This window comes from Nicotiana sylvestris, chromosome 11 (genome assembly GCF_000393655.2).
Source record: "Nicotiana sylvestris chromosome 11, ASM39365v2, whole genome shotgun sequence".
Taxonomy (NCBI): Eukaryota; Viridiplantae; Streptophyta; class Magnoliopsida; order Solanales; family Solanaceae; genus Nicotiana; species Nicotiana sylvestris.
The window spans coordinates 11,424,804-11,568,982 of NC_091067.1; the positions used below are offsets into that span (position 1 = coordinate 11,424,804).

The 144,179-nt window shown below is 39.1% G+C and overlaps 6 protein-coding genes and 2 pseudogenes across 8 annotated transcripts; 2 read left to right on the forward strand and 6 right to left on the reverse strand.

Moving 5' to 3' along the window:
- Nucleotides 1–4,895: 4,895 nt before the first annotated feature.
- Nucleotides 4,896–9,532, forward strand: LOC104214704 (bifunctional purple acid phosphatase 26-like; annotated as a pseudogene).
- A 621-nt stretch (nt 9,533–10,153) lies between these two features.
- LOC104217746 (synaptotagmin-5-like) lies at nt 10,154–67,989 on the reverse strand (annotated as a pseudogene).
- Nucleotides 67,990–70,641: 2,652 nt separating this feature from the next.
- LOC138880742 (uncharacterized) lies at nt 70,642–71,390 on the reverse strand. Its single transcript, XM_070160914.1, has 2 exons — nt 71,012–71,390; nt 70,642–70,709 (listed from the first exon to the last, which is right to left on the reverse strand). Exons 1-2 carry the CDS (start codon nt 71,388–71,390, stop codon nt 70,642–70,644), a joined length of 447 nt encoding a protein of 148 aa, XP_070017015.1.
- Nucleotides 71,391–71,393: 3 nt separating this feature from the next.
- LOC138880743 (uncharacterized) lies at nt 71,394–71,735 on the reverse strand. Its single transcript, XM_070160915.1, has one exon. It carries the CDS (start codon nt 71,733–71,735, stop codon nt 71,394–71,396), a length of 342 nt encoding a protein of 113 aa, XP_070017016.1.
- Nucleotides 71,736–74,063: 2,328 nt separating this feature from the next.
- On the reverse strand, nt 74,064–85,812 carry LOC138880744 (uncharacterized). Its single transcript, XM_070160916.1, has 2 exons — nt 85,633–85,812; nt 74,064–74,783 (listed from the first exon to the last, which is right to left on the reverse strand). Exons 1-2 carry the CDS (start codon nt 85,810–85,812, stop codon nt 74,064–74,066), a joined length of 900 nt encoding a protein of 299 aa, XP_070017017.1.
- A 2,600-nt stretch (nt 85,813–88,412) lies between these two features.
- On the forward strand, nt 88,413–94,717 carry LOC104217747 (ATPase 8, plasma membrane-type). The gene is made up of 15 exons (XM_009768056.2): nt 88,413–88,733; nt 89,416–89,535; nt 89,783–89,881; nt 89,975–90,112; nt 90,423–90,737; nt 90,848–91,174; nt 91,278–91,397; nt 91,488–91,610; nt 91,691–91,795; nt 91,890–92,199; nt 92,286–92,800; nt 92,884–93,057; nt 93,260–93,442; nt 93,536–93,714; nt 94,306–94,717. Exons 1-15 carry the CDS (start codon nt 88,683–88,685, stop codon nt 94,400–94,402), a joined length of 2,856 nt encoding a protein of 951 aa, XP_009766358.1. The 5' UTR covers nt 88,413–88,682; the 3' UTR covers nt 94,403–94,717.
- A 981-nt stretch (nt 94,718–95,698) lies between these two features.
- LOC104217748 (uncharacterized) lies at nt 95,699–101,415 on the reverse strand. Of its 3 annotated transcripts, none has more exons than XM_009768060.2 (9): nt 101,228–101,415; nt 101,071–101,128; nt 100,175–100,283; nt 99,888–100,023; nt 99,268–99,319; nt 99,036–99,182; nt 98,830–98,941; nt 97,960–98,086; nt 95,699–96,718 (listed from the first exon to the last, which is right to left on the reverse strand). In XM_009768060.2, exons 1-9 carry the CDS (start codon nt 101,374–101,376, stop codon nt 96,259–96,261), a joined length of 1,350 nt encoding a protein of 449 aa, XP_009766362.1. In that variant the 5' UTR covers nt 101,377–101,415; the 3' UTR covers nt 95,699–96,258. The 3 variants fall into 3 exon arrangements, with proteins under 3 accessions (XP_009766362.1, XP_009766360.2, XP_070018666.1); XM_009768058.2 differs by having other exon boundaries at nt 101,004–101,128; nt 101,228–101,269; XM_070162565.1 differs by having other exon boundaries at nt 101,024–101,128; nt 101,228–101,263.
- Nucleotides 101,416–102,501: 1,086 nt separating this feature from the next.
- Nucleotides 102,502–108,975, reverse strand: LOC104217749 (DNA replication licensing factor MCM5). The gene is made up of 18 exons (XM_009768061.2): nt 108,599–108,975; nt 107,157–107,300; nt 106,874–107,053; nt 106,691–106,789; nt 106,456–106,592; nt 106,240–106,345; nt 105,709–105,843; nt 105,559–105,636; nt 105,277–105,381; nt 105,086–105,177; nt 104,870–105,002; nt 104,677–104,772; nt 104,163–104,254; nt 103,981–104,071; nt 103,706–103,815; nt 103,357–103,486; nt 103,160–103,261; nt 102,502–102,965 (listed from the first exon to the last, which is right to left on the reverse strand). Exons 1-18 carry the CDS (start codon nt 108,899–108,901, stop codon nt 102,882–102,884), a joined length of 2,217 nt encoding a protein of 738 aa, XP_009766363.1. The 5' UTR covers nt 108,902–108,975; the 3' UTR covers nt 102,502–102,881.
- Between the last annotated feature and the right edge of the window lie 35,204 nt (nt 108,976–144,179).

Genomic DNA, 144,179 nt, shown 5'->3' on the forward strand with positions numbered 1-144,179 from the left:
GAGCCAAGGTACTGTCTAAGTATGCTCTGTGGTTGCAGCATAGTCTGATCTTCCACATCAGAAAAGATTTATCTTGGTAACTGAGTCAAGGTTCTGTCTGAGTATGCTCTGTAGTTGCAGCTTAGTCTGATCTTCTACATCAGAAAGGAAATAATCTTGATTTGTGTCGTCAGCTATTAAATAATATTTGTGTCAAATATGGGAGACAATAAACAAGAAGAATCTACATCAAGTGTCAACAATACGTCATCATTGGCATCTTCGCTTATGACAAGAATTGTGTCAAATGCGAAATTTGCGGTAGAAATATTTGACGGGTCCGGACATTTTGGGATGTGGCAAGGCGAGGTTCTAGATGTCCTTTTTCAACAAGGGCTAGATCTTGCTATTGAAGAAAAGAGACCAGATGCTATTGGAGAAGAAGATTGGAGAATTATCAATCGTGTTGCTTGCGGTACCATTCGATCCTACCTTGCTAGAGAGCAGAAATATCCATACACAAAGGAAACTTCTGCAAGTAGATTATGGAAAGCACTGGAGGATAAATTTTTGAAGAAAAACAGTCAAAATAAATTGTACATGAAGAAGAGACTGTTTCACTTCACCTATGTTCCTGGTACCACGATGAATGAACATATCACCAGTTTCAATAAGTTGGTCACAGATTTGCAAAATATGGATACAACTTATGATGATGGTGACTTGGCCTTGATGTTGTTGGCGTCACTTCCTGATGAGTACGAGCACCTTGAAACTACTCTACTCCATGGAAATGACGAAGTTTCTCTCAGAGAAGTTTGTTCGGCTTTGTACAGCTATGAACAAAGAAAGCGAGAAAAACAGAAGGGCGGAGAAGGAGAAGCACTATTTGTGAGGGGTCGTCCTCAAAATCAAACGAGGACAAAGAAGGGAAGATCCAAGTCAAAATCCAGACCCAGCAAAGATGAATGTGCCTTTTGTCGAGAAAAAGGGCACTGGAAGAAAGACTGTCCGAAGTTGAAGAATAAGGCCAAATATAATAATGGAAAGGCCATTATGGATTCAAATGTAGCTGATTGTGATGATTCAGACTTCTCATTAGTTACAACAGAGTCATCAACATCATCAGACATATGGTTGATGGACTCGGCTTGTAGCCATCATATGTGTCCCAACAGGGACTGGTTTGTGGAATTTCAAGAAGGAGAATATGGAGTCATCCACACAGCGGATAACAGCCCTCTTACCTCATATGGCATTGGTTCAATACGATTAAGGAACCATGATGGAATGATCAGAACATTAACAGATGTTCGATATGTACCGGATTTGAAGAAGAATCTCATCTCTGTGGGAGCCCTAGAATCAAAAGGGTTCAAAATCATTGCAGAAAATGGAGTGATGAGAGTATGCTCCGGTGCACTAGTGGTAATGAAGGCTAATCGGAAGAATAATAATATGTACCGCTATCGTGGCAGTACAGTTATTGGGACAGCGACAGTGACATCCAGTGACGACAAAGAGGCAGAAGCAACCAAGCTATGGCACATGCGCTTGGGACATGCTGGAGGAAAATCCTTGAAAACTCTATCAGATCAAGGATTGTTAAAAGGAGTAAAGGCTTGCAACTTGGAGTTTTGTGAGCATTGTGTCAAAGGGAAACAGACAAGGGTTAAATTTGGTACAGCGATCCATAATACTAAAGGCATTTTGGATTATGTACACTCTGATGTTTGGGGTCCTTCCAAAACACCTTCATTGGGTGGGAAGCACTATTTTGTAACCTTTGTTGATGATTTTTCCCGAAGAGTATGGGTGTATACAATGAAGAGCAAAGATGAAGTGTTGAGAATTTTTCTCAAATGGAAGACGATGGTGGAGAATCAGACAGGCAGGAGGATCAAGTGTATTCGCACAGACAATGGAGGTGAATACAAAAATGATCATTTCAATAAGGTATGTGAAAATGATGGCATCATCCGACACTTCACTGTTAGACATACACCACAACAAAATGGAGTGGCAGAACGTATGAACCGGACCTTGCTGGAGAAGGTACGGTGTATGTTGTCCAATGCTGGCTTGGGCAAAGAATTTTGGGCTGAGGCAATTACATATGCATGCCACCTCATTAATCGCTTACCATCTGCTGCTATTAATGGCAAGACACCATTTGAAAAATGGTATGGAAAACCTGCTATAGATTATAACTCTTTGCACGTGTTTGGCTCAACTGCATATTATCATGTGACGGAGTCAAAATTGGATCCAAGGGCAAAGAAGGCTATTTTTATGGGAATTACTTCTGGAGTCAAAGGATATCGCTTATGGTGTCCTATGACAAAGAAAGTAATATTCAGCAGGGATGTTACCTTTGATGAATCTGCTATGGTAAATAAGGTAACAGAAGATACCAAACAAAATGAAGGTGCTTCTAAGCAGGTGGAGTTTGAGGGAAAATTTATTTTTCCTACACAAGAAGCAGAGGAGGAAACAAATGAAGATTATCCTCTAGAAGGAGAGCCAGTAGAGGAGATTCCAACTCAGGAACCTCAACAACAACTTGAATCAATAGCAACCAGCAGGACAAAAAGAACAATAACGAAACCTGTTCGTCTCATAGAGACGGTTGCTTGTGCAACCTCAATTGTAGCTGATGATGTTCCTACTACTTATAAAGACGTTGTCCAAAGTTCAGAAGAAGATAAGTGGAGGATTGCCATGAATGATGAAATACAGTCCCTTCATCAGAATCATACATGGAGATTGGCCAATCTCCCGAAGGGAAAGAAAGCAATTGGGTGCAAATGGGTATTTGCAAAGAAGGAAGGATTTCCTAACCAAGTAGATGTTCGCTACAAAGCAAGATTGGTGGCCAAAGGATATGCTCAAAAGGAGGGAATTGATTACAATGAAGTGTTTTCTCCAGTTGTAAAACATTCCTCCATTAGAATTATGTTGGCTTTGGTAGCACAATTGGATTTGGAACTAGTTCAGATGGATGTAAAAACTGCGTTTTTACATGGAAACTTGGAGGAGGAAATCTACATGACTCAGCCAGAAGGATTCAAAGTTGCTGGAAAAGAAAATATGGTGTGCAAACTTGAAAAATCGTTGTACGGATTGAAACAATCTTCTAGACAATGGTACAAGCGATTTGACGAGTTTATGTTGCGGCAAGGGTACAAGAGAAGCAAATACGATCATTGTGTGTATTTGCACAAGCTTAAAGATGGTTCCTTTGTATATCTTCTCCTATATGTTGATGATATGTTGATAGCTTCCAAGAATTTGGAAGAAATTGATAAGTTGAAGATTCAACTGAAGAAGGAGTTCGAGATGAAGGATTTGGGTGAGGCAAAGAAAATTCTTGGCATGGAGATAATTAGAGATAGACGTTCAAAGAAACTCTGTTTATCTCAAAAGGAATATTTGAAGAGAGTACTTCAACGTTTTGGCATAGATGACAAGACTAAGCCAGTTAGTACTCCACTTGCTTCCCATTTTAAGCTAAGTACTACTATGTCGCCAATGGATGAAGTTGAACGAAAGTATATGTCAAAGGTACCATACGCAAATGCTGTTGGTAGCTTGATGTATGCAATGGTTTGCACAAGGCCTGACATTTCACAAGCTGTTGGAGTTATTAGCAGATATATGCACAATCCAGGGAAGGAGCATTGGCAAGCTGTGAAGTGGATTCTACGGTATATTCATAATACTGTAGATGTCGGGTTAGTTTTTGAGCAGGAAGACAATCAGTCTGTAGTTGGATATTGTGACTCAGATTTTGCGGGTGATCTGGACAAACGAAGATCAACTACTGGTTATGTGTTTACTTTTGCAAAGGCACCAGTTAGTTGGAAGTCTACTTTGCAGTCAACAGTTGCTTTGTCTACAACAGAGGCAGAGTACATGGCTATTACAGAGGCTGTGAAAGAGGCAATTTGGCTTCAAGGATTGCTAAAGGAGCTTGGTGTTGAACAAAAAGGTATCACAATTTTTTGTGATAGTCAAAGTGCTATTCAATTAGCGAAGAACCAAGTTTATCATGCAAGGACGAAGCACATTGATGTTCGGTATCATTTTGTACGAGAAATCATAGAAGAAGGTGGAGTCACAGTGAAGAAAATTCATACTACGGAGAATCCTGCTGATATGCTGACAAAGGTGGTGACTGCGATCAAGTTTCAACATTGTTTGGATTTGATCAACATTGTTGAACACTGAAGATTGAAGATGAAGACACAACCAAATCTGTTATTGAGAGAAAATTGAAGATGTGGAATTTTGCCAAGGTGGAGATTTGTTGAATTTGACAAAATGTTTGTCCGACATCGGTGGGAAAATAAAAGTTGGGGGGATTTTCCCCCTATAAAAGAAGGCTTAATGTTTAGGATTTAAACACACCTCTCATTTGCCTTCTCATCTGTTTAAGGCATTTGTATCTTCTCTCTTTAGTATTATTTCACTTGTATTTTTGGAGTGGAATAAAATATTGGTTGTGTCCGAGGAGTAGGCAAAATTAGCCGAACCTCGTAAATTCTGGTGTTCCCTTTATTGTTGCTTTATTGTCTTATTTATTATTTGGTGGCTGTCATAATTTTTGGTATAGTAGTTGTGACTTATTCACACTATATACATTTGGCTTCCGCAACAGACATCACATACCTTTGTTACGACGGAAACATAGTTTATTTGATTTAACAATATGAACAAGTTTCTTTGTGTTTTTCTTGCTATTGTAAAACAAGTCAACCACTCATAGGAAGCAACATTAGAAATCTGCGACTCTATTTTTGGGTGAGAAGTTAGCTAATGTTTCTTTATCTGTTCACCATATTTAAACTGAGACCGTGTATCAAAAAGCATTCGAGTTTTTTCACATATTTTATGCATTATGTTATGACATTATCATGGCAGGATTCTTATTTGAAATTCATCGACGTTCTTTGCAGGTGATCTTGGTCAAACATATAATTCTCTTTCTACTCTTCAGCACTACATGCAAAGTGGAGCCAAAAGTGTATTGTTTGTTGGAGATCTCTCTTATGCTGACAGATATGAGTATAATGATGTTGGAGTTCGTTGGGATACATGGGGCCGCTTCGTTGAACAAAGTGCAGCACACCAGCCATGGATTTGGTCCTCTGGGAATCATGAGATAGAGTTCTTTCCAAATATGGTAATGACTTTACATATGTTTCACAAAGTTTTTGGCTTTTTATAACGTCAGCACTACTGTACGACATGTTTTCTTCTCATTGTTGCTAGTGCTTTCTAGTTATTTCACAAAGTTTTTGGCTTTTTATAACATCAGCACTACTGCACGACATGTTTTCTTCTCATTGTTGCTACTGCTTTCTAGTTACAAAATGAGATTTACTTCATTTTGTTCTCAGATGTCAGTGTATGTTGCAACATTCTAGTAGCCACAAGCACTCCATTCACTCGAAAAGATGACTTAAAGATGTTCTGCGCTTGTGTTGAACAATGGCGATTCTTTCACAATCCTCAGATGGACCTGAGGCCGTGATGGCTGGATATGCCAAGCAGGACCATAATTCTATATTGAGCAAAATCCCCATATTCATTTCTAATTCAGACCTCATATGAGCTCATGTCTTTGAGAGCAATGTTTTAAAATGTACTAAATTAGAATAACATAAAAACACCTCCGATGAGTCATATAAAAGTTTCTCCCTTCTTAAGGACCACTACACTGTGTCCACTTAAAATATTCTGATGCCCATTGACAATACTTCTCATTATGTACAGGGGAAGTAGTTCCATTCAAATCATTTCTATATAGATACCCAACACCTTATCAAGTTTCAAGAAGCAGTAATCCCCTTTGGTATGCCATCAGAAGGGCATCCACTCACATAATTGTCCTATCAAGCTACTCTCCTTTTGGTAAGTAATTGTTCCCTCTTATCTTTTGCTTCTTTGTAAATAATACATCTGTCCTTTTTCTCTTGCTTTAGTAGGTGCAATGCTTGTTGCGATATCTTGCCGTTAAACGCGAAGTTGTAGATTCTCTAGTTTCAGAAGACTTAAAAGGCCACACAAACAAAATATTTGCAACTTAATGGTTTTAAGATGGACTAATGAACTTTCGAAATGAAATGCAAAACATCATGTAATCAACTAAGTATATGCATCTGTAAGTAAAAATCCTCGAACTCGTGCTCACTAGCTTTTGCGTTGCAGTTTTGCCAAGATGATTTGCTGGCTTCTTTTTTGCAAGTTGTTTTCTTCATTACCAATTATTCATTCTTGTACTGCCGAACCATGTCCATGTGAAGGAAGATAAAAATTCCAGTAATTATTTGGTGCATTTGGCGAGGGAATTTTTCTTTCACATATAGGCTCTTCAAGCTTAGAACAAAGTAATTTCCGCTGGTTTTATAATGCAAAGAACAAGCTTAAAGCTTTAGGACCTAGTTTTGAATTGTCTAAAACCTGAAAATGTTTCTAGTTGTTCTTGTTTTACTATACCTTTGAGCATCATCAACCATAAAAATGGTTCTTTTGATTGGATAGCTACTCAGTCGCTGTGTCTCTTGGCTTGCAGTAAAATATACACCTCAATGGCATTGGCTGAAGCAGGAACTTAAAAATGTGAATAGAGAGAAAACTCCTTGGCTTATAGTCCTTATGCATGTTCCCATCTACAATAGTAATGAAGCTCATTTCATGGAAGGGGAAAGCATGAGATCCGTCTTTGAAAGATGGTTTATCAAACACAGGGTTGATGTGATCTTTGCTGGCCATGTCCATGCTTATGAAAGATCAGTAAGTTGTCTTATCTCATCATCATACTCGTCATCGCTGCTTGTCTCTTCAAAGAAGAAGATGACATTTTGATATATATATATATATATGTATATATATATGTATGTATCCAAATCATGTAGCTTTTTGTATGACCATTAGCTAGTGGGGCTTTGGTCATAGATGAAATTAACTCCCGCGAAAAGAAAAAAAAATCAGCAAAAACTAATCAAGATCAATGGGAAGCTAAGAAAATCTATTGACAAAGTTCAACCGATAATGCTCTATATCTTTTGAGTAAATCGCGGTCTTTTCCACATAATATTGTCAACCAAAGATTGGAGCATCTTAGCAGACAAATAGAAACACGTCTAATATTAGCAAAAATAGAGATTTTAGGCGCAATAGAGAAGAATGCTGAGTTTTCCCCAGAAGCAATACTCTCGCTTTGTATATCTGGACTAATTCACTAAGAAGTATTATGTTTATTGCCAAACTGATATAAATTCTGGGATGACCTAACATTTTACTCAAAATATTTGAGCACAAATTGCAGTAATATGAGGCTATCAGGATATAGGCTAGAGACACATAAACGCCTCCTTTCTTTTATTGAAGATGAAATTTTAAGTCAGTGTATGTGACACACTGTTGCCTTAGAGAGAATTTAGTTACAGAAATCAGTTGCACATTTCTTCTGTCTGGTCTTTTTTCATTTTTCAGCTTTGTCTGTATTGTAATAATTATGCTCTGATGTTGAGACCTCCTATTTTTTATCCTTTTCAGTATCGCACATCTAATATACACTATAATGTCTCGGGTGGTGATGCTTATCCCGTACCGGATAAAACAGCTCCTATTTACATAACTGTTGGTGATGGAGGAAATCAAGAAGGTCTTGCTTCAAGGTAAGTTACACAGATTGCAGGGATTACCCTAGTCTATGACACCTTACGCGCTCTTGTTGAATTATGTGATCCACCTTATCTGATAAGTTTGAGTTATGTTTTGTCGTTTGTTTTTGCTTCTTTTTGTCCTTCCAAAAATATCTCCAACCAGCACAATTTGCACAAGGGATCCTGTCCAAGGACCTTTGTCTGTTTAACATATAATTGATTTATCTGACTCTGCCTCTTGTAACAGCCTGAGTTTACGGAATTTTATTACTGTACATTTTATGCTATCCAACTAATGTGGCTTTGTACATGATGTTGAACTATATTATCATTTCCCTTTCTATGCAGATTTAGAGATCCACAGCCAGATTATTCTGCTTTCCGTGAAACTAGTTAGGGTCATTCGACGTTAGAGATCAAGAATAGAACACATGCATTCTACCACTGGAACCGAAATGACGATGGAATTAAAGTTACAACTGACTCGTTCACGTTGCACAACCAGTATTGGTCAGTGTCATCCCCTTCAAGCATTTTCATAACATTTCTTTCATCTCTCCGCTATTAATTTACTTATTGTACGCCCCGTCTAGTTGGAACACACTAGTCAAAACTTGATAACATTGAAGAACTTCACACTCATATAGCTTTCAGACTTTAGATCCATGCTGTAAAATAGTGAACAAATGTGGTGTTACTTTATGTAAACAACACTCAATCTTGAAATCATTCTCCAGACTAGAAGGTACTTTTGTAAACAACACTGCGTCTTGTGTGAGATACTGATGTTTAACCAAAAGAGTCCGGAATAGTAGATACCATGACTAGGATGGCTAAGCATATCTAATGCACTTGCTCTTATTTTCTATTCGATCGACTGACCTTGTGATTCTTTTTGTAAATTTAGTTATTGAACAAAACTGAAATAACATTTCTGCATTTAATCCTACATGGAAAGATCTAAAGAAATGCTTTTGATGCACTGTGATGGCAAGTAATTGGTTTCGCTAAAATATAATGCATTAAGTTTCCATGGAGTTCTACTCTCACAAGTGAAGCGTCATTTTTTACTGATAAATCTTGAGAAGTTAGTACTTGTACCTCAGCTCTATGCATTCACCGCTTATTGATTCTACCATAGTTGCACTTGTCAATGTCACTATATGTCTCAGCTCTTAAGACCATTATATTATTTGAAATACAAATTGGTGTATGATCATTCTTTTACAACAGTGGTGTCTTTTACAACAGTGGTGTCTGAGTCAACTTTCTTGCACTCGGCTGTACCACTAAGTACCTACTACCTCCCATCATCACAGGTATCGCTAACTTTGTCCGCCAATGCTTAAGCAGATGGGAATGAATCACCTAGCGTCTTGTTTATGCTGGAATTTGAGTACCGATCTCCCATAGTTATCACCCAATTTATTAACCGCTAAGCCACACTCTTGAGTGCTACAAAGCAGTAAATGATTCCTGTTTTTTTTTTTTTTATCGTTGATGTCTCCCATTGACTAATGAGTGCAAGTCATGATTATGCAGGGGAAGTGCTCGTCGCAGGAGAAAGTTGAATAAGAATCATCTACACTGTCATCTCAGAAAGGCCTGCACGGTTCTGAAACATAGTTTATCAAGCATGTTGTCAACCTAGAGGCAGTTTTATGCCGTGGTCCTACTGTCCAGTTTCAAAATCTATGTACTTTGTTGAAGAAAGGATCCAGCTACCTTACTACTAGTTGTATTGAAAGGGCAGCCCAGGACACTAAACTCTCGTGCTAACTCTCGTGCTGCACTAGTTGTATTGGTCATAAAAACAAGAATTTATGATGTTTGTGGCAGCATCATGTCATTATGGAAGTGTTAAGTCCTTGTAAAGTTCCCCGAAGATGATTGAAACTCTTTCATGTTGAAACAGCTGCGTATTACATTTTTATTGTTGTGTTATTTGATTGACTAGTTTTTGGATACGTGCGTTGCACTTGTATCTTAGGGCACATGTTTTTGGACTAGGTTTTGTCAATATTTTGGTAATTCAAATTCTAACTTTTAAGGTTCCCACTTTTAGGATAGTTTTATATGATAACTCTGTTAATGAGCGTTAAAAAAGAATAGCCTACTAAGATAAAAGTTCTTTTTCACTTCTCCATTCAAGAGAATCAATAGAAAATCAATTTATTTTTTTTCTAATTCACTCTTATACATCAAGTCGTAATTTTTCAAATTATTTGAGAATTAGTAGTCAAAAGTGATACTAGTATTAATTATCATTAATAAGGGTAATTTAGTAAAATAAATACTTAATTGATGTTTTCTTAAGGATAGTACAAAATGCATTATGAACAAGTAAAAAAGCAACTACATTCTTAAGGGGAGTACAATATTATTAATTCATAATTAAATCCCTATATTATTTCTAATAATACATCTAACCAAACAAACACCTTACTCTTAAGTTTATATATGTAAGCTTATACTACATTTTATTCTTTCTCCAGCTTCAGCTTTACTTCAGAAGTTTTACAGCTTTACATTTATCTCTCCTCTGCATTAATCAAACAATTATCTACAAAAATGTTCAATTCTACAAATTGTCACTGCCTATGACGTAGTCGTACAGATACAAAATAACTTCTATTGTGTACAAGTCTTACAACAACAAAAAACATTCCTAAACTTTTTTATCATTAGGAGTCCCTGTAGTTGTGGTGCCCATTTGAGATGCAAGTTGAGTTTCCCTGATTTAGCTCCATCTAATTCAAAGGTTTCTTTATATTCACCTTCCATTAGTACTCTTGTCAATGTCAGTATGCATCTTCCCATGTAATCCTGCCAACAGCATGAAAATGTAAATAAAGGAAATGAATCATTGTAATCACATTTATATAGCAGCGGTAAAAACTACAGACGCCCGGTGTTTATGTCAAACTAATAAATACACAACACATGTCTTTCATATAAAACTTTTACCGCTAACCATAGTTAGTATGTAGTTTTTGTTGGAAATGAATCAATGTAATACCATTTATGTTAGCTGTTTAAAACTTACCGACATCCAGTGTTTATATCAAACTAGAGAATACATGGCATGTATCGTTCATATATAATTTTATTGCCAACCATGGTCGATTAGTATGTACTTTCACCTCAATCCATCACTTAATCATAATAAATTAATGTGGTATGGTGCAAACATCGAGCGTCAGTAAGTTTTTTCCTTACAGAACAATGTCTCCGCCCCAGGCCCTTCCCCAAATCCCCACTTAAAAATAAGGGGAAAATCCCTCAAAATCATCCTCTATCCTACAATTCAATTATACTATAATGAATAACCCTAACGTTTCTATTGGTATCGCATGTCTAAGCAGTTTGACATGCTAAGGGAGAAATACTAACTAATAACTGCTCCCCACACAATGAATAGCACAAATATATAAAAAGATGAGTAAACCAAAAAAGAAAGTAACAAATGCCTGATCCGAACCAGCCTCACCTTTGACCTCGGCAGTTTCTTTGTACTAATCAGCATTTGTATATCAAGAAAATAATTGGAGATGACTACATTGTTTTGCTGGTCGGTTGACGATAAGGCAAATGGTTATTAGAGGAATAGACAAGGCATGATTTTTGTCTGGATGAAAGCTAGATAATTTGTTGTTTGCCCTTTTCATCTTATTCTTTAAACACAAAGTATACAACAACAACAACAACAACAACGACTCAGTATAATCCCACAAGTGGGGTTTGGGGAGGGTAATATGTACGCAGACCTTACCCCTACCCCGAAGGGTAGAGAGGCTGTTTCCAAGAGACCCTCGGCTCAAAAAAGCAACAGGAGCCGATATATTAGTACCATAAAAATGCATAATAAAATAACAGCAATATATAAGAGATATGAAATACAGAATACGAAATACGAAATAGATGGCTGGTATAGTAAAACTAGAAGGTAAAGCCCTGCATCAATAGACGACCAATGACATTCTTAGTCTAACTCCTAACTGGCTAGTCTCACTCTATTGTGCTGTAGAAATATTCCCAACTCTCCCCTAACCTACAACCTTAATGCTCGACCTCCATAATTCCCTGTCAAGGGCCATGTCCTCAGTAATCCTAAGTCGCGCCATGTCCTGTCTGATCACCTCTCCCCAATACTTCTTAGGTCGCCCTCTACCTCTCCGCGTGCCCACTACAGCCAGTCGCTCACACCTCCTCACCGGTGCATCAGTGCTCCTCCTCTGAATGTGCCCGAACCATCTGAGTCTTACTTCCCGCATCTTGTCCTCCATGGGGGCCACACCCACCTTCTCTCGAATATCTTCATTCCTAATCTTATCCATCCTTGTATGCCCGCACATCCACCTCAACATCCTCATCTCTGCTACTTTCATCTTCTGGATGTGTGAGTTCTTTACCGGCCAACATTCAGTTCCATATAACATGGCAGGCCTAACCACTGCTCTATAAAACTTACCTTTTAGTAACGGTGGCACTTTCTTGTCACACAAGACTCCCGACGCTAACCTCCACTTCATCCACCCCACCCCTATACGGTGTGTGACATCCTCGTCAATCTCCCCGATCCCCTGAATAACCGATCCAAGGTACTTGAAACTACCCCTCTTGGGAATGACTTGAGAGTCAAGCCTCACTTCAACTCCCGCTTCCGTCGGCTCAACTCCAAATTTGCACTCGAGGTATTCCGTCTTCGTCCTGCTCAACTTGAAACCTTTAGACTCAAGAGCATGTCTCCAAATCTCTAGCCTCTCGTTGACGCCGCCTCGTGTCTCGTCAATTAGAATAATGTCATCAGCAAATAGCATGCACCATGGCACCTCCCCTTGAATATGATGAGTCAATGCATCCATCACCAGGACAAATAGGAATGGGCTGAGCGCAGACCCTTGGTGCAACCCCGTAATAACTGAAAAGTGTTCAGAGTCGCCTCCTACTGTCCTAACCCGAGTCTTAGCTCCATCATACATGTCTTTAATCACCCTAATATAGTCAATCGGGACCCCTTTATCCTCTAAGAAGCTCCATAAGACCTCCCTAGGAACCTTATCGTACGTTTTCTCCAGATCAATAAACACCATGTGGAGATCCTTCTTCCTATCTCTGTACTGTTCCACCATCCTCCTAATAAAGTGGATAGCTTCTGTGGTAGATCGTCCCGGCATGAACCTGAACTGGTTGTCTGAAATAGACACCGTCCTTCGTGTGAGCACGTGATTTTTGTCTCACGAAAACTACTCCAAAATAAATCAAAAATAAAATAAATCTCTTTTACTGTGAAATTTTTAGAATTTGGGTGGTGTTTGTTAATTATTTGTGTTGTCCGTAAATGTTTGCTTTGTTATAATTAAACAAAAAATAAAATAAAAAATACATGTTTCATGCATATCTAGGATTTAATTATGCATTTAATAATTGATTAAAAATAGAATTACAAAAATATGCATTTGTTCTAATTTTAATGTTTCACTAGGTGATTAATATTTTTGTCTATGTGTTAATAATTGTTAAAAGTTGATTAATATTTTGAAGGAGTAATTTTATTTTTATAATTTTTATTAGGATTTTAATAATTGAAGAATTAAATTGGAAATTAAAAAGAGTGGAAATTAAATGGGCAAAAACGGATCTGGGCCAAAATTTCTAAACAAAATCAGGCCCAACCAAATTAATCCCCTTCACAGCCCAATCCCAACACTCCCATGTCCGGTCCAATTTAAACGAACCAAAACGACAGCGTTTGGGCGTATTTCATCAATGGCCGTTGGATTAAATCCATCCAACGGCTGAGATCTCTTCACCCTAACCCGTGATCCTTACCCGACCCACTGCCCCGGTTCAACCCGTCCCCCAACTTAAACCAAACGACATCGTTTGGTTAAGTGAATAGATCTTAGTCATCCATTCTGCCTGATCCAACGGATGAAATCAATCCACCCCATCCCTATATAAATCCAAATCCCTACCCCGGCCCCCTAACTAAACACCCCCATCTCCACTATTCATCATCGTCTCCAAGAACATACCCCTAACCCTAGCCGCCCTCATTCCCCACCGCCTGAAACCCGGCGGCAACAACGCCGCCGGTCACCACCTTAACACCCCAGACTCCTCACAACCTCCTCTTCACGGATCTGGCCTTAGTTTCCTTCGAATCAGACCCCAACTCTTCGAATCTTAAATCGAAGGTTGGTCTGAAAACTCAACCCTTTCCAATGGCTTCCAAAATAACACCACAGCTTCCCCTAAATACCCTCACCACGGATCTGTTAGTTGCATGGCTCGAATCCTACTGGAATGAAGATTCGAGTAAAACCTGACCCTATCCCAACCTACCTCAAACTCACACCAGTTACCCACCTGACCTCCCTCGTGCCTAGAATACCATTGGTTTGATTCGAATCTGCCCAGAAGTGTTCGGATTTAAGATCCAAAAATCTGAAACCCTAAAAAATTTCCAATCTTGGAATTTTTCCGATTCGAGTGAAGGATTGAGGTCTAAGAGACTTTAATCGAGGTATTCTCAACTGAGAATACTTCGAATAAAGTCTGTTCAGGTCCGAATCCAAGTTGAGTATGTGTCTGAATAAATTTGAAGATTCAGAGGTATTTTTTCTATTTCTTTTGTGTATTCTACGTGTATTTTATGTTTGTTTCATTAGTCTGTATAATTTTTCATATTTTTCTAGTCAATTCTGTGATTCTGCCTTATACCCGTCTATTTGATCCTAATTATACTATTGTTTCTGTTAATTATGATTGTTTATAATATGTGTAATCGACTCGATTAAGTTCGTCGATTAGTTGTTTTGTAAATTCTTATTGCCTTTAATGCTGATTGTAATACTCTGTTGTCTATTTTGGTTGTTAACATTTTTTGTTGAAGTCAGTTAATTAGTTCTTCCCAACTAGTTATTTCTTGTTTAATAATTCAGAAAGATTGTCGATCATTTATGTATTGATTTCTGGGCAGTTGGTTTCAAACTGACAATGCTCCTGTGTTTGTTTGATTTTAGTCCATTGTTGAAATTCAGTTTGATTGATATGCTAAATTCAATATAATGTTGTTGTGATGTTAGGTTTAAATTCAATTTCACAATTGTTGGGTAGATACAACTGTGTTAAAAACTTAAGAGAATTGGTATTAGCTGTTTTAAATCAGGTTGATAATTAGGTTTGAACAGATTTTTAAATCTGTTTCGTAATAGATTCTGATCTTGTATTAATGGGCAGTAATAACAGTAGGATTTCAGGGCATTTTTGGGAATGAAACAGTAAAAAACAGTGTTAGTGCTAGTGTGCTGGAAGTGGAATGTTAGTGGCTGTTAATCTAATAGGATAATAGGAAACCAAAGGAAGTGGAGGGGCTGAAAATAAAGTAAAGGTATCCTTAGTGCTGTTTGAATAAGAAAACGCAGTTCAGTGGCAGATTTAGATTTTAAGGGAAAATCTGCCTTAGATAAAAAAAGGGGGGTCCAGGCAGCACTTAAAAAGAAAGGGGCAGACCTGTATAAATACAGGAAGCAGGACAGATTTTAAGAGAGAGATTTTTGAAAGAGATTTTAAGGACTGAGATTTTGAAGAAAAGAAAAGAGCTCAGATTTTTTTTAAAAGAAAAAGAAAGAGAGGAAGAAAACAGAAAAAGAAATAGAAAAGAGAACATTCACACACACACACACACAATCTGAAACAGATACAAAAGCAGAAACAGAAAAATCAGAAATAGGAATCTGTAAGCACGTGATTTTTGTCCTATATGAGAATTACTCCCAAAAAATTCAAAAATAAAATAATTTTTCTTGGTGTGCAATTTTTGTGATATTTTGTGATATTTTGTGTAACTATTTGTATGTTTGTCTATGCATGTTTATTTGTTAAATTAATAAAAAATACAAAATATGTCGCATTTTGCATGTAGGATTTAATTCTACAATTGTTAGTAATTAAATTTGTTTACAAAAATTAAAAATTACAAAAATAGGCATCTTTTGCATTTTTAGCATTTAATGTCCAAATGAACAATTTTATGCTTAATTATTACTTAATTGTGCGTTAATTGTTATTGGAAGTTAATTTGCGCTTTTATAACTTAATTTAGTTCTTAATAATAATTTAAGTACTTTTATAATTTAGTTTTAGAAAAATAAAAGAAGAAAAGAGAACAAAAATACAAAGAAAAATCGGATTGGGCCACTTCTTCAATTTCAAACCACAGGCCCAAATAATTGCCCAACTTTCCCCATGACCCGGTCCACTTCAAACCGGGTCGACCCGGTCCGCTCCATTAACCCAACACCCCTTCTTCATTTTTGTCCAACACAAAACAAAACCAAAAAAATAAAAAATAAAAGGTGAATTATCACTATTTATAGTTTTATTTTTGTTTTTTTTTATATATAAAAAATCCGAAAATATTTTATTTTATTTTATTTTTATTTTTATTTTTATTTTTTTTAAAAAAATATATAATAATTTCGGGAATGATTTAAAAAAAAATAAGAAAAAGGGAAGTATTGAATAAAAAAAATATAAAAGTAAAAATAGGTGAAATTCTCTTCTTCTTTTTAAAAAAAAAAAAAGTAAAAGAATGTAGAAAATTTTAAAAAAAAAAAAGTTTTGTGGAAATTTTTAAAAAATTTAAAAGTAAAAGAAGGTTGGAATTAAAAAATAAATATAAAGGTATCTGAAAATTTAAAAAATTTAAAGTAATTGAAAGTAGCATTTTTAAAAGAAAAAGAAAAGATAGTGGTTTGTTTTTTAAAGAAAAGTTAAATAAAGTGAGATTCTCTTTTAAAAAAATAAAAAGTGGGATTTTAAATAAGATAAAGTAATTAAAGTTGGAATTTTAAAAATAAAAGTAAATAAAGGTGAGATTTCTTTTTCTAAAAAAATAAAAGCAATTTGTAAGTGGGATTTCTTTTAATTAAAAAAATAATAAAATAATAAAAAAACAAATCTGAAAATTTCGAAAATTTTGCTATAAATAGAAGAGAAAATTTAGGAAGAAGGGGTGGAAAAAAAAGAGGAAAAACTAGATAGAGAGAAGAAAAAAAGAGGGGGCGGAGTGAGAAGTATACACCCGATATACATTCTGGATACACTGAATATACAGGGGCAGAATTCATTTTGGAGAGTTTTGAAGTTGAAAAAGAATAGTTACTGCTTCATTGCCTCGCTTAAGATCTGAAATAGTCAGAACCTTCCTGCCTTTTACTTCTTCTCTATACTTGGAGTCGTTTATAGTCTCCTGGGTTTTCTGCTATTCCTACTGTACTGGTTTGCGGTGTTGCTGAATCTGCTGTTGCTGTGTTATTACTGCTGCTGACTTCTCCTTCTTTTGTTCTTGTACTGCTGTTTCCAGGTACACATTTGTACAATCTCGGCTTGAAGCAAAAATGAAATATTAATCAGGCTTTGTTCCTGTTGAATTCCTCCTGTTTAGATTTGTGGTTGAATATAATTTTCTTTTCTTTGTATAAAAATGTAGTTGATTGATTAAATTAGTAACGATGTCACATATGTATAACTTCTTCATCTAATAATGTTAGTTTAAATTAATCAAAGAATAGTTAATCTGTTTTGATATTATGGTGTGTCAATCTCACGTTTTAGTATTATTGAATAATAGAATATAGAATGAAAGCAGTTTTTCTTTGTACAAACTCGGTCGCAATTTTCCATTCGCATTAGCCGTAAACTAATAATTAATAAGTTACGTTTTTAGCATGTAATTAATTAAGAGATTTTCTTTTATTTTAGAGACGAACTTAATAGGAAAATATAGTCACTGTAGGTTTATCCTTTTAAATAAAAATGAGACGAGCCTCGACAAACAAAAATGCACAAGCTGCGGGGCCCTCTAAATGTATATATTAAAATACTTAGAATTCGGGACAGGCCGTTTAGCGAATTTTACGGCCTTCCCAAAATAACAATACGCTAGTTGCTTTAGGCGCACCTTTAATAATTTAACCTTCTTAAACACGGGTGCACATTGATGTGACCCAAATCCAAATCTCAATAGAGTCAAAATGTGTCGACGACCACGGGTACATTGATTGTAACGCGGTTCGGGATATATTTTCACAACGTTGCAATTCCTTGTAGAAAATAATAATAACAATTATGAAAGCGGTAAAAAGTTAAAATTTGCACATAAGTTCATATTTGTATAAAATCAGATAATCAAGCCGAATATAACAGTTGAGCGACCGTGCTAGAACCACGGAATTCGGGAATGCCTAACACCTTCTCCCGGGTTAACAGAATTCCTTATCCGGATTTCTGGTACGCAGACTGTAATATGGAGTCATTCTTTTCCTCGATTCGGGATTAAAATTGGTGACTTGGGACACCCTAAAACTCCCAAGTGGCGACTCTGAAATAAACAAACCAATCCCGTTTCGATTGTCCTTTAATTGGAAAAAACTCCCTTGTACCCTCTCGGGTACGGAAAAAGGAGGTGTGACAGCTCTGGCGAGTCTGCTGGGGATCAGACACCCAGAACCACTGGTTCAGGGTTAGAAATTCGAGCTTAGATAAATTGTTATATTTGGCTTTATCTAATTTTTACATGTGTTTGAGCCTAATGTGCTAAATAATGCTTTTACCGCTTTGATATTATGTGAACTGTATATAAATTGTGTCGAAACCCATCTTCTCTCTGAGTCTTCTGAATCATGAAGAAGGGTGTACTTCGTACGACTTCTTTTCTGTATAGTGTCAAGTCCCAATTTAGAACGAGGTTTGGATAAGTCGCAAAGCCGGTGAAGCTTCTGTATTCCCGGACTGCCGCCTCCTCCTCGGCTCGAGCTGTCCGCTCGGGTAAGCCAGGTCTAGAACAAACACCCAGGTTCTGAACCTAGTATAACAAAGCCACATGCCGGATCCCTAGTAGGAACGTTTGTTTGCATCACGTGCATTTGACTTTGGAGGCCCAACACAGGGGTTGGGTCTGTCTAGGACAGGTGTACCAAAAATGAAAATGACCATCCTGATGCATCTTACTTGCTACTACTTGCGCATTTATTTGATTCGGACTTGTGTGCTGACTGACTTGTGAATATCAGGAATAATATTTTGAAATTGAAAAAAAAACGAAATAGCGGTTAGGGAATTGATTGTTTATTTTTGAAAAGAAAACAAATGCCCAAATACTGTCAAAACTCTGCCGAAATTTTAAGAAAATGAAAAAAAAAGTCTTATTAGTTTGTTTTATTAAAAGCTAAGAAAAGAAAAAAAATCGTTGTTCTGTCTTGTTGTTCATAAAAAAAATATAGAAAAAAAATAGTTTGTCTTGCCATGAAAATGAAAATAAAAAAGAGTCTTATTTTTTAAAAAAATGTTTTTTATTTTTATCTATTTGTTTATGAAAATGTCAAAAAATAAAAAAAAAAGAGTTGGGCGTTGAAAGTGGCTTTATTATTTGTTGCAAATATATATATATATAAAAAAAAATCCAAAAAGTTTTTATTTATTTCCAAAAATGTATATATATATATTTATTTGTTGCAAAAATATTTTTCTTGTCAAAAAGTCTAGAAAAGTTTTTAGACTCCCAATTTTCAAAACAAAAAAAATCCAAAAAATATTTTCCATTATTGACTTCTTTAGAAAGTTTTTTTTAATTGTTAAAATATATATATATATATATAATAAAAAAATCCGAAAATATTTCCTTCTTCTTTAAAAAATTGAAAAGGAGTTCAAATTTCAAAAAATATTTTTTTAGAAAGCATCTCTTTTATTAAAGGTAAAATTACAAAAAATATTTTCTTTCTTCTTTAGAATAAGAGAAAACAAATGAAAATTCAAAAAATATATCTTCCTTTTACTTTTGAAATTCTCAAAGTTCTAATCAAAAGAAAAGGAATTTTTAGAAATCTTTCTTTCAAAAAGAAAATCAATCAAAAATCCAAAAAAATAAATACTTCCTTTCTTTTTTCAAAGCAGTTGTTTTACAAATTCAAAATAATAATTTAAAATTAGTTTATTTACCTTTTCCCGAACTACGCGGGTTTGATTCTCACCGGATGTGAGATACGTAGGCAACCCTCATCGGGTCCAACCCCCATTTTTGCTAAAATAACCAAAACAAATAAATAATAATAAAAATAATATGTCATAAAGAAGTTAGGTGATGTTATTTTGTCATAAATAGCCGAATGTTCCCGAAAGGGACGCCGGAAGGCTGACTTTGCATAAATAGCCACCTTTGGGTCATTTTAGGATTTTGATCCAGTTGACCCACTCAGCCTTAAAAATCTTCGTCCCCGAGATGTTGAAAGGCCGTGTTTGCAATATTGAGTTTGCTAATTTGAAAACGATAAAAAGAGTCATGAATAAGTCAGGTGATGTTGTTTTGTCATAAATAGCCGAATGTTCCCGAAAGGGACGCCGGAAGGCTGACTTTGCATAAACAGCCACCTTTGGGTCATTTTAGGATTTTGATCCAGTTGACCCACTCAGCCTTAAAAATCTTCGTCCCCGAGACGTTGAAAGGCCGTGCTTGCAATATTGAGTTTTCTAATTTGAAAATCGATAAAAAGAGTCATAAATAAGTCAGGTGATGTTTTTTTGTCATAAATAGCCGAATGTTCCCTAAAGGGACGCCGAAAGGCTGACTTTGCATAAACAGCTACCTTTTGGGTCATGTTTAGGATTTTTTGTCCAGTGGACCCACACAGCCTTAGAAATCTTCGTCCCCGAGGCGCTGAAGGGTCGTGTTTGCAACACCAGTTTTTTTCGTAATTTTGAAAAGAAAAAAAAACAAAGAGTCAGCGGTCAGGTGAATACCGTTTGAATTTTGTCATAATAAGCCGAGCCAGCTTCGGCCGCGTCTTAAACCGTTCTCGCCGAAATAGCCTTAGAGTATCTTTCAGTTGTCGAAAGGTTATTTTCGTAAAAGAATGGACAAGTTTGTAAAGTGTCAAAATAATCCTCCCCAGCCTCAAAATTCATGTGAGATTTGGAAGGGGCAACATTTGCAAAAATAGCCGTTTGGTTGCATTTGACAAACGGGGAAAGGAAGCTGGCCGTTTGTTTTTGAGTTTGTAAATCTTTTGATTAGAATATGTGGGTTGTTTGATTTTCGAGTTTGTAGGTCATCTTCAAACCTTTGAAACCCAGTTTGTTTTAATATGAAAATTGAAAAAAAAATGTTCATTATTGTTTATCTATTATTGGTCCGAACTACGCAAGGTCTGATTCATGCGGGGGCATAATACGTAGGCAATCTCCATAAGATTCGACCACAACAAAAAAAAAGAAAAAAGAAAAAGAAAGTGAATAAATAAAAAAGGCACAAAGAATAAATAAAAATAGGTGGAATGAAGGGTTTCACGCGGGAGGATGCACGCGGTAGAAAAAAAACATGTTAGAAATGGTTAACTGCCTAAGAAAATTGCGTTCCCCAACATGCAATTGCAATATCTGTTAAAACTTTAACGCTAACAAGTTTGTTGTTTGTCCAAATCCAAACAGTTAGTTGTTAAAGCGTACTGGCACCATACCATTATCAAACAAGATCAAAAGGGATTATACCAGAAAGCATGACTGGCTCAGAAAATAGTGTTGAGTCGGAAGGGGCGGCACATCAGATGCTGAAGGAGGCGATGGCCAATATAGAAAAAATGAGATTGGAAATGCATGAAATGCAGCTAGCCATGGCTAAGGCGCAAAAGGGGCCCGAACCACTCGTCACTCCTACTTCCCCACCGGGACACACACCGAAATACCCTTTACCCGGCCCTTCAACGAGCTTCCCCGTTGCCCAATACTACCAAGGGGATACTTCCTATAATCCCCAAGCTCCACCACCCAAACAAAACCCTCCTCCGCCAATCGTCCCCGTCGTCGGGGCACCTCTGCCAGCCACGTTGCAAAGATCCTCCAACGAGCCATTGTTTCAGGCTCACGATACGCAATACTATCCCCCTGAGCCCACATTCCATGCCCCCGAACCGCATGCCTACAATCCACAATTGGAGGTACCGGCAGAGATTGAAAAGCCGGTTAAAGTCCCAGAACAAGAGGAGGTATTGAGGAAGTTCAAAAGCCTGGAGCAGTCCTTCAGGAACCTGCACGGATTGGGCAACCAGGTCGGTGTGGCCTACAAAGATCTATGCCCTTTCCCGGACGTCCAACTCCCGGCTGGGTTCAAGATGCCTAAGTTTGATTTATATGAAGGGCACGGTGACCCCATGGCACATTTGCGGGGTTTCTGTAGCAAAATGAGAGGGGCAGGCGGTAAAGATGAACTTATGATAGCCTATTTTGGCCAAAGTCTGAGCGGATCGGCACTCGAATGGTATACCAGGCAGGATTCCAGCAGATGGTACACTTGGGATGATCTGGCGCAGGCTTTCGCAGGTCATTTCCAATACAATCTCGAGATAGTCCCTGACCGTCTCACATTGTTGAGGACCGGGAAGAAGCCCGGGGAAAGTTTTCGCGAGTTCGGGTTCCGCTGGAGAGAGCAAGCAGCCAGAGTTGATCCTCCCATGAGAGAGGGAGAAATGGTGGACTACTTCTTGCAGACACTGGATCCAACTTACTTTGGTCACTTGGTGACGACGGTTGGGAAATCCTTCAATGAAGTAGTAAAGATAGGGGTCATGATAGAGGAGGGTCTGAGGTCTGACAAAATCCTGAATTACTCAGCACTCAAGGCAACAACCCAGGCTATTCAGAGCGGCACGGGAGGTGCGCTGGGAAGAAAGAAGAAAGAAGAAATTGCCACGATTGAGGCAAGCAGTTGGTCCAGGTCTGGTAAACCATACTACAACCAACCCAGACCCCACAGGCCAAACTACCCATACAGCCCACCACAATACTACTATCCACCTCAAGAACCACACTTCTCCGTGCACCAAGCCCAAACATACACTCAGCCTCCGGTTCGCCCGCAATGGCGCGCGCCGGCTCCCCATAACACACATACACCATCGCAAAACACCTATCCACTGCCAAGAGCTTACAGGAACCCTCAAGGGGCAGGTTTCCGGGGAAATCAGGCTTTCAGAAATGAAAGAATACAAAGAACATTCACTGAGTTGGGAGAAACCTATACTGCCGTGTTCCACAAATTAAGGCAGTTAGGCTTGTTGAGTCCTGTTGAGCCCAGATTGCCAAATCCCCTTCCCAAAAATATGGACCACTCGGTAAGCTGTGAGTATTGTTCGGGGGCTCCCGGACATGATACCGAGAAGTGTTGGAAGTTGAAACATGCAGTACAAAATCTTATTGACACCAACAAGATTGAGGTTCAGACACCAGAGGCGCCCAACATCAATCAGAACTCGTTGCCGGCACACCTTGAAACCCACATGATTGAGCTAGTGCACGAAGGAGGGGAGCTAAAGAAACCCTCACAAACAGTGATGATGATCTTGTCGGTTCAAAAGAAATGTTAACCAGTGGAAAAGCGGTGGTATAGTTGGAAAAGGTGGATGACAAGCCAGTTATGGTGTTGGAAAAGGGTCCAACGAGGCAGATGTGCAGTTTGTGGGGTTGAAAGCAAAAATCAACAATTGAACGGCTACTCCTCTTCCTATACGAAGGGAGTCTTGGTAGTGGGCTCTGATTTTCTTTTTTGTTGTCTGGATTATTCCAGGGTTGTAATCCAGATTTTTCTTGTGCTCGCCAAAGTGTGAAACCTTGCTATCCCGTATTTTAATAAAGTGAAAGTTTTTTTCCTCATTCCTTATTTTGTTTTAATTTTTCTTCTTATTTTTCTCTTCTGAACAGTTCTCTTTATACTGGTTCTAATGACATGGCATGTACGACGGATCTTCAACCTAGTCTAAAAAATCAATTTGATTTAGAACTTATAGTACAAGGTTGTGATGATAAGTCGGAATACGATAAGGATGAAGCCTTCGAAGAAATTAACAGAGAGTTGAGCCAATTTGAAAAAAGAGCCCAACTGACACGGAAGCTGTCAATCTAGGGGATGCGGATGACATCAGGGAAGCTAAGATAAGCGTCCATATGGAACCAAACATCAGGGAAGAACTAATCAAAGCACTTACTGAATTCAAAACATTTTGCATGGTCATACGACGACATGCCGGGTTGAAGCACCAATTTAGTGGTTCAAAAATTGCCCACTGACCCAGCATTTCACCCCGTCAAGCAAAATTGAGGAAGTCCAAAACCAACGTAAGTGTGAAGATTAAGGAAGAAGTAACCAAACAGCTGAACGCTAAGGTTATTCGGGTCGCTCGATATCCTGATTGGTTGGCTAATGTGGTGCCAGTGTAAAAAAAAAGGAGATGGAAAATCCGGGTGTGTGTTGATTATTGCAATCTAAACAGAGCAAGCCCAATGACGCTTTGTGATCAACAAATATCTAAGGGAAATGCGTCGACATGGCTATCAATTCTGACGCAGTTAAGAGATATTATGTATGATTGTAATTGTTGTTTGTTTGTATTTAGCATTTATCAGAGAATGAAATGACGGAGGCAATTCTTTCTTCTATCCAAACACTTTAACCTTTGCTTCCCCTTTTGAGCCTTATTTATTCTTTCATACCCCTCTTTTGGAATCAGTAATGAAAATGAAAGAAAAAAAGTAATGATAATAAGAACAAAAGAAAAGTCACACAAAAAAAAACAAAGGAATTGGGAACTACGTTTGACCTGATTCCTCGAAGAGGATACGTAGGCGCCTCACGGCTCGGTCATAGTGTGCATAAGATAACATAGTGTGACAAAATAAAAATCCCCAAGCAAGAAAAACTGGGGCAGAAGTTGGCGCTTGTAATTTTAGGCAAGAAAGTTTGATTCCAAGAGTTGTACTATTTTACCCCTAAAAATTATTTTTGAACTTTGGATACCCTTTCTCCTTTCAGCCATACACAAAAACCTCTATTGATGTCCAAAAAAGACCTCCCGATCAGTAACTGAGAAGTGCTAAGTCAATGCAAATGGAAGTCGGGAATAACACTCTGATCCCCAGCAAAGAAGAAGATCATAAGCTGGAAATGAATTGATAGCCGAAAGAATCCCCCAACAGAGAGAGTCATATCGGCAGCACTCCAATCCCCAGCTGAAAAATAAAATAAAATGAGAGAGTCTTATCGGTGAAAACCTTCACAGGCACCATAAGGCGACGAGAGTTGAGAGAAATGAGAGAGTCTTATTAGTGAAAACCCCTCGAAGGGCACTATGAGGCGACAAGACAAGATTGGCGGGAAGGATCCGCATTTAGCAAAGAGTTGGGTGCCTGTTTATCCCCAGCAACATGAGGTCGTCCGAAGGGTTGATTGATACAAATAGACTGGGTTGATTAATCCGGAATGCGTGACATGATCGTTGGGATCAGTTATATCATTCAGATAAGTTCTTTTCTTTCCTTTTCCCCAGCATTTGTTCAGAAAGACTTCTTCTTTTTCTATTTTTGAAATTCTTCACTTTTTCATTTCTTGGTTTAAAGATTTTACCTCCCCAGCAGTTTGTTTTTGAAAAGGATTTTCAGAGTTTACTACCAGTTACCAAAATGATGCAAAGCAAAAGGCGAATACAATAGGCCAAAGATAAGGCGATAAAGTGAAAAGAAGTTGGTCGCAAACACCAAATGATGAATGGGTCTAGATCCCAAGAGGACCAAATTTCCAAGGGAAGTTGGAGAAAAACAGGAAAACAACAGTTGAGAAAATTGTGGACCTAATTCCAAGAGGGCCCCCAGCAGATCATCGAGATGTAGAAGCATCCCCGACAGATTTTCGACCAAGTTCCAAGAGGGTCGGACAACACAGAATGGGGAAGGAAGAAAAGGAAAATTCATCCCCAGCAAGTTTTGATAGCGTAATGAAGCACAGAGCGGGGAAGAGGGAAAGGGAAAAACCATCCCCAGCAGGAGTGGCACGACCACTCACCATGTGTTAAAACTAACAAATTTTCTTTGATTTGAAGCAGGAAAAGGAAATCTTGTTAATGGCGAAAAAACATGCCACAAGGAAAAGCACCAACACTGGGGCAAAAAATTTTCTGCCATTTGTCGAAAATTTTCTCGAAGGAACGAGGAAATCAATTCAAGTTTTAAGAGATAGCAAGACAACACGATTCTAAGAAAGACAGTCGGAGGTAAGACAATTCCAAGTTTTTGAAGATGGGTTCATCCGCCCTCGAATAGGATATTTTGGGTTCATCCGCCCTCGAATAGGGTATTTTGGGTTCATCCGCCCTCGAATAGGGTATTTTGGGTTCATCCGCCCTCGAATAGGATATTTTGGGTTCATCCTCCCTCGAATAGGATATTTTGGGTTCATCCGCCCTCGAATAGGATATTTTGGGTTCATCCGCCCTCGAATAGGATATTTTGGGTTCATCCGCCCTCGAATAGGATATTTTGGGTTCATCCGGCCTCGAATAGGATATTTTGGGTTCATCCGCCCTCGAATAGGATATTTTGGGTTCATCCGCCCTCGAATAGGATATTTTGGGTTCATCCGCCCTCGAATAGGATATTTTGGGTTCATCCGCCCTCGAATAGGATATTTTGGGTTCATCCGCCCTCGAATAGGATATTTTGGCTTCATCCGCCCTCGAGTAGGATATTTTGGCTTCATCCGCCCTCGAGTAGGATATTTTGGGTTCATCCGCCCTCGAATAGGATATTTTGGGTTCATCCGCCCTCGAATAGGATATTTTGGGTTCATCCGCCCTCGAATAGGATATTTTGGGTTCATCCGCCCTCGAATAGGTTATTTTGGGTTCATCCGCCCTCGAATAGGATATTTTGGGTTCATCCGCCCTCGAATAGGATATTTTGGGTTCATCCGCCCTCGAATAGGATTTTATTTTCTAAATTGTTGTTGAAGCCAGGCGCCCACCTGTATAACGAGAGGAATACTTTTTGTCTGTCCATTTCATATTTTAGGCGCCCACCTGTATAACAAGAGAATACATTCCACGCCTTTACCAATAGGAGACGCATTTCCTCCTAAGTTCATTTTACCCATAGGAGATGCATTTCCTCCTAAGTTTACTTTTACCCATAGGAGATGCATTTCCTCCTAAGTTTAGTTTTACCCATAGGAGATGCATTTCCTCCTAAGTTTAGTTTTACCCATAGGAGACACATTTCCTCCTAAAGTTTAGTTTTACCCACAGGAGATGCATTTCCTCCTAAAGTTTATTTTATCCATAGGAGAGATATTTCCTCCTAAGTTTAGTTTTACCCATAGGAGAGGCATTTCCTCCTAAGTTAGTATTGAAGTTGGGAGCCCGCCCATATAACAGAGGCATACATTTCTGTCCTTTCATTCTGTTCTAGGTCGCCCACCAGTAAAATGCGGGAATACTTTCTGTTCTAGGTCGCCCACCAGTAAAATGCGGGAATACATTCATGTTCTAGGTCGCCCACCAGTAAAATGCGGGAATACATTCATGTTCTAGGTCGCCCACCAGTATAATGCGGGAATACATTCAGTCTTTTTCATTACAAGCGTTGAAGTTGGGAGCCCGCCCATATAATAGAGGCATACATTTCAAGATCAAGTCAGAAAACAATAAAATAGAGGGTTACAACAAGAATCCCCAGCAGGAAACAATAAAAATCCCCAGCACCGGGAAACAGAAGGTTGCAACAAGATGTCCCAGCACAAATTCAGGCGCATGAGTCAAAAGGAAGAAATGACGTGTCTTGAAAGAAGCAGCTGGTGAACATTAAATCATGCCCAGCATAACAAGTCAGATGAAGAAAGCCGTACCCACCAGAGGAACCGCCGAAAAGCTTGATGAAGAAAGCCATGTCCCCAGTGGACCGAGCAAAATGATGAAAACTGGTATTCAGAAAAGCAAAGGGCCAGTATCATTCCAAAATTCAAGGAAGAAAAGCACCGAAGGAAACACAAGCCGACAAGAAAGCAAGGCAACAAGAACAAATTTTAGTCTAGCCTAGCTTCTTGTTTTCTTTTAAGCACGGTGTAACAAGGAGATCGGTAAGCAGTGATAACAGCATGCAACAGCAGTAACATCGCAGTCCCACGGTAGTCCCAGCTACCAAAAACTTCCCGAACTACATTGACCTGATTCCTGTTTAGCCCAGGATATGTAGGAAACCTTTGAAGCAAAGGTTCGGTCAAATCTTTTTCAAAAAAAAAAAAATGCTTCACACGGAATACTCGGATGGGCAAAAATCACTCGCTTTATCTTTGCACGAAAACCCTTCGTGTCTCCAGGCAAAGAGGGGCAGCTGTAAGCACGTGATTTTTGCCCTATATGAGAATTACTCCCAAAAAATTCAAAAATAAAATAATTTTTCTTGGTGTGCAATTTTTGTGATATTTTGTGATATTTTGTGTAACTATTTGTATGTTTGTCTATGCATGTTTATTTGATTAATAAAAAATACAAAATATGTCGCATTTTTGCATGTAGGATTTAATTCTACAATTGTTAGTAATTAAATTTGTTTACAAAAATTAAAACTTACAAAAATAGGCATCTTTTGCATTTTTAGCATTTAATGTCCAAATGAACAATTTTATGCTTAATTATTACTTAATTGTGCGTTAATTGTTATTGAAAGTTAATTTGCGCTTTTATAACTTAATTTAGTTCTTAATAATAATTTAAGTACTTTTATAATTTAGTTTTAGAAAAATAAAAGAAGAAAAGAGAACAAAAATACAAAGAAAAATCGGATTGGGCCATTTCTTCAATTTCAAATCACAGACCCAAATAATTGCCCAACTTTCCCCATGACCCAGTCCACTTCAAACCGGGTCAACCCGGTCCGCTCCATTAACCCAACACCTCTTCTTCATTTTGTCCAACACAAAACAAAACCAAAAAAAATAAAAAATAAAAGGTGAATTATCACTATTAATAGTTTTATTTTTTGTTTTTTTTATATATAAAAAATCCGAAAATATTTTATTTTATTTTATTTTATTTTTATTTTTATTTTTATTTAAAAATATATATAATAATTTCGGGAATGATTTAAAAAAATAAGAAAAAGGGAAGTATTGAATAAAAAAATATAAAAGTAAAAATAGGTGAAATTCTCTTTCTTTTTTTTTTTAAAAAGTAAAAGAATGTACAAAATTTTAAAAAAAATAAAAAGTTTTGTGGAAATTTTTAAAAAATTTAAAAGTAAAAGAAGGTTGGAATTAAAAAATAAATATAAAGGTATCTGAAAATTTAAAAAATTTAAAGTAATTGAAAGTAGCATTTTTAAAAGAAAAAGAAAAGATAGTGGTTTGTTTTTTAAAGAAAAGTTAAATAAAGTGAGATTCTCTTTTAAAAAAATAAAAAGTGGGATTTTAAATAAGATAAAGTAATTAAAGTTGGAATTTTAAAAATAAAAGTAAATAAAGGTGAGATTTCTTTTTATAAAAAAATAAAAGCAATTTGTAAGTGGGATTTCTTTTAATTAGAAAAATAATAAAAATAATAAAAAAACAAATCTGAAAATTTCTGAAATTTTGCTATAAATAGAAGAGAAAATTTAGGAAGAAGGGGGAAAAAAAGAGGAAAAACTAGATAGAGAGAAGAAAAAAAGAGGGGGCGGAGTGAGAAGTATACACCCGATATACATTCTGGATACACTGAATATACATGGGCAGAATTCATTTTGGAGAGTTTTGAAGTTGAAAAAGAATAGTTACTGCTTCATTGCCTCGCTTAAGATCTGAAATAGTCAGAACCTTCCTACCTTTTACTTCTTCTCTATACTTGGAGTCGTTTATAGTCTCCTGGGTTTTCTGCTATTCCTACTGTACTGGTTTGCGGTGTTGCTGAATCTGCTGTTGCTGTGTTATTACTGCTGCTGACTTCTCCTTCTTTTGTTCTTGTACTGCTGTTTCCAGGTACACATTTGTACAATCTCGGCTTGAAGCAAAAATGAAATATTAATCAGGCTTTGTTCCTGTTGAATTCCTCCTGTTTAGATTTGTGGTTGAATATAATTTTCTTTTCTTTGTATAAAAATGTAGTTGATTGATTAAATTAGTAACGATGTCACATATGTATAACTTCTTCATCTAATAATGTTAGTTTAAATTAATCAAAGAATAGTTAATCTGTTTTGATATTATGGTGTGTCAATCTCACGTTTTAGTATTATTGAATAATAGAATATAGAATGAAAGCAGTTTTTCTTTGTACAAACTCGGTCGCAATTTTCCATTCGCATTAGCCGTAAACTAATAATTAATAAGTTACGTTTTTAGCATGTAATTAATTAAGAGATTTTCTTTTATTTTAGAGACGAACTTAATAGGAAAATATAGTCACTGTAGGTTTATCCTTTTAAATAAAAATGAGACGAGCCTCGACAAACAAAAATGCACAAGCTGCGGGGCCCTCTAAATGTATATATTAAAATACTTAGAATTCGGGACAGGCCGTTTAGCGAATTTTACGGCCTTCCCAAAATAACAATACGCTAGTTGCTTTAGGCGCACCTTTAATAATTTAACCTTCTTAAACACGGGTGCACATTGATGTGACCCAAATCCAAATCTCAATAGAGTCAAAATGTGTCGACGACCACGGGTACATTGATTGTAACGCGGTTCGGGATATATTTTCACAACGTTGCAATTCCTTGTAGAAAATAATAATAACAATTATGAAAGCGGTAAAAAGTTAAAATTTGCACATAAGTTCATATTTGTATAAAATCAGATAATCAAGCCGAATATAACAGTTGAGCGACCGTGCTAGAACCACGGAATTCGGGAATGCCTAACACCTTCTCCCGGGTTAACAGAATTCCTTATCCGGATTTCTGGTACGCAGACTGTAATATGGAGTCATTCTTTTCCTCGATTCGGGATTAAAATTGGTGACTTGGGACACCCTAAAACTCCCAAGTGGCGACTCTGAAATAAACAAACCAATCCCGTTTCGATTGTCCTTTAATTGGAAAAAACTCCCTTGTACCCTCTCGGGTACGGAAAAAGGAGGTGTGACAGAATCTGAAACAGATAGAGGAAAGAAACTGAAATCTGAAATGTTATTTTTCCAGAATCTGTCCGTTATTTGCTTGTGAATATTGTTCAGTTCAAATCTGAAATTTTTCTCAAGTTTCTGTCACTGTTCATCTGGGTTAACGGGTCTTGTTCAGACTTGCTGTGTTATTGGTATATTCTACCGGTGTTTTGTTGCTGCTATTATTGCTGAAATTTACTCCTTCTACCTTCATTTCCAGGTACATATCTTTTAAACTCATGTTGTGAAGAGCTTCAACATGACAAATAAATGAAGTTTGAATTGTAATACTGTCTTCTATTCGTTTAAGCTCATTAGTTTAAAATTCAGCTTTGTTTCATGTTGGTTAAATAGTAATATATTTTTACGTGATGACTATAAGTTAAATGTCATTTCTTGAAGTTTGTATAAGTGTTGTAATAAGGTTACTTTCGAAATTTTCATTAAGGGAAGATATAATTAAGTTGTCAAGGTAGGGAACATGGCATAAAGTTGGCCATTATTTAAATTTTATGGTGTTGTTAGCTAAGTAAAGAGTAATGTAGAAATATCAAGAAAACTACATTACTAACCTCTGTTGTTAAATAAGGTTAAAATGGTGTTGGTGGTGTTTTTCATATATAAGATAACAGATGTGTGTATAACCATTAGCGAAAGGTGATTTGATATAGCTCGTTACGATGTTAGAATGTTATGAATGTTTCCGACGTACAGTTAGGTTGCATGTAAGACAATTTTATTGAATCGGTTTGTATAATAATTCCTTTCTTATCAACTTGATGCCTATCTACCATCGTAAACAAATTAACCAAACGATTACAAATTTTGGATTAAAAACAAGTATATGAGAATGAGATGGGATGTATAAGCACGAATTGCAACATTTTATATCAATGGTATGTAGAAATAGAGTTTGCATTAAATAAAATAATGAAAATTCTTCGAAAACATCTCTTTTCCTTTCATAAATCAATTTTTTTTAGTTTCATACGCAATTCATTTTTGGCACATATGTATTGCATTTACGAGAAAAATGGTAGTATTAATTACTCGTTGTTCATTTTTACTCCATAAATACGAATGGTTTTTGCGGAATATAATTCATAAAAATATATATATATATAATCTGTGGTTGACACTCAATAAATTGAGAATTCTCTTCAAGAAATTTAGAGGCGTCTCAAATAGTGATTTACCATGACCTTTCATATAAAAATAATATGGATGTAATAAACAATTTGTAAACAAATTTACCTACCATCAAGAATATTTTTGTGATTAGGGATACGTTCGCGTAACCTGATTATATTTCTAAAAGCAAATTCGGATTATGCATTCGCGCAACTTCAATCGAATATTTAATAAAAGGGATTTATCCAAGGATGTTAAAATAATTTCATATAACCCGAGATGTGCAGATCACTATTTAATCATACAAGGGCGACGATGTTCTTAATTTTATTTCTAACTTCGAACATATAATTTTTTTTATATAATAAAAATATAAAAAATATTATCAACCTTTTGTGTACACGTATGCGTGACACGATTCTCTGCAATTATAAAAGGTATATAATACGAATATACGTACGCGTAATTCGTTTATATAATTGTAAATAATCTAAACAAAAGCGGTAATAAAATCAAGTAGCAAGAAAAAGGGTATTTAGTAAAATCAAGATAATTAAGCCAAGAATAAAAACAGTTGAGCGACCGTGCTAGAACCACGGAATTCGGAAATGCCTAACACCTTCTTCCGGATTAACAGAATTCCTTACTCAGGATTTCTGGTTCGCAGAATAACAAACAGAGTCATATTCTCCTCGATTCAGGGATTAAAACCGGTGACTTGGGACGCCTTAAAATTCCCAGGTGGCGACTCTGAAACAAACAAACAAATCCCGTTTCGACTGTCCTTTAATTGGAGAAAACTCCCCACGCACCCTCGCGGACGCGGAAAAAAGAGGTGTGATAGCTCTGGCGACTCTACTGGGGAACAAAGTATTGTGAAAACTGTAACCCAGAACCACTGGTTCAGGGTTTAAAGAATTCGAGCTTAAAATAACTGTGATAATTGACTTTATTTACTATATGATTTTCAACTGTTTATATGCTTAATATGCTAAATGTTGCTTTTTACCGCTTTAATATTATTTGAATTGTGAATATATACAACTGCTACGAAACCCCCTTCTTTCTGAGTCTTCTGAATTTATGGTGTACACGTGCGCGTGGCCTACCTTTATGTTAAGGTCATACCAAATAAGACGAAGTTGGGACAAGTAACTAGGCCGGGTAGACTTTTGTGCTCCCGGTACGTTGCCCCCACTTCGGCTCAAACTGTCCGTTTGGGTAAGCCAGGTTTAGAACAATATGCCTCAGGTTTTTACCTAGAATAACTCAGCCATGTACCGGATCCCTAGTAGGAACGTCTATTTGCATCATGTACATCTGACCTTGGAGACTCAACACAGGGGTTGGGTCTGTCTAGGACAGGTGAACCCGAAATAAAAAGACCATCCTGATGCATCCTACTTGCTACCTGTGCATTCATTTGCCTCGAACATGCTTGTTGACCAGCTTAATTGAAATCATTGTGAGAACCGAGGAATAAAATGGGTTGTTTTAAAAAATTCCCAAAAATAGTTTTAAATCTTGAAATAAAGGTGTTTAATAAATAAAAAATTGAAAATGATTTTTTTAGTGTATATTTTCAAAATGAGTCTTGACTTTATTAAAATTAAATTTCAGATACAAAATGAGCACCACACAAAACCCCCATCCACGAATACAGAAGAGTTTCTATTTCAGCTTCAAATGTGGTGGTATGAATTAGGCGAAGATGGTCAAAAATAGGTCGTCAAGCATTTGGGAAATCTCACGGATATTATGAAAGTTAAACCCCGTGATGATCTGATTGCGGCGTTAGTAACTTTTTGGGACCCTGTTCACAATGTCTTTCGTTTCTCTGACTTCGAGCTTACTCCTACATTAGAGGAGATAGCTGGATATGCTGGTTTTGACGGAAGTCTAAGAAATCAAAGCCTGATATTCACAAAGGCTCCCTCGGTACATCGATTCTTCGGTCTTCTGAACATCAGCAGTCAAATCAGGAAAAGCAATGTCATCAATGGATGTTGTTCCTTCAACTTTTTGTATTCAAGGTTCGGAAAGTCAGATGGGTTCGAAATTCATGAGAAAGGCCTTACTAACAAGCAAAACAAAGACACTTGGCAGATTCACCGTCGCTTTGCCTTCATGGTGGCTTTTCTAGGAGTCATGGTCTTCCCAAACAAAGAGCGAACAATTGATATTCGCACCGCGAAAGTTGTGCAAATCCTCACCACCAAGGAAAATCACACCCCTGTCCCCATCATTCTCTTAGACATTTATCGGGCGTTGACTTTATGTAAATCAGGAGCGAAAGTCTTCGAAGGATGCAAAATTTTGTTGCAAATGTGGGTGATTGAACATCTCCAACAACAGCCCAAGATCATACAATATGGGCCAAGCAATGATAATTGCATCGAGAGTTATGAGGAAAGAATAAAAGATTATAAGTCTCCAGAAGGGATAGAAGCATGGGTATCTCATCTAAGGGCTTTAACAGCAAATCAAATTGAGTGGACTTTGGGATGGCTCCCGATGAGGGAAGTGATACACATGTCAACCTCAAATAGTTATCTGCTACTATTGGGATTGAGAAGCATCCAGCCATATGCGCCACTAAGAGTCCTAAGACAACTAGGGAGATACCAAGTAGTTCCTGATGATGAAGATTTGAGTATGCAAGTAATTGAATTACACCCGGAAGCCACTATTCCCGAGGCTCTAATTCAGCAGATGTGGAATGGATGTCGATACTTGAAAAGTGATACTCAAGTCCCAGACACTACAAAGGGTGAGATAAATCCTGGATATGCAAGGTGGTTTGAGAAACGGTCTCGCGTGGATGATGTACCAGAACCTGAGCTAAGAAGGCCAACAAAAAGACCCCATATTCAAAACTTTAATGATAAAATCCAAGAGCGGTTAATCTGGGGAGAAAAGGAAAAAGGGTACAAAGCAACTATCCATGCCCTAAAGGAAAATCTGAGGAGCCTCAGTCTGGAGAAAGATTTGCAAGCACAAGAAGCTGAAGGCGAGAAGAAAGAGTCTAGCTTGTGAGAATGAAAATCTTCATGCTCGATTCCAAAAAATGAAAAAGGCTTCTGAAACACCAATGAGGAGTTGGAAGGATCAAAAAACCATCGCCAATCTTTTTGAAAGAATGCAAGATTATGATTCCATTCTTGCTACAAACGAAAGGGCGTTGAGCAAAGCAAAAGAAAGAATCCAACAATTAAACGAAGAAGCCAGATCTAATAAGGAACGCCAAGATAGGCAATCCGAAGAAGACAGGGCACAATTTAAGAAGGTAAAAGACCATTGGATACGATCAGAAGACCAACTTCGTGCACAACTAGAAGAGGCAAGAAGATACAACAGAGAACATCAACAAGCGGACATCGACAGAGAAAGAGCGCAGGCAAGATTAGAGCAGGCCAGACTCCGAGCTCTATTAGAGTCAGCTCTAGATCATGAAGACCATGTCAGAGATATAGCCACCACTCGCCGGCAGCAATTGCAGAACCAAAACCAACGTCTCCAAGATTTCAGGGCACAAATCCATGACCTGGCGGTCTACACCTCTCAAAGTTATGTAAACTGCCAAGGAATGGAGTATGAAAGGTTTACAGAGCATGCACCCATTTTTGCCCGTCATCTAGCAATGGAGTTGGAAAGGATGTATCGTACACTGGGAGGTCATCCAGGTCAAGCCCCACATTGAGCAGATAATCCAATAATTGACAACAAAAGTGGAAAGTGGGGCATGTTGTGAGATGTTAAGAGTTATATCTTTTATTTTGATTTAAGTGTGTGTGTTTCAAACCATTTTCTTATAAGGTTTTCAAATGTAATGTCTGTTCCATCTTTGTATAATGAATAAAAGTGTTTGCCTTACGGTCCGAACTACGCAAAGTCTGATTCATGCAGGGGCATGACACGTAAGCAATCTCTATAAGATTCGACCACAATAAGGAATATAATAAATAAAATAAAAGTGAGTAACAGTAAAAATTTCAAGAAAGCTGGGACGACACAAGCAGCCAAGAAAGTACATAATAGAAAGGGGTTACTTGTCTAGGAACATTGCATCTCAACGTGTAATTATATATGTGTTAAACTCTCAAAACTAACAAGTTTGTTCATTTCCAGAATTCAAGCAGTTAGTTTCTCTAAAGAGTATACTGGCATATTATCATTATCACACGAGATCAAAAGGACCAATACCCGAAAGTATGTCTATCCCAGATGTTGACACAGGTATTGAGCTAGAGGAGATGGATGTCGGGAAAATGAAAGAAGAGATGTTTAAACTCAAGCAGCAAATGGCTGAGATGTACCAAGCCTGGTCTACAGGACAGTTACCCCCATCTTACCCAACTAACCCTGCTCTATCAATGGCCCAAACTCAGGATAATCTTACCACTGAATTATCCCCAAATTTCCCCATCTACCAACACTACCGAGGCACCACCTCTCAGACACCGCAGTCTCCACCTCCGAAACCAGTTCCATACTTTCCTCCACCTGTGACTCCTGTTTTCGTAGCACCTCCCCCGGCTACATTCCACAAATCTCCTAGTGAGCCCATATTCCAGGCCCAGGACAATCAATATTACCCCCCGGAACCCACCTTCAAGGCCTCCGAAATCCATTCAATTACTCCTCGTTTTTACCTCCCAACCGAAAGTGACAAGCCAGCCAAAAATGCTGAACAAGAAGAGATGTTCAGGAAGGTCAAAAGTCTAGAACAATCGTTCCGAGACATGCGAGGGTTAGGTGGGCAAGTCAGTGTAGCATATAAGGATTTGTGTTTGTTCCCAAATGTACAATTACCAGTTGGCTTCAAGATGCCTAAATTTGACCTATACAATGGGCACAGCGACCCAGTAGCCCACTTAAGGGGTTTCTGCAGCAAGATGCGAGGAGCTGGGGGAAAGGACGAATTATTGATGGCTTACTTCAATCAAAGTTTAAGTGGATCAGCTTTGGAGTGGTATACACGCCAGGACCATGAGAGATGGTACACCTGGGATAACCTGGCACATGCATTTGCATACCATTTCCAATACAATCTGGAAATCATCCCAGATCGACTATCTTTGACAAAATTTGAGAAGAAACACAATGAAAGTTTCAGAGAGTATGGCTTCCGGTGTAGAGAACAGGCAGCAAGAGTGGATCCCCCTATGAAGGAGAGTGAAATGGTAGACTACTTCCTCCAAGCCTTGAAACCAACTTACTATGCCCATTTGGTTTCAGCGGTAGGGAAATCATTCAACGAAGTAGTGAAGATGTGAGGTATGGTGGAAGAAGGCCTCAAGACAAATAAAATTATGAGCTATTCAGCAATTAAGGCAACTACTCAAGCTATTCAAGGCGGGGTAGGAGGAATCGGAAGAAAGAAAAGGGAAGAAGCAGCGGTAGTTGATTCAGGAACTTGGTTGGGATCAAGAGGCTCACCTACTTACTACAATCAACATCGACCTCACCAATCAACTCACCACCACAATTCATCTCAACACTACTATCATCCTTCGGAACCTCATTTTTCCATTAACTATGCACAAGCATACAATCAGCCACCTGTTCACACTAATTGGCGTGCTCCTGCCATACCAGGTACTTACCCACGAGCCTATCCCGGACCAGGTTTCAGGCCTAGGCCAGCATTCAGGGGAGAAAGGGAACAGAAAAAGAAAACCTACACTCCATTGGGAGAGTCTTACACTAGTATGTTCCACAGGTTGAGACAGCTGGACATGCTAAGACCAATACAATCCAAGCTACCCAATCCTCCTCCAAAGAATTTGGACTACACCATTAGCTGTGAGTATTGTTCCGGTACACAAGGCCATGATACGGAAAAATGCTGGCATTTAAAAAATGCAATACAAGAGCTGATTGATACTAATAAAATCGAGGTTCAAACCCCCGAAACTCCCAATATCAACAGAAATCCAATGTCAGCCCATCAGGAGGCTAATATGATAGAAATAGTACAGGTTGATGGGGAGACAAAGAAGCCGTCACAAACTGTCATGATGATCAGGTCTCATGAAGCCAAGCCAGATAAGCAGTTAACAGAGGAGAAGCCGGTACCTAAGTAGAACAGAAATGGTGATGAACCATCTGTGGTAGTCGAAAAGGGGTCTCCGAGCAAAGTTGACACAAAGTAGGAAAGGTTGAAAGTGATAGTACCAGGGGTTGCCAGCAAACCCATTATAGTCGTGGAAGGAGCCAGTATAGATCGGGTTATTATCAAACCTGTAACCCAGCTACCAGTGATCAACAACAAAGCCATTCCATGGAACTATGAACGGGTGACTGTAATGTACAAGGGAAAAGAAGTCAAGGAAGAAGTCTGTGAGGTGCAAGGCTTGACTCGTTCGGGAAGATGTTTTACTCCCGAAGAGTTAAGAAAAACTAAAAATAATCCAACACCAATAAAGAGAGCTGTGACGGAAGAAGAAGCGGAAGAGTTTTTAAGAAAAATGAAGCTCCATGACTATTCTGTTGTGGATCAACTGAAAAAGACGCCCGCTCAAATTTCATTATTGTCATTACTGATCCATTCAGAGGAGCACCGGCTGGCTTTGATGAAAATCTTGAATGAGGCTCACGTTCCCGATAAAATCTCTGTAAATCATTTGGGAAGAATAGCCAACAGAATCTTTGAGGCGAACAGAATTACATTTTCTGATGACGAATTGCCTGTGGAAGGGACTGAGCACAACAGAGCTCTTTACCTCACCGTGAAATGTGAAAACTCCGTAGTAACCCGGGTATTGGTTGACAACGGGTCAAGTGCAAACATCTGCCCTCTCTCCACTTTAAGCAAATTGAAAATCAAAGAGGAGAGGATCCAGAAGAATAGTATTTGCGTACAGGGGTTTGACGGTGGAAGCAGAGATTCATTTGGCGATATAGTGTTGGAACTGACAATAGGACCAGTTGAATTCACAATGGAGTTTCAAGTACTGGACATAACTGTTTCTTATAACTTGTTGTTGGGTCGACCATGGATCCATGCTGCTAAAGCAGTCCCGTCAACACTACACCAGGCGGTCAAGTTTGAATGGGATCATCAAGAAATAGTTGTGCATGGGGAAGAAAGTTTAAATGCTCACAGCAGTGCCATTGTACCGGTCGAGGGAATAGAAAATGACCAGGGACCATGGGTATACCAGGTGTCCGACACAGTGTCGGTAGAGAAAATTCCAGAGGGGAAGTACATTCTGAATCCAAAGATAACCTCTGCATCAGTCATGGTAGCCTATGAAATGTTAAAAAATGGTTTTATACCCGGCAAAGGTCTGGGCTCATCTTTGCAAGGAATTATACAACCAGTATCTCTCCCCGAGAACTGGGGAACATTTGGTTTGGGATTCATACCCACTGTCACCGACGTGAGAAAGGCCAGAAAGCTGAAACAAAAGGCATGGGTTCTTCCAAAACCAGTCCCACATCTATCAAAGTCTTTTGTCAAGATCGCTGCTAAAAATCGCCCGATAACAACAATTCCTAAATCCTTGGTAAAGCCTGAGGAGGAATTAATTGAAAAATTCGAGAAATTGGGCCAGAAACAAAGCTTAATAATTGGAAAGCCACTCCTCTCCCCATTCGAAAGGAGTCTTGGTAGTTTATTTTGATTTTCTTTCAAGTTTGTTTGGGTTACTTCAGGGTTGTAATCCCAAAGCTTATCTTACAGTTTGTTTGAAGTGTGCAAACCTTGTTATCTTTCATCATCCAATAAAAAGCAGTTTCCTTTTTATTATCATTCCTGATAGTTTTCTTTTCTTTTTCTTCTTTCCTGTACAGTTCTTTTTACGCTGGCTCTAGTGATATGGCATGCATGAGGAATCCTCAGCCCAGTCTTAAAAATCAATCTGGTTCCGAAATAATAATTCAAGAAATATATTGTGATTATGAATCAGAATATGATGAGGATGAGGCTTTCGAAGAGATTAGTAAAGAGTTAATTCATTTTGAAGAAAAAACCAAACCTAACTTGGGTGATACCGAAGACATCAATATAGGGGACACGGATAACATCCAAGAGACTAAAATAAGTGTCCACCTTGAACCAGAGATACGGGAAGAGTTAATTAAAGCACTCATAGAATTCAAAGATGTTTTTGCATGGTCATATGACGACATGCCGGGCCTGAGCACTGATTTAGTGGTTCACAAATTGCCCACCGATCCAACGGTGCCTCCTGTCAAGCAGAGGCTGAGAAAATTCAAGCCTGATATGAGTGTGAGAATTAAGGAAGAAATCACCAAACAATTGGAAGCAAAGGTCATTCGAGTCACTCGATATCCTGTTTGGTTAGCTAATGTCGTTCCTGTGCCAAAGAAAGACGGCAAAATTAGAGTATGCGTCGACTACCGCAATCTCAACAAAGCAAGTCCGAAGGATAATTTCCCATTACCCAATATCCATATTTTGATCGATAATTGTGCCAAGCATGATATAGGATCTTTCGTGGATTGTTATGCCGGGTATCATCAAATTCTAATGGATGAAGAAGATGCAGAAAAGACGGCATTCATCACACCATGGGGAACTTATTGCTACCGGGTAATGCCATTCGGTTTAAAGAACGCCGGAGCAACCTATATGAGAGCAATGACCACAGTGTTTCATGATATGATACACAAGGAGATTGAGGTATACGTGGACGATGTGATCATAAAATCAAAGCATCAGGCCGACCACGTTGGGGATTTGAGGAAATTCTTCTTAAGACTTCGCAGGTACAACCTCAAGCTTAACCCTGCCAAATGCGCATTTGGAGTTCCATCTGGAAAGTTGCTGGGATTCATAGTCAGTCGGCGAGGCATCGAGCTAGACCCATCAAAAATCAAAGCCATCCAAGAATTGCCACCTCCAAGGAACAAAACTGAAGTAATGAGTTTGTTGGGAAGGCTGAATTACATCAGTAGGTTTATTGCTCAGCTTACGACAACCTGTGAGCCTATTTTCAAATAGTTGAAAAAAGATGTTGCGGTCAAATGGACCGATGAGTGTCAGGAGGCGTTTGATAAGATAAAAGGATACCTGTCAAACCCACCCGTGTTGGTCCCGCCAGAGCCAGGAAGACCTCTGATTCTTTACTTAACGGTTTTGGAAAATTCATTTGGTTGTGTATTGGGGCAACATGACCTCACCGGCAGAAAAGAACAGGCCATCTACTACCTTAGCAAGAAATTTACAGCTTATGAGGTTAAGTATACTCATCTGGAAAGGACATGTTGCGCCCTAACTTGGGTAGCTCAGAAATTGAAACACTATTTGTCATCCTACACTACTTACCTCATTTCGCGTCTGGATCTATTGAAATATATTTTTCAAAAGCCGATGCCAACAGGAAGACTTGCAAAGTGGCAGATATTGCTCACAGAATTTGACATCATCTATGTGACTCGGATTGCAATGAAAGCCCAAGCATTAGCCGATCATTTAGCCGAAAACCCGGTCGACGAGGAGTACGAGCCATTGAAAACCTATTTTCCCGATGAAGAAATAATGCATATCGATGAGATCGAGCGAATTGAAATACCTGGCTGGAAACTCTTCTTTGATGGGGCCGCTAACTTGAAAGGAGTCGGGATAGGAGCTGTAATCATTTCTGAAACAGGGCATCACTATCCTGTTACGGCTCAATTGCGATTTTATTGCACCAATAATATGGCTGAATATGAAGCTTGTATTTTGGGGTTAAGGCTAGCCGCAGACATGGGTATCCGAGAAATCTTAGTCATGGGAGATTCGGATCTTTTGGTACATCAAATTCAAGGAGAATGGGAAACCCGAGACTTGAAGCTCATACCATACCGACAATGTCTCCATGATCTTTGTCAGCGGTTTCAATCAGTGGAGTTCCGGCATATTCCAAGAATCCATAATGAGGTTGCCGATGCATTGGCTACCTTGGCATCAATGTTGCACCATCCAGACAAAGCTTATGTGGATCCACTACATATTCAAGTCCACGATCAGCACGCTTATTGCAATACGGTTGAAGAAGAATTTGACGGTGAACCGTGGTTCCACGACATCAAGGAGTATATCAAGATGGGGATATATCCAGCACAAGCCACAGAGGATCAAAAGAGAACCATTAGGCGATTGGCAAATGGATTCTTCTTAAGCGGAGGAGTTTTGTATAAAAGAACACCAGACCTTGGATTATTAAGATGCATAGATGCCAGACAAGCTACAGCTGTCATGTCGGAAGTACATTCGGGAGTTTGCGGACCCCACATGAGCGGATATGTATTGGCAAAGAAAATCCTCCGAGCTGGTTATTATTGGCTTACCATGGAGCGAGATTGTATCAGTTTTGTGCGCAAGTGTCATCAATGGCAGATACACGGAGATTTGATTCATTCTCCACCATCCGAGTTGCACACAATGTCAGCACCATGGCCTTTCGTCGCCTGGGGCATGGATGTGATTGGACCAATTGAGCCGGCAACATCCAATGGGCACAGGTTCATTCTGGTAGCCATTGATTATTTTACCAAATGGGTTGAGGCCAAAACATTCAAATCAGTGACCAAGAAAGCTGTGGTCGATTTTGTTCACTCAAATATCATATGTCGATTCGGAATCCCAAAGGTGATCATCACAGATAACGGTGCTAATCTTAACAGTAACTTAATGAGGGAAGTATGTCAACAGTTTAAGATTACACATCGCAACTCTACCCCATATCGGCCCAAGGCGAATGGAGCAGTCGAGGCAGCCAACAAAAATATAAAGAAGATACTTCGGAAAATGGTAGAAGGTTCAAGACAATGGCATGAAAAACTACCATTTGCGTTATTGGGATATCGCACTACTGTTCGTACTTCAGTAGGAGCAACTCCTTATTTGTTGGTATATGGCACTGAAGCAGTAATTCCTGCAGAAGTTGAAATTCCTTCCCTTCGGATCATCGCCGAAGCAAAGATTGATGATGATGAATGGGTCAAAACCCGTCTGGAACAGTTAAACTTGATTGATGAAAAACGATTGGCCGCAGTATGTCATGGCCAATTGTATCAAAGAAGAATAGCAAGAGCATACAACAAAAAGGTGCGTCCCCGGAAGTTTGAAGTGGGTCAACATGTGCTGAAACGTATTCTTCCACATCAGGTTGAGGCAAAAGGCAAATTTGCCCCGAATTGGCAAGGACCATTCATTGTGACCAGAGTATTATCGAATGGTGCACTATGCTTAACAGATATTGAAGGCAAATGCATAGACATGACTATCAATTCTGACGCGGTAAAGAGATACTATGCATAACTTTTTGAATGTTTGTATTTAGCATTATTTCGAAGATTGGAATGACAAAGACAATTTATTCTGCTATCCAAACACTACACCCTTTGGTTCCCCTTTGAGCCATATTTGTTTCTTTCCTATCCTCTCTTGGAATCGACGAAAATCAAATATGAAATAATAATAAATAAAAAAAATCACTATTATTGAGTGAACTACGTTTGACCTGATTCCTCAAAGAAGGATATGTAGGCGCCTCACGGCTCGGTCATAGGGTGCACAATATGCATAATGTGCACAAAAAGAAACATTAAGAGACCCCAATCAAGAAACTGGGGCGGGAATTGTATTGGAAATAAGAAAAAGATTCCAAGAGTTGTAATTTTAAACCCATATCAAAACTATTTAACTTTTTTGATACCTTTTCATTTCCAACCACATACCAAAAGACCTTTTGATCAATCTTAGAAAAATGTTGAGTCAAGCAAATGAAGATGGTTCATAACACTCTGGTACAAACCAGAAAAGAAAGTAAAATGAGAGAGTCTTATAGGTGAAAACCCATACAGGCACCACAAGACGACGGAAGTTGAGAGAAAATAAAATGAGAGAGTCTTATTGGTGAAAACCTTCACAGGCACCATAAGGCGAAAAGGAAGTAAGAAATAAATGAGGAAGGTTTGTCGGTGAAAACTCTTTGAGATATGGCAAGTCAAACATGTCTGTAAAATAAAAAATGAAGTTGGGTTATGGAAATTTTGGAAAAACAAAATGAGACAATTAAAAGGAGATTGATTAAAAGACTGGGTTGATTAATCCAAATTGCATACCATGATCATTGGCGCCAGTGACTCCAATCAGATAAGTCCTTTATTCTTTCTCCAACAATCATCCATTGGATTTTTCTTTTCATTCTAGATTGTCGAAATCATCATGTTTTCGTCACTAATAATCTTACTCTTCTAAAGTTTTTGAGATGAGTTTTATTCCAAACAAATAAGAAGGAATGTCAAGGTATACTACCAAAATTCAGGGTTGCATAGGACAGAAATACGGCCAGGATGGGCAGAGGTAATAGGATAAAAAATAAGATATGGGTGGAAGAAAAGTGGAATCAAAAGTGGATCAGCAATGTCAGGAGAGACGTATGATTACGATTAAAAGGGTTTGAAGTAAAAAACAACAGTTGGTGATCCTATAGTCAAGGATCAATTACAAGGACAAAACAGTCTTTTCAACCATTCCAAGGCGATAAAACAAGACGAAGAGAAGCCCCACCATCGGCAAGAATGCCCCAGTTAACCACCCTGCTTTAAACTAACGAAGTTTTCTTTGATTTAAAACAGGGGCAAAAACAACATTTGTGTCAGGAAACACCCGATGAAGAATTAAGAAGAAGTCAGGCGTCCACCTGGAGAATGAGGATGAAGAATTTAAGAGAAGTCAGGCGTCCACCTGGAGAATGAGGATGAAGAATTAAAGAAGAAGTCAGGCGTCCACCTGGAGAATGAGGATGAAAAATTTAAGAAGAAATCAGGCGTCCACCTGGAGAATGAGGATGAAAAATTTAAGAAGAAGTCAGGCGTCCACCTGGAGAATGAAGATGAAGAATTTAAGAAGAAGTCAGGCGTCCACCTGGAGAATCAGGATGAAAAATTTAAGAAGAAGTCAGGCGTCCACCTGAAGAATGAGGATGAAGAATTAAAGAGGAAGTCAGCCGTCCACCTGGAGAATGAGAATGAAAAAATTTAAGAAGAAGTCAGGCGTCCACCTGGAGAATGAGGATGAAAAATTTAAGAAGAAGTCAGGCGTCCACCTGGAGAATGAGGATGAAAAATTTAAGAAGAAATCAGGCGTCCACCTGGAGAATGAGGATGAGAGTTTAAGAGGAAATCAGGCGTCCACCTGGAGAATGAGGATGAAGAATTGAAGAAATCATGCGTCCACCTGGAGAATAAGGATGAAAAATTTAAGAAGTCAGGCGTCCACCTGGAGAATGAGGATGAAAAATTTAAGAAGAAGTCAGGCGTCCACCTGGAGAATGAGGATGAAAAAATTTAAGAAGAAGTCAGGCGTCCACCTGGAGAATGAGGATGAAGAATTAAAGAAGAAATCAGGCGTCCACCTGGAGAATGAGGATGAAAAATTTAAGAAGAAGTCAGGCGTCCACCTGGAGAATGAGGATGAAGAGTTAAAGAAGAAATCAGGCGTCCACCTGGATAATGAGGATGAGAGTTTAAGAAGAAATCAGGCATCCACCTGGAGAATGAGGATGAAGAATTGAAGAAATCAGGCGTCCACCTGGAGAATAAGGATGAAAAATTTAAGAAGAAGTCAGGCGTCCACCTGGATAATGAGGATGAGAGTTTAAGAAGAAATCAGGCGTCCACCTGGAGAATGAGGATGAAGAATTGAAGAAATCAGGCGTCCACCTGGAGAATGAGGATGAAAAATTTAAGAAGAAGAAATCAGGCGTCCACCTGGAGAATGAGGATGAAGAATTGAAGCAACAGAAGTCAGGCGCCCACCTGGAGAACAAGGGAATATAATTGAAGTATTGAAATCAAAAGCCCGCTCGTATGAGAAAGGAGCACACTTAGAGTTAATAAAACAGAGGAGTCCAACAAAGTCCCCGACAGGAAACAACAAGAGTCCCAAACAGAGAAAGAAAATACGGGACACAATGAAAGGGAATGCGGAATAAGCCAAATGCCCAAGAGTCACCAAGATATCAAGACAACAAGAAACGCAAAGGCATGTTCTAGATAAGATTTTATAATTCATGTACCATAGTCTAGTTTAGCTTTTTGTATTACCTTTGAAGCAAGGTGTAATAAGGAGTTCAGCAAGCAGTAAAAGCAGCACAAAACAATAGTAACTTCACAGTCCCATGGTAGTCCCAGCTACCCAAAATTTCCCGAACTACATTGACCTGATTCCTTTATAGCCAAGGATATGTAGTAAACCTTTGAAGCAGAGGTTCGGTCAAATCTTTCAAAAAAAAATGCTTCCCACGGAGTATCTGAACGGGCAAAAATCGCTCGTATCCGCTCACTTTATCTTTGCACGAAAACTCTTTGAGTTTCCGCACAAAGAGGGGCAGCTGTGAGCACGTGATTTTTGTCTCACGAAAACTACTCCAAAATAAATCAAAAATAAAATAAATCTCTTTTACTGTGCAATTTTTAGAATTTGGGTGGTGTTTGTTAATTATTTGTGTTGTCCGTAAATGTTTGCTTTGTTATAATTAAACAACAAATAAAATAAAAAATACATGTTTCATGCATATCTAGGATTTAATTATGTATTTAATAATTGATTAAAAATAAAATTACAAAAATATGCATTTGTTCTAATTTTAATGTTTCACTATGTGATTAATATTTTTGTCTATGTGTTAATAATTGTTAAAGGTTGATTAATATTTTGAAGGAGTAATTTTGTTTTTATAATTTTTATTAGGATTTTAATAATTGAAGAATTAAATTGGAAATTAAAAAGAGTGGAAATTAAATGGGCAAAAACGGATCTGGGCCAAAATTTCTAAACAAAATCAGGCCCAACCAAATTAATCCCCTTCACAGCCCAATCCCAACACTCCCATGTCCGGTCCAATTTAAACGAACCAAAACGACAGCGTTTGGGCGTATTTCATCAATGGCCGTTGGATTAAATCCATCCAACGGCTGAGATCTCATCACCCTAACCCGTGATCCTTACCCGACCCACTGCCCCAGTTCAACCCGTCCCCCCAACTTAAACCAAACGACATCGTTTGGTTAAGTGAATAGATCTTAGCCATCCATTCTGCCTGATCCAACGGATGAAATCAATCCACCCCATCCCTATATAAATCCAAATCCTTACCCCGGCCCCCTAACTAAACACCCCCCCTCTCCACTATTCATCATCGTCTCCAAGAACATACCCCTAACCCTAGCCGCCCTCATTCCCCACCGCCTGAAACCCGGCGGCAACAACGCCGCCGGTCACCACCTTAACACCCCAGACTCCTCACAACCTCCTCTTCACGGATCTGGCCTTAGTTTCCTTCGAATCAGACCCCAACTCTTCGAATCTTAAATCGAAGGTTGGTCTGAAAACTCAACCCTTTCCAATGGCTTCCAAAATAACACCACAACTTCCCCTAAATACCCTCACCACGGATCTGTTAGTTGTATGGCTCGAATCCTACTGGAACTGCTCGAATCTTCATTTGAAGATTCGAGTAAAACCTGACCCTATCCCAACCTACCTCAAACTCACACCAGTTACCTACCTGACCTCCCTCGTGCCTAGAATACCATTGGTTTGATTCGAATCTGCCCAAAAGTGTTCGGATTTAAGATCCAAAAATCTGAAACCCTAAAAAATTTCCAATCTTGGAATTTTTCCGATTCGAGTGAAGGATTGAGGTCTAAGAGACTTTAATCGAGGTATTCTCAACTGAGAATACTTCGAATAAAGTCTGTTCAGTCTCAAAAATGTCCGAATCCAAGTTGAGTCTGTGTCTGAATAAATTTGAAGATTCAGAGGTATTTTTTTCTATTTCTTTTGTGTATTCTACGTGTATTTTATGTTTGTTTCATTAGTCTGTATAATTTTTCATATTTTTCTAGTCAATTCTGTGATTTTGCCTTATACCCGTCTATTTGATCCTAATTATACTATTGTTTCTGTTAATTATGATTGTTTATAATATGTGTAATCGACTCGATTAAGTTCGTCGATTAGTTGTTTTGTAAATTATTATTGCCTTTAATGCTGATTGTAATACTCTGTTGTCTATTTTGGTTGTTAGCATTTTTTGTTGAAGTCAGTTAATTAGTTCTTCCCAACTAGTTATTTCTTGTTTAATAATTCAGAAAGATTGTCGATCATTTATGTATTGATTTCTGGGCAGTTGGTTTCAAACTGACAATGCTCCTGTGTTTGTTTGATTTTAGTCCATTATTGAAATTCAGTTTGATTGATATGCTGAATTCAATATAATGCTGTTGTGATGTTAGGTTTAAATTCAATTTCACAATTGTTGGGTAGATACAACTGTGTTAAAAACTTAAGAGAATTGGTATTAGCTGTTTTAAATCAGGTTGATAATTAGGTTTGAACAGATTTTTAAATCTGTTTCGTAATAGATTCTGATCTTGTATTAATGGGCAGTAATAACAGTAGGATTTCAGGGCATTTTTGGGAATGAAACAGTAAAAAACAGTGTTAGTGCTAGTGTGCTGGAAGTGGAATGTTAGTGGCTGTTAATCTAATAGGATAATAGGAAACCAAAGGAAGTGGAGGGGCTGAAAATAAAGTAAAGGTATCCTTAGTGTTGTTTGAATAAGAAAAAGCAGTTCAGTGGCAGATTTTAAGGGAAAATCTGCCTTAGATAACAAAAGGGGGGTCCAGTCAGCACTTAAAAAGAAAGGGGCAGACCTGTATAAATACAGGAAACATGACAGATTTTAAGAGAGAGATTTTTGAAAGAGATTTTAAGGACTGAGATTTTGAAGAAAAGAAAAGAGCTCAGATTTTTTTTAAAAGAAAAAGAAAGAGAGGAAGAAAACAGAAAAAGAAATAGAAAAGAGAACATTCACACACACACACAAAATCTGAAACAGATACAAAAGCAGAAACAGAAAAATCAGAAATAGGAATCTGAAACAGATAGAGGAAAGAAACTGAAATCTGAAATGTTATTTTTCCAGAATCTGTCTGTTGTTTGCTTGTGAATATTGTTCAGTTCAAATCTGAAATTTTTCTCAAGTTTCTGTCACTGTTCATCTGGTTTAACGGGTCTTGTTCAGACTTGCTGTGTTATTGGTATATTCTACCGGTGTTTTGTTGCTGCTATTATTGCTGAAATTTACTCCTTCTACCTTCATTTCCAGGTACATATCTTTTAAACTCATGTTGTGAAGAGCTTCAACATGACAAATAAATGAAGTTTGAATTGTAATACTGTCTTCTATTCGTTTAAGCTCATTAGTTTAAAATTCAGCTTTGTTTCATGTTGGTTAAATAGTAGTATATTTTTACGTGATGACTATAAGTTAAATGTCATTTCTTGAAGTTTGTATAAGTGTTGTAATAAGGTTACTTTCGAAATTTTCATTAAGGGAAGATATAATTAAGTTGTCAAGGTAGGGAACATGGCATAAAGTTGGCCATTATTTAAATTGTATGGTGTTGTTAGCTAAGTAAAGAGTAATGTAGAAATATCAAGAAAACTACATTACTAACCTCTGTTGTTAAATAAGGTTAAAATGATGTTGGTGGTGTTTTTCATATATAAGATAACAGATGTGGGTATAACCATTAGCGAAAGGTGATTTGATATAGCTCGTTACGATGTTAGAATGTTATGAATGTTTCCGACGTACAGTTAGGTTGCATGTAAGACAATTTTATTGAATCGGTTTGTATAATAATTCCTTTCTTATCAACTTGATGCCTATCTACCATCGTAAACAAATTAACCAAACGATTACAAATTTTGGATTAAAAACAAGTATATGAGAATGAGATGGGATGTATAAGCACGAATTGCAACATTTTATATCAATGGTATGTAGAAATAGAGTTTGCATTAAATAAAATAATGAAAATTCTTCGAAAACATCTCTTTTCCTTTCATAAATCAATTTTTTTTAGTTTCATACGCAATTCATTTTTGGCACATATGTATTGCATTTACGAGAAAAATGGTAGTATTAATTACTCGTTGTTCATTTTTACTCCATAAATACGAATGGTTTTTGCGGAATATAATTAATAAAAATATATATATATATATAATCTGTGGTTGACACTCAATAAATTGAGAATTCTCTTCAAGAAATTTAGAGGCGTCTCAAATAGTGATTTACCATGACCTTTCATATAAAAATAATATGGATGTAATAAACAATTTGTAAACAAATTTACACTACCATCAAGAATATTTTTGTGATTAGGGATACATTCGCGTAACCTGATTATATTTCTAAAAGCAAATTCGGATTATGCGTTCGCGCAACTTCAATCGAATATTTAATAAAAGGGATTTATCCAAGGATGTTAAAATAATTTCATATAACCCGAGATGTGCAGATCACTGTTTAATCATACAAGGGCGACGATGTTCTTAATTTTATTTCTAACTTCGAACATATGATTTTTTTTATATAATAAAAATATAAAAAATATTATCAACCTTTTGTGTACACGTATGCGAGGCACGATTCTCTGCAATTATAAAAGGTATATAATACGAATATACGTACGCGTAATTCGTTTATATAATTGTAAATAATCTAAACAAAAGCGGTAATAAAATCAAGTAGCAAGAAAAAGGGTATTTAGTAAAATCAAGATAATTAAGCCAAGAATAAAAACAGTTGAGCGACCGTGCTAGAACCACGGAATTCGGAAATGCCTAACACCTTCTTCCGGATTAACAGAATTCCTTACTCAGGATTTCTGGTTCGCAGAATAACAAACAGAGTCATATTCTCCTCGATTCAGGGATTAAAACTGGTGACTTGGGACGCCTTAAAGTTCCCAGGTGGCGACTCTGAAACAAATAAACAAATCCCGTTTCGACTGTCCCTTCTGTGGTAGATCGTCCCGGCATGAACCCGAACTGGTTGTCTGAAATAGACACCGTCCTTCGCACTCTCATTTCTACCACTCTCTCCCAAACTTTCATGGTATGACTTAGTAATTTGATGCCCCTATAGTTGTTACAGCTCTGGACATCACCTTTGTTCTTATACAACGGGACCATTGTACTCCACCTCCACTCTTCAGGCATCCTATTAGTCTTGAATATAACACTAAACAATGCAGTAAGCCATTCCAAGCCTGCTCTACCCACACACCTCCACAGTTCAACCGGAATTTCGTCTGGCCCGGTAGCTCTGCCCCTTCTCATCTTACGCATTGCCTCCATGACTTCATCGATCTCAATGTCCCTACAATTACTTAATTCATGGTGACTGTCGGCATTCCTCGATTCCCCAAGTATAATATCCTGATCCCCTTCTTCACTTAGAAGTTTATGAAAGTAGGTCTGCCACCTCCTCTTAATCTGGTCATCTCCCATCAAAACTTTGCCGTCATCATCTTTTATGCACCTCACTTGGTCCAGATCCCGAGTTGTCCTCTCTCTCGCCTTAGCGAGTCGGAATAACTTCTTCTCCCCACCTTTGTTCCTTAGTTCCTCATACAGACGAGCAAAAGCTGTCGTCTTAGCCTCCGTCACTGCCATCTTCGCCTCCTTCCTAGCTACCTTATACCTTTGACTGTTCTCTCTCTTCTCTTCCTCGTCAGTGCTCCCTACTAACCGCAGGTAAGCCGCCTTCTTTGCTTCCACTTTACCTTGGACAACTGCATTCCACCACCAATCTCCTTTGTGGCCACCATTGTGGCCCGTAGATATCCCTAACACCTCTCTCACCGCCTTTCTTATACAGTCCGCCGTCGTCGACCACATTATGTTTGCGTCCCCATTACTTCTCCAAGCTCCCATTGTCGATAGCCTTCCTTCCAACTCCTTAGCTTTATCCTTAGTTAAGGCGCCCCACCTAATCCTGGGGCGTCCTTGTATTGACCTCTTCTTCCTCCTTATCCTAATACAAATGTCCATCACCAAAAGCCTATGCTGCGTCGAGAGGGTCTCACCTGGGATAACCTTGCAGTCCTCGCACAACCCTCTGTCGCATCTCCTGAGGAGGAGATAGTCAATCTGAGTCTTTGCCACCGAACTTTGGTAAGTAACCAAATGTTCATCCCGCTTCGTAAAACTCGAGTTTGCAATGATTAGATCGAAAGCCTTGGCAAAGTCCAACAGCGCAATGCCCCCTCCGTTCCGCTCTTCGAAACCAAATCCGCCATGCACCTCAGTGTACCCACCTGCAGATGACCCAATATGACCATTGAAATCTCCTCCTATGAATAACCTCTCAGAAGGCGGTATACTACGAACAATCTCATCCAACCCCTCCCAAAAGCGCCTCTTAATATCCTCATCCAAGCCTGCTTGCGGTGCGTACGCGCTAACAACATTTAAAGTACCCTCACCCACCACCAACTTAATAGTCATGAGTCTATCATTCACCCGCCTGACCTCTACCACGGACTCTCTAAGATGGCTATCTACCAGGATACCCACTCCATTCTTACCCCTCAGGACACCAGAGTACCACAACTTATACCCATCCACGTTTTTCGCCCTCGATCCGACCCACCTAGTCTCCTGGACACACGCTATATTAATCTTCCTCTTCTGCAGGATTTTCGCCAACTCTATGGATTTACTCGTTAGTGAACCTATGTTCCATGACCCGATTCTCAACCTATAGGCTCCCTTGCCCCCTCTACCTCCCCTGCTACCCGACCCACCCCCTGAACCCAGCCCCACACTCTGCCCCACCCGAGGACATGCCCTTATTCTATCATCCCAGACTGCAGCCACTACACCTACAACAATCTAGAGAAATGTTGAATTTATCAACAAAATTTAGATGCTGATCATTCAATTAAAATTCAAGAAAACGGTAACTGATGAACACATCTGTAATATCGAGGTTCAACTTTTTAATGTTTCAATTGCTTATGTTGTCGGTTTCTTAAATCTATCTGAACAATTAAGCCTTTGAATTTTCCAAAAAGATTCTAGTATGTCCCAGATCATCTGACAACTCCAAACAAGGCATAGGAGACTTTACCTGTTCTAAATTTAAGCAAAAATTAGCAATGGGTTTAATGAGGTTATTTCAGCTAAAGAAAATCTCACATCAGGAAACATTGGTGTCTGAATAGATACAATACTTACTGGCTTATTAATGCCTATGTTGCACAGACTCTCCAAAATAATGAATCACTGGTGTTGGATCCGCCAAAAATATACTACTTTTGAATCCGACACACGCCCCGCGACATTTTTGGAGAGTCCGAGTAACATAGATTAATGCTAATGAAATATTGTACCAAGACCAATAGTAATAGGATAAGTACTTGGAATTGGTTATAGGGAAAGATACTCTACCTTTCCAAAGGTGTCATGGTCCCACACTTCTAGAATTAGCATATCATGTAACCCAACGACAAAGTCAAAAGTCTGATTCCACACTGGATTTAAACTTTCCGGCACAACCTACATATGGAAAAGAAAAAATCAGCATTATACTTAGTTATGAATTATGAAGTTTAAAGCAGATCACTTTAGAAAAGTATTCTTTGATATATTAGACGGAAATCCAAGCGATGAGTATCACAACAAAATGTCCTTGTCTCTGCTTACCAGAAAGAAGGCAACGTTAAAACAACTTTAAACCTAACTAAACATTTAACTAAAAAGAAGAAAAGATACCCTGGTTTTGTTCTTTGTTTCAGTCTTCTTCATAGTAACCACAACATAAGGATCAGCTTTCACCCCCGTTGGGGCCAAATGATCAGCTGATATCACAGTTACAGAAAGTACACCCCGCACTGTTACGTCCTTTCGCCTGTTGATTTCACCCCCGTTTTGGGCAGCTTCTTTTTCTGCTCCACTTTTAAATACCTTCTCCAGTGAAGTCATTGACACATTCGGCGCAAAAGAGTTACTGAACCCATTCTTCATGCCATAAGGACAATACAATAGCTCCAAGTGCACCTAAACCAAAGATGAAGAGATAGTTTAGACAAAGAGGTAAAATAGACTATTGCATGAATTTGTTTATGTTTGCAATTGTCGCCTGTCCCCTATTCTTTTGGTCTCTTTGGATCTCCAAATCTTTCACCAATTTCAACCACACATCCTTCACCTTTCCAGGCTCAAGCTCATTTAAACGGATATGTGCGCATCCGATTAGTTCAGCTGCCCGAAGCCCTTCATCGTCATAGATCTTTACCACTAAGTGTTGTGTCAACGGATCTTCAACTACAAACTCGAAATGCTCATTCCACACTGGGTTCAATTGGTTGTTCTGAAAAGAACAATTGGTTACTTAATGTTAAACTTGATCAGTGTATTACCAAATCTCTTCCGTACAAACAGATGAAATGAAAAACTTACAATTGTTTTGCTCTTTTTCATTCTATCTCGTATAGGGCGGACATATAACTCGGCAAAAGGATCAGATTTACCAATAAGGTCTTTGTTTGTTAACTCCTTTGCTTGAACAAGTTTCACCTCCAACACTCCAGTAGGCTTCAGTTCAAGATCACTACAACAACAACAACAACCACCCAGTATAATCCCACTTAGTGGGGGTCTGGGGAGGGTAGTGTATACGCAGACCTTACCCCTACCCTGGGGTAGAGAGACTGTTTCCAAATAGACCATCGGCATCCTTCCCTCCAAGAACTTCCCACTTTGCTCTTGGGGAGACTCGAACTCACAACCTCTTGGTTGGAAGTGGAGGTTGCTTACCATCAGAGTAATCCCTCTTGTCAAGATCACTAATAACAACAAAATAGAATGTTAAACAGAAACCGGTACCTAATGCTGTATTTTGTCCCGGGCTCGGGCCTTAGTGGGCCTAACGGGCCGGGCCTCGCGGTCCCGGGCTTCGTGGTCCCGGGCTCTGGCGGTCCCGGGCCTGGCGGTCCCGGTCTTCGTGGGCCTAATGGGTGGAACCGGCCCGTGACGGGCCTAAGCCCACATGGTCCTGTGCTTAACGGGCCGGGCTCGTGGGCTTCGCGGGCCTAGCGGGCTTTTTTTTTTTAAGACAATTTCTTGTAGTGTCATGGCTATATTAAAAATATATATGTAGTATATATGTATATCTAATTATTAAAGTGCTTGACGAAAAAGAAAATAACAAAACAATAGTAAAACACTAAATTGTCATGCATAAATATCACTTCTTGAAGTATATTATATTGTATCTTATGTATATATATTCTCTTATATATTTTCTTTTAGTATATGTATTGTATCTTATGTATATATATTCGCATAATAATATATTTTCTTGTAGTATATATATTGTATCTTATGTATATATGTTCGCATAATATATTTTCTTGTAGTATATATATTGTATATTATGTATATATTGTAGCATAATATATTTTCTTTTAGTATACTTCTACGGTTTGAATAAAAAAGCCAATTAAGAGCCATTCTAACCTTTTCAATTTCTATGTTTAATATTCGCATACCATCACCGACAATTAAATGATAAATATGACAAATACATCTAACATGGAAAATATTAGTAAATGCAGGATTTAGTGTTGTTGTAAGCATGCCTATAGCACTGGTGTTACTAGAAGCATTATCCATTGAAATTGCCATTATTTTATCGCTAAAGCAAAAATATCTACAAATATCTGCAACAGTGTTAGCTATAAACTTACCTGTGTGACGCGAATTAATTATTCTATATGCAATTATGCGTTTTTGCATTATCCATTCCTCATCTATCCAATGACTTGTAACAGTTAGGTAATCACAATCATTACCACTTCTACCAATATCAGTAGTAATAGAAATCCGATTAGGTATATGAGTAAATAAATACCGCAAATATTGTTCATATTCATGTTTGAATTTATAAATATCACTCTTAACTGTTGCGCGAGGCCAACCTTTATAAGTAGGATTAAACACTCTTCTAATATAATGAACCCAATTAGGATTAGAAGCAAAAGTATAAGGTAAGCACATAACAGTAATCATCTTTGCTAATTCTTCACGATCTCTATTTGGATCGTAATATAAAATACCTCCAGTGACAGTGTTAATTCCTGGTTGAACTAGATTTGAACCTGTACTAGGGTTAACCGCAGAATCTACACTTGTCCCCTCTAGCTGCGCTTTCATTTGAAAAAATCTAGCCTTATCTCTAGGGTGTGTTTTTATGTGCCTAGTCAAACTACCTGTGCCGCTACGGTCTCCTACATATTTATGCGACATTAATTTCCCACAAGTTTTACACTTAGCCTTATTTTTTTCTCTTACTTGAGTAAAAAAATTCCAAACTAATGATGTTTCTAGGCGTTTAGCAGGTTCTCTATTAAAAGTAGGAGTTTCTACAGGTGGGTCGACCGGTGCATCAGTTGGGTTATTAAGAGGACTAGTAGGTGTATCATCTAAATCCGGTGCTTGAGTTTCATCATCATCCTCATTTTCCTCATTATTTTCTAAGATGGTTTCATTAGGATAAAGAGCATTCATAATTTCATCATCTAATCTATCACCTGGTGCAACATTATGATAAAATTCACTATCGGTAAATTGAAAACAAGGGTGATCACTATCAAGAATTACGGAAGGAGGAGGACGTCTAGGTTGGCGACTACTTTCAACTTGCTTATCTTTTCTAGGTCGGGGAGCCGGGGGAAGGGTAGTTGGTTGGCCACTACTTTCACCGGTTTTATCTTTTCCTTTACCAAATATTTTTTTCAAAGTAAATGCCATATTAATTATAATTATGCAAACTAAACCACACAAAAATATATTCTAAAAACGTAAGAGTTGAAACGAGTTTACCGGATTGCCGAACAACTTCTTGAAAATTGAAAATCGTTGAACACTTGAAAACTTCAATTCAACAACTTCACAATTTTTCACGAAATTTCAACAATAAATTAAGTAATTGTAGTAGAGAGATTGAGAGAGATTGAGAGATATTGAGAGATATTGAGAGATATTGATGAATTGGTGAATAAAAATGAAAGAATGAGGGGGTATTTATAGTTGAGAAATGGGGAAAAGTGTAATTATATAAAGTTTGGGGTTAAAATAAAGTTTGGGGGCCAAATGACCATTTTTTTAACTTAAAAAACGGTCATATTTTCAGCCCAAACGACTAGATTTTAAATATGGCCGTTGGAGATTTTTTTTTTTTTTTTTTTTTGAAAAATAGCCGTTGGGCCCGCCAGGCCCGCCTGCCGGTCCCGGGCTAAACGGTCCCGGGCTCGTGGGCTCAACCATGAAGACCAGCCCGTGACGGGCTCAGGAGGCCCACCCAGGACCGGCCCACCAGGCCCGTTAGGACCGCGGGCCCGGCCCGGCCCGGTTCAGGCCCGACCCACCGAGCAGCCCTACCGGTACCTCAGACTTTGAAAATGCAATCAAAGTTCAAGTTTTGCATAAAAGTTCAAACGTTTACTTGTCCTGCTAAGGTCAATATTTAGATAAACATCTAGTACAAAATTTAACTTTTACAACTTCCACAAAGACATTAGGTCATTATGAAATTAAACATGTTAACTTTTCAAGTTGGAAACTGATCAGCAAAATGGAAGAAAGTCATGCCGATTACTCTCCCGCATTTTGGGTACTTCTCCAATATCCAAATTCCAAATTCTGTCTTCTGATATCTTATCGAAGAAGTTCCTTATAATATTTAATGAGAAGCGAATGTGTTCGATTGGAACTAAAATTTGAAGCTCCCTTATTGACGAGAATACCTATAATCTCCAGGCAAAATGGGAATAATTTTTCGAACCGGCCATGTGATAGAGTCTTCAATGGCATCGCGGATGGTGCCCTGTAGAGAGAAATTCATTTAGTACACCTGGATAGTATCAAACCATAAGAAGCATTTTAGAATTTTCCCAAACCTTGAGTGCAAAAATCGCAAACATGAGAAAACAGTTCAAACAAACAAGCGGTTTGTCCTCTCATTTCTTACCAATGAGGATAGTGATATGAAATATTGAAATGCACCAAGAGACTATTAAAAAAAATGATGAAAATTTTCACCTTCGCTCTCATCACATATCATTAATGTGCATAGCTACACTATGAAACCAAATGCAAAACAGATGAGATATCCTTGTATAATCACATAGAAACCTATCCTTGTACCAATCACATAGATTTTTTCATATCGATGGTGTCGGGGCCATCGTGCGTGCACCTCGAGTATTCCACTGGTACCTGCTACCTCCTACTAGCACATGTACTAGTAACTATTACCCACCACCAATCACATAGATACTTAGTATTCATTCAGTTCTTTCACTCTTTTCTGGAAAGGAGAGAGGGAACAGATAAAGCAGTGGACCGTGCCAGCATTATCCATTTCCAGCACTTCGAGCATCTAAGGGACTTATTATATCTAATCAAGCAGCATCAGAAGTTATTGAAGGACAACAAGATGTGACTATATACAAAAACAAATTAAATGGTAAAATTTTGCCCAAACCTCAATTGCATCAGAAATGCCAGGTATTGCTGTCATGTCACCACCAACCACTTTAAGCGTAAAATCCAGCTTTTTCTGCAGACCACAAAATCTCAGAGTTATTTTTTTCTACTAAGTTTAGAAGTGGTGTTAGTTGTACATGTGTGTGGCTGTCCAGGTTAGCTTGCATCTTATGTGACTGTGAACCTGGTGGCGGAGACAAGAGTTTTACTAAGGGGTGTCAAAATACAAGTAAACACATGAAGAAATTGAGCAGCTTCAACATATAGTGTGTGCATATATATATATATATATATATTAGAAAAAACTTTGACTTAGCTACACGGTGTAAATTTTCGGTGAAGGGGTATCGCCTCTTAGCTTAAGGTGGCTCTGCCACTGTGTGAACCTTACACTTCAAGCAAAACCAAGTACAGGATGATAAATGTTGACATGCTAAGTGTCATGCATGTCTTTACTGTGGAGGATCGGCATCTAATCCATAAGCCATTTGGCAAATCCATCAATTATTGACCAAGTTGCTGTTAGAAATCATCCAAATCCAATATTTAACTCTAAACCCAAGAAATAGCTTTAGACATTCATAAGTTGATTCTGTACTTGTATGTACACAAGTGACACGCACACACTTGTATGGTAACAAATATGTAATTCAGTATGCTCAATAACCTTAGAAGGATACAAGTGAAGTTAGAAGTATATACAACACCTTTTGCCTTAGTGAATAACAAACAGCTCCAAAGCAGGGAAACTCATCAACAAGCGGCCTGAAGATCAGCCTGAAAACCCCAGTAAACCCAATGTTTTTCACCTAAAACAGAAGGAAACATTAACTTGCCGAAATCAAATTCCCTTAGAAAAGCTAGAAAACTTTTGTAAGCTAAATGAAGTCGGAAAAAAGGTGACAAGAAAACATGTTAAATACAAGTTAAGAAGTGGAAAATAGGTCCAGCTATCTTTCTAAGATGGAGACCTTGAACAAGTAGATACTACAGGGAATTAACGGGAAAAAGAACTCTACCAGAGAACACTAGAGTAATAGAATGTCTAGAGGATAGTTGAGAAGACTTGTTAATTGCGTTGACTGTAGCCAACCACAACCATGTGAACAAAGACACCATGTACAGGCAAAAGCTAATCCTGAATACTTAGAGGTCGTTTGGTAAAGTGTGTTAGAGAAAATAATGCATGCATTAGCTTTGTGTATTAGTAATGCTTTATTTGGTACACTTTTTCAACCTATGTATAACTAATACAAGCATTAGTTATACACTCTATTTGGTATTATCCTATATATAGCTAATGCATAGAAAACCATGACATTAGCTATACAAAGGCTATTAATGCATGCATTAGCATGATTAAAGACAAAATTATCCTTAAAGTCCCTTAAGTTAAAGAATATGGAGGGCATTTTTGTAAACAATTAAATTTCTTAAAAATTATGCAATACATTTTAATTTTTAATACACCACACCAAACAATGCATAAGAAATAATCTCTGTATAACTAATGCTTGCATTACTAACTCATGCATTACTAACCCCTGCATTACATATGCATCTTATTTAGCATTATTCTTATACGCCCTACCAAACGACCCCTTAATATTATAGCAATATTGTTGCTGAAGCAAGTAGCTATAATTGAATTCATACATTACACAATACAAAAATATGGTAAACATTGTACTCCATGAAATAACTTCCAAATATAGAACGCAAAATGCACACATGACACCAGGTATGTAATACAAAAAGTACAAGGAGAATGTATTGAGATAATTTTTATCAATATCGTACTATCAGTTATTCTGTGGAGAAGTTTCTCCCGATTATGTATGTTTTTAAAGCTACAATTTTCCCAGGTATATAATGACTTTTTTTCTATCATTTGCTAGGTCAGATGACTCAATCCTGACTCTTTCGTACAGATACAGGGACTAAGGTTGTTCTCGACGAGTAAGCTTGCCGAGAGAGCCCGGATCCCCGATATAGTTAAGGCTTCTGATGAGCCCCACACTTGTTCAGTGGAAGCTAACACTTTATGTTTTTCAGACTTTTTCTATACATATCATCCAAAGTTGTATAGGTTACGCCAAGATTGCTCCATGTACTTACATCGGTCCTTGTTTTTGTTGGATGCTCTGTTAAGAGATATTTATGTATGCTTAAATAGGTTTTACTGAGAATGTTGTGAAGGTTTCATTATGTTTCTCTTATTGTGAGTGGAACCGTGTGTCGGAAATGGACAGATTTGGGAATAAAATACAGGCTCAAAGATATTAACAAGTAGCTGTGACTGAGATTAATAAACACAAATACTAAACAAAGAGCTCAGTGACATTTTTAAGTTGAGTAATTTACAATGGCAACATATTGGTATCTCAGAAGCAATTAGCATGTTAATTCGAATTAAGATCACATTGAGTGTGCAATGAAAGAAAAATGTCACTACTCTGAGGAGCGCAAGCTATTTAGTATAATGTCTAAGCTGCAATTACCAACTAATTTACCTGCACTGGTAACACCACACCAACATATGTCTTGATATCGAGTATAATGCTAGGGTTCCCATCCCATTGCATCTCTGATTCCATGGTAATACCTTCACTTCCATCTTCAAGAATAGAAATTCTTGTAAAGAAAAATCAGGTGTGAGCACCAATTATGTGTTGAATAAAATATGTGTTTCTCCCCCTAAGCAATATATTTTATTAGAGCTTAAATGACAGTACGCACTAGATTATTATTCAAATAGCTTCATCAGGTTCAATTGTCTTCTTCTTTCATTTTCTTTCCAAATTTATTTGTCGCATTTTAACTTCTCAAATAGACTGTTGCTGAAGTCAAATGTATATAGTGTGAATAAGTCACAACTACTATACCAAAAATTATGACAGCCACCAAATAATAAATAAGACAATAAAGCAACACTAAAGGGAACACCATAATTTACGAGGTTCGGCTAATTTTGCCTACTCCTCGGACACAACCAATATTTTATTTCACTCCAAAAATACAAGTGAAATAATACTAAAGAGAGAAGATACAAATGTCTTAAATAGATGAGAAGGCAAATGAGAGGTGTATTTAAATCCTAAACATTAAGCCTTCTTTTATAGGGGGAAAATCCCCCCAACTCTTCTTTTCCCACCGATGTGGGACAAACATTTCTGCCAAACTTTAACAAATCTCCACCTTGGCAAAATTCCACATCTTCAATTTTCTCTCAATAACAAATTTTGATTGTGTCTTCATCTTCAATCTTCAGTTTTCAACAATGTTGATCAAATCCAAACAATGTTGAAACTTGACCGCAGTCACCACCTTTGTCAGCATATCAGCAGGATTCTCCGTAGTATGAATTTTCTTCACCGTGACTCCACCTTCTTCTATGATTTCTCGTACGAAATGATACCGAACATCAATGTGCTTCGTCCTTGCATGATAAACTTGGTTCTTCGCTAATTGAATAGCACTTTGACTATCACAAAAAATTGTGATACCTTTTTGTTCAACACCAAGCTCCTTTAGCAATCCTTGAAGCCAAATTGCCTCTTTCACAGCCTCTGTAATAGCCATGTACTCTGCCTCTGTTGTAGACAAAGCAACTGTTGACTGCAAAGTAGACTTCCAACTAACTGGTGCCTTTGCAAAAGTAAACACATAACCAGTAGTTGATCTTCGTTTGTCCAGATCACCCGCAAAATCTGAGTCACAATATCCAACTACAGACTGATTGTCTTCCTGCTCAAAAACTAACCCGACATCTACAGTATTATGAATATACCGTAGAATCCACTTCACAGCTTGCCAATGCTCCTTCCCTGGATTGTGCATATATCTGCTAATAACTCCAACAGCTTGTGAAATGTCAGGCCTTGTGCAAACCATTGCATACATCAAGCTACCAACAGCATTTGCGTATGGTACCTTTGACATATACTCTCGTTCAGCTTCATCCATTGGCGACATAGTAGTACTTAGCTTAAAATGGGAAGCAAGTGGAGTACTAACTGGCTTAGTCTTGTCATCTATGCCAAAACGTTGAAGTACTCTCTTCAAATATTCCTTTTGAGATAAACAGAGTTTCTTTGAACGTCTATCTCTAATTATCTCCATGCCAAGAATTTTCTTTGCCTCACCCAAATCCTTCATCTCGAACTCCTTCTTCAGTTGAATCTTCAACTTATCAATTTCTTCCGAATTCTTGGAAGCTATCAACATATCATCAACATATAGGAGAAGATATACAAAGGAACCATCTTTAAGCTTGTGCAAATACACACAATGATCGTATTTGCTTCTCTTGTACCCTTGCCGCAACATAAACTCGTCAAATCGCTTGTACCATTGTCTAGAAGATTGTTTCAATCCGTACAACGATTTTTCAAGTTTGCACACCATATTTTCTTTTCCAGCAACTTTGAATCCTTCTGGCTGAGTCATGTAGATTTCCTCCTCCAAGTTTCCATGTAAAAACGCAGTTTTTACATCCATCTGAACTAGTTCCAAATCCAATTGTGCTACCAAAGCCAACATAATTCTAATGGAGGAATGTTTTACAACTGGAGAAAACACTTCATTGTAATCAATTCCCTCCTTTTGAGCATATCCTTTGGCCACCAATCTTGCTTTGTAGCGAACATCTACTTGGTTAGGAAATCCTTCTTTCTTTGCAAATACCCATTTGCACCCAATTGCTTTCTTTCCCTTCGGGAGATTGGCCAATCTCCATGTATGATTCTGATGAAGGGACTGTATTTCATCATTCATGGCAATCCTCCACTTATCTTCTTCTGAACTTTGGACAGCGTCTTTATAAGTGGTAGGAACATCATCAACTACAATTGAGGTTGCACAAGCAACCGTCTCTATGAGACGAACATGTTTCGTTATTGTTCTTTTTGGCCTGCTGGTTGCTATTGATTCAAGTTGTTGTTGAGGTTCCTGAGTTGGAATCTCCTCTACTGGCTCTCCTTCCAGAGGGTAATCTTCATTTGTTTCCTCCTCTGCTTCTTGTGTAGGAAAAATAAATTTTCCCTCAAACTCCACCTGCTTAGAAGCACCTTTATTTTGTTTGGTATCTTCTGTTACCTTATTTACCATAGCAGATTCATCAAAGGTAACATCCCTGCTGAATATTACTTTCTTTGTCATAGGACACCATAAGCGATATCCTTTGACTCCAGAAGTAATTCCCATAAAAATAGCCTTCTTTGCCCTTGGATCCAATTTTGACTCTGTCACATGATAATATGCAGTTGAGCCAAACACGTGCAAAGAGTCATAATCTACAGCAGGCTTTCCATACCATTTTTCAAATGGTGTCTTGCCATCAATAGCAGCAGATGGTAAGCGATTAATGAGGTGGCATGCATATGTAACTGCCTCAGCCCAAAATTCTTTGCCCAAGCCAGCATTGGACAACATACACCGTACCTTCTCCAGCAAGGTCCGGTTCATACGTTCTGCCACTCCATTCTGTTGTGGTGTATGTCTAACAGTGAAGTGTCGGACGATGCCATCATTTTCACAGACCTTATTGAAATGATCATTTTTGTATTCACCTCCATTGTCTGTGCGAATACACTTGATCCTCTTGCCTGTTTGATTCTCCACCATCGTCTTCCATTTGAGAAAAATTCCCAACACTTCATCTTTGCTCTTCATTGTATACACCCATACTCTTCGGGAAAAATCATCAACAAAGGTTACAAAATAGTGCTTCCCACCCAATGAAGGTGTTTTGGAAGGACCCCAAACATCAGAGTGTACATAATCCAAAATGCCTTTAGTATTATGGATCGTTGTACCAAATTTAACCCTTGTCTGTTTCCCTTTGACACAATGCTCACAAAACTCCAAGTTGCAAGCCTTTACTCCTTTTAACAATCCTTGATCTGATAGAGTTTTCAAGGATTTTCCTCCAGCATGTCCCAAGCGCATGTGCCATAGCTTGGTTGCTTCTGCCTCTTTGTCGTCACTGGATGTTACTGTCGCTGTCCCAATAACTGTACTGCCACGATAGCGGTACATATTATTATTCTTCCGATTAGCCTTCATTACCACTAGTGCACCGGAGCATACTCTCATCACTCCATTTTCTGCAATGATTTTGAACCCTTTTGATTCTAGGGCTCCTACAGAGATGAGATTCTTCTTCAAATCCGGTACAAATCGAACATCTGTTAATGTTCTGATCATTCCATCATGGTTCCTTAATCGTATTGAACCAATGTCATATGAGGTAAGAGGGTTGTTATCCGCTGTGTGGATGACTCCATATTCTCCTTCTTGAAATTCCACAAACCAGTCCCTATTGGGACACATATGATAGCTACAAGCCGAGTCCATCAACCATATGTCTGATGATGTTGATGACTATGTTGTAACTAATGAGAAGTCTGAATCATCACAATCAGATACATTTGAATCCATAATGGCCTTTCCATTGTTATGTTTGGCCTTATTCTTCAACTTCGGACAGTCTTTCTTCCAGTGCCCTTTTTCTCGACAAAAGGCACATTCATCTTTGCTGGGTCTGGATCTTGACTTGGATCTTCCCTTCTTTGTCCTCGTTTGATTTTGAGGACGACCCCTCACAAATAGTGCTTCTCCTTCTCCGCCCTTCTGTTTTTCTCGCTTTCTTTGTTCATAGCTGTACAAAGCCGAACAAACTTCTCTGAGAGAAACTTCGTCATTTCCATGGAGTAGAGTAGTTTCAAGGTGCTCGTACTCATCAGGAAGTGACGCCAACAACATCAAGGCCAAGTCACCATCATCATAAGTTGTATCCATATTTTGCAAATCTGTGACCAACTTATTGAAACTGGTGATATGTTCATTCATCGTGGTACCAGGAACATAGGTGAAGTGAAACAGTCTCTTCTTCATGTACAATTTATTTTGACTATTTTTCTTCAAAAATTTATCCTCCAGTGCTTTCCATAATTTACTTGCAGAAGTTTCCTTTGTGTATGGATATTTCTGCTCTCTAGCAAGGTAGGATCGAATGGTACCGCAAGCAACACGGTTGAGAATCTTCCAATCTTCTTCTCCAATAACATCTGGTTTCTTTTCTTCAATGGCCAGATCTAGCCCTTGTTGAAAAAGGACATCTAGAACCTCGCCTTGCCACATCCCAAAATGTCCGGACCCGTCAAATATTTCTACCGCAAATTTCGCATTTGACACAATTCTTGTCATAAGCGAAGATGCCAATGATGACGTATTGTTGACACTTGATGTAGATTCTTCTTGTTTATTGTCTCCCATATTTGACACAAATATTATTTAATAGCTGACGACACAAATCAAGATTATTTCCTTTCTGATGTAGAAGATCAGACTAAGCTGCAACCACAGAGCATACTCAGACAGAACCTTGACTCAGTTACCAAGATAAATCTTTTCTGATGTGGAAGATCAGACTATGCTGCAACCACAGAGCATACTTAGACAGTACCTTGGCTCTGATACCAATTGTTGCGGAAGCCAAATGTATATAGTGTGAATAAGTCACAACTACTATACCAAAAATTATGACAGCCACCAAATAATAAATAAGACAATAAAGGGAACACCAAAATTTACGAGGTTCGGCTAATTTTGCCTACTCTTCGGACACAACCAATATTTTATTTCACTCCAAAAATACAAGTGAAATAATACTAAAAAGAGAAGATACAAATGCCTTAAACAGATGAGAGGGCAAATGAGATGTGTATTTAAATCCTAAACATTAAGCCTTCTTTTATAGGGGAAAAATCCCCCCAACTCTTCTTTTCCCACCGATGTGGGACAAACATTTCTGTCAAACTTTAACGGAGACTACATTACTGCAGAAATATTATGACAAATCCAACAGTGAGGTAGGGGTAATGACTTTTGACTTTCGATTAGGATAAAACTCGTCTGATGTAATTTCTTAGGTAGTCTAATATGCAAAATTTTAGAATAATTAAATGAAGCGTCAATAGAACTGGTCAAATTGCCATCTATGGAACTAGTCAAGACTCATGGGTGGATCAAAGGGGAAAGTAGGATAAGCAGAAAAGGCAAGATAAAATCTAGTATAACAGGCTCAAGGAAAACCAACAGCTTGAGCAAAAACAAAAGACGACTTGCAATCTCTAACAAGGCGAGTATAAAGCTCGATAATTTCTCTCTTTACCTGCTCCATGACCACTTTTAAGTCTTTCTATCCCTTTTTGGAAAATAAGTCCATTTATATATTAGGAATTAACAGAACAAACACTCTATGTGCCTGTTTGAATTTTTGTACAAATGAATATATAAACTAAAAGTAAATTAATGGCAAAGAAAACGTAATTGGTGCAAGGAAAAACATGCTCAAAGTTGTTTAGTACAGGATCAATGTTATTTGAGAGATAAAGCAGGAGAGACAGAGATTGGGAATTAAAGGAGTGCAAGAAAAAAGAGTTGGACCATGAGCTGGTAAATAATATTATACTAACCATAATTGCTTCAATAAAATTCTTCCTTATTTAGGATATAAAAGGGCATTAACATTGCACGGAGCCTCCATCCTATGAGACACTATTTCTAATCTTCTAACACTTCTTTTGGCACAATTTTACAGATGAATAGCAACAATGTCCAAACCACACAAGTTTCAAACAATCCAAGTTCTTTTTCTTTTCTAAATATGATATGATATTTTCTCTACTTAATGAATTTAGTACTCAAAAAGTGTCTTATTATACTACCACCAAAATAATATTCAATTGTGACATATCCTTAAACTTTGTATACCACCAAATGTCAGAAACATAAGATAGGACAAAAAGAGTATTAACGTAATATGAGCAGTGTTTTGAAAAGCGTTAAGCGCAAAAAAGCGACAAGGCCTCGCTTCACAGAAGCAAGAAGCGAAGCGCGCGCTTTTTTTGTTGTGAAGCGCAATTTTACACATAAATAAAAAAAATATAATAGGCATAGATAAATGGCTAAGAACTCATTAAAAATAACATATTAAGCAAATGTTTCAAAACAGAGCATAAAGAGCACTTTTAATAGCAATTAATTCACACAAAAAAACAGAAAACAGAGCATAAAGAGCACTTTTAATAACAGAAAACAGAGTATAACAAAAGAAAAAGAAATCGTTTAGGGCAAAAAATGAGCGCTTAAAAAGTGAAAAAAATTGAAAGAAGAACAAAAGAGAAGAAGAATAACAGAAAAAGATAGAAAACAGAGCATGAAGAAGAAGAAGAAGAAGAAGAAGAAACTTACTGAGATCTGGAGATGAAGTCGTCGCTGAAGTTCGTCGGGCTGGAGAAGAAGACCTTCGTATGTTTTGGTATCAGATGCCTTCTGCTCGTATGTTTATTTACCCAAATTTTTTAAAAAGTCCTAGTTGATGCCTTCTGCTCGCTTAAGCAAGCTTTTTCTCGTTTTTTCTAACGCGACGCTTCTCGCTTTTCTAATGTGAGTCTCCTTTTTACAAGAAAAGCGCTACCATTAGAAGCAAGCGCTTTTAATGTAAGAAGAAAAGCATGAGTGAAAGAAAAATGTAAAAAGACATTAGCTACTTATACGCCACACATTGGAAAGCATGAATTGGGACGACGATGAGTTGAAAGCTAAATACATGTTCATTGTTTTATCTTTCGTTTTGGAAATGGAACAACTACTTTAAATAGTAAGTAGTACTATGTATTTCCTTCCCTTCTAACAATAAGAAATTATTTTCCAAACCACATGTTTATACACACAGAAGTAAAAAGCAATTGCTGAAAAAAGTTTATTACGAGTCATCATCTAACCTATGAATTGAGGAGCAACAGTACCAAGAGTAAACTTGGAAAATTTCAATGATGCCAAAATCATAGGTCTATATTGTTCCAAAATTGGCTCCACACTTGACCTTACCAATTCTGATGCTTCCTGAATAAGAATTACCAGAACCAACTCAATTAACCAAAAAAATAATAAAAGGAAAAAACACAAATATTAGAAATTTAAAAAAGAAATGCTGACACCCTAACAAAAGACCAAATTGGACTAACCTCATCTACATAAGGCCAGAGCTTTTTAAGATGAGAATTATGCCACTTCAACTGTAAGAGTCAAAAACATGAAACAAACATTAAAAAAAGACACTTTGTTTTCACAAAAACATTAATCACAAATATGATAAGGAAACATTAAGTAAAGATAAGTTTAAACACACACACACACACTGACCTTCTGCTGATTGGAGAAAACAACCCAAGAAGGATACTCGTCAGGTGTAAAAATCTTTCTGGAATGTGGAATCTTCCTGTCACGACCCATTTTCTGAACAAGCCGAGACCAGCACTCGATCACTAAACATGACCGAGCGAACCATCTCTGCTTATCAAACCTATTATAACTCCAAAATTTATATGCAACAAAGCAATACTATAACCAAATACTTTTGATTAATTCAAATATTTAAGTAAATCAACTTCAAAGCTTTATTCGTAGTAACTACTGAATTACTGCTAAGTTATTATAAAATAACATCTGAATCTCAACCCAATGACTATGTCTATGAATCCTCTACTGATAAACTGACGCACTGCTCAGGACACGAGATTTCCTGGCCAGTTCTCTAAATAAACAAAGAAATAGCTAAACGAAAATGACTTTAAGAATACTCCACGAACAAAAGCGGAGCTCACCAAAATCACTGGAAGGGAAGGAAGTCCTAACTCGTAGCCTGCTCGCCTGCAAATCCGGTTCCTACGTTGTACCGCAGACCAACGTAGATTCCCAAAAGAGAACGTCAGTACCATCCACTGTACTCAGTGAGTCTCAACAACATGGGGAGAAACTTTAATAACATATACATTACGAGCAAAGGTTCTAAATGCATGTAAAACATAAAGCTTATAAGAATAATTCTAAAATAATTGCATAATAGCAATTTATGAATATCCTAAAAGAAATTCTTTTCTTTTTCTTTCTTTAAAAAAAATACTTCACTTTATACTTTGGGAGTTCCAACTATCCTGACTTAATTCTGTCTTAGTCACCGTGTGATCGGCACGGGTTCGATCCCAACCTGATCGAATAGGCCCAATCCACGAGGTGCCACTCGCTTCATGGTTCTCAGCGCTCATGTATCATACCTTAGCATGGCTAAGTAAATTCTCAGCAATGAGACCCTCGGCTCGTATGCTCCCTACTTTGACACAAGTAGTTTCAGGAAGTCAACGCCTTGGTCAGGACCCTCGGCCTGGACGATGACCCCTTCTCAGAATAAAGGATACTCCCCAAAAATCTTTTCTTTCTAAAACTTCTTCTTGTGACTTTTCAAGTCTAAATATTTTCTTTATAGAACATTATGCACATGCTCATATTTGTGTCCTTAAATGTAAAGCATGGCATAAGAATGAAATAAACATATAAAAATATTTCTAAAAATTCTTTCTTCTTCATAATTTTCAACATGAAAATAACATATAAGAATAACACAAAAATCTGAAAATTTAAGCACATATAGCATAATAGATCATCTAAACTTTTGCTAGAACAATTCTAAATTAATGGGTACTCACTCGCTCTAATTAAATAAAGATAAACTCTTTTAAGCAATTCGTCAAACACCTTGTATGCGTGTTTTTGTGAGTTAAACCACTTTAGTAAAGGGTTATATCAACTCACCTCAAAACTTCTCGAGCCAATACGTAGCCCCAGTCAAATTGACACCAGTCAACCAATCGATTCTACAACAACCAGTATATTTTAATCAATTTTAAAGTACTACACCTAAATATGAAATTTATTGTTGATATAGAGGAAGAAGGGAATTAGCTATTCAATTCTTACATATTACTACTTTAGGATAATTGAGAATAGGGAATTTTATATACCTGAATTTAAGAATTAGTGATTTGTAAAGAACCCTAGAATCTTTCCGTATTATCTGCGTGAAATATTTCCTGGGTTTGCTGCCTCTATTGCGTTACTCTCTATTCTAGTCTATAGGATTTTTTTCCTGCTTTCGTTACTCTCTGTTCTAGAGTGAACAGTAGATTTTTATGTGCAAAGGAACCCCTTTTTTGGTCCCAACAGCCCTTTATGGGCTTTTAGGTTCACGTTTTCCCTTCTTTCTTTTTTTTTAAATTTATTTTTCCTTTTTTTTTTGTTTTAACTTAACTAGTATTACTTATACATAACATACTTTTAATATTTAATAATAACAAAATTATTAATATTCTCCTAATTGTACATCCAACTACTTAATTGTATATATATATATATATTTTTTCACTGTGGGCAAGAAGAAATATATATATATATTTCACTATAGGCAAGAAGAAATAAATAATAATAATTTAATTTTATAAACAGCGTGTCTCGAAACTTTTATATATTTGAGGAGTGTTACAATTTTTCCTCCTTAAAAACATTCGTCCTCGAATGTTACTAGGGCCTTATTCTTAAGCTAACAATCATTCCTTAGGCCCTTGAACCTCTTAAATTTTCTTAGCACTACTCACTCTTGCAAGGTACTCAAAATTTTGGCTAACTCCCTAAGTTTTCAAAAATTTCGCCAGAAATTCCCTTGTAAATTGAACTATCCAAAAATATCCCTGTCACAAATACCACAAATACACCAACAGCAACCAAATATACCATAACAGGCCATTTATAGGCACCATACGCAGCTCATAAATTAATTACTCACACTCCGGCAAGGAGGTACCACAATAACTAACAAGAATCTAAAGCACAACACTTTAGCAAAAGTAAATCACTTTAATGAATTAAATATACTCTGACATAAACCAAATCACTAAGACAACTAAATATAGTCTAGGAAGGACATAAACACTTGCTAACTTGTATTTAATAAATGGAATATAAATGTAAAACCGAACTTAGGTTCACATACCTTTTTCCTCAAATAAATATGGATATTTCTTTCTCATATCTTTCTCGACCTCCCATGTAGCCTCTTTTGAATCATGATTACTCCACAAAACTTTTACCGATGCTAAATCTTTTGTTCTCAACTTCCTTACTTGCCTATCAAGATTTTCTATAGGTACCTCTTCATAAGTCAAGCCTTCTTTAATTTCTATGGTATCGGCAGGTATTATATGCCACTCATCATGAATGTACTTTCTAAGCATAGACACATGAAAGACAGGATGAACAGAGGACAACTCAATGGGTAGTTCTAGCTTATAAGCCACGTTTCCTTTCTTTTCTAGAATTTCATAAGGTCCGATAAATCTAGGGCTAAGTTTCCCTTTCTTACCAAACCTCATAACTCATTTCATTGGTGAAACTTTCAAAAACACCTTATCACCAACCATGAACTCTAACTCATAAGGCCTCTTGTCAGAATAAAACTTTTGACGACTCTGTGCCGCTTTAAGTCTTTCCCTAATTAGCTGAACTTTCTTCAAGGCCTCACAAACAAACTCTAGACCAATCAACGACACCTCTGCTAGTTCAAACCAACCCACTAGAGACCTACATCTCCGCTCATACAATGCTTCATAAGGTGCCATATTAATGATGGCTTGATAGTTGTTATTGTAAGCAAATTCTATATGTGGAAAGTGATCATCCCAATTACCTCCAAAATCTATAACACACGCACGCAGCATATCTTCGAGAGTCTGAATGGTCCTTTCTGCGTGCCCATCGATTTGTGGATGGAAAACAGTGCTTAAATTGACCTTGGTACCTAATCTTTTCTAAAATGCCTGCCAAAAATGCATCGTGAACTGAGGGCCTCTGTCAGATATGATTGAAACTGGAGTACCATGCAATCAGACTATTTCTTTGATGTACAACTGCGCATACTGCTCTGCAGAATCTGTCATCTTTATTGGTAGGAAATGTGCGGACTTTGTCAGTCGGTCTACAATAACCCAGATTGAATCATGTTTACGGTATGTGCGAGGTAGACCTACTACGAAATCCATATTAATCATCTCCCACTTCCACTGTGGTATCTCTATGTCTTGAGTTAGGCCACTAGGCCTCTGATACACGACTTTGACTTGCTGGCAATTTAAACATTTAGCCACATGATCTGCTACTTGTTTCTTCATGCCTTTCCACCAATACAACTCTTTCAAATCTAGATACATTTTGGTAGCACCTGGGTGGATAGAGTACCTCGAACTGTGAGCTTCCTCCATTATGGCCTTCCTAAGACCACCTACATCATGCACACATAACCGATCATTCAACTTTAAAACTCCATCACTTCCTAGAGTGAAAGCAGTGATTTCTTTGTTTCTGACTCCTTCTTTTAATTTCACTAAGTACGGATCTTCGTCTTGCTTAGACTTAACATGCGCAACAAGGGAGGATTGCGCTAAGGCATAAGCAGTTATATCTCCTTCTTCGGTCTCATCCAGTCTAATTCCATCATTTGCTAGTTTTTGAATTTCTCGACCCAAAGATCGCCTTTGTTCTGCAAAATGGGCCATGCCCATTGACTTCCTACTAAGTACATCTGCTACCACATTAGCTTTGCCTGGTTGATAAAGGATATTGATGTCATAATCTTTCAATAGCTCGAGCCACCTTCTCTGTCTCAAATTTAGTTCTTTTTGCTTGAAAATGTACTGGAGGATTTTGTGGTCTGTAAACACTTCAGAATGCTCGCCATAAAGGTAATGTCGCCATATCTTTAATGCAAACACCATTGCTGCGAGCTCTAAGTCGTGTGTGTGGTAGTTCTTTTCATGATTCTTTAACTGCCTGGAAGCATAAGCAATAACTTTTCCATTTTGCATAAGAACACAACCAAGGCCCACTCTGGAGGCATCACAATACACTGTGAACCCACCCGAACCTGTCGGCAAGGTTAATACAGGTGCAGTGGTCAACCTCTTCTTTAACTCTTGAAAACTCTGCTCACAAGCATCTGACCATTGGAACTTAACTACTTTCTGAGTCAACTTAGTTAATGGAGCTGCAAGTAAGGAAAACCCCTCTATAAACCTTCTATAGTAGCCAGCTAACCCCAAGAAACTCCTGATTTCGGTTGGCGTTGTCGGCCTAGGCCAGTTCTTGATTGCTTCTGTCTTATGAGGGTCTACTTTTATTCCTTCACTAGATACCACATGGCCTAAGAATGCCACTGACTGCAACCAGAACTCACATTTTGAAAACTTGGCATAAAGCTCATTCTCCTTCAAGGTCTGCAAGGCTATTCTGAGGTGTTCTGCATGATCTTCCTTGCTCTTAGAGTACACCAAAATATCGTCTATAAACACAATAATAAAGGTATCTAGGAATGGCTTGAAAACTCTGTTCATGAGGTCCATGAATGCAGCTGGGGCATTTGTCAACCCGAAGGACATCACTAGAAATTCATAGTGCCCGTAGCGAGTTCTAAAGGCTGTTTTAGATATATCTTTTTCCCTGATTCTCAACTGATGGTACCCCAACCTCAAGTCTATTTTTGAAAAGTAATTTGCACCCTGAAGTTGATCAAATAAATCATCAATTCTTGGCAGTGGATACTTGTTTTTAATGGTAACTTTATTCAACTGCCGATAGTCGACATACATTCTGAGAGACCCATCTTTCTTCTTTACAAACAGGACCGGGGCACCCCACGGTGAAACACTCGGTCTGATGAAACCCTTGTCAAGAAGGTCTTTCAATTGTTCTCTCAACTCATTAAGTTCTGCTGGAGCCATCCTATAAGGAGGTATAGATATGGGCTGAGTGCTTGGCATGAGATCGATGCCGAAGTCTATGATTCTTTCGGGAGAAAGTCCGGGAAGGTCATCTGGGAAAACTTCTAAAAATTCTCTAACAACTGGCACTGACTGAAGAGCTGGTGGTTCTGATTCTGGATTAATAATGTGGGCCAAATAGGCGAGACATCCCTTACCGATCATTCGTTGTGCCTTAAGGTAAGAAATAAACTTACCTATAAGTGATGCTGAAATACCCTTCCACTCTAAGACTTATTCATTTGGAAATTGGAACCTGATTATCTTGGCATGACAATCTAACATGGCATAGCAGGAAGACAACCAATCCATACCCATGATCACATCGAAATCCACCATTTCTAATTCTATGAGATCGGCCTTGGTGTTGCGACCTTGGACTGAAACTATACAACCTCTATAGACTCTGGTGACTTTCACTGACTCGCCAATTGGAGTAGATACTAGGAATGACTCACTAAGTTGTTCAGGTTCTAGTCCGAGGTTAATTGCAAAGTATGGAGTCACATATGAAAGTGTTGAACCTGGATCCATTATGGCATAAGCATTATGTGAGCAGACTAAAAGTATACCTGTAATAACTTCTGCAGATGCCTCTGCACTCTGACGATCAAGTGTAGCAAACAAACGGGGTTGTCCCCCTCCCTGAGTAACTCGGTCTGCACCTCTGCCTGCTCCACGCCCGATCTGATTATGAGAACCACAAGCCTGAGGTGGTGCAACTGCAGTAGCTAAGGAACTAGAAGGACGAGTTGGTCCACCACTGAGATTACGTCGCAACTTTGGGCAGTTGGCCTTTATATGACCAATGTCTCCACAATGGTAGCAACCATGAAACCCGAGCTTACACTGACCTAAATGTTGCCGCTTACATGTTCCACAAAGACTTTGCTGGTGTGAATGTTGCTCAACATGATTCTGGCTATGTGAGGATGATGTCCTAAAATTCTGATTCTGCAAGACTGATTTCCATTACTCTGAGTACGTTTGAAGGAAGACCCACCACCTGACTGATGACTGAACTGAGCTGGTGTTTGTGAGCACGTGATTTTTGCCCTACAAGAACTACTCCCAAAAATTCAAAATAAAATGGTTTTGTGTTGTTTGTGATTTATTTGTATTTTGTCTGTGCATGTTTATTTCTACTTTAATTAAGAAAAATACAAAAATATGTGTTGCATGTGCATTTAGGATTTAATTTTACAATTAGGAGTTAATTAAACAATATTTGGATTTGCGAGAATGAAAATCACAAAAATATGTACTTTGCATTTTTTGGCGTTTAATATCAAATTTAATTAGTATTTTTCTAAGTTAATTTTGGCTTTACAATTTATTTTGGAATTTTTGGTAATTAGGAATTAAAAAGAAGATAAAAGGAAAAAAAAACAAGAGAAGAAGGGTAAAAATCGGACTGGGCCAGTTTTAAAAAAGGAAACGTTCAGGCACAATGTCACACCTCATGTCCAGGCCCAACCGGCCGGTCCAAGAGACCATACCAAACGACGTCGTTTCATCGCCAATCAATCTCGACCGTTCAATCATCCAATCCAACGGTCCAGATCACCCCTCCCATAACCCGTGTTGACCCATTCCCCATACCCGTTCCAATACTCGGACCGCCCTAGTACTACTCCAAACGACACCGTTCCTCCTTAGTGAAGTGATCAAGGTCGTTGATCGTGAATGATCCAACGGCCAAGATCAAATCCCCACCCCACTATATATTCCTAAACCATACCCCGCCCTCTAAGACATACCCCCCCCCTTCGCTTTCGTCTCTAACCTAGAGACAGGCCCCAACACCCGCCGCCTTCAACCACCGCTCTTCGCCCACCGAAAATCGCCTCACGGTGATTCCGGTGGTCCAAACAGCACCATAGCCTCCCCACGACGTCCTCTTTCCAAATCCCTTATCAGCTTTCCTCGAATCAGTACCCAACGATTTGAATCTTAGATCGAAGAATCGAACCAAACCCAAATCCGTCCAAACAGCCCCAAAATTACACCACAACTTCCCCTCGACCTCCCCAACCTAACCCCTCTAACCATCACCTTCGAATTGTGGCCGACTGCTTCGAATCTCAGATCGAAGGCAAGACCTCAAACCTCAAACCTACCTAATCAGTCCCAAAATTACACCACTGAACCACCTAGCTACCCCCGTCCCAAATCCCACCCAGGTTCTGTCCAAATCTTGTTAGAGCCTTTCGAATTTCAAATCGAAGGCAAACCCTAGAGGAACCAACTTCAGACTGTGTACGAGGTTAAAGGTTTGAGGTCTTAACCGACTTTAGTCGAGTGTTCTCAGTCGATAACACTCGATTAAGGTCTGTTTGGGCTTCAAAAGTTTCAAGACAAAGTTCAGACTGAAACGGATTAGGTTTGGTCTGAAGTTTCGAGGTATTTCTTTTTGTTTGCCTTTTTCTTTTTCTTTTTTTATTTTATTTCTGACTGATTAGTTCGTCATTTAGGTCAATTAATCCTCCTCCTCCTCCAGACCTTTTTTCTGGTCCAGTTTTTCTCATCTTGGTCGATTGACCTATTCATGTATATAGTTTAGTAGTTCTCATCAAGTTGTTTGGTGTCGTTTGTTTTGTTCTCAGCCTCAGGGTTCCATTCAATATATCCTCAGGGCCCCTACATTTTGTGTTTAAGGCTAATTTAGAACTATGAGTGTGCTGTTATTATTGGTTCGAATTGCTTCATTTTATGTGATGTTTGGTTCCCTTGTCTTTGTTGTCCATCATTTTGCATATGAGTTCAGTTTGTTTGTCGATTCAGTGCGTTTACAGTGATCGTTCATTTTGCCTAAGTTTGATTTAGAATTGTGAATGCAGTCAGTTATTCCCATATACATGTGCATCTTAGCAGCTTTGCATCAGTCTGCTATTTGATCTAATCTGAGTTCTAAGTTCGAACTACTAGGTGAATTGAATTAAATTGGTTATAGTTGTTGTAGTTGGGTGATAATTAGGAATCAGTTTAGTTATCTGATTAAAGAGATTGGTTATAGCTGATGAGATAAAAGGGATTGGGTAGGACGGTAATTTCAGGGACTCTAGGAGGGTATTTTGGGATTTAAAAGGTTTGAAATTGGTTTAAGTTGAATAGTCTGACAGTAAGGTACTAAAGTACCATTAAACTAATGAATTGTTTAAGTGCTAATAGGGAACAAAACATAATAGTAGGGGAAGGTTTACAGGAAATGGATTAAGAAATAGGTGTCCATACCTATTTGAATTTAAATAAGGAAAGGACAAGGGATAATGGGAAAAAGACATACTCTAGTGGAATTAAAAGAAGATGATGGGCAGAATTAGTTTAAGAATTCTGCTTGAATGCTTTTGAGAGGGGAGCAAGGTCAGTGTTGGATATAAATAGGGGTCTGGACAGAATTAGGGGAGAGCTCCTTCAGTATGGTCTTGGTTTTTCTTTTGGGCAAACCTTAGAAGAGAAAAGCAATATGAAAAGAGGGAGTTTTTGAGAGTTCTTTGAAGAGGCAGTCTCAGACAACATTTTAAAAGCTAAGACATTCAGTTTTTTTAGAGTTCTGGTGAGTTTAAGGACATAAAACCAGAAAAATATAGGGATTCATTGCATTCCTAGGTGTAAGTTGAATTCTGGACAGTGATTCTCATTACTGCAGTGGTTCAGTAGCCTACTGATTGAGTTTTGGTTTAATTGAAACTCTATTGAGTCTGTTCGTTGATATTTGCTGTTGCTATTGATTTTGCAACGTGTTCTGGGTTGTGATCGAGTTGATTCTGGGTAAAAATTGGTCTTGAACCGTGAGGGTTGCTGTTTGAATTCCTGGTTGCTGCTGTTTGCTATTATGTTGCTAACTCCTTCTTCTACTCGATTATATTTCCAGGTACCTTGTTGTCTCTAATGCCTTGAAGTTTCATTCGATGTATCTGAACGATTATGGAATCAAATGACGAGGCACTGCCACCATATGAATTTGCTTCTGCATTTCACTATTAGTATAGCTTGTAGTTATAGATTTCCAATACGCAGTAGTAATTTCTGAAACTTGTCTTGTAATTAAACTAGGGAGATTGTGGATTATTGATTATATGACCATGAATCTATACTGGACTGTATGAGCTACTCAGATTTGCTGTAGTTAATTTAGTTAAATATGACGTTAATGTGAAGGTGAATCTGGATCGTAATAGCTAATTGATATAGCTTCCATATTTAGGGTGCTGGGAGCACAAACGGGTATAAATTTAGACATGACTAATTGTACGAATAACATGGTATAATATCTAATCACCTCAATAAGTTAAATTTTTTTTTATGATTGTCTGTGTTAATTTCTAGCATGAACAACGGCTTTAAATCTGATAGATACGTGAACTCGAGTTGGTAATTTTGATTAGCATAAGGGTTGGGGTAAAAAATCAGAATAATTGTTCATCTCGTTGAGCTAGTTCATTAAATTGGAGGGTCTAAAAATTTCAGTGAACACTTGTGCACATTGAACTGAAGCGTTATTTAATTTAACGACTGGGGCTCGACAACCCCTTTGCATAAAGTGTAAGCTTCAGGGCCGCAATAAATGGCCCAGGCCTGGGTCTGACATGCATATCTGTTTGGGGCCTGGACCCATGTCTGCGATTGGTCCAGTTTATGCTGGGCCTGGATTATGATTCCTTCACGTAGACTGTTTGGAGTTTGCAGATCTAGATGTAGTATTTCTTAAAAGATAATAATTAGTTAGGTTTTATTTGATTATTAGAGACAAGTAAGAATAGGAAAATCACCATAGCTTTTAGGCTTGCCTTTTGAATAATAAAAAATGGGATGAGCCTCGCTAAACAAACAAATAAACTACGGGGCCCTCATTAAATGTATATATAAAAATACCTAGATTTCGGGACGAGCCGTTTAACGAGTTTCACGGTTTTTTTTCAAAGTAATAACGCACTAGTCTCTGTAGGCGCGTATTTTAATAATGTTACCTTCCTAAACTCGGGTTCGCATTTATGTGACCCAAATCCAAATCTTAACGATGTTAAAATATGTCAAAAACCACGGGTGCATTTATGTGACGTGGTTCAAGACTTGCTTTAATGACGTTGCAATTTTCCTTAAAAAATAGATAAAAGCGGTTAAAGTTAAAATTTGCACATAGGTTCAACATGTATTAAAATCAGATAAATAATCCGAATATGACATTTGAGTGACCGTGCTAGAACCACGCAACTCGGGAATGCCTAACACCTTCTCCCGGGTTAACAGAATTCCTTACTCGGATTTCTGGTTCGCGGATTGTTAACATAGTCATATTTTCCTCGGTTCGGGATTCAACCGGTGACTTGGGACACCATTAATCTCCCAAGTGGAGACTCTGAATAAATAATAATAAATCCCGTTTCGATTGTCCTTTAAGTGGAAAAACTCCCATACGCCCATGCGGGCGCAAGTAAAAAGGAGGTGTGACAGCTCTGGCGACTCTGCTGGGGACCGAACCCAGAATTTCTGGTTCAGGGTTCAGAATTCGAGCTTAGAATAATTATTGTATTTGGATTTATTTATTATATGATTTTATTCACATGTTTGGGCCTAATGTGCTAAATGTTTCTTTTACCGCTTTGATATTATCTGAACTGTATATAAACTGCTATGAAACCCTTCTCTTCTCATCTTCGGGGATGTGCTCACTGGTTGAGACTCTCTATTCTGTTAATGTCATACCTTGAAGTAAAAAAGAGGCTCGGACAAGTTACTAAGCTGGATGGCCTTTTGGTTCCTGGTACATAGCCCCCTCCTCGACTCGAGTTGTCCGCTTGGGTACACAGTCTAGAACAAATACCCAGGTTATGAACCTAGAATAACGCAGCCTCATGTCGGATCCCTAGTAGGAACGTTTGTTTGCATCACGTGCATTTGACTTTGGAGGCTCAACACAGGGGTTGAGTCTGTCTAGGGCAGGTGTACCAAAAATGAAAAAGACCATCCTGATGCATCTTACTTGCTACTTGTGCATTTATTTGCTTCGGACTTGCATGTTGACCGACTTCTGAATATTTTGAGGAAAGAGAAATAGCGGTATGAGGGTTAAAGAGAGTTAATCACCTGTTTTGAAAAAACCAATGCCCAAATAGTGTCGAAACTCTGCTGAATTTTTGAGAAAAGGAAAAAAAAGGAAAAAAAATATATAGTTTTCTTTGCCAATGAAAAGAGTCTGGTTTTCAAAAGATGTTTGTTTTGGCAGCCCGAACTACGCCGGTTTGATTCTCACCTGGTGCGAGATACGTAGGCAACCTCATCGGGTCCAACCTACCTTTCACAAAAAGGTCAAAACTTTTGTCATAAGTAAGTCGGGTGACGCCATTCTTGCATAAAATAAGCCGAATGTCCCCAAAAGGGCACCGGAAGGCTGTTTTCGCAAGAACAACCACCCTGAGTCATTTTTAAATGGTTTGCAGGCACAGCCTTAAAATCTTCCTCCCAGAAGCGCTGAAAGGCTGTGTTTTCAACCGGGTTTTTTAATTCAATTTGAAGAAAAAAGAAAAAAAAAGAGTCAATAATAAATCGAGTAATTCTGTTTTTGGCAAAAATAGCCGAATGTTCCCGAAAGGGACGTCGGAAGGCTGACATTGCATAAACGGCCACTTTTAGTCATATTTGGAATTTTGACCGGTTGACTCACCCAGCTTTAAAATTTTCATTCCCGAAGTGCTGAAAAGCCGTGTTCGGAACCGAATTTTCCTTTTAATCTGTGAAAAATTAAAAAAAAAATAGTCAATCTGTTGAGTCAAATAAATTTATTTCTTAATCACCTTAATAAATGTGCAGAATGAGAACAAGTCAAAATTTGCACGTAACAATTGTGAACAAGATCCTTTTGGAGTTGTAGATGTGGTGGGATGACTTGGGCGAATCAGGGCATGACACAGTCAATCTATACCTGGGAGGCCTCACTAGGTTGCTGAAGATTAATCCTAGGGGGGATATCATAAAGGCTTTGGTCGCATTCTGGGACCCGACTCACAACGTATTTCGCTTCTCGAATTTTGAACTTACCCCAATATTGGAAGAAATAGCCGGATACATCGGGGGTCCCAAGGTTCCTCTGAGACACCAGTACCTGATTGCTCCAAGGGCCGTAGCCGTACACAAGTTCTTAGACTCTTTGAAAATAAGCAGGGGGGTTCACAATCCAGACTTGGCAGCGGGTTTTTGTACTTTGCGGTTTATATACAACATATATGGCCACATAGGGGGGTTCAACAAGCCGTAAAACAAAATTTGTAGCAAAGGAAATCGCCTTAAGTGGGAAGAACATAGGTGTTTTGCATTCATGATAGCCTTTTTGGGACTCCTGGTGTTTCCTAGAAAAGACGGGAACATTGACACACGAGTATCTGGAGTTGTCAGCACTTTACTTACTCAAGCCAACAGTACCCTCGCACCCATGATAGTAGCTGAAATCTTCCGCGCTCTTACAGCTGCAAAGCCGGAGGAGACTTTTTTGAGGGGTGCAACGCGTTGCTGCAGATGTGGATGATCGAACACCTATGTCGTCGTCCTCAATTTATGAGTTATGGGTCGACGGAGAAAACGTGCATAGAGGAATTTCCTACGAGGGTTGACGGAATCAGCTTACCAGAAGGGGTCACAAAGTGGACAGCGCGCCTCCGTTCTGTCATTGTGAGTCAAATAGAGTGGACATTTGGATGGCTACCTGTGGATGAAATCGTATATATGCCAGCCACCGGACCCCATTTCCTTTTGATGGGGCTCAGGAGTATCCAGCCCTATGCCCCATATCGAGTTTTGAGGCAGTTGGGGAGATGCCAAATAGTTCCGAAAGATGAAGATCTTAGCGGCCAAGTAGTTGAGATCGGGCCCAACGGACAATTTCATGAAGCGGCAGTCCGTCAAATTTAGAGCGAATGTCAATACTTAACAGCCAATACATGTGTACGTGATCGATCCAAAGGTGAAGTTTCGCCGGGATACCGTGCTTGGTTTAGGAGAGAAATCGAGTTTGGGAGACCGGCCAAAAGACCCCATCTCCAGGAGTTCGTCCAGGCGTCGCAAGAACAGTGGGATCGGTTGGCTAAAGAAGAGAGTTACAGGGCAGAAATAGGCAAGCTGAGGCAACAGATTAGAGACCTGGAATTTGAAAATAGTCTGCAAGTTGACATTGATCAAGGAGAAAAGAACAAATTGGCCCAAGAAAATGAGGCGCTGAAAGCCCAAATCCGACAAATAAGGATAGATGCTTACAACCAACAAAGGAGTCGATCGGATGAGCGGTTAATAAAAGGGTTGAAAAAAGAAATCAGTGAGTGCCGGAATGATCTGAAGAAATCTGAGGGTATCATAGCACAACTCCAGGTACAATGGGCAAAAAGAACAAAAGAGCGCACACAGTACTTACAGCAGGCGAGGAAAGATTATGAAAAGACCATTGTTAGGCTAAAAAGGAAGGTGACCACCCTAGAAAGCGAGGCGGCTAAACAAGCCAAGGCTTTTGAAACCGAAAGTGAACACTGCTATGATCTAATGGCCTTGATGGAAGATGAAATACAGCAGTTACAGAAACAACATCTGCATGATTCTCGGGTTTTGAAGGCTAGAGGGGATCAGATAGAACGCCTACTCCTAGAGAAAGACCGAACCAGGGACAAGATTTTGACTATTGCTCATGCTATTACCAGGAAATGTCGGGTGTGTGAAAACATGAACCACACTACTTTCTTCTCGGCGGTGATGATATTTGTGAAGCAAATCATGTACGAATTGGAACAGCTGGAAAGGGGCCTTGCATCAAAGCCCGCGGTGAGGACGAACGACGCCCCGCGGGCGCCAAAATTCAAAACTTTGAGACATTCATAGTTTGAGACTGTATTGTCACACCTCATTTTTCACCTACACCCCGCAAAGGGGCGTAAAATGGAGTTTTTCCAATTAAAGGACAATCGAAACAGGATTTTATTTAAAGATTCAGAGTCGCCACTTGGGAGATTTATGGTGTCCCAAGTCACCGGTTGAATCCCGAATCGAGGAAAAGATTGACTCTGTATTATAGTCCGCGAACCAGAAATCCGAGTAAGGAATTCTGTTAACCCGGGAGAAGGTGTTAGGCATTCTCGAGTTCCGTGGTTCTAGCACGGCCGCTCAACTGTCATATTCGGCTTATTTATCTGGTTTTAATACATGTTGAACCTATGTGCAAATTTTAACTGTTTAACGCTTTTATTATTATTATTTTTAACGAGAATTGCAACGTCGTAAAAATTCACCTCAAACCACGTCACATCAATGCACCCGTGGTTATTGACACATTTCAACTCTGTTGAGATTTAGATTTGGGTCACATAAATGTGCACCCGAGTTTAAGAAAGTAAATTATTAAAGGTGCGCCTAAAGCGACTAGCGTATCATTATTTTTTTGGGTAGGGCCGTGAAATTTTTCTAAACGGCTCATCCCGAAGTCTAAGTAATTTTACCAACACGTATAGAGGGCCCCGCAACTTGTGTATTTTTGTTTGTCGAGGCTCGTCTCATTCATTATTTTTTTTAAAGGAATTTGCAACGTCGTGGAAATGCATCTCGAACCACGTCACAATCAATGTACCCGTGATTAGCGACACATTTCGACTTCGTTGAGATTTGGATTTGGGTCACATAAATGTGCACCCGAGTTTAAGAGAGTAAATTTTTAACGCGCGCCGGAAGTTACTTGCGCGTTATTATCTTTTGGGGAAGGCCATGAAATTCGCTGAACGGCCCGTCCCTAAATCTAAGTATTTTGAAACAAATATTTATTGAGGGCCCCGTAATTTTGTATTTTTTATTCGGCGAGGTGCATCTCATTTTTATTCAAGGATATCCTAAAGCGACTAATTTTCTATTTATTTGTCTCTAAAAATAAAGAAAATCCTAATCAATTAGTATTAAAAGTTCGGGCTTCAAGTTCAAGTTCGGGTCCAAACAAAAAGAAACACCCTTTAGTTTGAACCCGCTACCTAACTTAAGATTCGCCGCCTGCCGTTGTAAATATTAACAAACCAACTACCATTTCGATTCAGTTCAACCTAGCTTTATTATATGAATTGGACTATTGGAATTAACTATGTGGAATACAAAGCCAATTTTTGAGCTCTTTTTACGATTTATTGAAAAATGCATCAATGCTTAAAAAAACTGTCATCAAGCTAACATTAATCACTAACATTTGAGAACTAACATTAGTTACTAACATTATTTATGTTGCTATTTAAAATGATGTTATTTACTCAAGTGAACTCGCAATTTCAGAATTATACCTATTAAACCAACATGCTGATTTCCATAAACTATTTGAACCTGTTTTGTGACATAAACTATTTGAAACTGTTTCACGACTACTGAACAAAAGAATTAAATACAGTATATTTCATAACTAGTAATCACCAACTAAGATTAATTACAATTGATATTCCATGTTTGTAGAAATAGATTAAATCAGTCCAGTTTATGCATTTCAAAGTCATTCCAATACATACTATGAAATATCAGATGAACTACTGCTTATATATCAAATTAAACACAAAGAAACAGTTATTTTCAGAAATCCATTCCAACAACTCTTTACTTCCTTTCCTTTAAATTTGAGAGTTGTAGAACATGTACCTGGATAACGGAAATACAAGAAGATGAATGAGCAGTCAGCAACAGTAATAACACAGCAACGCAGTGACAGAACAACCCAGTGAAAGATTAAAAAGGAAGGAACCAGCAGAGTTCCAGCAACACCCAATGAAAACAGCAACAGTACTAGTTCTGATATTCAGCAGTAAAAGAAAAGACCCACTTTTCAGCTTCTTAGCTCTCCAAACACTGAACCTTTTGGATTAAAAAACCAGCCTGTTTTTACTCTCAAATTACTGAACTTTTAAATGTTAAAAATCCATCCTAGATTCTCTAAAAAATGAAAGATAACCGATTTTCTTTCTCCAACCACCCTTTTCTGTCTTGAAATGACCCTATTTATAACCCAAAAACAGGTATGGGCAACATATTTTAATCAATCCCTTTTAAGCTTTTCATACCATTATGTTTTGTTCCCCACACTTGCATGCCTTGTTCCCCACTCTTGCATACCTTGTTCCCCACTAGCAAATGCCTTGTTCCCCACTAGCAAATGTCTTGTCCCCCACTAGCAAATGTCTTGTCCCCCGCTATGTATTAAACAATGCCTTATTTTAATATTATTAGTGCTTAGTGGATAGAGCACTCAAATTAATCATTTTTAAAACTTTAAATCCCAAAATACCCCTGAAACTACTGAAATTACCATTCTACTCCATCAGCTATATTCAATCCTCTTAATCAATTAACCAAACTATAGCAGCTATAACCAATCTTAATTGAGAAATCCTAACAATTGACTAATCATATGAGACTAACTCCCAATTGACAACACTTAGGAATCAATTCATCATGGTCAGATTCATATCAGAACAACATTAAGATTCATCAAAAATAAAGATTCAGTGATTAAACTAACACACTTCTAGATTAAACCTAAACAAGAACAAATGAATACTGTCAACATACTGAATGAAAACAAACTGACTTCATATGCAAGAAATGATGAACAACGACAAGAAAAGAAACAACATAACATAACTAAGAAAAGATAGAAACTAGAACAAGGCAAGATAATTAAAACAAGCAAGAAGAACGACAGATTCATGAACTTGTACTGCTACTCACTACGTACGATCATGGAAACACGCAACTCATTGATATCAGTTTAACCAAAAGACAAGATGAAAAGAAAAAGGAAATGGACCTTCCTTGTTGCCAAAAATGGATTTCCCAAGTGATTGAATACAGAAAACTCTTTGAGCAGAGCTGTACAGAAAAGGCAAATAACGAACAAAAGCTTCAAGCTAATGTTCCAAGAAACTCGAGCAAATCTGGAACCAAGACCCCGTTGGAAACTCGAACTCACAGACTGAAAATGAGTCATTTTTTAATGGAGGGTTTTAAAGGTTTGAGCCAGAGTTTCATGGTTGTTGGTTGACGATTGTGGAGCTGGAGTGGCGAACTATTTTAGGTGGCGTTGGACGTCGATAGAGAAGGCTAGAGCTCGCGACTGGAGGGTGGCTATGGAGAAGGTGAGGCGGGCTGTTTCAGGTGGCGTTGGACGTCGATGGAGAAGGTTGGAGCTAGCGACTGGAGGGTCGTTGGGCTGTGGGTTGTTGACGGGAGGTGGTCGTGTGGCAGTGGGCATTGGTAGTAAAGCTGGCGTGAAGCTGGTTGTTCTTCGTTGGTTTTTGGAAGGGCCAGAGGTGGAAAGCTGTTGGTTTGTTGCCGGACTTGCTGCTGCGCGGGAGGCTGGTTGACGGAGAGGCAGCGATGGGTGGTCGTTTGCTTGATGAGAGGAGGAGGGCAGCCATGGACGTGGGAGCTGGAGGGGTCGTTTGGAGAAGGGGAAGAAGATGGGGCAGGTGGTTTAGGGTTTTTTGTTAGGGGTTTGGAAATGAAATGAAGAAAGGGGGTGGTTGTTTGGGCTTTGGGGCAGACCGGGTTGGGGATGGGATATGGGCTGGGTATCCGGATTTCAATTTCAAAGGGGAAGAAAAATTATTTGGACTTTAAATTGATTTGGCCCAAATATGACTTAACACTCTTTTATTTTGTCTTTCTTTTCTTAAACTAATAAAACTAAAAATTCCAAAAATCCTAAATTAACTTATAGGACTAGATTAATTTACAAAAGTACTACTAACTTTTAATAACAATTAACACACACAATCGAATAAAATTACATAACTTGGACATGAAATGCTAAAAATGCGAAAAATACATTATTTTGTGATTTGCTTTCTCTTAAAACCCAAACATGGTTCAATTAATTCTTAAGTGCACAATTAAATCTTAAATGTGCATGCAACATATATTTTTGTATTTTTAATTAATTAAAACAAACTAAACATTCACAGACAAAAATAATTATCCAAAATGTCACGCAAAGTTCTCAAAATTGTACCCAAAGGCAATTTATTTTATTTTTCGATTTCTTTGGGAGCAGTTTTCGTGAAGCAAAAATCACGTGCTCACAGCTGCCCCTCTTTGTCCGAAAACACAAAGAGTTTTCGTGCAAAGATAAAGTGAGCGATTTTTGCCTGTTGGAATACTCCGTGTGAAGCATTTTTTGAAAAGATTTAACTGAACCTTTGCTTCATAGGTTTCCTACATATCCCTGGCTAAAAGGGAATCAGGTCAATGTAGTTCGGAAAGTTTTGGTAGCTGGGACTACCATGGGACTGCATTTTTGTTGTTACTGTTACTGCATGCTGTTGCTACTGTTTTTCGACCTCCTTATTACACCGTGCTAAAGAAAAACAAGAAGCTAGACTAAACTAGGGATTACAAAATCTCATCTATCTCCGACTTGTTCTTGTAGTCTTCTTTCTGATTTCTGAACTGGGATTCATGCTGGGGGTATTTTTGTTGTAACCCTCCGCATTACTGACTTCTGACTTGATCTTGAAATGTATCCCTCTGTTCTGCAGGCGGACTCCTGACTTCAACTTGAATGTGTACTCCTTTGTTCTACAGGCGGTCTCCTGACTCCAACTTGACTTTAAAAGATAATACGGCCTCCATTCTCCAGGCGGGCTCCTGACTTCTTCAACTTCAAATATGGCAAACCTCCGTTCTACAGGCGGGCTCCTGACTTCGACTTGAAATTGTAACAACCTCCGTTCTAACAGGCGGACTCCTGACTTCAACCACAACTTGAAAATATAACAACCTCCATTCTACATGCGGGCTCCTGACTTCATCAACTTCAAATATAACAAACTTTGTTCTACAGGCGGGCTCCTGACTTCATCAACTTCAAATATAACAACCTTTGTTCTACAGGCGGGCTCCTGACTTCAACAACTTCTTAAAATGTAACACCTCCGTTCTTCAGGCGAGCTCCTGACTTTAACAACTTTAAAAGATAATACGGCCTCCATTCTCCAGCGAGCTCCTGACTTCAAATGGAAAAGATATAACCATTCAAGTGTCCAGGAACTTCCAAATATTGATAGCCATATGTTGGTAGTGTAAAAGATTTTTTTACTCTACCATGTCATCTAAAAAATAATTACCAATAATAGTTCATAATAAGTAAAATTAGTAACATGAAAAATATGATAAAAATACATGTTAAAACGTATTAAAATCATTGATAGTATAAAAAGTTCTTTACATTATAGTTGTATATGAATAAATCCAAATTAAAAACAAGTATTTTCCCTTTCTTCTATGTATTATCAATAGCAGACCAAAAATAATTTATAAAATAATATAGTAGTTATTTGTAGTGGAATAAATTGAGTCAAACTTTTCCAACGAAAATTGTTGTAAGGCGAGTCAAATTTTCCAAAAAAATAGTACAAAAAAAGAGCAAAAAAAGAAATTGTTGTATGGTGATCCAACTTTTAAGGGAGAAAAGGAAATCAGACATTCAAAGAATAATTGAATGGTGTCTCCTTTTTTATAGACATAAATTATATGGTTGTATATAAATGAATGGTAGAGGTTTCAAATAAGCAAACATTAATAATTCTCTCTCTTTCAACACCCGAGCCTTATAAATACTTAAGGGGATTGAAAGAGGGAGTAGAAACAGGCGTTTTGTGTATTTGGAGATTCCAAGAAAAGTGAAAAAGTAAAATAAACAAAAAAAAATAAGGGGAGAGACAGAGCAATTCTGCAAATAAGTCTCTCTCCATTTATTTTTTATTAACAAGAAAGATTTTTAGTCTTTCTTGTTTTTTCTCATGTGGTGAAAAAAATACTAATTTTCCTTCTCTTGGTTCCTCTTATTAAATTATCATCATGGCGTCTAATTTATCATTAGAAGATATTAAAAATGAGCAAGTTGACCTTGTAAGTTACTTCTCTAATTCTCCTCATCTCTTTTTTCCCCTTGTATATTTTTCATTTTCTTGATTTTTTTTTACTCGAAATACTTTGCATTAGGAGCAAAAGCTAATTCAGTTTCTAGAGTTAGTGAGTTTAAAATGAATTTGATCGTATATGTATTATATTTTAATTTTTTTTGCATAATTAAATACTTACATAGTTCGAGTCAAAAGCAATAAATTTAGTTAAACTGGCTCTAATAATATGCATGTCACGTAGACCACATATTATACATGCACAAACACTTACCTAGGGAAATAGTATGCATTAGGGGGCATGTCACGTAGACCATATATTATATGTTGCGGATACCATGCATTAGGGAGCATGTTACATAAACCATATATTGTACGTCGCGGACATCATGCATTGGGGGCATGTCACGCAGGCCGTATATACGTCGCGGACACCATGCATTAGGGGACATGTCACGTAGATCGTATAATGTCACGTAGACCATATATTATATGTAGCGGACATCATACATTATGGGGCATGTCACGCATGCCGTATATTATACGTCGCGGACACTTATAATAATAGTGTAAAGATTTTTTATATTATTAGTGTAATTTTAATTTGTTATCACAGATTAGTTATTTTTAATTAAGCAGTTGAAAATAATATATTGAATGAATGTGTGTAGGAAAACATTCCGGTGGAGGAAGTGTTTCAGCAGCTAAAATGTAGCAAAGAAGGATTATCATCTGAAGAGGGCAAAACAAGGCTCCAAATATTTGGCCCCAACAAACTTGAAGAGAAAAAGGTAGTTTTTTTTTTGTTCATTAATAATCTTCACATTCTACGGGTAGTCTCGTGCACTAAGCTTCCCCGCTACATGCGGGCTCTGGGAAAGGGCTGGACCACAAGAGTCTATTGTATGCAGCCTTACCCTGCATGTTTGCAAGAGACTATTTCCACGGCTCGAACCGTGACATCCTGCATCTTCATATTCTAATTTGTTTATATCTTGAATTTGAGCAATAATAATAACCTATGTTTATTTATTGTAGGAGAACAAGTTTCTCACATTCTTGGGGTTTATGTGGAATCCTCTCTCATGGGTTATGGAATCAGCTGCTATTATGGCCATTGCTTTGGCCAATGGAGGAGTAATTACGTTATTAACTTATATACTTAGTTTTTATATTAAGAAGATTTATTAGTGCATAATTGGTAATGGAGAAATCTTGAAACAAATGCAGGGCAAGGCACCGGATTGGCCAGATTTCGTTGGTATCACTGTATTGCTCGTAATCAACTCTACTATCAGTTTTATTGAGGAAAATAATGCAGGAAATGCTGCAGCTGCCCTTATGGCTAATCTTGCTCCCAAAACTAAGGTATCCCATAATTCATTTTTACGAGCAGATATAAGATTTAGACTTAATGAGTTCAATGTTTATGTTTTCATCGCTGAACTCACTGGACTTTTGCAACAATGGCTTCAAGATTTAATATTTGTTGATATTTTTAATGATTTTCGCGTATATATCTATGATCCGTGTGAGATACGCTGGTTCAATGCTAAGAATCTTAAAGATTGAACCTATAGAGTTAGATTCTGGATCCGCCTCTGATCCTCTATTGATTTCTCAATGTGCTATGATGATATTGATCTTAATCTTTGAAAAATATGTGGCTTAATTCCAGATTTTGAGAGATGGAAAATGGTCAGAGGAGGATGCCTCAATCTTGGTACCAGGTGATCTTATTAGTATCAAGTTGGGAGATATCGTCCCAGCCGATGCTCGTCTTCTTGAGGGTGATCCCCTCAAGATTGATCAGGCTGCACTCACTGGTGAGTCCTTACCAGTGACAAAGTTCCCTGGTGCTGAGGTTTTCTCTGGTTCCACTGTCAAGCAAGGAGAAATCGAGGCAGTAGTCATCGCTACTGGTGTTCACACCTTCTTTGGAAAGGCTGCTCATCTTGTTGATAGCACAAACCAAGTTGGTCATTTCCAAAAGGTAAAATAAAATAACTAATGGTTTGTGATCTGAAGTTAAAGATTCACTTAATTCTTGAGAAAAAGATTGTGATTTGGGATTCTGAACTTTGGCTGGATTTTGATGATCAGGTGTTGACTGCCATTGGTAACTTCTGTATCTGCTCCATTGCTGTGGGAATGGTGATTGAGATTGTGGTTATGTACCCGATTCAGAGGCGTAAATATAGAGATGGAATTGACAACTTGCTTGTGTTGCTTATCGGAGGTATCCCAATTGCCATGCCAACAGTCTTGTCTGTGACAATGGCTATTGGATCTCATAGGCTTGCACAACAAGGTGCCATTACAAAGAGGATGACTGCTATTGAGGAAATGGCTGGTATGGATGTTCTTTGCAGTGACAAGACCGGTACCCTCACCCTCAACAAGCTCACCGTTGACAAAAATTTGATTGAGGTTGGTAATCAGGACAACGTTGTACCTCTTTTCGTGATTATTATGGTTATATTTGAGGAAATATGAAGGCGAAAACGTTATCAATGGTTGTTGGTGGTTGTAGGTTTTCCCTAAAGATGCGGACAAGGATACCGTCATGTTACTTGCTGCTAGGGCTTCTAGGGTTGAAAACCAGGATGCTATCGATGCTTGCATCGTTAACATGTTGGGCGATCCCAAGGAGGTAATATATTTTATCATGGTGATATTAGTAGTTTTTTCACTATTCCAAGAAATTGTAAAATGGCATTATATGCTTCTTGTAACTTTGCAGGCAAGAGCAGGCATCCAAGAAGTTCATTTCTTACCTTTCAATCCGGTTGAAAAGCGCACAGCAATTACATATATTGATGACAAAGGAAACTGGCACAGGGCTAGCAAAGGAGCTCCTGAGCAAGTACGATAGTGTTTCTATATTTGCCTTCATTTCATGTATTTCCAGTGTTCGGCATCTCATCTGTCGTTACCCTTTCCCAGATTATTGAACTTTGTGAGCTCAAAGGAGATATCAGGAAGAAGTCCTTAGATATCATCGACAGCTATGCCAACCGTGGTCTTCGTTCCTTGGCTGTGGCTAGACAGGTAAACTAACATACTGTTAGATAACTCTGTTTGTATAAGTGCGTCATATTATTGATTGTCGTTAACTAAGCATGAATATGTGATATTTATGCAGACTGTACCAGAGAAGAGCAAGGAAAGCGATGGTTCACCTTGGGAATTCGTTGGCCTTCTGCCCCTTTTTGATCCTCCAAGGCATGACAGTGCTGAAACAATCCGCAAAGCTCTTGATCTTGGTGTTAATGTTAAGATGATCACTGGTGACCAGCTCGCCATCGGTAAGGAAACTGCCCGTAGGCTTGGCATGGGAACCAACATGTATCCTTCTTCAGCTCTTCTTGGAGAGCACAAAGATGCAGCCATTGCTTCAATTCCTGTCGATGAGCTCATTGAAAAGGCAGATGGTTTTGCCGGAGTCTTCCCAGGTAAATATTAGTAGTAATATCATTGAACTACAATATAGAAAAGTTTAGGCAAAAGAACTAACATAAAAAGGTTTGATTTTGTGTAGAGCATAAATATGAGATTGTGAAGAAGCTCCAAGAAAGAAACCATATCTGCGGTATGACAGGAGATGGAGTGAACGACGCACCAGCACTAAAGAAGGCAGACATTGGTATAGCTGTGGATGATGCAACAGACGCTGCCAGGAGCGCATCTGATATCGTCTTGACTGAACCAGGTCTTAGTGTTATCGTGAGTGCTGTGTTGACGAGCAGAGCCATCTTCCAGAGGATGAAGAACTACACCATCTATGCAGTTTCCATCACAATCCGTGTTGTTATGGGATTCATGCTCATTGCCCTTATCTGGAAGTTTGACTTCTCGCCATTCATGGTCCTTATCATTGCCATACTCAATGATGGAACTATCATGACCATCTCTAAGGACAGGGTGAAACCATCTCCATTGCCCGATTCGTGGAAACTCAAAGAAATCTTTGCCACTGGTGTTGTCCTCGGAACCTACCAAGCGATCATGACTGTTGTGTTCTTCTACCTTGCAGCTGACACTGATTTCTTCTCTGTATGTTATTCTCCCCCTAAACTTAAACAAAAAATGAAAACATAACATGAAATAAACTAACAAATGTTATCATATATGTGCAGGAAAACTTCCATGTTAGATCAATCAGAAACTCTCCAACTGAGCTTACAGCTGCACTATACCTTCAAGTGAGCATTATTAGTCAAGCTCTCATCTTTGTGACCAGATCAAGAAGTTGGTCATTCGTTGAACGCCCTGGCCTTATGCTTGTCGGTGCTTTCTTTGCCGCTCAATTGGTAAGGATCTTGAAAAATGAATTACTTGACTTGGTTTTCAATGTGTTGTTCTATCGGAAACAACCTCTCTACCTTCTCGAAGGTAGGGGTAAGGTCTACGTACACCCCCCGACTCTACATTATGGGATTACAGTGGGTTTGTTGTTGTTGGTTTTCAATATGTGGCTACCTGAAATTCATAATTTTCTCCCATTTTTTCCAGGTTGCTACCGTGCTCGCTGTATATGCAAACTGGGAATTTGCCAGGATCAAGGGAGTTGGTTGGGGATGGGCAGCAGTTATCTGGATCTACACAATTATTACCTATATCCCTCTTGATATTCTTAAATTCATCATCCGTTTCGCTTTAAGTGGAAGGGCATGGGATTCAATGATCCAGAACAAGGTAAAAGCAAGCACACAAATTGCCATAACATGAACATTTTACATTGAATTCTATTCTTGACTAATTAGTAATATCATTTCTTGAATATATCAGACTGCCTTCACAACCAAGAAAGACTATGGAAGGGGTGAAAGGGAAGCACAATGGGCTTTAGCTCAACGTACACTTCACGGTCTGCAGACACCTGAAAACACTGGCCTATTCAATGACAAGAACTACAGGGAACTATCCGAGATTGCTGAGCAGGCTAAACGTCGTGCTGAAGTTGCAAGGTATATGAACAATATCATAGATGTTATAGTAAAAAGGGCAGCCTATTGCACAAAGCGTTCTGCATTCACGCAACGTCCAGGGAAGGGTCTCACCCCAAGAGGGTGATGTAGGCAGCCTAATGCAAGTATTAGTGGCTGATTCCAAGGCTTGAACCCTTGACCTATAGGTCACACGGAGACAACTTGACCGTTGCTCCAAGGGCAGCCCAGTGCACAAAGCATCCCACATTCACGAAGGGTCCAGGGAAGAGCCGCACCCCCAAAAGGGTGTGATGTAGGCAGCCTAATGCAAGCATTAGTGGCTGATTACATGGCTCGAACCCGTGATCTATAGGTCACACGGAGACAACTTGACCGTTGCTCCAAGGACAGCCTGGTGCACAAAGCATCCCACATTCACGAAGGGCCACACCCAAAGAGGTGTGATGTAGGCAGCCTAATACAAGTAGTAGTGGCTGATTCCACGGCTCGAACCAGAGACATATACAGAGACAACTTGATTGTCGCTCCAAGAACCGATAGATGTTAAATTACTATGATAAATTGTTTTGAGTGCCACAATCTATACTTACAAGAACTATGTTATTGCAGGTTGAGAGAGCTACACACTCTAAAGGGACATGTTGAATCAGTGGTCAAGCTAAAGGGACTAGATATTGAAACCATCCAACAACACTATACTGTCTAAAGAAGCTGCAAATCAAATCAACTTTCATTTTTTCCCATATAAGGAAGGACATTTTTCAGCTGGCACTATGTTGGATGAGGATATTGTTTGGTTGAAGAACAAGGGCTAGCTGTGTATTTAAAAAAAATCTTGAGTATTGATAGTTATCTATAGAAGAAAATAAAAAATAAAAAATTGTAAGTAGTAGTTACTTTTTATCTTTATTGTTATTTATCCTATCTATACAATGTATGTTATCTATACAATGTATGTTATTTTATTTGGTTAGAACAAATCTCTGTCTCCACAATTTTTTGAATTACTTTTTGTTGCAAATGGAGTTCCTCTATAGCAATGTTGCTTTTTTTTTTTTTTTTTTTTGTGTGTGTGTGGCTGCAAACCAATTAATGAGAGGTGATGGAGATAAAGGGAGTAGATTGACAAGAAAAGCAATGAAAAAACATGTGGTTAGGTATAAGTAGTAGGATTGAAAATGATAATGTAATAATGTAGTTTGTAAGGTTATTGTGAATACTAATATAGAAATAACCTACTTATAATAATACTATTTATAGCTTCAATGTGCATGTTGTCATGCATAATTTTGCTTTTTTTTTCAACTAAACAAACAAGGAAATACAGCAAAGAGAAGTGAGAGGGGAAGAATTTCTTTTAAAAAAGAAAGAAAGTAGAACAAAATAAAGATGAATATTATAAATAAATCTTGCAAAGAAAATTAAAGAAGCTTGCAATTTTTGGCCTCGCTGTCTCATAACCATCTCTTTTAACATAACCTTTCCTTTATGCTTCCCGCTTTCTTCCTATGGTTACTATTAGAACACAAGCCAAGGAATTCAAAACCACAACACAGGCACCCCTTATTTACTAGTTTTCTCGGGCGCCCTTTTATTCAATATCCGTCATGTTAATAATAAAGGCTTTAGAAAGAATACGGGCTTTGCTTCGGGATTTCCAGGTGTTAGAACTCTTTTATCTTCGCCAAAAAAAAAAGAGAAAAAGATTAATTAACCAATCAACTCCACCTTGATCCCAAATTATTTGAAGCAAGTTAATAAAAGCAATAATTTTGGTTCCAAGGCTTTCTAAGAAATAATAGACATCCATTTGTTTTCAATTCACAAAATTGTGTTTAAACTCTATTATTCCTAGGTAGTATCAAACTTTATTTAGGGTGAAGCACTCATAGTTGACATGTAATATAGATCAAAACATTCTCTCTTATATGACTAATATACTGCTGATCTTCAAATATAAAAATAAAAACTTCTGTTTTTACTTGCTAAAAAGCCCTCTGACTAAGACATAAATACTACACTACATCATTATTAAAAGTTCTAAGCTTTAGTTACATCTTTTGTGCTTTTGCACAATACAATAACAACTACGCCTCAATTCCAAGCAAGTTAGATGTGACTAACAAGGATTACAAAACCAGAAACAAAACCAGATATGCTTTTGCACCATATAAAACATAAAGTAATTAGCTTTCTCTATTCTCTTAGCCACCCAACAACCTACCATTACATTAATACACATTTACATTAAAAAATTTGTTGTTACAATAAAGCAAGACTATCATTTCCCACTAGAAAGGAAGTGAACTTGTTGGAGAGACCATTAGCCACAACAACTATTACACCTCAATTTCAAATAAGTTTCTGGTCAACTATATGATTTCTCACCATCCATATCGCTTCATTAAGCACGTCCATTAAGAACTACTACAATGCTTCAATCCCAAGCAAGTTTGGGGTCGGCTACATGAATCATCACTGTCCTTGTCGCTCCATTTAAGCCTATTCTGGTCCAATATTATTTAATAAAATAATAATGAGGACATTTGGCAATCTCTTCTCCTACTGCTTCACTCGATGCTTCCATGATGTTAGTTCAGAGGGTATCAAGTCTTCATTACATGAAAGAACAGCCCGTGCCATTAGTTTTCCAAGCCAAGCATGGTAGAACAAACCTCTAGAACCAAGCCCTGTAAATAGCCAGTATTTACACTCTCTCGGGCCGCCAATGAATTCATCTACACAACCCAAGAGTGGAAGTGATCCTTCTGCAGTGAGTGGTGGCATTGCCCTTAGCCCTGCACATGCTCCTGTTACGGTCCAATCTTTTATTGCTGGATATACAGCAGATGCCTTTGGCAGTAACTCTTCAAGAGCTTTATAAGCTTCTTCTTCTGGGACATGCCTGGAATAATTCCTCGATTTCCATTCCCACGTTGACCCCAAATACAACGTTCGAGGTCCTTGGACAGCAAGCCATGCATCTGAAAGGATGGAAGGACTGTCGTCTGAATAATCCTCTCTGAAATTTATCATGCAGAAATACTTCTAATAAGTTGCATGTTGGAGGCAATGGACGTTAAAAAAGTTTGAACCAAGAATTATGTGCCTTAAATACTAAAAATAAAAGAGAAAAAGAAAGGACACATCAAAAAGGTTTTTTGGAGAAAGACGGAGGATGGTTGGAACATTATAATAGGTTGAAGATTGATCTAGGCTTGAGCCCAAGTCCCTCATGTTAGAAATCAAAGCAAAATAACTCTCAGTCCTCCCAAAAAATGCAGATTACTGTGTATTTTCTTATCTAGAAAGAATAATAAAGGGACACAAGGAGCTGGAATAGCTTCACGTAGAAAGTCCGAGTCAGCTGAATTTCACCCACTTGGCAGTTTTAGCTATGGATTACCTTTTTGGGGTTGTAATAGTCTGTTTTTTTTGATCGGTGGGATAATAGTCTAAATTGTGTCCATGCTTTTGAGACAACAACAACAACGACCCAGTATAATCCCACAAGTGGGGTCTGGGGAGGGTAATATGTACGCAGACCTTACCCCTACCCCGGAGGGTAGAGACAACAACAACACATGCTTTTGAGAAACCCTTGTAAATCACTATTTGACAGTCGTTGCTCTATGGAATGAAATACAGGGTTCACGAAAATGGGGAAGTAAGTAAAATTAGCCTATCACAATCATGGAGGCTAATTGTACAGCAAAGTCTAATGTACACTAAAGAGAGGCTAATGTAAATCATATCAAGATATTTAAAGATAGGATATTTCAGTATTATCCATAAAAATGTCACTTCATTTCCAAAGAATATATTCATGATACATGGGAAAACTACATAAGTTATTCAATATCATATTTTTTTGTAATATTTAGCAAATCATAAAAAATGAGGGAATCCGATCGACACTGTAGATATATTCATGTAAGAGATGCTATAAAGATATTAAGACACCCCCAAGTTCCCATACTAAGACCAAAGGAGATTGCATGTAAATGGACACATTAGTCGAATTGAGGATATTTAAACAATGATGTGCATCATTGAGCAAAGTGTGTATTCCAAAATTATCAATGTTAAGAACAATTTACCATATTTGAAAACAAAAGAAAAACAACAATTGCGCCTCAATCCCAAACAAGCTGGAGTCGGCTATATGAATCATCACTTCTTTCTTTAAGCTCAGTGTCATATCAAATTGAAAAAGAAAAAGAGAGAGAAATTCTGCTTGATATGGGAGTTACAGACATGTACCTGATGTGATCAGGGAGCTGCAGGTGAGCAATAACACCTCTACACGTCCTCAATGGAAGCCTTCCGGAGAACTCAGGCAGAAAAGCTGCACTAGCACCTAGACATACGATCACTGCGTCATATTCACCTGAAAAGAATATGATGATCACTAGAATTTTGACAAGATCACAAAACAAAAAAGTTCACCTAAAGTAATTGATCATTCTACCATCATACTCACCAGACAAGAACATGCTAATCACCAGAATTAGACAGGACCACAAAAAAATAAATCACCTAAATAACTGGTCAGTTTGCTTTAACCACTAGCGCATTCTGCCTAAAGAAAACCTATGATAGGTCAAAAATCCAACTCCGACCTAGACTAGACCCTACACAAGATAAAGGTGCTCATTGAGAAGTCTAAGTCTTAACAATACCTTTGAGGAGTACAAAGAGAAGCAGCAAAGTTAATTCCCTGAATTGTTTAGGAAGCAAGGGAAGTGGATGATAATGCAACATTCCCAGTTAGCTTACATAACCCCTTCACATTGAACAAAAGAGAAGAAATTTAATTAATTTTTACCCATTCTGTTGTATGAAGCAACAGTTAAGTTGTGTCCGTGTGACCTATAGGTCACGGGGTTCGAGCTGTGGAAGCAGCCATTAAAGCTTACATTAGGGTAAGTTGTCTACATCACACCCCTATGTGTTGTGCACCGGGCTGCCCCTTTTTTCTGTTGTATGAAGCAACTAGCAAGTAAATAGCTCATCTAGAGAGTGGAGGTTGCAAGCTCTTAAATTTATTTTCAACAGGATATTTCTTTTTTAGAAAAGAAAAAAAAAATTAAAGGTGAAATCCAAGGAAGCTAAGGCGATTCAATAAAATACCTGCTAATTCTAGAAGATTATGAACCGATTTCTTGTGCAAATATAATTCTCTATATGAAATGTCCGAACTGCACTTGGATTCCACAAAAGTTTTGCAGGCTAAATAGAGAGCCTGAAAGATATTCAAAAGTAAAAAGACCTTAATGAAATAAAGGAACAGAGACAAGTTCAGAGTTCTATAGTCATCAGGACTTCTCCCTCCAGACCTCAAGATAATTCTGAGGATGAACATTCACAGCTTCACGCATATGGAATGCCAAGTCCAGAGGCACACACAAACCGGGTACAAGCTTCTGCGCAGCATCCTTGTGAATCGACTCTATTCTGCAGCTGGCAATGCAGTTTTGAGTATTCTAGTCAAGGACAAGAAGACACATTCCCACAATCATGAAGTTACATATAAGTTTCTTGTTCCATGTAAAAATTTGATGTACTCACATCATTCATCACGTCCATATTCTTCACAGAGAGCGCTGGTCTCACGATTCCACTGTTAGTCATCACAAATCAATTTGTTTAGACAGTAAAAAGATGGATACAAACATAATACAAGCATAATGAAGGAACAAAAGATGCTGCAGTTAAAGCATCCGTCTGCCTAAAGTGTAGAACTGTACATGTTAGTTTTTCAACTTATGGTAGTGAAAATATTTAAAGAAAGAAAAGGTTCACTTATATGCTCAGCTAAACTGCTGCAGTTCAATCACGGCTACATAGTAAATTGGCAGATAATACTAAGTACAAACTACACTAACGAGGGATGTGTTAATGGAATATGCCACATGTGATACTAAAGACAAATTGGATTTCGCAAGGGAAGTGAGTAAAAACAGGATGCAACAGAGAATACCTTCCCCTTTCTTTTACTTTACTTGTTGGAAGCAAAATTATTTAGACTTACCTTTTTTCCAGTCAGTTATTTAAACTGAAACGCTTACCATCAAAGAAAAAGGTATCACCATTTTTTAAAAAGAATTCTAATTCACTTCCATTTATACCCAAAAGCATATATTAAGGCATCTTAGCAACTTATGTATAACATGATTTACACTACTAACCTTCTCCTGACTATAAAGTCACCTTCTTTTGCTACAGTTTCCGGCTTTCCCATGTCTAAAGATCGAGCATCTTCAGCAATATTTAGAAGCTTTAAACTTTCTTTCCAGCATTCTTCTCCTCGCCACAGAAGCTTAACTGCAAATTTTGAGTTGGGATTATTTCAAAAAAATAACTTCTTTTTTCTTTACGCGATCAAAATGCTGAGACAGTGTAAGGAACTAATTTGAAGGAAGAACCCTGAAGCCCAAGTGAGTTGTCTCTTCCTATTAAAAGAGTTCACATCCACCTTTGGGAGAGTAGGGATGAAGGAGTCCACCAGACATTCCAGATGCACCTCCACCAATGCCAACTTCATCATATATGTCTATGCGTAAATTCAATTCCTCACTACTTTGCTGCAAAACATAAATTAAAAGATGCAGGTTGTATTTAGTTGCCTATAACAATTGAACTAAAAAGAAAAAAGAAGCTTCCATGAGTAACTTAGCATTAAAACTTATAGGTATAAAACTAACTTGTCAATGGATTGAAGTTATATACGCTGACAGTATAAAGATTTACTAGACAGTCAGCGTATTTTATCCAGTGTTGCAGGCTACTTATATATTTAACATTAAATACTCGGGTATATATATATATATATATATATATCGAGGTGCTAGCTGATATTTACTTTGAATTCGATAATTTTTGCAACAACACTTTGACATACTTATTTATATTATTATTATGAGAATCAATCCTACTATTTCTGGTTCTCCAGTTTCCACGATTGAAAAAAAAACCTGGGGTGTGTCGTCCAAATCATCCATCCGGTACTAGATGTAGCCTTTCCCGGGGCAAGATGCCTAAAAATTTTATAACGCTATGCTAGTTCAAGGTCGACATAGTGTTGGTTTTATGCAAGTGTACCACTGCAAAGATTCTTTTTTACAGGTTGCTTACCTTTTCTCTCAGGTTATTAACCCACTTATTATATACAATTACATGTAATCAGCTAACCTCACCTAATACCACAAGAAAAATTCTTTACTGTGTATACAACTTAAACCCTTTGCAAAATCCAATTCTATCAAGAGGATTAACAGAAAAATTTGAACTCTACTACGACATACTGCATAGGCAAGAAATGTACGTAAAGACAAAGTGGTGGGGCGCGCGCGCGGGGGGGGGGGGTGTTACTTGCAACAAATGCCAAGCAACAGACAACCCAGCAAATCCAGCACCAAGAACTGCATATCTGAATAATAGAATCCAAACAAAACACCAATTCAGAAAAAAATAATAAAAGATTAAAAGGCAGTGTAATGTACAGTTCTACATTAGCTTAGTATCTAACCTGAGGGGTCTTTGTGAAACAGCAGAATAGCAACGGACAGAGAAGAAGGAAGAAGATGAAGACACAATTTTGGGAGAAGAATGAAAAAGGCCAAAACTAGTTGATAATTTCATAGAAAATACAGCTGGATTTTGGATTATAAGCGCCATTGTTAACCTCTAGTAGAGGTATTTGGTAATAGTGTCTTGTTGCAGGTAGCTAAGGTTTAAGAAAACCCGTTAACCCGAATTTGTATTTCAGCATATCGGGTTATGAAAACGGATAATTCATTTATAGCCTGTTTGGCCAAACTTTTTTTTGGCTAAAAGTGCTTCTTTTTTTTTTTTGCCAAAAGCATTTTTGGCAAAAAATTGAGGTGTTTGGCCAAGCTTTTGGAAGGAAAAAAAGTGGTTTTGATGAGAAGCACTTTTGGAGAAGCAAAAAAGTAGATTCCCTCCAAAAGCACTTTTTGAGAAACACTTTTGAGAAAAAATACACTTAAAAGCAGTTTTTTAAAGCTTGGCCAAACACTAATTACTACTCAGAAGTGCTTTGCAAACTAATTAGCCAAACACAAACTGCTTCTCACCAAAAGTACTTTTGAGAAAAGCACTTTTGAAAAAAAGCAATTATCAAAATAAGCTGATTTTTGCAGCTTGGCCAAACGCGCTATTAAGCTCCTTGAGGTTTCTAAAGATTTTGAAATATACACCTAGGCTTTGGATTTTTTGATATATTCCTCACGTTGGCTTGGAAATGGCTTGATGCATACTTAATCCCCCTAACTTTTACAAATATATTTGCACGCACCTTTTCTTGACAAATTACTACATCATCCGCCTCAAGTTGCAAGATTTTCACATATTTTTATATTTAAAAATAATTTAATTTTAAATTTTTTATTTTATTCATTTTACCTCACATATTTTTATATTTAAAAATAATTTAATTTTAAATTTTTTATTTTATTCATTTTACCTTAGTGACAAGCTTTTATAGCTACATAGATTATAGCTAAAGATCTCTTTGAATGTGAAATGATAACTTTGTTCAATGTCTTTGAATCTTCCATATCCACATAAGAATCCATATCAAGTTACCATATATTCAAACAATAAATGAAATATAACCATAGTTCTCATATTTTTTCACGTTGTTTCACATTGTGAAATATTGAGCTCTAACTTCCAAATCACAGAACATTTGCGCATTTGATACTAAAAATCTTCTCAATTTTTAGAATGTAATCTTGATGCCACGATACAAATTGTTGATAATTGGTTGTAAAGAGCAAATTTGGCACTAAAACATTTGATGCTTAAGTTTAAAGTTTACATGATAACCAAATTACATAAATATCCACTTCCAAATGCTGTTAATATTGCAGATAGTGCAGAATTCTTTAGCATACTGGTGCAGTCACACAGATAAATTACATTAGATGGCTCAAACTCAAACCATTTGGATGTGCATCCCTACCCTTGAACACTGAAGTTATCAGTAGACTAATGCACTGAGGTGTTGGGAGGTGATATCCCAACACTAACTCTGAAAATTATATATTTCTGCTTGATTTGCTGAAGGCATCAGTGATTTGATGACCAGCTGACTGGGGATAGTGTCCTTGTGATGTGAACTTGCTGAAAGTGCTTTAGAAGGCTAAAGTAGTACATCATTAGGCTTTTCGGACTATGATTCTCCGTTCTCGTTTGTACTCCACTTCATCCCTTTGATGCATAATTATCAGCGCTCTCCTTACCTGACAATTTTTTAGCACTTGCATCAATACAAGGTGGCCTAAGAATATAGTTCTTAGATAAATTTAGGAGGTTTCTACTGGCTTACTATCAAGAAAGTCAATCAGATAGCACCAGAAATTCAAATAAATGGAGAAACTAGGTGAATATATGATGGCTAAATGGTATATAAGTGAAGCAGTGGAAGGACACTTACAATTGATTCATTCATGCCCATTCTAGTCAGTTCATCAATTAGCCGTCTCTCTGATATATGGCTACCAATACCCATTCTTCTCTTAATTTGGGCTTCTGCTTGCTATTCATCGAGGAGAAAAAAGTATCTTCGTCAAAACGGTGACTAGAAGGACATATAACTGGAATATAAGAGTATTGATTGGCCAAGAGTCAAACCTTTATCTCTTGCGCCATCTCAGGAGTAAGATTTATATGTTGATTGATTCCAGATCGTGCTGCATCCATTGTGGAATTTTGGAAGAGCCTAATTGCTTCCGTGACGTGATTCTCATTTGCAATTTGGGCGCTAAAAATCATGATAAGAAAGAGGTAGATTATTGATCAAAGAACTGTTTATATAGGCAAATCTTATAAAAGGATAAAGAAAACAGTGAAAAGAAACATGGAAAAAGGGAGATTTCCTAAACAGTCTTAAATTGCATAGTCAATAGCAGGATGATTCAAGTCCCTGAAGCTTGATCCTATGCAAGAGACGAAGAAACTACTTATAATTGTGGTTACTTACAGTCTCATTCTTGCAAGAGCTTCACTCAACCTCACTATAGCCTCTAGTTGCCGCACAGTAATTGGTATTGCTGCTGCCTCCCCATTATCATTTGATTGCCGCCTCATTTGCTGCAGCAGATAACAGAAGAAGCAAATATCATTGATTGCCGCCTCATTTTCAGTCTCAGTATTTGAAATTTCTTGATACATCCCATAAGCACTTTTTCAGTAAATATGTCCTAATTATTTGGTGATCCAGCAGACTGAGCATCAGAAGCCCAATTATGTAATTACCTGCCTAATTTTGACATAACTCTCTTGTAACATTGAGGCTGCAGCGGGTGATAGTCGTGGATGGCAATTGGTCCGACAATATTGTATATACCTGCACGAGGAACTCAATTGCTTCAGCATCCAGACCTTGAAAATTACAACAATAGTGTAGTGCTTAACTTAAAGCCAGGTTAGAAACCAACCTCTTCAACCAATTATACTCCTTAGAAGTTCTAGTGTCATCCCTAGATGCCTCAGCCGATGCATGGACCTTGATGATATGGCTAGCAATACTCTGTAGTGAAAAAAATACTCAGTAAGTGGAAGCACAAACTTAAGGAAATATATATCTTCTTTAGATGACATAGAAATTTCATTGCTAGCATCAAGTACACACAAGAAGATAGTACAAGGATAATACAATTGAGCTCACAAGGATATGTTGAAAATTAATTACCCATTTATTTGCGTATTCATGCCCAGCATACTAAGCATACTATCTAGGTGCCTAGTAGCTAGATTAAAATGAAGTCTGTACTAAACAAATTTTCATTTCACCCACAGACTTGGGAGAGAGAATTTTCTCTTACCTTGTCCTGACTACCCATTTATTTGAATATTCATGCCCAGTATACTAAGCATACTACCTAGATGCCTAGTAGCTATATTAAAATGAAGTCTGTACCACACAACTTGGGAGAGAGAATTTTTTCTTACCTTGTCCTGACTGAACATCCTAATGTCTTTCACAATGAATATCAAATCGAATCTTGAAAGAATTGTTGTCTGCAAGTCAATGTTATCTTGTGCAGTCTGCAATGCAAATAGCACATCAACTCTTGTTCTATTGCCAACACAAGCTGCAGAAAATTGTAAAAACATTAAAACAATTGAAAGGAATTATATTGACCTTGAGATCATCATAGCGTCCAGATGGAGGATTAGCCGCTGCAAGCACGGAGGTTCTTGAATTAAGGACTGTTGTTATTCCTGCCTTAGCAATGGAAATTGTTTGCTGCTCCATAGCTTCATGAATAGCAACCCTAGGTCACCAGTAAGAAGCTCTTTAGAAGCCCTCATGGGAGAATAGAGTAGACAAGAGTATGATGTTCTAACTAAAATCTACCTATCTTCTGCCCTCATTTTGTCAAACTCATCTATACAGACAACTCCTCCATCTGCCAAGACCATGGCTCCTCCTTCTAGGTAAAATTCGCGCTGAATTGTTTCATAAAGAAACTCATCATTTCAAGATATATTGAAAATGAAACATTTATCTGAGATGGCTTCTAGACTAGGGAAAATATGGAAACTTACAGAGCTATTATCCCTGATGACAGAAGCTGTGAGACCAGCAGCTGAAGATCCTTTGCCAGAAGTGTATACGGCTACTGGGGCGGTCTTTTCCACAAATTTTAGAAACTAAAAGGTAAAAATAAAATAATTCAGACTCTCATTTGCATTGGAAATAAAAACTAGGATGAGTAACAAAAGAAAAACTTTTGAACCAAATACCAACTTAAATGGCTCCCTCGTGAAGATGAAATTTCATATTAACAGCAAACTGCCACCATTGTATTCAGTGAAAGTAAAACTGACCTGTGATTTAGCAGTTGAGGGATCCCCCAAGAGCAATACATTGATATCACCTCTTAATCTTACACCATCGGGCAAGAACTGCACAAATAGAGTTAGAAATAAACCAATAAAAAACAAAGAGCATTTAATATTGAAAGCAAAATGACATACCTTCCTTGACCCTCCAAATAAAAGGCATGCTACAGCTTTCTTTACATCAACATGCCCAAATATTGAGGGAGCAATCTTTGAGCATATCTTTTCATAAGCATCCTTATCGGATGCAAATTTCTGAAATTCTTCTTTCTGCAAAAAGGAAGGCCATGAGAACTGATACATACAGGAAAATCCAAACAGAGTAAAACAAAGACCAAATTGAAAACTAATGCTGTCCAAACAGTACAGGAACGTCATCGGCGTACTATTAGCAAACTGTTATATCCTCTAACTGCAAAGCATATTCATTTGCTACAAAGAGGTAACCCCCCCCCCCCAAGTACATAGCTTGATCGACATTACTTAGTCTTCCCCATCCTTTCTCCACTCTATGTTCATGCTTCTTTGCGTGTTTTTCCACTGCAACTTGTGGAGATATGTTGGTGGAGACAATTATCTGTATGCAGTCAACTCACTTGAAAGCATGCTGCTAACTGTATTTCAAATCTCTCAATTAACACATTCTATTGATAATTCAGAAACTACCTCATCTACTGTGAAGTTGGCTGACCCTCGAGAATTGGCCTCATTCGTTTCATCCATTCCAACAACTCTAATATAAGGCTGCCTAACAGCAACAGCTCCTTTGTGACTGCATCCCAGTTCAGAACATAGAACCCGGAAGTTAAAAGAAGATCTGATAACAAAGAGACAACACTACAAAAAAAATTAAAGTTCATTTATCACTTGGTAGACTCTTACGATGTTGATGAATTTGAAGCCTGAAAAATACTGTAGATCCCCATTATAGTCAGCCTTGTACCAGGCACTATTGTTTGAACAAGATGGCGATCTATAGACAGAAGCATATTTCTTGGAAGCTCTCCCGTAGGGACATCCTACAATTACCCCAACAGAAAACACAAATAAAATGAGAATATGATCATAAAGAAAGCCAGCAGTCAAGCTTCTATTCTGGAACTAAATGTTCCCTCACCTCAGGGTTTTCCTGCAATTTGAGCGTCTGCTGGTCAACATACTTACTTTTATCTGGAACCACTACCCATGGATCAATAGGACATGGGTCTTCCCCCACCTGGAAAAAATCCTACCATTAGAATGTCATCCAAATTACAACCTCAAATAAAGACTTTCAAATTATTATTTTATTCCATCAAACCTGAGGAACATGATCACAAGAACGTGGTACTATAGCTCCTCCAAGCCCTGGGCGACATGGAACGATCTTCACATTTTTGCAGTTCTTACATAGCAAGGTTACATAAGTTGCTTTTGCCTTAGTCCTTGATGCAGCAATAACGATCCCAGATACCTTGACCAGCTTTGATATACATTGTGCCTAAACAAGACAAATAGGATTATAAAATAGGGGGATAAGTAGATCAATTAGAGCAAAACTTAAGATAATAAAGAAAATGAAAAAGTTCAAACAGAAAACTAACCCCAAGGGAACGCATTGACATTGGATCCTGCTCTGACCTTAAGAGTATTTGTACTTCACCAATCTCCGGCTCCTCCATTTCTCCACTCTCACCAGCTACCCTCGATCTCAAACTAGCCAGAACTTCAGCTGCTGCAGTTTCAAACTAGATAACCCCGAGACCATCCAGTAGAGGACACAAGAAAACCAAGTGTTATTCAGTAGTAGGTTCTTAAAAGCTTCCACATTAAAGAAACTACAGTATTTCATGCAATTGAAGACAATGATGCACTATCTAAAACACACTGATCTTAAGTGTACTTTTCACTTACAAAAAGGCGTATTAGTTCAACAGTGAATAAAGGACACACCCACTACCTTCGGTTGTAACAAAATACACACAAAAACTATGCCTAAATCCCAAACTAGTTGATGTTGAACAGTATATGCCCGCTTCTACAACTATTCCATAACCCAAAAATGCAACTACAGGGACATCCCGTAAAATACATATACATTTACCTTTTTGAAAATTCAAATTTGTTTAGAAACTCAACCCATTTGGTAAGCATGGAGTAAATCAGGCTATAACATACATCAGTACAACAACCATCATTCATTCATTCATTTGCCTCACCAAACATAACCCTAACTATATAAACCTCAAATGCAGAAAGCTATATACACAAACTTCAATAACATGAGCCATAATTTGCATCAACCGTATTGTTTTACCTAATCAACGCAATCTTAATCCATCGTAATCATTCATTCCAGCAAATCCGGATATAATTTCAAGACAAAAAAACATGTTACAACTAAGCAGAGCCTTGTGTTTTTAGTAAACAGTTGCTACTCCCTATACAACTACAAAAAATCAAGCATTCTAATTGGATTAAATTAATATCAAATGGATCCTTTATGCGTCAACCATTGATGATAAACAACTACAAGTTCAATTCTCTAGTAAGCTCTATAGTTCATCAATCACAAATTCACATCCACATATGGCTAACAATGCCAAGAAATGTAATTAGTGCATATTTAATATTTGTATATCTTTTGTAGATTTCTTAACACATATCTAGGATCTCCAAAGCTACTACGTTCAGCAAAAGCTTTACCTCACCTTTGTACATCCACCCTTGTCAAACAATCATAGTCCAACATAACCATACATTTCAACAAATCCAAATATAATTACAAACCAAAAAAAGAAGAAAAACTAAATATCAAGGGATCCTTTATCAGTCATTTATTGAATGATAACTAACTACCAAAAAACGTTAGGTGAGATATTTCTATTTGCTTAACCATTTTTTAGCAGAGTATAAATACAAGTGACGTGATATACGGATTTAAATAACGGAAAGCCCTCTATTAAGATCTCAAGTGCATCAGCCATAAATTCACATCCACCTACGGCCAAAAACACAGAGAAAGGTAATTAAATCAGTTTCATACCAGAGGGAGATAATCAGCAGGGTTCTGACGGAGGAGTTCGGGTAGGGTTTGGTCTCGCTCGTACGAAAGGAGGTCTGAAAGGTTAATAATTAGGTGAGTTTGGTTCTCGAGAAGTGCTTCTCTGTAAGGGAATACATTAGGTTGAGTTTTGTCGGAGAAGTTTCGTATGAACTCCTTGAATTTCCGGAGGATGACGTGGCGGCTCGCCCCTCCATTTTCATTATCTCCGGTTGCTCCGCCGCCGCCATGTGGAAACTGAGCTTGGTCGCTGTAGTATACTGCTCCTTCGTCCCAGCCTGACATCTCTCTTTCTCTCTCTAAAAATTCTCTCTGTATTCACTCACTTTAAGTTTCAGATCTCTCTCTTTGTGGCTTCAGCTTCCGACTCGGCCGAGGGTTTTTAGAGGGAGTATGATTTTGGCGGGAACCAATTGGCGGGAAAATATGCACGTGAGTAGTGCGTGCATTTGGGAGAGGGGGGCTCCACCTTACAACTTTAAAATGCATAAAGACCCATTCAACTTGTCCTATAAAGTCATTTACACACCTAAACTTTACGGGTGTCCTAACACCCAACTATTGTTTAAAGAACTGTATTTATTTACTCCCTCCTACGGCTTGACCCAACTATAATAACTTCCGTGGAAAACACGCACTTTTATTATGAAGCCACGTAATTAAATCCTTCCGTAAATAAACATAAACATAATATATTACACAGTCACTCATTAACCCATTAACTCCCTCAGTGAAAAATTCCCAAATTGAAGAACCCTATTACCCCACCCTCAAAGATTCGATTAGCCTCTCCAAAAACAATTTGCCTGACCAAAATCGAAGGGACCTGTTGCAAAATCCTTCGATTTCGTTGTTGTTGGTGCTTTCCGTTTGTTCTTAATTGTTTCATTTGACGATTTGGTTGAAGACCCGTTCGAAGTTAAAGGTCTCTGAAGAATCAAGTGCAAACGTTATCTTTGTTTTAGTTTGGAGGTAAACACATCAACCCTAGCCTTTTCTATCATCAACCCTAAATGTTATCTCTGTTTTAGTTTGTTTAATATCATCTGTATCTAGGGTTTTGAACTTGCTTCAAATTTCTTCACTGTAATGTTTTCAATGTAAAATCGAGGAACAGAAATACAATTTTTAAGGTGTAATAATAACCAATATTCAGTTTTTTCTTGTTGCATGTGTGAGCACGTGATTTTTGCTTCACGAAAACTACTCCAAAAGAAATCAAAAAATAAAACAAAATTTTCTTGGTGTACAATTTTTAGGATTTGCGTGGCATTTTTGGATAATTATTTGTGTTTTTATCTGTGAATGTTTATCCTTTTTTAATTAATTAAAATACAAAAACAAAAATATGTTGCATGCATATTTAGGATTTGATTGTGCATTTAGGAACTAATCGAACCATAATTTGGTTTTAAAAGAAGAAAATCACAAAATATGCATTTAGTCTATTTTATGTCATTTAAAGTGTGCCATCGTGTGATTTTATTTTAATTAAATGTTTTAACTTGTGTGCTAATTGTTGTTAAGAGTTAATTAATATTTTGTAGTTTAATGTTGGTTTTACAATTTATTTTTGGAATTTTTGTTAATTATTAATTAAAAGAAGAAAATGAAAAGAGTTGAAAATATAAGGCAAATCGGATTTGGGCAAAAATATTAGACCAAAAATTAGGCCCAAACATTCAAAAGACCCGGTCCATTTCAGCCAGTCCCGCAGAAGACTCGAACGACGTCGTTTCTGAGTCTCAAATCTGGGCCGTTGATTTGTTTCAATCAAACGGTCTAGTTCAGCCCCTGCATAATTGAAACGACGTTGTTTTAGGTGATCAGATCTGAGCCGTTCATCTATCTTGATTCAACGGCCTCAAGGCCTCCTCTATACCCGACCCATTTTCACCAAAAGGTCGGCCCAATTTCGTATAGAGACCAAACGGCGTCGTGCCATTAAATGAAACGATCCAGGTCGTCGATCGTGCTTGATCGAACGGTCAGGATCAAACAACCCCGCCCCTATATAAACTAAACCTCCTACCCCAGCCCCCTAACTAAACACCCCCCTCGTCTTCCTGTTCATCGTCTCAACTCAGAGACTGAACCAAACACCCCTCACCGAAACCCTAGCCGCCATGACACCCCACCGCCTAAAACCCGGCGGCAACAACGCCGCCGGTCACCAAATCAACACCATAAGACCATCAGACCACCCTCGTTCCAAAGATGTTAACCATCTGGCTCGAATCTTCCTGAAACTCCTCGAATCTTCATTTGAAGATTTGAGCCAAACATGAACCTACCCCAATCCACTCCAAATTCATACCAGGCAACCCCCAGACCTCCCTCATACCGTAAATGACTTTGGTTCCGTTCAAATCTGCCTAGAAACGTTCGAACCCTAAATCGAAAACCAAGAACCCTAGAAATTCCAAATCATGGAATCTGTCCAAATTAAGTGAGGATTTGGGGTCTAATCGACCTTAATCGAAGTGTTCTCAGTTGAGAACACTTCGACTAAGGTCTGTTCGACCTCAAAGTGTCCGAGTCCGAGTTCGAGCCTAGGTCCGTATAGTTCTGATGTTCTGAGGTATTTTTCTTTTTCCCTTGTTCTGTGTTCATGTTTTTTTTATCTGTGTATCTGTTTAGTTTAGTTTTTGTTGATTTTTCCATTCTTTATCAATTCATCTTCTCATCTCCACTGACCTTTTTATTTGGTCGATTTTTCTATTTATTGATTAATTGTACATGTTATAAACTACACATTCGATTTGATTAATGTCGTCGAATAATTAGTTTCATAAGTCCCTTGTTTTGTCCAAAGCCATGAATCACCTTGTTTGTATGTTTGATTATGTTTGTTGTTACCAATTGTGTATGTATAATCGATTAATAAGTTGTGCCGATTAATTAGTTTCCTGTTAGTCCCTGTTTCTGTCAATACCACTGAAATTACCCGTGAATTGCCTGATTCTCTGTTTTTGATTGTTTAGTGTCAATTGTAATATGTAATCGATTAATTAAGCTTCGTTGATTAGGTCGTTCGTATAGTTTGAATCATTTGGCATTCTGTTGTCTATAGTTTTTCAATTGTTAGCTGTCTGATTAGTTATGATTTTGTTTGATTATAAGCATTGTTCTGAATCACTGAAACTCTTGTATTTGATGTATTTTTCTGTTTAGTTGGAATTGGTTTATAGCTGTAGTAATTTAGGTGATCATCTGGGAATTAGTTTAGTCAATGCTTAGCTTTCCTCCTTATGTGAGTTGGTACAGCTGATGGGCAGTAATATTAAGGGGTTTCAGGGGTGATTTGGGAATGAAACAGTTAGGATAACATTTTAATGTTAGTGTTTTGTTAGTGGGATATTAGTGTATTTAAATTAATATGTAATGGGGAACAAAAGGGAATGGGGGGGTGAAAATAAGGAAAAGTTTTCCTTAGTGGATTTTAAGTGGAAAATTTCAGATTTAGTGGGAGAAAGGGGGTCGGGCAGTAGGTTTAAAAGGTAAGACAGGTCTGTATAAGAGGGGGGACATTTTTCTCAGAGAGGGGAGAGGAATTTTAGAGAGTTTTTGGTTAGTTTTCAATTCTGGGAGGAATTTTGGAGAGAGTTTGGAGGGATTTTTTGAGAGAGTCTAGGCTGGATTTTGAATGCTAAGAGTTCAGTAGTTTGAGAGTAAAAACAGGCTGGATTTTTAAGACTAAGAATCCAGTATTGAGTGAAAGTGAGGTCTTTCTTTTACCATTGAAAATCAGTATTAGTATTTGTTACTGTTTAATTGAAGTTCTGAGTTTCTTTATTTGAGAGTCTGAAGAACAGAAATCAGAAAATCTACTGTTCTATCGCATTTCTGAATACATTCTGTTTCTGCATGTGATTGCTGGTGGTATTTTTGGTTTTATTCCTGGGTTTCTGGTGTATTTGTGTTGCTGTTTGGTACTTTTGAAATTGCAACTTGTGGTCCTGAGTTTGCTGTTGGTTTAAACAAAACTGTTCCATTGGTTGTTTGCTGGATTTCTGCTAGTTTTAATCTGTTTCTGGGTTGTTGTTGCTTTGTTGTCACCACTGCTGCTACTCACTCCTTCTTCCTATTCTTGTATTTTCAATACCAGGTACATGCTCGAATTCCTTGGTGTAATCTCGAATTGGAATTAAATGAAATAGTATTTCCGGGGTATGTTCACGTGAATATTTGTAGTGATAGTCAGTCTAATGTTGTCATTTTCCGTTTGTTTGAATTATATTGAGTCAAGAACTGGTCAATTGGGATCGCCTCTATCATTTTGAACCATTTAGACTAGTAACAAACTATGGACTGTACTTTGGTGTAGTAGTTTATTTCCAGCTTTCTCGTTGTTTATATTCACAGTGATGATAGCAAATAATAGACTTCTGTAAATAGATAACTTTTGAGTGAACATAGTGATGCCTTAAACTTAGAAAGATAGGAATTTGAATGAACACTTGGGTGAGTGTTAGTGTTGGGAATAATCAGTTAGCCAATATTCATGTTTCTTTAAAAATCAGCAAATCTCGAATGTGTTAGCTTCATTTAGTTAATAGCGCTTCATCTTAGCCGATACTTTTTTTTTGGAAAAAACAAAACGCAATAACGCGCCTAATAGTATGTAAATCTGGACGTAAGAGTTAAAACCAAGGCCATAACTTTCTTGTGCATTTAATCAAAACAGCTTAAACAAACTTTCGTAATCATTAGTAATTAAGGTTGCTTAGTTTCAAGTAGTTGAAAATAATTAGTTCCAACGGTTCATTTTTTCTAACAATGTGGGTTTAAATTAGTTATAGGATAATTAGTTTTCTTTTGAATATATATTGTTTGTCAATTCCGTATTTTCAATTTCAGTAGTATTGGCTTATAGAATAAGGCATGAAATAATCTCCTTTTACGCAAGTTTGATTGCAATTTTCCGGTTGCGCTTGCTTTAATCCGATAAATAAGTGATGGCCTTTTCAAGCATGTAATTAACTAGGATTATTTTCTTTTATTTTAAAGACAAACTTAAATAGAAAATGTAGACACTTTAGGAATGTCCTTTTAAAAATAAAAGAGGCGTGCCTCGCCAAAATAAAACGTACAAGCGGCGAGGCCCTCTATTTTTAATAACTATCTAGCTTTAGGGAGAGGCCGTTTAGCGAATATCCACGACCTTTACCGAATTAATAACATGATAGTCTCTTTAGGCGCATATTTAATAAAATTACTTTCCTAAATTCGGGTGCGCATTTATGTGACCCAAATCAAATCTCAACGACGTTAAAAATATGTTAAAAACTACGGGTGCATTTATGTGACGTGGTTCGAGACGTACTTTAACGACGTTGTAATTCTCTTTTAAAATAATAATAATAAAAGCGGCTAAAAGTTAAAATTTGCACAAAGGTTCAAAATGTATTAAAATCAGATAAATAAGTCAAATATGACGGTTGAGCGACCGTGCTAGAACCACAGAACTCGGGAATGCCTAACACCTTATCCCGGGTTAACAGAATTCCTTATCCGGATTTATGGTGCGCAGACTGTTAAACAGAGTCATTCTTTTCCTCGATTCGGGATTCAACCGGTGACTTGGGACACCATAAATCTCCCAAGTGGAGACTCTGATTCTTTAATAATAATCCCGTTTCAATTGTCCTTTAATTGGAAAAACTCCCTTGTACCCCTGCGGGCGCAGGTAAAAAGGAGGCGTGACAGCTCTGGCGACTCTGCTGGGGATATTTTAACCCAGAATCTCTGGTTCAGGGTTCAAGGATTCGAGCTTAGAATAATTGTTATATTTGAATTTATCTGTTATCTGATTTTTATTACATTTTTGAATTTAATGTGCAAAATGTTTCTTCTACCGCTTTGATAATATTTGAACTGTATATATATAAACTGTGCTGAAACCCCCTCTTCTCTCTGTTGAGGAGTGCACGCCGGTCGTGACTTCTTTATGTTAGTGTCATATCCCAAAATAGAACGAGGATTCGGAGGAGTTGCAAAACCGGATGATCTTTTGGTTACCGGTACGCAGTTCCCATCCTCGGCTCGAGTTGTCCGCTCGGGTAAGCCAGGTCTAGAACAAACACCCAGGATAAACCTAGTATAACAAAACCTCATGTCGGATCCCTAGTAGGAACGCTTATTTGCATCATGTGCACTTGACTTAGGGGACTCAACACAGGGGTTGGGTCCGTCTAGGACAAGCGACCTGAAATGAAAAAGACCATCATGCTGCATCCTGTTTGTTTTACGCATTTATTTGCTGCAGACTTACATGCTGACCGACTTCTGAAAATACTGGAATATCGGAAAAAGAAAAAGAAAATAGCGGTGTAGAGAGATAATTACTTTTTTTTTTTTTAAAAAACAATGCCCAAATAGCAAACTCTGCCAAAATTTTGAGAAAATGAAAAAATATTTTTTTTAGTGTAATTTATTTAAACAAGTCTTGTTTTCAGAATTAGTTTATTTTCGTTGTCCGAACTACGCTGGTTTGATTCTCACAGGATGTGAGATATGTAGGTAACCCTCATCGGGTCCAACCTCCCCTTTTGCAAAAATAACAAAAAATGTCAAAAAATTTAATCTTACGTCATAAATAAGTCGGGTGATTTCATTCTTGTAAAAATAGACGAATGTCCCTAAAAAGACGCCGAAAGGTTGTTTTTGCGAAAATAGCCACTTTTTGTCATTTTCAATGTTTTGTCTGGTTGGTAAAACACAACTTTTAAATCTTCTTCGAAGTGCTGAAAGGCCGTATTGACAAGACCGGAGTTTTATTTTAATGTGTGTCAATTTTAGTTTATTCTTTCTTTGAGTCCAATGAGTGTTACTCACCCCAAACAAACATACAGAATGAGCCTGGGTCAAAGTTTGCCGGTAACAGTTAGGAGCAAGATCCCTTTGGAGTTGCGCTTGTGGTGGGAGGATTTGGAAAAGTCAGAGCGGGATAAGATCAAACTACATCTGGGAGGTCTCACCAGTTTGTTGAACGTCAGACCCAGATGTGACATCATAAAGGCTTTGGTTACATTTTGGGACCCGACCCACAACGTATTCCACTTCTCGAATTTTGAACTCACCCCAACCTTAGAAGAGGTACCAGGTTATATGGACATTATTGAGGGGCTAAGGCACAAATATCTTATTGCTCCAAGAGTCGTCAATTCGCACAAGTTCATGGATCTGCTAAAGATAAGCAAGGGAGTCCCGTACTCTGAATTAGATAGGGTTTTTTCTACTATGCAGTTCATATACCAAAGGTATGGGCATGTAGGAGGGTTCGACGATCTGGAAAGCGGGGTTTGCAGCAGAGGGAATCAGACAAAATGGGATGAACATAGGCAGTTCGCCTTCATGGTAGCATTCTTGGGCATTGTGGTGTTTCCTCGGAAAGACAGAAATATTGATTTGAAGGTGGCTGGAGTCGTCAAGGTCCTAATTACCAACAACAAAAGCACGCTTGCCTCTATGATAGTGTCCGAGATATACCGAGCTCTCACAGCCTGCAAAGCCGAGGCAGATTTTTTCGAAGGATGCAATTTGTTATTGCAGATATGGATGATCGAGCACTTGTCCCATCATCCTTAGTATATAAGCTATAAATCTACAAACGAAGGTTGCATTGAAGGATATAACACAAGGGTTTCAGGGCTCAGATTGCGAAAAGGGTTTGAAGACTGGGTATCTTGCCTTTGCGCCATTACTGCAGCACAAATAGGGTGGACATTGGGTTGGCTTCCTGTTGAAGAAATTGTGTACATGCCCGCCACGGGTCCTTACTTCCTCTTAATAGGACTCCGAGGCATTCAACCTTATGCGCCTTACCGGGTGATGAGACAGTTAGGGAGGTGTCAGGTGATGCACCCAGATGAAGATCTTAGTACATATGCAATCGAGGTTTGTATCAACGGCCAATTTCATGAAGAAGTCGTTCGTTCTATATGGAATGAATGCCAATATTTAACGGTAAACACTCGAGTGCACGACCTTTCCAGAGGTAAAGTCTCACCGGCTTATATCGCATGGTACAAGAAGAGAGATGTTGTAAGAGATGAGCTAGAACGACCAGCCAAAAAACCTCACATTCAAGAGTTCATTGAGGCGTCGCAAGACCCGTGGGACTGGTTGGCCAAAGAGCGGGAATACCGGGCCGAAATAGGCAAGCTGAAACAACAGATTAAGGATCTGAAATTTGAGAACAAGATGCAAGTTGCTGCCGATGAAGGAGAAAAGAACAAATTAGCTCGGGAAAGCGAGATCCTCAAAGCTCAAATCCGGGAAATGAAAATAGTTGCCAGAAACCCGAAGAGAAGCCAGGCTGATGAAAAACTCATAAACGGTCTGAAGAAGAAAGTCCTCGAGTATCAAGAAGACATGGAAAAATCTAAAGTTGGTCTAGCGAGAATCCAGGTGAAATGGATAAAGAAGGCAGAACATCGAGCACTGTCTATGCAACAAATGAAGAGGGACTACGAAAGGAGCATCGCTTTATTGAGAGAAACAATATCCACTCTCGAAGAGCGGATCTTCAGACAAGCCCAAGATGCCAGAGTAGAGAGGAAGCGCTGCTATGATCTAATGGCCCGAATAGAGAAACAAGTGAATGAGTTTCAGGATTAACTCCTTTACAATGCTCAAATGTTGGGGACGCGTGTCACACCTCCTTTTTCCGCGCCCGAGGGCGCAAGGGAGTTTTTTCCAATTAAAGGACAATCGAAGCGGGATTTTATTTAATTATTTCAGAGTCGCCACTTGGGAGATTTAGGGTGTCCCAAGTCACCAATTTTAATCCCGAGTCGAGGAAAAGAATGACTCCATATTACAGTCTGCGTACCAGAAATCCGGATAAGGAATTCTGTTAACCCGGGAGAAGGTGTTAGGCATTCCCGAGTTCCGTGGTTCTAGCACGGTCGCTCAACTGTTATATTCGGCTTGATTATCTGATTTCATACAAGTGTGAACTTATGTGCAAAATTTAACTTTTAACCGCTTTTATCATTTACTGTTTTTATCAAGAATTGCAACGTTGTGAAAATGTATCTCGAACCACGTCACAATCAATGTACCCGTGGTCGTCGACACACTTTGACTCCGTTGAGATTTGGATTTGGGTCACATCAATGTGCACCCGAGTTTAAGGAAATTAAATTATTAAAGGCGCGCCTAAAGCGACTAGCGTATTTATTTTGGGTAGGACCGTGGAATTTTACTAAACGGTCCATCCCGAAGTCTAAACAATTTTTAAAGCAAATATTTACTGAGGGCCCCGCAATTTGTATTTTATTTGGCGAGGCTCATCTCATTCCTTTTTTTTTTCTTTTTTTTTTTTGAAATGAATTTGCAACGTCATGGACACGCACCTCGAACCACGTCACAATCAATGTACCCGTGATTAGAGACACATTTCGAATCCGTCGAGATTTGGATTTGGGTCACATAAATGTGCACCCAAGTTTAGGAAGGTAAGGTTTATTAAAGCGTGTCCTAAAGAGACTAACGTGTTGTTATTTTAGGAGGGTTGTGAGATTTGCTAAACAACCCGTCCGGGAAACTAAATGCTTCAATGATTTACATTTAACAAGGGCCCCGCATCTGCGTGTTTTGTTTATTTTCATCGAGGCTCATCTCGTTCTTATTTTAAAAGGACATCCTATAGCAACTACGTTTCTTGTCGTGTTTGCCTCTATCAATTGAAAACAGAGATAGTCCTAGTTAATTACATGCTTGCTGGTTATTTACAGCAGGATTCAAAATGCTTTTTAGAACAAGAAAATATGACTACGCACACGGGCAACTGATTGAACCTTACGGGCCCAAATCCAGCTCATGCGGAATGGGCCAGACCTGGGCCACTGTTTGTTCGATGAGGGCTTGCCTGGTCTGTTTCGACCTGGGCTCGACCCCTGTGAGGTTGAGGTCGTGAACTTGTTCTTGGTTCTATAGGCGTTGTTTATCAGTTATAAAGGGTCCGTTTATTAAAGGGAAAAACAATTAACTAAGGATGAATAGTTTTCGTGCGCTACTAGACATGCTGATCACTAACACAATTAATTTCTAAACTGCAGCCTACTACATGGTTGAAAAATTTTATCCAACAGCCTACACGCACAATCGGATGTCAAATTACCCTATATTTACAGTTACTATGTGTTTAAAGCTAACCCAGTATCCGAACAAAAATATAGGCTATCATACATCACAGATCATTCAGTGTACATGCTATACATAAAATAAACTATCTTCAACTCTTCTCTTTGTATTCATGCTCAACCTCAGATTACATTGACAGTATTAGTCGTGTACCTGGATGTTTGGACAATAGACAGGAGAAGAAGAAAGATGTCAGCAACCGGCAACCAAACAGCAAACACAGCAACAACAACCAACAGCCCACAAACGACTCAACAGCAATTTCAAACGATAAAATCCATAGTGGTCGAGTACCCACTAATCGATCCCAGAGACAGAATAACGAGACAGTCGAGAACACTAGCCTATTTTGATGCAATAGCAAAAGAAATTCAATAGTCACACAAGCTCAGCAAATAGCCCAACACAGCTTCGATAATCAGTAAGATTGAACTCAATCCACAACACACAGAAACTTAGTGCAGTAACAATCACAGCAGAAGATACACAAACTTCTCTTAATGGAACAATAACAGCCCAGCTCGGGTGACTGACTTGGCCAGGACAGCTTAACCAACATAAACTCTTATGTAATTTTCAGACAGTGTTTGGTTACAATATTCCAAGACTTTATGTTTCTTTCTTTCTCTCAAGACTGAAAAATGTCCAGCCTAAGACCCTTAAACTTCCAGCCTCCCTTATGTTCTAAAACAACTTATTTATAAGCTAATCGACCTAGTGCAGCTAAGCTGCCTGCCTCCTCAACTTTGCAGTCTGCCCATCCCTATTAAGCCCATCCTCAGCATCTTTTGATGCCAGCCCTTTTGTTCCCCACGCCTGGCTTTCTTTAATCAAGAGTTATGGGTTCATTTTAGTATTCATTTTAAATTCCCATGCTCTTATGTCTTGTTCCCCATTGGCATTAATTTAATCCCAAATTAGTACCCTATTTGTCAGCTCACTTAAACTAATTACTTCTGTTCTTTTTAACACCCCAGATTACCCCCGTTAACCTTGATTATTACTGCCCCTGCCTATTACAGCATTAGGGCATTTTTGCACTGATGAAAGCTCGAACTCAGGACTGCCTAGTCTGAACCTTTTCAGTCAGTTTTATAGTGCAAACAAACCATTTCAAACAATGCTGGGGCATACAGTCAGTGACAAAGACTCAATTAGTCATGAGACCTTATTAGCTCATTTGATTTATTAGTTATAGAAAGCTAATCGACGATATTTATCGAGTCGACTATACTAATTATAACAGATAATAATCAATCGCTCACATAAACAATACGTTTAGGGATCTAAAGGGTATCAGACAACTTTTATTAAATTACTGGGCCTATATGAATTAGTTCCTTTGACGACCAATCTAATCGAACAGGTTCATCACAGAGTACATTCAGAATACAAACAGAAGACAAACGACCAAATAAAAGGTCTTTACAGAGATGAAAGAAATCTGGATGAAAAATAACAAAAATAACAAACAAACACAAAGAGATATGCTGACAACTTATTTGGAAATAAAACAAAAGAACGGAAAACTTACCAAAACGTTTAAACCAAACAGACCCAAATCAAACTTGACTTCGAACTTTTGAGGCCGAACAAACTTTAATCAGGGTGTTCTCACATGAGAACACCTTGGTTAAGGTCTATTAGACCTCAAACCTATGTCAAAACTGGCCGGGTTCCCAGGTGCATGTGTTTCAAAAGTCTGGATTTCCAGATCTGGATTTTTGGGAGTTGTGGGTGGATTCGGACCAAACCAAGCTTGGTTTGGTCACGAGGAAGGTCAGGAGAGTGTCTAGCATGAAGATGGGGTGGTTTGGCATAGGTCCAGGTTCGACTCAAATCTTCAAACGAAGATTCGAGACGAACGGAAGTGATTCGAGGCTTGTGGTTAGTGGATTCGTGTTCAGGATGGTCGGGTGCATCGGGGGTGTTATTTTGGTGGTCATCGGAACTGTGGTTGCCAGGCTTATGGTGGGAAACCTAGGCTGCTAGGGTTTGAGAGGAAAGGGAGCCTGGGGAAGATGGTGAATAGTGGCCGAGGGGGGGGTGTGGCTTGGGGCGTGGGGTAAGGGGGTTAGGTTTATATATGTATTGAGGGTTTAGATCCTGGCCATTGGATCAATTGAGATCAAGGGCCAGGATCTAACCATTGAGGAGGGACGACGTCGTTCGGGAGATGATAGTGGGTTATGACCGGGTAGGGGATTGGATCGGGTCATGTTGACGGGTTTAGAGGAAGGCCTGGATCCGTTGGATCAATGGGAATGAACGGCCCAGATTAACTTGCCTGAAACGACGTCGTTTCGACTTAGCAGGGGCTGTATTGGACCGTTTGATTGCCATGAATCAACGGCTCAGATTGAGGCGCTGATACGACGTCGTTTGGGACGTGTCCGGGCAGCCTGTGTTTGGACTGGATCTGTGTCCTGGTCTTGGGCCTATTTTGTTTCATTTCTTGGCCCAAACCGATTTTCCCTACTCTTTTGCTTTTGTTTTCTTTCTTATTATTTTTTCTTTTCTTTTAAACAAAATAAAAATAACAAATAATAAGGTAACGGAATTAAACAACAATGCAACATTTTAACACAATTATCACAAAAATATTTACGTAGGTTAGCTAAAAGCCTAGGGCGAACGGTGCACATATATATTTTTTGAATTTTCTTTTACTGACCGAATTATGGTTTAACCATCCTAATACATATATTTTGTATTTTGTTTGTTAATGATTAAATGCAAAAAGGAATGGACAGATCCACAAGTGACTAACAACACATGAAAACTCGAACAATTGTACAACGAAGCCATTTGTCACTATTTTTATTTTCTTTTGGAGCGAATGTCCGTAAAGCAAAAATCACGTGCTTACAGCTGCCCCTCTTTGCACGGAGACACGAAGGGTTTTCGCGCAAAGATAAAGCGAGCGATTTTTGCCCGTCCGAATACTCCGTGTGAAGCATTTTTGAAAAAGATTTGACCGAACCTTTGCTTCGGAGGTTTCCTACATATCCTGGGCTGAACAGGAATCAGGTCAATGTAGTTCGGGAAATTTGGTAGCTGGGACTACCATGTGACTGTATTGCTTGCTGTTGTTGTGCGCTGTTGTACGCTGCTGTAGGATGCTATTGCTCAACCGATCTCCCTATTACATTGCTCTAAAAAGGAATAAACAAGAAGCTAAGCTAAACTAAGGATCCTGAAGTCTCATTCATCTTCGATTTGTTCTTGTTGCCTTGCTTTCTTGTCGGCTATCGCTTTCCTCTGATGCCTTTATCTTGTGACTTTGGGAGATGATGCTGATCCTTCGCTGACGTTTGAATGCCAGTTTTCGTCACTTTGCTTGACCCGCTGGGGATACGACTTTCTTCTTTAAATCTTTCAATGGTTTCCTCAGTGGTATGGCTTTTCATCAGAATTGTTATGTTGGGCATGCCATAGCGTTCCCAAACTGCTCTTTTGAGACGCGTTCCTTCTTCCCTTTGAATGTGCGCTTGCTTTTGCAGTTGTCTGCTTCTTGGTGCTGAGGATTTTATTGTTTCCCGTTTGGGGATCTCTGTCGTAACCTTCCGTCTTCAGGTGGGGTGACTGATTCCAAAATCTAGAGCTGAATGTATTCCCGCATTATACTGGTGGGCGACCTAGAACTTAAAAGTATTCCCGCATTATACTGGTGGGCGACCTAGAACTTAAAAGTATTCCCGCATTATACTGGTGGGCGACCTAGAACTTAAAAGTATTCCCGCATTATACTGGTGGGCGACCTAGAACTTAAATGTATTCCCGCATTATACTGGTGGGCGACCTAGAACTTAAAAGTATTCCCGCATTATACTGGTGGGCGACCTAGAACTTAAAAGTATTCCCGCATTATACTGGTGGGCGACCTAGAACTTAAATGTATTCCCGCATTATACTGGTGGGCGACCTAGAACTTAAATGTATTCCCGCATTATACTGGTGGGCGACCTAGAACTTAAAAATATTCCCGCATTATACTGGTGGGCGACCTAGAACTTAAATGTATTCCCGCATTATACTGGTGGGCGACCTAGAACTTAAAAATATTCCCGCATTATACTGGTGGGCGACCTAGAACTCAAATGTATTCCCGCATTATACTGGTGGGCGACCTAGAACTTAAAAGTATTCCCGCATTATACTGGTGGGCGACCTAGAACTTAAAAGTATTCCCGCATTATACTGGTGGGCGACCTAGAACTTAAAAGTATTCCCGCATTATACTGGTGGGCGACCTAGAACTTAAAAGTATTCCCGCATTATACTGGTGGGCGACCTAGAACTTAAAAATATTCCCGCATTATACTGGTGGGCGACCTAGAACTTAAATGTATTCCCGCATTATACTGGTGGGCGACCTAGAACTTAAAAATATTCCCGCATTATACTGGTGGGCGACCTAGAACTTAAAAATATTCCCGCATTATACTGGTGGGCGACCTAGAACTTAAATGTATTCCCGCATTATACTGGTGGGCGACCTAGAACTTAAAAGTATTCCCGCATTATACTGGTGGGCGACCTAGAACTTAAAAGTATTCCCGCATTATACTGGTGGGCGACCTAGAACTTAAAAATATTCCCGCATTATACTGGTGGGCGACCTAGAACTTAAAAGTATTCCCGCATTATACTGGTGGGCGACCTAGAACTTAAAAATATTCCCGCATTATACTGGTGGGCGACCTAGAACTTAAATGTATTCCCGCATTATACTGGTGGGCGACCTAGAACTTAAAAGTATTCCCGCATTATACTGGTGGGCGACCTAGAACTTAAAAGTATTCCCGCATTATACTGGTGGGCGACCTAGAACTTAAATGTATTCCCGCATTATACTGGTGGGCGACCTAGAACTTAAATGTATTCCCGCATTATACTGGTGGGCGACCTAGAACTTAAAAGTATTCCCGCATTATACTGGTGGGCGACCTAGAACTTAAAAGTATTCCCGCATTATACTGGTGGGCGACCTAGAACTTAAAAATATTCCCGCATTATACTGGTGGGCGACCTAGAACTTAAAAGTATTCCCGCATTATACTGGTGGGCGACCTAGAACTTAAAAATATTCCCGCATTATACTGGTGGGCGACCTAGAACTTAAATGTATTCCCGCATTATACTGGTGGGCGACCTAGAACTTAAAAGTATTCCCGCATTATACTGGTGGGCGACCTAGAACTTAAAAGTATTCCCGCATTATACTGGTGGGCGACCTAGAACTTAAATGTATTCCCGCATTATACTGGTGGGCGACCTAGAACTTAAATGTATTCCCGCATTATACTGGTGGGCGACCTAGAACTTAAAAGTATTCCCGCATTATACTGGTGGGCGACCTAGAACTTAAAAGTATTCCCGCATTATACTGGTGGGCGACCTAGAACTTAAAAATATTCCCGCATTATACTGGTGGGCGACCTAGAACTTAAAAGTATTCCCGCATTATACTGGTGGGCGACCTAGAACTTAAAAATATTCCCGCATTATACTGGTGGGCGACCTAGAACTTAAATGTATTCCCGCATTATACTGGTGGGCGACCTAGAACTTAAAAGTATTCCCGCATTATACTGGTGGGCGACCTAGAACTTAAAAATATTCCCGCATTATACTGGTGGGCGACCTAGAACTTAAATGTATTCCCGCATTATACTGGTGGGCGACCTAGAACTTAAAAATATTCCCGCATTATACTGGTGGGCGACCTAGAACTTAAAAATATTCCCGCATTATACTGGTGGGCGACCTAGAACTTAAATGTATTCCCGCATTATACTGGTGGGCGACCTAGAACTTAAAAATATTCCCGCATTATACTGGTGGGCGACCTAGAACTTAAAAATATTCCCGCATTATACTGGTGGGCGACCTAGAACTTAAAAGTATTCCCGCATTATACTGGTGGGCGACCTAGAACTTAAAAATATTCCCGCATTATACTGGTGGGCGACCTAGAACTTAAAAATATTCCCGCATTATACTGGTGGGCGACCTAGAACTTAAAAGTATTCCCGCATTATACTGGTGGGCGACCTAGAACTTAAATGTATTCCCGCATTATACTGGTGGGCGACCTAGAACTTAAAAATATTCCCGCATTATACTGGTGGGCGACCTAGAACTTAAATGTATTCCCGCATTATACTGGTGGGCGACCTAGAACTTAAAAGTATTCCCGCATTATACTGGTGGGCGACCTAGAACTTAAAAGTATTGAAATTGTTTCCCCGTTCTTCCGAGAAAATTTTCGACAATCGGCAGAAAATTTTCTGCCCCGGTTTTTGGTAACTTCCATGGCATTGCATCTTGTTGCCGTCATCAATTCTTTGCTCTCCTGCAAAAGACAAAAGGTTTTAGTCAGTTTTAATCGTGGGGGTAGAGGGTGCCTTTCTGGCGAGCCATTTTTCTCTCTTCCCCTTTTCTTGCTCTTTGTCCCCATAATTGGTTGGCAGGCAAAGTTGCCTGTTGGGGATCTCTAGCCTGCTGGGGATATGGTTTTCAATTTATCCCCTTTTCTGCTTTCTTTTAAAACACATGATGTGGGAGTCTGCTTCTAACTCCCGAAACCACTCCCTTTGGAGCTTACTTCTTCCAACATTTCCGAGCACAATCCCTGCATCGCCTGGGGCCGGCCTTTTAAGACTGTTTGTATTACCCTGCATTGGGTGAATTTCCCTTCGGTTTCTGGTAGTAAGCTTTGAAAAATCCTTTAAAGAACACTTTTTTAGGAAAAGAAAATAAAGATATGGAAAAGAGAAAATCTTTCTGAACCAATCTTTTGTGGGAGGAGACAATCAAAAGAACTTATCTGGATGACACAACTGGTCCCCGTGATCATGACATGCACCATAGATTCCCGACCCAGTCTATTTGTATCAATTGATTTGTCCGACGGGCTGACTTGCTGGGGATGATAAATGGATGTTCATCTTGTTGCGAATGTGGTAGGTTTCGCTGCTCTATCTTGTCGCCTCATAGTGCCCTTCGAGGGGTTTTCACTAATGAGACTCTCTCTTTTCTCTCATCTCCCGGCGCCTTATGGTGCCTGTGAAGGTTTTCACCAATAAGACTCTCTCATTTCATTTCCCTCATCTTACATCGCCTCTCGGTGCCTGTGAAGGTTTTCACCGATGAGACTCTCTCATTTTATTTCTTTTCGAGGAATCGGGGTGTTGTAGATATGATCCTCTCTTCTGGAGATTCTTTTGACTATCAACTCATTCCCAGTCTTACGATCCTTTTCTTTGCTGGGGATCGGTGTATCATTCTCGGCCTTATTTGCCGGATTTGGCATCTCTCGAACATTGATCGGGAGGTCTTTTGGATGTCGATGTTGGTTTTGGTGTGGGATTGAAGGAAGGCTAAAAATGAAAACCACTTGGAGGGTGATGTGCTACAACTTTTGGAATCAAACCTTTGTTGGAACTTAAAACATAACTTCTGCCCCAGTTTTCTTGCTTGGGGAATTTATTTATTTTTTTACTTTTATGTTGTGCTACGTGCGTTACGCACGCTGTGTCTATTATGCACACTATGTACATTATGCATCCTATATTTATTATGATGCATACTATGACCGAGCCGTGAGGCGCCTACGTATCCTCTTTGAGGAATCAGGTCAAACGTAGTTCCCACGGTTTTGTATTTCTTTATGATTTCATCTTCTTTTTCTTCTTCTTTTTCTTTTTTTTTTTTTTTTTTTCATGTCCTTTCCATTAGTGATTCCAAAAGAGGGGTATGAAAGAATTACTTAAGGCTCAAAGGGGGAAGCAAGGGTTAAACAGTGTTTGGATAGAAGAAAGAATTGCCTCCGTCATCTCATTATCCATCAAATGCCAAATACAAACAAATAAACCAAAAATTGCCATAATTAAAGAAATTACGCATAATATCTCTTGACTGCATCTGAATTGATAGCCATGTCGACACATCTACCTTCGATATCTGTCAAACACAGAGCGCCGTTGGACAATACTCTGGTCACGATATAAGGCCCTTGCCAATTTGGGGCGAATTTGCCTTTTGCTTCGACCTGATGTGGGAGGATCTTCTTTAACACCTGCTGCCCTACCTCAAACTTCCTGGGGCGCACCTTCTTGTTATATGCTCTTGCCATTCTCTTCTGATACAGTTGACCATGGCACACTGCTGCCAATCTTTTCTCATCTATCAGGCTCAACTGTTCCAATCGAGCTTTTACCCATTCATCATCATCAATCCCGGCTTCAGCGACAATTCGGAGGGATGGAATTTCGACCTCCGCTGGTATCACGGCCTCAGTTCCATACACCAACAAATAAGGAGTTGTGCCTATGGAGGTCCGGACGGTAGTGCGGTACCCCAACAAAGCAAAGGGTAATTTCTCGTGCCATTGTCTGGACCCTTCCACCATTTTTCGTAGTATCTTCTTGATATTCTTATTGGCTGCTTCGACTGCTCCATTCGCCTTGGGACGATATGGGGTGGAATTGCGGTGTGTAATCTTGAATTGTTGGCACACCTCTCTCATCAGGCTGCTATTAAGATTCGCGCCGTTATCCGTAATGATCACTTTTGGGATCCCAAATCTGCAGATGATATGGGAGTGAACAAAGTCCACCACCGCCTTCTTGGTTACCGATTTGAAGGTTTTAGCCTCCACCCATTTGGTGAAGTAATCAATGGTCACTAGAATGAACCTATGACCGTTGGACGCTGCTGGCTCGATAGGCCCAATGACATCCATGCCCCAGGCCACAAACGGCCAAGGTGCTGACATTGTATGTAACTCTGTTGGCGGAGAATGAATCAAATCTCCGTGTATCTGGCACTGATGGCATTTCCTCACGAAAGTGATACAGTCGTGTTCCATGGTTAGCCAATAACACCCTGTTCCGAAGGATCTTTCTCGCCAATACGTATCCGCTCATGTGTGGTCCGCAAACTCCCGCATGTACCTCTTCCATGACCGTCATTGCTTGACTGGCATCTACGCATCTCAACAATCCCAAATCCGGGGTTCTTTTGTACAATACTCCTCCACTGAGGAAGAAACCATTCGACAAACGCCGAAGGGCTCTTTTTTGGTCTCCCGAGGCATGTTCTGGATATATCCCCATTCTGAGGTATTCCTTGATATCATGAAACCAGGGTTCGCCATCTGCTTCTTCTTCTACGGTATTGCAGTAGGCGTGCTGATCACGGACTTGGATATGCAGAGGATCAACATACATTTTGTCAGGGTGGTGCAGCATTGATGCTAAGGTGGCTAAAGCATCTGCAACCTCATTGTGAACTCTCGGGATGTGTTTGAACTTCACCGATCGAAATTGCTTGCTCAGATCATGCAAGCATTGTCGGTATGGTATGAGCTTTAGATCTCGTGTTTCCCATTCACCCTGAATTTGATGTACCAAGAGGTCCGAGTCTCCCAAGACCAAGACGTCTTGGACATCCATGTCAGCAGCCAAGCGCAGACCCAGAATGCAAGCCTCATATTCGGCCATATTGTTAGTGCAATAGAAGCGCAGTTGGGCCGTAACAGGATAATGCCGTCCTGTTTCAGAAATGAGTACTGCCCCTATTCCAACCCCTTTTGCGTTTGCCGCTCCATCAAAGAAAAGCTTCCAACCCGGTTCCTCGGGTAATTCCAACTCATTTGTATGCATCACCTCTTCGTCAGGAAAATACGTTCTTAAAGGCTCGTATTTTTCGTCAACGGGATTCTCTGCCAAATGGTCTGCCAGTGCCTGGGCTTTCATGGCCGTCCTCGTTACGTAGATGATATCAAACTCTGTGAGCAGAATTTGCCACTTTGCCAACCTTCCCGTGGGCATAGGTTTCTGAAAGATATACTTCAATGGGTCCAAGCGGGATATGAGATAAGTAGTATATGAGGACAGGTAGTGCTTCAACTTCTGAGCTACCCAAGTCAGGGCGCAGCATGTTTTCTCGAGTTGAGTGTACTTGACCTCATGCACTGTGAATTTCTTGCTAAGATAGTAGATGGCCTGCTCCTTCCTTCCTGTGTCATCATGTTGCCCCAGTACACAACCAAATGAATTTTCCAAGACCGTCAGGTAAAGGATTAGGGGTTTCCCGGGCTTAGGTGGGACCAACACGGGTGGATTAGACAGATACCCTTTGATTTGGTCGAAAGCCTCTTGACACTCTGTCGTCCAACCTTCTGCAGCATCCTTTCTCAGTAGCCGAAATATGGGCTCACAAGTTGCTGTGAGTTGAGCGATGAACCTGCTGATGTAATTGAGTCTACCCAGCAAACTCATTACCTCTGTTTTGTTCCTTGGCGGTGGCAAGTCTCGGATGGATTCAATTTTGGATGGGTCTAACTCAATCCCCCGTCGACTGACGATGAATCCTAGCAACTTTCCTGATGGAACCCCGAATGCGCATTTGGCCGGGTTAAGCTTGATATCATACCTCCGGAGTCTTTGGAAAAATCTCCTTAGGTCTGCCACATGGTCCTCCTGACGCCAAGATTTGATGATCACATCATCGACGTACACCTCTATTTCTTTGTGTATCATGTCATGAAACACAGCAGTCATTGCTCGCATGTACGTTGCCCCAGCGTTCTTTAAACCGAACGGCATTACCCGATAGCAGTAGGTTCCCCATGGCGTAATAAATGCTGTCTTCTCAGCATCCTCTTCGTCCATTAGGATCTGATGATATCCCGCATAGCAATCCACAAAGGATCCGATCTCGCGCCCAGCGCAGTTATCGATCAAGATATGAATGTTGGGTAACGGGAAATTGTCCTTGGGACTTGCTTTGTTGAGGTTGCGGTAGTCGACGCACACCCTGATTTTTCCGTCCTTCTTTGGGACTGGTACCACATTGGCCAGCCACTCGGGATACCGAGTGACCCGAATGACCTTCGATTGCAACTGCTTAATCACTTCTTCTTTGATCTTTACACTCATTTCTGTTTTAAATTTCCTTAGTTTTTGCTTGACCGGAGGGTATGCCGGGTCAGTGGGCAATTTGTGAACCACTAAATTGGTGCTCAATCCAGGCATATCATCATATGACCATGCAAAAACATCTTTGAATTCCCTGAGAGTTTTGATCAATTCTGCTTTGACATTTGGCTCAATGTGGATGCTAATTTTGGTCTCTTGGATGATATCAGCGTCTCCTAGGTTCACAGCCTCAGTGTCATTTAGGTTAGGCTTGGGTTTCTCTTCAAATTGGCACAGTTCTCGATTTATTTCTTCGAAGGCTTCTCCTTCGTCACATTCGGATTCATTATCACAAACGACCTCTTGCATTGTTGAGTCAGATTCAGATTGATTTATTAGACTAGGTCGAAGATCCGCTGTGCATGCCATGTCATTAGGACCAGTAAAAAGAGAACTGTTCAGAAAGAAAAAGGACAAAACCAGAAATTAAAATGGGACAAAAGAAAAGAACTTTATTAAATTTGCAGGATAAAAAGGGTTCACACTTTTACGAAACGAAAGTAAAATTGGGATTACACCCTTGGATAATCCGATCAAACAAACAAACAAACAAAACATTAATCAAAGCCTACTACCAAGACTCCCCTCGGACAGGAAGAGGAGTAACCGTCCAATTGTTGGTCTTGGCCTCAGGCCCCACAAATTGTATCTCTGCCCTGCTGGAACCCTCTCCAGCTTCCACCATACTGACATCCGCAAATAGCCTTTCAAAACTCTGATTGAGGTCTTCATTTATTCCGATCAAAGGTCCTCGAATCTTTGGGATTGCTGACCCCTTGGTACTAGCTTTAACAAAAGACCTCGAGAGGCGTGGTACTGGTTTAGGCAGAAACCAGACTCTCTTCTTCATTTTTCGCGCTTGCTTCCTGTCTGCTGGGGTTGGTTTGAACCCCAACCCGAAAGTTTCCAGATTCTTAGGAAGGGAGACAGGTTGGACTATCCCTTGAAGTTCAACTCCCAGGCCTTTTCCCGGCACAAACCCATTACCCAGCATCTCCGATACCATCATGACTGTTGCGGCAGCTACCCTAGGGTGCGGGATGATTTCTCCTTCAGAGATTTTGTTGGCCGACCCTGTATCGAGAATCTGGTAGACCCAAGGACCCTTGTCATCAGTGGTCTCTATGAAAGGCACAATGGTTCCGCCCATGGTGCATGTCGTATCCTCGCCGTGCAACACGACCTCTTGTCTTTCCCACTCGAACTTCACTGTCTGATGTAGGGTGGAAGGCACCGCTTTAGCTGCGTGAATCCAGGGTCGTCCTAACAGCAAGTTGTAAGATACCGTGGCGTCCAATACCTGGAATTCCATGGTAAACAGGACCGGGCCAATGGTTAGTTCAAGTACAACATCCCCCACAGTGGCTGTTCCGTTTCCGTCAAACCCTCGGACACAGATGCTATTCTCCCGGATTCTTCCACGGTCAATCTTTAACTGGTCCAGGGTGGATAATGGACAAATATTGGCGCTTGAGCCGTTATCCACCAATACTCGGGTTACCACCGAGTCTTCACATTTGACAGCTAGGTATAGAGCTTTGTTGTGCTCTGTACCTTCCACCGGCAGGTCATCATCTGAGAATGTCACTCTGTTCACCTCGAAAATCTTGCTGGCAATGGTTTCCAGGTGGTTTACAGAAATCTCACTGGGTACATGGGCCTCGTTCAATATTTTTAACAGGGCTCGGCGATGTTCCTCGGAATGGAGGAGTAATGACAATAGTGAGATCTGGGCAGGTGTTTTTCTCAGCTGCTCAACCACAGAATAGTCTTGCACTTTCATCTTCCTCAGGAAGTCTTCGGCCTCTTCTTCTGACACTGGCTTCTTGGTTGCCACTGGGTTGGTTTTCCTTAACTCCATCGGAGCAAAACATCGACCTGATCGAGTCAGCCCTTGCGCTTCACAACTGACTTCTTCCACCTGTTTTCCTTGGTACGTTACCACTGCTTTTTCATATTTCCAGGGGACAGCCCTGCTGTCAAGCATTGGCAGTTGGACCACCGGCTTTATGGTTACCCGTTCTCTACATACCCCTTTCAACACGACTGCCGATGTGGGCAGGATCCCTGGTATTACCAACTTGCTTGGCTCGGGTTTGCTTGCTATGGCGGACGGGTTCTTCCCCCATATTACTACCGGCTTGACGCCTTCTCCCTGCGACTGTACATTTGTTCCTCCACTGGTTAAGACTTCTTTTGGGGCAGCTTGGATCATCATCACTGTTTGTGAGGGTTTTCTTAATTCACCTCCCTCACACACCAACTCAATCATGTGAGCTTCGTGGTGCGCTGGCAGCGGATTTTGGTTGATGTTAGGAGCCTCCGGTGTCTGGACCTCGATCTTATTGGTGTCAATAAGATCCTGTATGGCGTGCCTTAACTTCCAACACTTCTCGGTATCGTGCCCAAGCATCCCTGAACAGTATTCACAACTGATTGAACGATCCAAATTCTGAGGCGGGGGATTTGGTTCCCGAGTATGGACGGGACTAACCAAACCCAATTGCCGCAGCTTGTGGAACACAGCGGTGTAGGTTTCTCCCAGTTCGGTGAAGGTTCTTTGCTTCCGCAACCTGTCATTTCTGGCATCTGGATTTCCCCGGAAACCTGCCCCTGAAGGATTTCTATATGCCCTTGGTGGAGGGTAAGTGTTTTGTGGTGGTGCATATATGTTCTGGGGAGCCGGTGCGCGCCATTGTGGGCGAACCGGAGGCTGAGTGTATACCTGGGCTTGGTGTACGGAACAATGTGGTTCTCGAGGTGGATAGAAATTTTGTGGTGGGTTGTATGGATAGTTTGACCTGTGAGGCCTGGGTTGGTTGTAGTGTGGCCTGCCAGCCCTGGACCAACTGCCTGCCTCGATCGTGGCAACCTCTTCTTTCTTTCTTCTTAGCGCACCTCCCGTGCCGCTTTGAATAGCCTGGGTCGTGGCCTTAAGTGCCGAATAGTTTAAGATCTTGTCCGACCTCAAACCTTCTTCTATCATGACCCCTATTTTGACTACCTCGTTGAAAGATTTTCCAACCGTTGTCACCAAGTGACCAAAGTAGGTTGGATCCAATGTCTGCAAAAAGTAGTCTACCATTTCTCCCTCTCTCATGGGAGGATCGACTCTAGCTGCTTGTTCTCTCCAGCGGAATCCGAACTCGCGAAAACTTTCCCCGGGTTTCTTCCCAGTCCTCAGTAACGTGAGACGGTCAGGAACTATCTCCAGATTGTACTGGAAATGACCTGCAAAAGCCTGCGCCAGGTCATCCCACGTGTACCACCTGCTGAAATCCTGCCTGGTATACCATTCCAGTGCAGATCCGCTCAGACTTTGGCCGAAGTAAGCTATCAAAAGCTCATCCTTGCCTCCTGCCCCTCTCATTTTGCTACAGAATCCCCGCAAATGTGCCATGGGATCACCGTGCCCTTCATATAAATCAAACTTGGGCATCTTGAACCCAGCCGGGAGTTGGACATCTGGGAAAGGGCACAGATCTTTGTATGCCACGCTGACTTGATTGCCCAGCCCGTGCAAGTTTCTGAAGGATTGCTCCAGGCTTTTGAACTTTCTTAACACTTCATCCTGTTCTGGGGCCTTAACAGGCTTCTCAACCTCTGCCGGTACTTCCAAATGGGGATTGTAAACCTGTGGTTCCGGTGCGTGGAATGTAGGCTCAGGGGGATAGTACTGTGTATCGTGAGCCTGAAACAATGGCTCACTGGTCGTTCGCTGCAAAGGGGCTGATGCAGGTCCCACAAAAATGGGAATATTGGATGTTGGGAGAGGTTGGTGGGGTGGTGGAGCTTGGGAATCATGAGGGCTTCTCTCTTGATGATAGAGGGGGTTTGGGCGGCTTGTGGAAGGGCCAGAGTGAGGGTACTCCGGCACGTGTCCCAGTGTCTCAGGGCTCTTTTGCGTTTTGGCCAGGGCTAGCTGCATTGCATGCATCTCCAGTCCCATCCTCTCAATCTTTTCCATTGCCTCTTTTAGCAACTGGCTCATCGGCCTTTCTTCCTCATTACTATTCTCAGAAGTGGTCATGCTCGTTGCTACCGGTCCTTTGGATCTGGTTTGGTATGAATGTGTTGCCAGAATTCTTTAACAACTAACTGTCTGGTATCAGACAACAACAAACTGGTTAGTGTTAGAGCTTAACAGATTTGGTCATAACACATAGAGGATGCAATGCACCTAGGCAATTAATCGTTTCTACATGCCTTGCCTTAAACAACATACGTCATCCCGGTTCGCTCATTCATCCATTTTTAAAGTACTTTGGGAAACCCTGTGTTTTATTTTGTATTTTTATTTTTATTTATTAAAAGCGGTCGAATCTTATGGGGATTGCCTACGTATCACGTTCCCGCGTGAATCAGACCAGGCGTAGTTCTGCCTTAAAGTAAAGAAACACAAAATTCTTGTGAAATCGTTAAATTCATTCTCAAAATTTTGCTATTACAAATTACTTCAAGCAAGGAATAGCAATAGTACAGGACTCCACAGTTCTTAAGCCGTTTTGACTAAAAGAAAAGAAAACAACATATGGAAAAACAACAAAACCAAATAAACAAAACTCAACCAAAGATTAATTTTCCAACTTAGGGGCCCACGAGGCATCATTCGGCCTTTCCGCGGCCCTTGGTGTGAGGTCTCTCTGCAGACCTTTCAACTCATTCATGATTCGGTGAACGCAACCCATGATGGAAACAATGAGGGTCTTCCGGGGCATTTGCTCGCATGCCAGGCATCTCACGTAGATGTAATGCCCAATCTCGTCGATCCTTCCTCGAATGTTGTCCCTTTCTGCGAACAAATGCCTTATCTGTCGGTTCTTCAATCCCAGTGTTTGCGCGTTGTTGGCAAGCTGATCCTGGAATATCTCCATTTGTCGTTCCATTCTGTTCATTGCATCGTAACATTGCCTTCTGTCGGCTTGGGCATTTCGTGTTTGCTTGAGGATCCTTTCTCGAAGAGAGGCATTCGTTTCCTTTAAGGTCCCGATGCTCAATTCATACTCCCTTATGACTTGTTGCAGGTGCTGCCTCCGAGCCATCGCACCGTTTGCCCACTTGGTTCGCAATTTTGCCGTGCTGGCCCTGGCTTTTTCCAAATCTTTCTGGCATTTCGCAACCTGATCCTTTAACCCTGCTATCAATCTTTTATCTGCCCGGCTTCTCAGCTGGCTATTAGCCTCTTTTTTCATTCTCCGGATCTGAGCTTTGAGGACCTCGCCTTCTCTGATTAACTTGTTCCTTTCTCCCTCGTGGGCGGCAGACTGTAATTGGCACTCAAACCTCATATCCTGAACTTGTTGCTTCAGTTTGCCTGCTTTGACGAGATATTCCTGCTCTTTGGCCAACCAGCCCCACTGTTCTTGTGAAGATTTGACAAATTCTTGCAGGTGAGGTCTTTTGGTCGGTCTTCCAGATGATGTCTCCCCTTTGTACCAGGCCTGATACCCGGGCGAAACTTCCCCTTTTGCCTGATTCATTACACAAGTATTTGCTTCTAAGTATTGACATTGGCTCCAAATTTGACGAACCCTTGCTTCAGGAAACTGGCCGTCGGGACTGATCTCGATTACCTGGATGCTCAGATCCTCGTTTTTCGGCACTATCTGATACCTCCCAAGTTGCCTTAAAACCCGATGTGGTGCGTATGGTTGAATGCTCTTAAGTCCCATTAAAAGGAAATGGGGCCTAGCTGCTGGCATGTATATGACTTCGTCGATCGATAACCATCCTAGCGCCCATTGTATTTGACTGGCGTTGAGGGTATGGAAATATGAGGTCCATGCTGTGACTCCTTCTGGCAGGTAGGTTTCATTAACTCTGGTATAGAACTCCTCTATGCAGGTCTTTCCTGCGGATCCATGGCTCAGAAACGGGGCTCGGTGACATAGGTGTTCGGTCATCCACATTTGCAACAACAAATTGCAACCCTCGAAAAAGCTTCCTCCGGCTTTGCAAGAAGTGAGTGCCCGGAATATATCAGCTACTATCATGGGCGCCAACGTACTATCACTCTGTGTGAGCAACGTACTGACGACCCCTGCTATCTTTATGTCAATATTCCCATCTTTTCTTGGGAATACTAGTAGTCCTAAGAAAGTTATCATGAAAGCAATTCGTCTATGTTCTTCCCACTTCTGGCGATTACCTTTGCTGCACAACTGGTTTTCTGGCTTGTCGAATCCTCCTATGTGACCATATCTTTGATATATGAAACTCATGCTGCAAAAACCTTTTGCCAAGTCAGGGTTATGAATTGTTCTGACTATCTTTAAGGAGTCCAGGAACCGGTGTACTGCCACAGCTCTCGGAGCAATCAGATATTTGTGCCTCAAAGGAGTCTCAGCGCTGCCGATATACCCTGCTATTTCTTCTAAAGTTGGGGTAAGTTCGAAATCTGAGAAGCGGAAGACATTGTGCGCAGGATCCCAGTGGGGGACTAGTGCCCTTATGATATCTCCTCGTGGCCTGATATCCAACAAACTCGTGAGGCCTTTCAGATACTTCTTGATTTCGTCATGCCCCTCTTTGCCCAAATCATTCCACCAGAGCCGCAATTGGAGGGGAATTTTATTCATGATTGAAAATGGTTCATTCGGAATCGTGCTCATTCTGCACATTTATTAATAAGATTTTAACAAACGACACTTATCCTGCTAAAAGCAAAAACATATGCGATTTTTTGAATTTTGAATTTTCATGTATATATATATAAAACTTTCTAAAGAAGTCAATATATATTATTTTTATTGTTTATTTGTTTATTTATTTATTTATTTCTTTTTTTTTTTTTTCGAAAAACTGGGAGCCTGAAAGGACTTTTCTAGACTTATAACAAGATAAATACTTTTACCATAAGTAAAGATATATACATTTGGAAATAAAGCAAAACTTTCGAATTTTTCATATATATATATAAAGCAAAACTTTCGAATTTATAAAAAAACAATTTTAAAAATAAGATTTTTTTTTGATTTTTATGATAAGACAACTCTATATTTCCATTGATATAATTTTATTATGAAAGATAGAACAACGACTTTTCAAAATTTTGGCCGAGTTTTGACAGTATTTGTTTTTTTTTTTTTTTTTTTCAAAATCAATTCCCAACCGTTATTTCCCCTTTTTTTTTTCACAATATTCCAAATATCAAAACACCGGTCAGCATGCGGGTATGAGACAAATAAATGCACGGAGAACAGTGGGATGCACCAGAATGGTCTTTTCATATCAGGTTGCTAGTCCTAGACGGACCCAACCCCTGTGTTGAGTCCCCTAAGTCATATGCAACGTGATGCAAATAAGCGTTCCTACTAGGGATCCGGCATGAAGTCACGTTATTCTATGTTCAAAACCTGGGTCGGTGTTCTAGACAGTGTACCCGAGCGGACAACTCGAGTTGAGGAAGGAGCTCCTTTCCGGGAACCAAAAGGCCAGCCGGCTTAGAAACTTTCCGAACCTCTTTTATTTGGGGTATGACACTAACAGAATAGGGAGTCTCAACCAGTAAGCACATCCCCGGAGGTAAGAAGAGAAAGGTTTCGGCACAGTTTATATACAGTTCAAATAATATCAAAGCGGTAAAAGCAGCATTTAGCACATTAGGCTCAAAACATGTAATAATCAGATAATAAATAAAGCCAAATAATAACAATTATTTTAAGCTCGAATTCTTAACCCTGAACCAGTGGTTCTGGGTCAGTTCCCCAGCAGAGTCGCCAGAGCTGTCACACCTCCTTTTTCCGCACCCGCATGGGCGCAAAGGAGTTTTTTCCAAGTAAAGGACAATCGAAACGGGATTGGTTTAATTATTTCAGAGTCGCCACTTGGGAGATTTAGGGTGTCCCAAGTCACCAATTTTAATCCCGAGTCGAGGAAAAGAATGACTCCATATTACAGTCTGCGTACCAGAAATCCGGATAAGGAATTCTGTTAACCCGGGAGAAGGTGTTAGGCATTCCCGAGTTCCGTGGTTCTAGCACGGTCGCTCAACTGTTATATTCGGCTTGATTATCTGATTTCATACAAGTGTGAACTTATGTGCAAAATTTAACTTTTAACCGCTTTTATCATTTACTGTTTTTATCAAGAATTGCAACGTTGTGAAAATGTATCTCGAACCACGTCACAATCAATGTACCCGTGGTCGTCGACACACTTTGACTCCGTTGAGATTTGGATTTGGGTCACATCAATGTGCACCCGAGTTTAAGGAAATTAAATTATTAAAGGCGCGCCTAAAGCGACTAGCGTATTTATTTTGGGTAGGACCGTGGAATTTTACTAAACGGTCCATCCCGAAGTCTAAACAATTTTTAAAGCAAATATTTACTGAGGGCCCCGCAATTTGTATTTTATTTGGCGAGGCTCATCTCATTCCTTTTTTTTTTCTTTTTTTTTTGAAATGAATTTGCAACGTCATGGACACGCACCTCGAACCACGTCACAATCAATGTACCCGTGATTAGAGACACATTTCGAATCCGTCGAGATTTGGATTTGGGTCACATAAATGTGCACCCAAGTTTAGGAAGGTAAGGTTTATTAAAGCGTGTCCTAAAGAGACTAACGTGTTGTTATTTTAGGAGGGTTGTGAGATTTGCTAAACAACCCGTCCGGGAAACTAAATGCTTCAATGATTTACATTTAACAAGGGCCCCGCATCTGCGTGTTTTGTTTATTTTCATCGAGGCTCATCTCGTTCTTATTTTAAAAGGACATCCTATAGCAACTACGTTTCTTGTCGTGTTTGCCTCTATCAATTGAAAACAGAGATAGTCCTAGTTAATTACATGCTTGCTGGTTATTTACAGCAGGATTCAAAATGCTTTTTAGAACAAGAAAATATGACTACGCACACGGGCAACTGATTGAACCTTACGGGCCCAAATCCAGCTCATGCGGAATGGGCCAGACCTGGGCCACTGTTTGTTCGATGAGGGCTTGCCTGGTCTGTTTCGACCTGGGCTCGACCCCTGTGAGGTTGAGGTCGTGAACTTGTTCTTGGTTCTATAGGCGTTGTTTATCAGTTATAAAGGGTCCGTTTATTAAAGGGAAAAACAATTAACTAAGGATGAATAGTTTTCGTGCGCTACTAGACATGCTGATCACTAACACAATTAATTTCTAAACTGCAGCCTACTACATGGTTGAAAAATTTTATCCAACAGCCTACACGCACAATCGGATGTCAAATTACCCTATATTTACAGTTACTATGTGTTTAAAGCTAACCCAGTATCCGAACAAAAATATAGGCTATCATACATCACAGATCATTCAGTGTACATGCTATACATAAAATAAACTATCTTCAACTCTTCTCTTTGTATTCATGCTCAACCTCAGATTACATTGACAGTATTAGTCGTGTACCTGGATGTTTGGACAATAGACAGGAGAAGAAGAAAGATGTCAGCAACCGGCAACCAAACAGCAAACACAGCAACAACAACCAACAGCCCACAAACGACTCAACAGCAATTTCAAACGATAAAATCCATAGTGGTCGAGTACCCACTAATCGATCCCAGAGACAGAATAACGAGACAGTCGAGAACACTAGCCTATTTTGATGCAATAGCAAAAGAAATTCAATAGTCACACAAGCTCAGCAAATAGCCCAACACAGCTTCGATAATCAGTAAGATTGAACTCAATCCACAACACACAGAAACTTAGTGCAGTAACAATCACAGCAGAAGATACACAAACTTCTCTTAATGGAACAATAACAGCCCAGCTCGGGTGACTGACTTGGCCAGGACAGCTTAACCAACATAAACTCTTATGTAATTTTCAGACAGTGTTTGGTTACAATATTCCAAGACTTTATGTTTCTTTCTTTCTCTCAAGACTGAAAAATGTCCAGCCTAAGACCCTTAAACTTCCAGCCTCCCTTATGTTCTAAAACAACTTATTTATAAGCTAATCGACCTAGTGCAGCTAAGCTGCCTGCCTCCTCAACTTTGCAGTCTGCCCATCCCTATTAAGCCCATCCTCAGCATCTTTTGATGCCAGCCCTTTTTGTTCCCCACGCCTGGCTTTCTTTAATCAAGAGTTATGGGTTCATTTTAGTATTCATTTTAAATTCCCATGCTCTTATGTCTTGTTCCCCATTGGCATTAATTTAATCCCAAATTAGTACCCTATTTGTCAGCTCACTTAAACTAATTACTTCTGTTCTTTTTAACACCCCAGATTACCCCCGTTAACCTTGATTATTACTGCCCCTGCCTATTGCAGCATTAGGGCATTTTTGCACTGATGAAAGCTCGAACTCAGGACTGCCTAGTCTGAACCTTTTCAGTCAGTTTTATAGTGCAAACAAACCATTTCAAACAATGCTGGGGCATACAGTCAGTGACAAAGACTCAATTAGTCATGAGACCTTATTAGCTCATTTGATTTATTAGTTATAGAAAGCTAATCGACGATATTTATCGAGTCGACTATACTAATTATAACAGATAATAATCAATCGCTCACATAAACAATACGTTTAGGGATCTAAAGGGTATCAGACAACTTTTATTAAATTACTGGGCCTATATGAATTAGTTCCTTTGACGACCAATCTAATCGAACAGGTTCATCACAGAGTACATTCAGAATACAAACAGAAGACAAACGACCAAATAAAAGGTCTTTACAGAGATGAAAGAAATCTGGATGAAAAATAACAAAAATAACAAACAAACACAAAGAGATATGCTGACAACTTATTTGGAAATAAAACAAAAGAACGGAAAACTTACCAAAACGTTTAAACCAAACAGACCCAAATCAAACTTGACTTCGAACTTTTGAGGCCGAACAAACTTTAATCAGGGTGTTCTCACATGAGAACACCTTGGTTAAGGTCTATTAGACCTCAAACCTATGTCAAAACTGGCCGGGTTCCCAGGTGCATGTGTTTCAAAAGTCTGGATTTCCAGATCTGGATTTTTGGGAGTTGTGGGTGGATTCGGACCAAACCAAGCTTGGTTTGGTCACGAGGAAGGTCAGGAGAGTGTCTAGCATGAAGATGGGGTGGTTTGGCATAGGTCCAGGTTCGACTCAAATCTTCAAACGAAGATTCGAGACGAACGGAAGTGATTCGAGGCTTGTGGTTAGTGGATTCGTGTTCAGGATGGTCGGGTGCATCGGGGGTGTTATTTTGGTGGTCATCGGAACTGTGGTTGCCAGGCTTATGGTGGGAAACCTAGGCTGCTAGGGTTTGAGAGGAAAGGGAGCCTGGGGAAGATGGTGAATAGTGGCCGAGGGGGGGGTGTGGCTTGGGGCGTGGGGTAAGGGGGTTAGGTTTATATATGTATTGAGGGTTTAGATCCTGGCCATTGGATCAATTGAGATCAAGGGCCAGGATCTAACCATTGAGGAGGGACGACGTCGTTCGGGAGATGATAGTGGGTTATGACCGGGTAGGGGATTGGATCGGGTCATGTTGACGGGTTTAGAGGAAGGCCTGGATCCGTTGGATCAATGGGAATGAACGGCCCAGATTAACTTGCCTGAAACGACGTCGTTTCGACTTAGCAGGGGCTGTATTGGACCGTTTGATTGCCATGAATCAACGGCTCAGATTGAGGCGCTGATACGACGTCGTTTGGGACGTGTCCGGGCAGCCTGTGTTTGGACTGGATCTGTGTCCTGGTCTTGGGCCTATTTTGTTTCATTTCTTGGCCCAAACCGATTTTCCCTACTCTTTTGCTTTTGTTTTCTTTCTTATTATTTTTTCTTTTCTTTTAAACAAAATAAAAATAACAAATAATAAGGTAACGGAATTAAACAACAATGCAACATTTTAACACAATTATCACAAAAATATTTACGTAGGTTAGCTAAAAGCCTAGGGCGAACGGTGCACATATATATTTTTTGAATTTTCTTTTACTGACCGAATTATGGTTTAACCATCCTAATACATATATTTTGTATTTTGTTTGTTAATGATTAAATGCAAAAAGGAATGGACAGATCCACAAGTGACTAACAACACATGAAAACTCGAACAATTGTACAACGAAGCCATTTGTCACTATTTTTATTTTCTTTTGGAGCGAATGTCCGTAAAGCAAAAATCACGTGCTTACAACGCGGAATCAACAAATAGAGCGATTGCTTATGGAAAGGGACAGAATCAAGGGAAGAATCGACGATATCGGGCACTACATCACCATAAAGTGCCTAGCTTGTGAGGATGTCCCGCACCACCTTCCTTGCTTCAATAATGATTTATGTCCACCAGATCATGGAAGATTTGAAGGATATGCAAAGGGACCTTGTACCAAAACCCGCGGCAAAGCCGAACGACGCCCCGCGGGCGCCAAAATTCAAAACTCTAAAACATTCATAACTTGAGTCTGTATCTTCCTTGTCTTCAGAGTCTGTTGACCGTCGGAGTTTGTATTTCCCGTTTTGGCATAAAATTCTGTAGTCTGTATCAAGTCTGTTAATTTCCTTTCAAAAATGTTTTGTCTTATAATAAAACGTTTTGTTGGTAAAGTTTGAAAAATCCAAAAATGGTGTCTTTATTTTCTGCACTTGTGGCAGAACTACGCCCGGTCTGATTCATGCAGGGACATGATACATAGGCAATCCACATAAGATTCGACCATCACTAAAAAGAAAAAAAAAGGCTAGGCATTGTGAATAAAAGAAAGGAAAAAAGGACATAAAAAGAAAAAGTAAGCCGGGATGACGCATGCAGTCAAAACAAAGACATGTTAGAAATGGTTAAACTGCCTAGGTACATTGCATTCCCCAATGTGAAATTGCAATGTGTTAAACTCTAACGCTAACAAGTTTGTTGTTTATTACCAGAGAAAGCTTTCAAAACAGTTAGCTCGTTAGAACGTTCTGGCAGATTACCATTACCACACAAGATCTAAAGGGCCCATTCTGGAAAGTATGTCTGGTTCGAACAATAGTGCTGAGGAGGAAAAAACAGAGATGTAAATGATGAAGGAGGAAGTAGACAGGTTGAGACAAGAGATAACTGGGATGCACCTAGCCTGGGCTAAGGGACAAACATCACCAATACTTCCCCCTATTCCTACCCTCTCACCATCTCGGACTCCGGAACACCCTTCCACTGGTCCATCAACGAGCTTCCCCATCGCCCAATACTATTAGGGGGAAACTTCCTATAATCCCCAAGCTTCACCACCCAAACAAAACACTCTTCCACCAATTGTTCCTGTTTTCGTGGCGCCTTCACCCGCCACATTGCAAAAATCACCCAAGGAACTAGTGTTTCAGGTTTACGACAACCAATACTATCCTCCTGAACTCACCTTCAAAACACCCGAGCCATACACTTACACCCCTCACCTTCAGATCCCGGCAGAAACTAAGAGGCAGGCTAAGAATCCGGAGCAGGACGAAGTGCTTCGTAAAGTGAAAAGCCTGGAAATTTTTTTCAGGAATATGCATGGATTGGGCAGCCAAGTTAGTGTGGCCTACAAAGATCTGTGTCCCTTCCCCGATGTTCAATTGCCGGCAGGTTTTAAGATGCTAAAGTTTGATCTATATGAGGGACATGGTGACCCCATGGCACATTTACGAGGCTTTTGTAGTAAGATGATAGGGGCGGGTGGAAAGGATGAGCTGCTGATAGCTTATTTTGGTCAAAGTTTAAGCAGATCCGCACTAGAATGGTACACGAGGCAGGATCCTAGCCCTGGGACGATCTAGCACAAGCATTTGCAGGTCACTTCCAGTATAACCTTGAGATCGTCCCTGACCATATCACATTGTTGAAACTTGAGAAAAAGCCTGGAGAGAGCTTCAGGGAATTCAGATTCCGTTGGAGAGAACATGCAGCAAGAGTCGATCTGCCAATGAGGGAAGGTGAAATGGTGGACTACTTCTTACAAACATTGGAGCCAACTTACTTTGGTCACCTGGTGACGTCAGTTGGTAAATCTTTCAATGAAGTAGTAAAAATGGGCGGCATGGTTGAAGAGGGACTCAGGTCCAACAAGATAATGAGTTATTCGGTGATCAAGGCCACAACTCAAGCTATCCAAAGCGGCATGGGAGGTGCGCTCGGGAAAAAGAAGAGAGACGAGGTCGCAACAGTCGAAGCAGGTACTTGGTCCAAATCCATAGGTCCTTCCCCTCGCTACCAACCCAGACCCCATTACCCAAATTATCCACACACTCTATACAACCCTCCACAACCCTATTATCCACCACAAGAGCCATATTTCTCCATCCAACACGCCCAAACTTACACCCAGCCTCCGGCTCGCCCGCAATGGCGTGCGCTGTTTCCTCAGAATACATATCCACCTCCACAAAACACCTACCCACCTCTGCAAAGCACATAACCACCACCAAGGGCCTACAGGAATCCTTCAGGGCCAAGCTTCCGCGGAAATCAGGCTTTCAGGAACGAGAGGGTGCAGAGGCCGAGAACA

Bases quoted from the DNA above. Each gene is read 5' to 3' on its own strand.
- LOC138880744 (XM_070160916.1), bottom strand. From the start codon at position 85,812: ATGACTCATTTTCAGTCTGTGAGTTCGAGTTTCCAACGGGGTCTTGGT. The intron at 74,784-85,632 runs GTCCATTTCCTT...TCAGTCTTGCAG, and splicing joins CATTTTTGGCAACAAGGAAG to AATCAGAATTTTAGGACATC.
- LOC104217749 (XM_009768061.2), bottom strand. From the start codon at position 108,901: ATGTCAGGCTGGGACGAAGGAGCAGTATACTACAGCGACCAAGCTCAG. The intron at 106,790-106,873 runs GTTTGATGGAAT...GATTTTTTCCAG, and splicing joins CTTGTGATCATGTTCCTCAG to GTGGGGGAAGACCCATGTCC. The intron at 103,816-103,980 runs GTAATTACATAA...TATCTGCTGCAG, and splicing joins GTTATGTCAAAATTAGGCAG to CAAATGAGGCGGCAATCAAA.
- LOC138880743 (XM_070160915.1), bottom strand. From the start codon at position 71,735: ATGCTGCGTGCGTGTGTTATAGATTTTGGAGGTAATTGGGATGATCAC.
- LOC138880742 (XM_070160914.1), bottom strand. From the start codon at position 71,390: ATGAGGTTTGGTAAGAAAGGGAAACTTAGCCCTAGATTTATCGGACCT. The intron at 70,710-71,011 runs GTATGTGAACCT...TATTTGTGACAG, and splicing joins ATATTTATTTGAGGAAAAAG to GGATATTTTTGGATAGTTCA.
- LOC104217747 (XM_009768056.2), top strand. From the start codon at position 88,683: ATGGCGTCTAATTTATCATTAGAAGATATTAAAAATGAGCAAGTTGAC. The intron at 89,536-89,782 runs GTAGTTTTTTTT...TATTTATTGTAG, and splicing joins ACAAACTTGAAGAGAAAAAG to GAGAACAAGTTTCTCACATT. The intron at 91,611-91,690 runs GTACGATAGTGT...ACCCTTTCCCAG, and splicing joins GCAAAGGAGCTCCTGAGCAA to ATTATTGAACTTTGTGAGCT.
- LOC104217748 (XM_009768060.2), bottom strand. From the start codon at position 101,376: ATGGCGCTTATAATCCAAAATCCAGCTGTATTTTCTATGAAATTATCA. The intron at 100,024-100,174 runs GTGGATGTGAAC...CAAAATTTGCAG, and splicing joins TCATCCCTACTCTCCCAAAG to TTAAGCTTCTGTGGCGAGGA. The intron at 99,183-99,267 runs GTGAGTACATCA...GTCCTTGACTAG, and splicing joins ATATGGACGTGATGAATGAT to AATACTCAAAACTGCATTGC.